At 44.3% G+C, this 144,179-nt stretch overlaps 2 protein-coding genes across 6 annotated transcripts in view; both read left to right on the top strand.

The window, feature by feature from the left end:
- Positions 1-15,310: 15,310 nt before the first annotated feature.
- On the top strand, positions 15,311-74,573 carry RFFL (ring finger and FYVE like domain containing E3 ubiquitin protein ligase). Of its 5 annotated transcripts, none has more exons than XM_029613105.1 (6): positions 15,311-15,540; positions 25,282-25,472; positions 44,051-44,446; positions 46,233-46,316; positions 60,063-60,270; positions 69,330-74,573. In XM_029613105.1, exons 2-6 carry the CDS (start codon positions 25,287-25,289, stop codon positions 69,509-69,511), a joined length of 1,056 nt encoding a protein of 351 aa, XP_029468965.1. In that variant the 5' UTR covers positions 15,311-15,540; positions 25,282-25,286; the 3' UTR covers positions 69,512-74,573. The 5 variants fall into 5 exon arrangements, with proteins under 5 accessions (XP_029468965.1, XP_029468964.1, XP_029468963.1 ...); XM_029613104.1 differs by lacking the exon at positions 15,311-15,540 and adding an exon at positions 15,662-15,878; XM_029613103.1 differs by lacking the exon at positions 15,311-15,540 and adding an exon at positions 15,664-15,822.
- Positions 74,574-108,749: 34,176 nt separating this feature from the next.
- LIG3 (DNA ligase 3) overlaps positions 108,750-144,179 on the top strand; it is a 232,372-nt gene continuing 196,942 nt past the window's right edge. The window contains exons 1-2 of the mRNA XM_029613143.1: positions 108,750-108,946; positions 133,460-134,041. Of these exons, the coding sequence (XP_029469003.1) occupies positions 133,477-134,041 (565 nt within the window). The 5' untranslated portion in view covers positions 108,750-108,946; positions 133,460-133,476. The remainder of the gene's footprint in view (positions 108,947-133,459; positions 134,042-144,179) is intronic.

The raw sequence follows: 144,179 nt of genomic DNA on the forward strand, positions 1-144,179 counted from the left end.
TTTTATCATCAGCAAATTTGATCACCTCACTCATGTTCCCATCTCTAGGTCATTTATAAAAATATTAAAAAGCAGTGGTCCTAGTTCAGATCCCTGGGGCACTCCTCTGAGAAAATTTACCATTTAGTCCTATGTTCTGTTTTCTATCTTTTTTTTTTTACTTTATTTTTATTGAATTTTAACAATAGTAGCCAGCAGCTTAGCATGTCAGTGTAATACAGAGTCATGAGGTAAGAAACACAAGTAGTGAGGAAATCCACATGAAAAAGAAAATAAATAAAAATAACCCAAATGACTCGAGTACAAGCGCAAAATATTAGTGACAAAAATAAAAGACAATATTTGAGGAGATAACAGAGTATAAAATATTATCTGCCTGAATTTCAAGATAGCGAGTGGAATCAGATGAAAAATGGGAATCAAGGAAGAACCCAAATTGAGAAGGCTCAAAGAAATCGTATCTATTGTTTTGAAATCTAACTACACATTTACAAGAGTAACAAATTACAATCTGAGCACCCATTTGATGAGCTTCTTGACACATCTCCAAAAATCTCTTTCTACGCTGTTGGGTAGCCCTGGTAATGACAGGATATATCCATCATTTTTGGCCGTAATATAACTTATCACGATTACAGAGAAAAAGCTTTAAAGCTAAATCATAGTCAGATGGAAAAAAACAAAAGCAACAAATAAAGTTCCTCGATTCTCCACCTGATCATCTCCAGAGGATTCCAAAAAAGCAGAAAGATTAGCGATGGGATTTGCTGGGCATGAACTGTCTAGTGGTATATTAGATGGTATATTGGATTTCCTCTCCTGGGAAGTATAGTAAATCCGAGATATGGGTGGAAGGGTATCAGCTGAAAATTGCAAAACTTCTTGCACATATTTCTTGAACTGATCATGAAGTGTTATTAATTTAACACAAGGAAAATTTAATACTCTCAGATTTAACATTCTGAGAGAGTTTTCCATATTTTCCAATATTTTTGTGTTAATTACATCAGATTGTACAAGACCATTCTGAACTGACTGAAGCTTCTCTACTCGTTGATCCAACACAGTTATCTTCGAGTTATGAGAAGTTAAAGAATCCATAACTTGAACAGATTGCTTTGTTTCAGTCATCACTGATGTTAATATGGAAATAGAACTTTATAAGGAAATAAGTGCAACCCAAACAGAGTCCAGGGTAAAAATGTCAGATTTCACCAGATTCAGCTTTGTGATAGCACTGGCCAAACTGTCCCTGTGAGACTTACCCAAATCTTTGTGGGGCTGCACAGGTTCCTCATTCCCCTCCGAGGTGGACGACCGGAGTAAACCAAGGTGTTCCGCTGGAGTAACCACAGTATGTAACGAAAATGATGGTATCAAACTTCCAGCAAGGCCTCCAACCCCAGCGTTTGTAGGTACACCTAAGGAATCTGCCCCAGCTACTGCCGGCACCTCCGACAGATCACATCTGGCCAGCACACCCAGACCTGAAGTCAGTACATGTGGGGGCGGGGGGGGGGGGGGAATAGTTACAGGTGCTCCGGGGCTTAGGGTGACTTTCATATCCAGCGGAGGTGAAGTGCATTCCCCACTAACAACCACAACAGAAAACTGCTCCATTGGGGTGAATAAGCAGTCAATGCGCTGCTGAATGGCTCCAGGTAAAGGAGGAACTGAGGAAACCTCCCTGAGTCGTCCCTTCCTCTTGGTATGTGGCATTACAGGTCACAGGGATGCCGCACTTGGCCTGAAAACAGTAGGCAAAAGATAGGACTTTCACTGCAGTCTTTCTGGACTCCCACATTTCACCCCCTATGGACGCTCGTGTCCAGCGGGGACATCGAAGTTTTGTCCTTGGGGACGGAGGAAGGATCGGAGTTGCTGACCTCCTCCCTGGACTTGTCGACATCTTTATCCCCAATCGTTAGGATTCTTCCGGCGAACCCGACAGTCTCCAGAGATCATGGTGCCCTGCCGGGAGGGCTGAGTGCCAGTGATGCCGATGCCCTGCAATCTGGCACAGGGTCAGGACACCCTGAGAGCCCTGGAGGAGATGCTGGAGAGGGTCCTGCTGTGGGTTTAGCCGGCTTACCTATGAATGGAGGTTTTTCGATCTCAGAAGAGCATATAAACACTCCATTTCTGAGCCCTTTGAAGAAATGTTCTGCTCCAGCCATGATAAGGCCTCAGCTGATCATTCTTGACACTATCTGGGAAGCCATAATTAACCTTGGAACCTCTATAACTACTCAGTTGAATCCTATTGTTGACAGAATTAATATTGCTGAAAATAGACTTACTTCTTTGGAACAATTAAAAGCTTCCTCTCAAAAAGATATAGCAGAAGTTAAACAGAGTACTCAAAGCCTGAAGCTCTCCCAAGATCATATGATAAAGGAAAACCTATTGCTTCAGTATAAAATTTAGAATTTGGAAAATGTCATTCGTGGAAGAAACCTTCGTTTCAATAATTTCCCTAAACTCCCTCATATTACTGCAAAAGATGTGTTCAAGAAATATCTAATGGAACATCTTAAGGTTCCTGAGGCGGCGGTTCCTCCTCTTTCCAAATCATATTATTTGCCCCCATTTAAGAAGAAAGAAACACAAGAAGAGGCACAAGGTATGGATGTTTTAACACCCAACTTGGACATATCTTCACTGTTGGAAACCTCAGACACTGCTCTTGTAAAGGTGGCCACTATGGTAGTCACCTTTGCTTTTGAATTAGATTGTGATTGGGTTCTGAGTCTCTTTTTCAAACATCTTCTTGCGCCCTTTCTTCATACCATTATTAGGGTGTATCCTGATGTTGCCCTGCAAACGCAGAAGAAGAAGCATCAGTTTCTTTTGAGGAGACCTAGGGTTTTGCAGATTGGGGCAACATTTGTTTTGAAATTTCCATGTAAATGTCTTATCAAATATAAGGGTCTGTCATATGTTGGGTTTTTTTATTCCTTCTCAATTATCTTCTTTTCTTTGTGGTAAACCTGTTCTACAGTCTAGGGGTTTTGATTTAGCTCAGCCCATTCCTTCTTCAGATGGTTGAGAACCCTACTTATAGGATTATAGTTCCTGCTGTATTAATAATGCTCTTTAACAATGTTTCCTTAAATGCTTCTCTTTTAATGTTTGAAATTGGATCCCTTATAGTGGACCTATAGATATGAAAGGAAATATATATATTTTTTTCTTTTTACTGTTTGCATTAGACTTTTATTTTCTTTTTCTATTTCAAGATTGTATTTCTTGAATATATTTGAAAATGTATAAATAAAGAATTTTAAAAAAAATGAGAAAAAGTCTGTGCACACTCCCAATAACAACTTGGCCTTCTCTGTTAAAACAGCCCAACTGGTTTGACCCAACAGATACATCGTCCTTGTAGATTTTCAGAAAGGGACAGAATGACACACAGATCAGGAGGATGCCCGACCAAGTTTTTCTCTCTACAGCAGCCGGCTTTTGTTTTTCCAACAATAATTTGGCTTTGCTTCAGTTCTTGGTCAGAAGCGGCTGTTGTCTTAACTGAAAAAGTGGTGACGTGAGCATCCCTTCCCAGGGCACCAGGGTGTTGCTGCTTTGCCCAAGAACATCTAGAAGGTCAGACTTCAGAACCGGAGTTATGAAGAGCAGCAATATTTTCTGTGTGAGAGTTATTCTGATATAAATGGAATATGGATATATATGTGACACCCTTCTGGGTATTGTAAGTACCAGCCTAGAAAAAATAAACGCCCATATTCCCAATGACTGTGACGGGAAACAGAATGAATGAGAGTGCAGGTTCACTCACCTGGTGGAGAGAGAAACCAGGCCTCCAACTCACCCCAATACTATGCTTAGGCTTCTCAAATGTCTTTTGGATTTTGCTCCAAGTACCGGCAGCCCCCAAACCCCTCCTTCTTCTATCTGAAAATACAACAAATTTGCATACACCAGAAACTGGTCAATTTTTCTCCTTTTGTTTACAGACTCAGAAATAAACAGGCAAGACGATGCTTTGCTTGGGAACCCAGTATATCTCAACAAAAATTCGTAACCCCCATCTCTGAGTGATGACTGAACACTGATGGGGCCATAAAAGAATTTGAATCCTTCGGGACCACTTCTATTCCCAACTCTCTTACAATGGTCTCTAGTCCCAGGGCTGGGTTCTTTTACTGGTGGGAGGAAGGAATTTCTCCTCCATGACACTGGGAGGTAGGGGTGGCACTGTATCTGGTACCTAGGAGAGGTATGCCTTTTCTTTTCCTTAGGGGAATGTGAATGCCAACAAACCACACCGGATACTCTAAAGCAGGGGTGGGCAATTCCAGTCCTCGAGGGCCACAAACCTGTCGAGATTTTAGGATATCCTAATGAATATGCATGACATAGATTTGCATACAACTGAGGCAGAGTGCATGCAAATCTCTCTCATGCATATTCATTAGGGATATCCTGAAAACCCGACTGGTTTGTGGCCCTCGAGGACCGGAACTGCCCACCCCTGCTCTAAAGGAATGTCAAAAAATAAACTTTAATGATAGGGTTAGTTGAAAAATCTGTGGCACAGATCACATCAGTTCTCAGTTTCCCAATGGCAATTACAGTTTCTAGTCTTTATCTGTGCAAAGGCCTCTTCCTACCAGGGCATAGGAAACCACTCAGCCTCCAGGGTTTGGACAGACGAGGTTCCTAGGTGGTCAGGGCATCCTTGTGTGGACAGGAAAACCCTTCCAAGTGGTCAGTAAACAATGTTAAAGCAGTCTGCACCAAATCACAATTTATCTTTTCCCCAGGATGAAGACTCCAACTGGGGGTTCTCTGAAGATTTTTTAAATGGTCTTAGTCACAGATTTTCCAAATGTTTCTCTTGTTCACTCTGCAGATCCCACACAGGAACACTAAGCTCTCAGATGTTCCTCTTCAGGGCAGGAAAGGGACAGCAAACCTCTTCCTCCCAGATCTTGTAACCCAAAAATCTATTCCCAAAAACCACCAGAAGGTCCTTGCAGCAGGTCACTACCCTACCTTTGTCCTCCAGCAGGGTGCAAAGGGGCAGGGTCTTCCCTATCCTGAGCACCGCCCCCTCCAGGGAAAGGTTTCCCTGGGACCTCTCGCTAGGCAACACCCAGGGTTTTCACAGAGCTTTTTGCTAAGAAAAAAAACTTGAGAAAAATTCCTAAACAAACCTGGAAGTCCATTCAGCAGCCAAGGAACGGACTGCAGAGGTAGCTCCCTTGATCTTTTCCCAGGACTGCAGGCAAAAGGTGCCTGAATCCAGAGGTAGGCCCAAAAAACAACTGAGGCAGAAACTCCGGACTCCTCCTACCTACAAAACCAAAGCTGTACTACCCCACTTTCACTGCCTCACAAGGGGACGGCCATCCCAGCTCCCTCAAAAGGAGAGGCTGTAATGAATGGTACCTCCCCTAATCACTGACTTGCACTGTTCCAACCTAAAGAAGTTAAACTAGGGCTTTAATGGTACTAAACCCCCACAAAGAGTCATTACAAGTTGGATAATAGAGAAAGTAATTTTCCTAACCAAACCACAGAGTCCACTGCAAAAATTAAGAACGTTATAGAAACAGAAAAAGGGAAAGAACAGAACGCCCTTCCCTTAAAATTTGGTTTTTCTTTAAGTTAGGCAACCAATGTTCCTCAGTGCCTTTGAGTCTCTTTGAAACCAGAGGAAAAGAGAAAATTTAGCAGATCAGTCTGGTGCACCAAGATGAAATAATTAATCGGAAACCCCTTAACTGCATAAATGGTGGAATTTTGGAGGACTATCCACTGATTTTCATGGGTGCAATGATAAGGGGTGCTTTCAGTCCAACAGTAAAATCTCTCCATCCGCACCCCCATAAGCAACAGAACATGAAAACACTAAGAGAAGGGGGTCCTCCAGGGTTACAAACATCACCCCTCAGATAATTATCCAGGACCCCACTGTGTAAGCAGCTGCTGCTATAACCCAGGGCAATAGGAGAAAAGACAGGCACTTCAGTCACAGCTCTAGCAAGAAATAATGCAGGGAAAAGGACCTCCAACATTCCCACTCCTTTGTCTTTGAGCAGAACAGACGTTTGGTCCCTTGGAGTTTTGTCTTTGTGGAAACAGAACCAGCTTTATTCTTTTCTGTCCTGCTGTCTCCCAAAACGGCTGATCAGCCCATCTGCAAATGGCTGTCCTCTCATTTTTTGGCATCAATAAAGTTGAAAATCCTTTGTTCAGACCCTGAGGACCAGAGAATCCATACCAACAGAAAATGCAGGTTCTACTGGAAGTTGAATTGCAGGCACGTTCCCATTTGTCCATCTGGCTCAGCAGGGTTTTTCACAAACTGGAGCACGCTAAGTAGACTTGTGCTACAACTACCCTGTTGCCAGTTGATCCTGTGTGTGCTGGGGTTTTTCCAATTCTGGGGCAAACACAGGTTTCAAAAGCAAGCAGCTGCATTTAAGTACGCAGGTTGTAATAGAAGTGTCCAAAAGTCTGGCATCTAACCTTTGACGGCACCTGTTAGAATGTACTATAGTACACTTTTACTTACATTAAATATGTGCCTACATGTAAACCGTTGTGATGGTATATAACTTAGCGACAGTATAGAAAAGATTTTAAATAAATAAATAAAATCCTGGTAAGGGTGGATCCTCTGCATACCTAGGAACTCGCCGGATTTGGCTCGGAGACTCTGGAATTATACAAGAATTACTGGGTCTCTGGGCCAATACCGGAAATCTCCGGGTGCTGCAGCAAAACCAATGTGCTTGGACCTGGAAAGAAGAAAGGAACGTCATTGGTCTTGCGTGGCTGAAAAAGGAGGAACTCGACAGTGATTTCTACCATCTCTGGACCTCTTTAACTCTTAACTTCGCTTCCTCGTGACACCACCTGCTCCTGCACAGCCTGTTTCCTGTATCCAACCACTTGCCCGCCCCGTCCTGTTTGCCTTGGCCAATCGTCATTGCGATTTCCTGCCCGTGCATGAAACGAGGAGAAAGAAACAGGCAGTGTCCACTTCCGCAGCACAGGAGGAGATGGAAGAGGCTGCTGCTGCTCCAGGAGCCCAGGTTAGAGTCTGCTGTTGCTAATGGGTTTTGAAAGGGGGGGAGAGAGAATGAATGAGCAGGTCTGTGAGAGTGAGTGAGTGTGTATTTGTGTAGGAAGAAGAGAGCTGAGAGTGTATGTAGGTGAGCAGGAGAGAGCTGAGTGCAAGTGAGCATGGGTGTGAAAGTGAGTGGGCATGTGTGTATGGAAGAGGGAGAGACGTGAGTGAGCGTGTGTGTGGTGGTGGGAGAATGGCAGAAGTAAAGGTGTAAATGGACATGAGAGAATGAGCAGTGAAAGTAAGTGTGAACATGTAAGAGTGTTTATGAGAGCAAATTTGTGAGCATCCGGGTCCCACTGTACAGTTGCCTCCCCCTGCTAATCCATGGTAATCTCAGGGTGACTGGAAGTCAAAAGTTCCCAGGTATGATGCTCTGTCCATTAAAGCACCTGCTCCCAGTCCATAAGGGAACACTAACAGGATAACCTTGTAGAACACAAATGGGAGGTTAAAGTTCTATTTGAGATTATTAGTTGCAGCTCAGAATTTGCAGAAACACCCACACCCTCTCCCACCCCCACATATATTTATTTCTTTTCTAAATCAAATGCCATAATAAACGTTCATTTTCCTTTTGCCCTTGAGCAATATGAAGATCAATTATTTTCATACTTCACTTGCTCCTGCTTCCCACTGGGACTTAAGTGCTAGCTCTGATTTCATGCAAGATGTGATAACCGAAAATTCATCTGATGAAAGGCTGGAAGAAAGACTGGTGGGGACAGAAACCGGAGAAGAAGAAGTGGCAAAGATAAGGACAGATGCTTTCACAGCAGTTTGCAGACTCTTCAGATTCCCCCTTCTTCCATGCTCCGTCAATCTCCCCTTCATATTTTTCTTTTTGTTATTTCTTCACACACATCACATTTCTCCTGTCTTCTCCTTCTCATCCTTTCCCCAGGCCTTTTACTTTTCCATTTTCCTCTTTTTGTCTTTCTTCTCAGTCCGGTAGGCCTTTTGTCTTCTTTTTCTTCTCTCCCTTTTTAATTCTTTTTCCTCTCCTACCTTAATCCTCTCATTTTCTCTTTTCTTTACCCCCATGGCCGCTCTCTCTAAATCTAAGAACCCCCGTCTGTCACTTGGTGAGGTTACAGCTCAGTTCCTGCATACGCGGCTGCCAGCATGAGTGGAGTCAGCAAAGTTAAGAGTCAGAAGAAATTACCTTACGCACCAATCACTGGGTGACCTTTTGGCAAGTCACGTATAAGCTAATTAAAAAAAAAAAAAAGGCTGCATGCCTAACTTAAGTGGCCAAATTTTGACCAAGTTAAGCTGATATTCAGCCAAACCTAGCTGACAAGATTTTCAGCTGAAAATCAATCTAAATCGAAGTGACTAAATGTTAGCCATTTAGAATTAGGATGCTCAGCCTTTGGGCACCTAAATTTAGCAGTCTAGTGCTGAAAATCTTTGCTAACTGGCTAAATCATCACTCGATTAATTAAAAACGACCTTGCTGGGGCTGACAGAACCCTCCCCCCTCCATCCCTCCCTCTCTCTGTCCCAATGAATAATGACCTTGCAGGTGGCAGACAGCCTTTACCACCCTACACACCTCCCAGAAGTCCCCCAAACCTTCCCCCCCACCCAATGCAGAATCCAGGAGGAGGACTGAGGTTTACCTACGTCTTTCCAGCTACCGGGGGCATTTCCACTGTTGCTGGTAGCTGCTAGAGCATACTGGCACTTAATATTTATTCACTGCAAAGTCAAGAAGGGACCAATCCCATTCATACAAATGCAATACAATACTTTGCAGCAGTGGTTCTCAACCTTTTTCCCATCGTGACATACCTGGCAGACCAGGCTCACATGTGTGAAACACTGGTCATTACAATTCCCAGAGGAAATAAAAAATAGAGGTCCAGTATTATTTTTATTGTTAAGAATGACACAAGGGAAAGATACGTATTCTGTCTGAACAGAAATTGCATAAATAGTAAACATACCACACCAAAACAGCACCAATTTCCAGCACTTAACAATAACCACCTTACCTAAGAAAAGGCAACACTGAAAAATTACACCAGGCCTTAGGACACCAATACATCTCCTATTAGGAAAACGAACCAAGTCAGGCTGCTATAGAGTCCTACACAGAAACTACACAGCAGCAGAAAACCTCACCTGAATCACGTGCTGACCCTCACCTAACAAGGAATAAAGAGACCAAAACGCATAACTAGAAGCATGCAGAAAAAACTGAATTGGAAACCACCACACGCCAGAGTCTCTGTATGTAGTGCAACAAAGGAAAAAAAGAAACATCACCCATCCTTATAAAACAAATCAAGAAATATAAAATCAATAGCAGTAAAACCATAAAAAGAACAGATTATTTCAAAACAGCGGATGAATGGAATATCCAATAATTAAAAACTCATATCAAAAATTTCTAGATACCGATAAAACATTTCAAAATAATACACACAAAGACCCAATAATGTCACACACAAGTTGTCTCTCTCACACTGGCTCTCAGTCACACACACAAAATGGTGCCGACCATTCGGCAACACGATTCGACTGCAGGAGGTCGTTCCGGACAGCCGCTGGACTTTTGGCAAGTCTTGTGGGGGTCAGGAGGCCCCCCCAAGCTGGCCAAAAGTCCCTGGGGGTCCAGCGGGGGTCCGGGAGCGATCTCCTACCGCAAATCGTTTTTCCGTACGGAAAATGGCGCCGGCCATACGCCGTACGGAAAACGATTCGACTACAGGAGGTCGTTCCAGACCCCCACTGGACTTTTGGCAAGTCTTGTGGGGGTCAGGAGGCCCCCCCAAGCTGGCCAAAAGTCCCTGGGGGTCCAGTGGGGGTCCAGGAGCAATCTCCTACGCTCCTGACGTCGGGGGACAAAAAAAAACAAAATGGCGCTGGCCTGTCATATGACAGGTCAAAGGTAGCGCCGGCGCCATTTTGTTTCTACAACGCACGGAGGTCCGAGGTCCGAGAGTAAAAGATCACACCGGGACCCTTCCTCTGGACCCCAGGTAATTTAAGGCATTTTGGGGGGGTTCGGGAGGGTGGGGGATTTATTTTAAAGGGTTGGGGTGGGTTTTAGGGTTGTTTTAGTGTGCCGGTTTTCCCGCCCTCCCCCTTCCCCTCCCCCTTCCCCCGATTTACGATTTTTTGACGATAAATTGGGGGAATTGTTATTGTATCGCGGCTCTAACGATTTTTGACGATTTAAATATATCGGACGATATTTTAAATCGTCAAAAAACGATTCACATCCCTACTAACCCTCTCTGTTTTCTATCACTTAAATAGAACTTAACTTTCTGTAAAGAGGAGTGATTAGTAGAATACCTCAGGGATCAATCCTGGGGCTGCTTCTGTTCAATGTTTTTCTGAGTGATAATGTGGAGGGGTAAGAAGGAAAAGTTTGCCTCTTTGCTGTCATGTTTGGCCAGCCACACTCACCCTAGAATGTCAAAAGCCAGGCCAGGCCCTGAGATGCTGCCATTGTCCCTTAGCTGCCAGACTGCCGAACCTGCCTTTAGGTGCACACCATCCTATCAGGGCCCTTCAGTAGGAAACCTGGAAGCAGGAGCTTGGTATTTAAACCCCAGAAGCACTACAGCTGATGCCTCAGCAAAAGACCTGGAAAGGAATACGACAAGTGAGGTTATCAAATTTGCGGATGATACAAAATTATTCAGAGTAGTTAAATCAGAAGCGGATTGTGATACATTACAGGAGGACCTTGCAAGACTGGAAGATTGGGCATCCAAATGGCAGATGAAATTTAATGTGGACAAGTGCAAGGTGTTGCATATAGGGAAAAATAACCCTTGCTGTAGTTACACGATGTTAGGTTCCATATTAGGAGCTACCACCCAGGAAAAAGATCCAGGCATCAGAGTGGATAATACAATGAAATCGTCGGCTCAGTGTGCGCAGCAGTCAAAAAAGCAAATAGAATGTTAGGAATTATTAGGAAGGGAATGGTTAATAGAACGGAAAATGTCATAATGCCTCTGTATCGCTCCATGGTGAGACCGCACCTTGAATACTGTGTTCAATTCTGGTCGCCGCATCTCAAAAAAAGATATAGTTGCAATGGAGAAGGTACAGAGAAAGGCAACCAAAATGATAAAGGGGATGGAACAGCTCCCCTATGAGGAAAGGCTGAAGAGGTTAGGGCTGTTCAGCTTGGAGAAGAGATGGCTGAGGGGGCATATGATAGAGGTCTTTAAGATCATGAGAGGTCTTGAACAAATAGATGTGAATCGGTTATTTACACTTTTGAATAATAGAAGGACTAGGGGGCATTCCATGAAGTTAGAAAGTAGCACATTTAAGACTAATCTTTTTCACTCAAAGCACAATAAAGCTCTGGAATTTGATGCTAGAGGATGTGGTTAGTGCAGTTAGTGTAGCTGGGTTCAAAAAAGGTTTGGATAAGTTCTTGGAGGAGAAGTCCATTAACGGCTATTAATCAAGTTTACTTAGGGAATAGCCACTGCTATTAATTGCATCAGTAGCATGGGATCTTCTTAGTGTTTGGGTAATTGCCAGGTTCTTGTGGCCTGATTTGGCCTCTGTTGGAAACAGGATGCTGGGCTTGATGGACCCTTGGTCTGACCCAGCATGGCAATTTCTTATGTTCTTATGTAAGATACTAAGCAGGACAAGGACTGGATACAGACAGAGGCTTGAATGGGATACTGAGCAGGGACTGGAACTGGATATGGATACAGGCTTGATCAGAATACTAAGTAGAGACTGGGACTGGATACAGACTGGAGCAAAACAAGGCAATAGCGAGGTAGAGCGTGCACATGTATGCCCGCTCGCCGCTTTGAAAATCTACCCCATAGAGTGTCATACTGATCCTCTCTCTCTCTCCCCCCGATGTATTAATCAGCGTGTGAAACAAAAAATAGCACAAGTGCGATAAATTTATCATGTGTTTTGGAAATTGCTTATGTGATGCAGGGTAATTAGCTTAACCACACCCCTTTTTTATCGCATGTGCTATTTCCACTTTATTTATAGCATTTTAATAAATCTAGGGGTAGGTGTGTTCTAAGGACAGGGATAGTGGCATCTAATGTCCAAACTGGAAGGATCTGATATAGATATATAGATATACATTTTATTATATTTTATTGCTATATTGAGTTGTAGTATGAACTGCACCTGTTGCAAATCTTAAGTTTTTGTGATTATGATTATTGATATTTTATTGCAGTTATGTTCTTTGCCTTTAATATTTATTTTATTACAGGATTGATTGAATCTAATGTTTCTGTTATGTGTTTTTTGCATTTTACATGATATTATTCTTGTGTAGTTTTAAACTGCAATAAATATAAAATAAAATTAATACAAATTAATAAGGAATTTTTAATGTTGGTAAATGTTTGAAATAATTGGTTAAAATATTTTAAAATGACACTTGATGCATGACGGTTGCAGCAGACTATTAGAAATCCATTGTTGGCATAATTTATCAGTAAGAGTTCAACTAATAGAGCTTAGACCTGTATGCCTATTGCCCACTCTTGTTAACCTCGCCAGCTCTAGCTATGCCACTGGCTGGATGAGGGAGCGGGAGGTTAGAGTCTGGGGGATCCAAGCCTGAAGGCTGGTTGGGGGGGACTGAAGCTGGCTGGCTGGGGATGGGGGAGGGGAGGGGGATCAAGGCTGGTTGGGGTGTACTGGCTGGTTGGGTGGGTTTGAGGCTGGCTGAGTTACTCCTGGAGGAATTCTGCGCTACTGTGGAGCGCAGAATTTGCACAGAATTCCACTCCTGCACAGAATTTACATTTTCTGCATAGAATTTCCATATTCTGCGCAGAATTTGGCAAAAATGGAGCAGACCCCGGCATGCTACAAGTAGAGCCCATCTCACTTGTGCTGAAGATGGAGCAGGTCCTGGCATGCCACAAGCAGAGCCAGTCCTGCTCGTGGCGAAGATGGTGAGGCCCCAGTGACAGTAAGTCTATGTGTAGAGGTGGTGTGTGTGTGTGAGAGATTGCAAGCCTGTGTGTGTGTGTGGGGGGGGGGGGGGGGGTGAGAGAGTGCGTGGGTCTGGTGCCAGAGAGAGGGAGCCTATGTGAGGAGATTGTGAAGGAGTGTGTATATGTGGGAGAGATTGGGAGATGGTTTGTGTGAAAAAGAGATTATGTGTATGCAGGGGAGTGAGGGTGCTTGTTTGTGAGAAAGAGAGCCTGTGTGAAGGCATGTGTGGGTGAGAGAGAGAGAGGGAGCCTTTGTGTAGGGTGTGTGTGTGTGAGAGAGACGGAGCCTTTGTGTAGGGTATGTGTGCAGGAGTTATGTGAGAGAGACATTGGTAGCCTGTGTGAGAGTGTATGTGTGAGAGAGAGAGGACTCCAGCTCTTGGCTCCTCTTTGGTGGGCGGTGGGCCGCCAACTCCGACTTCGGGTTCCCTCCGGTGCCTCTGGCCCTGCCACGCCATCCAGTGTTGCTAGCCAAGATGTCCCTGTTTGTCGGGCCTCTCTGCATGGCCCGCGGAGAGACGCCACCATCAGTGCCGCGCCCCTTCCTAGGCGCGTGTGCACGCATCATTGATTCTTTTAAAGGGCCCGCAGCAGGAACCTGGCCGCGAACCCGGATGCTGATGTCAGACTCTTCAGCATATAAAAGCCCAGGCCTCACTCCATAGCATTGCCTTTGCAACAGGTCTCCTTGTACTCCAAGTACTCGTTGCTGATCCTAGATTTGTCTCATCGTGTGTTCCTGTTTTCCTGTGGTTCCCGGTTCCTGTTCTCCTAGTTCCTGTTCGTCTATGTGGTGGACTGACTCATTGGATTTGACCTCCGCTACGCCTGACTACTCTTCAGCTTCTCTCCAGCCCCGGACCTCCGTTACGCCTGACTACTCTTCAGCTTCTCTCCAGCCCTGAACCTTCGCTATGCTCGACCACGCCTGCCTTCTCCGTGCCCTGACCACTGCCTTGATTGACTATGCTACAAGTTCTACGTTGCTTGCCACAACTTCTACTCATCGCCGGCTCTAACCTAGCCTATCAGTGATGCCTCTCCTCTGGACGTGGACTTTCAAGGCTTTGGCCTTCCTTTGCTTAAGCGTCTTCAGTCTCTCCTTGTTCCTTTGGCGCCTGAGTTCCAGTACCGAATCCAGTCCAGGATAGGACTGTGCCATCTACCGACTGCTGTCTTTGAGCTGAATCATCTTTCTTCTCTAGCTAACCTTGAGGCCCACCTAAGTCCTGCCGGCCCCGACACCCAAATGCTCAACCCAAGGGGAACGAGGGCTGGTATAGGTGAAGCTCCAGCGGCCTCTAGCTTCAGCCCACTCCACCTGCTGACGGTGGGGACCTGTAGGTCCTCGCCTACGGGTTGCATCCACCCCACCTCAGCCCAAGGGTTCACCTCCGACGCAACAGAAGGAATTGTATGTATGTGAGGGAGTGAGGGTGCTTGTTTGTTTGTGAGAGAGAGAGCCTGTGTGAGGGTGTTTGTATGTGTGGGAAAGAGAGCCTGTGTGAAAGGATGTGTGTGTGAGAGAGAGAGGGAACCTGTGTATGGGAGGGTGACAGTGAGAGGGAGCCTGAGTGCAGGTGTTTGTGAAAGAAAGACAAGGAACTTGTCTGAGGGTGTGTGTGTGTGTGAAAGACAGCGGGAGCCTGTATCAGGGTGTGTGTGTGAAAGACAGAGGGAGCCTATATGAGGTGGTGTGAATGTCCACTAGAGAGAAGGAGCCTGTGTATGTGTGTGTGAGAGCAAGAGAGGTGGACAGAGGGAACCTGTGTGAGGGGCAGTACCAAAAAGGGTCAAACTCTGGGAGTGGAGATAGAGCAGAAGGGGTTGAGCCTAGAGGGGGAGTGGAGAGATAGTGGCAGGTGCAGTTGGGGCCTGAGAGGGCAAAGTGAAAGGAGACTGGCCAGAAGAATAGGGAGAGAGAGTGGAAGGGACATTCTTACAGTAAACTCCTGGGGAAATTCTGCTCAAAATATTTAAAACTCTGCATCTTTAAGTAATAACTTTTTTTTCTGTATTACATTTTGAATTAATTACTTAGAGACTGTCATGTCTATTGTGTTATTTTGACCCAATATAAATTATGAAGACGCAGTATTCCCCCAGGAGTACAGAGTCCGGGAGGCGGGCATTTAGGCTGGCTTACTGGCTGGGGGTGGAGCTTAGCTGATTTGCTTGGCTCCTCCTACCTATAAAAAGCATGCCGCTGACCCTCTTAGAAGGGATTACCATGAAAGGGAGGGGGGGATACTGGAAAGCAGCCAAGGCTCCTCTCGGTGACGAGAGGGTGTAGGCGCAGGGCCTTGCGTTGCTATAGTGACAGAACGAAGCGGAGCCCAGCGCGCTGCGCAGGGATCACAGGGTAGTGCAACAAAATCTTAAGTGCAGTCGATTTCTGCGCTAACACGAGAGCCGTGAAATGGAGGCGCGGTGAGATAAGGAAGGGCTGAGACAAATTAGAATGCTGCCACGGTGAGAGAAATCCTGCCGAGTGCCCTGTTGGTTTGAGCTTGCAGGCCGAAGGCGAAGCCTCGCGCTGCAAGGGGGCGGTGTACTAGTAGTTACCGCTCCCCGCCCCTTTTTTTTTTTTTCCTTCCTGTTTCGGTTGCGCCGGAAGTTTTCTTGGCTGCATTTTGTCGCTCGCTCTCGGTGGCGGAAGATGCCAGTCGCTCGGTCACAAGATCTTGGACCTGGGGGATTACGGACTTTTTTGTAAGGGAGCGCAGCGAGAGGAGGCCTCCGGTTTGAAAGCAGGTATTGTGCCCTGCGGGCTTCGGATGGACGCCTGTGACAGGAAGACAAATAGAACGGTAAAGGGCGGCTTCCGGGGTTAGACCAAGTTACCTTGAGAGAGGACCGTGCACCCCCCCCCCCCCCCCCCTTTATCTGGCCGCCTTTTCCAGTAACGTGCCTTATTTCCATTGCTCCCTCGGGCCTTCTCGTCCTTTTGGAGCCCTAGTCTTTTTTTTTACTTTCTTAACTTTTTTTTTGTTAGTTTTTCTCTTTTCCTTCCTGTTTTGCTGCTGTTGAAGGATATCTCTAACCCTGCGGGTGCCGTTTCGTGGAGGCCACTACCTCGTTGGGATTCCTCTGGTTTAGGAGGGACGTGGAGGCTTTTTTTTTTAATAAACTGAACAGTCTTGAGGTGGGGCGTAAAATAGAAGACGTACGAACAATAAGACCTGTAATGCTGGGTCAAACCACAGGTCCATCAAGCCCAGCATTCAGTCTCTGACTACGGCCAATTTGAGTAACAGGCAGGTCCCAAAGAGAAGATCCATTTCTTGTTGCTCACTCCCAGGGTTAAGTGGTGGCTTTCTCGAGTCTATCTGGCTAATAATTGTTTATGGATTTTTCTTCCAGGAAATTATCCAAATCCCTTTTAAGCTCAGCTATGCTAGATGCCTTGACCACATTCTCTATCAACAAATTCCACAGCGTAATTATGCACTGAGGGGGGAAAATGCTTTCTCAGATCTATTTTAAATCTACTACCAGTTAGTTTCATTGAGTGTCTCTAGCCCTTGTACTATTTGAAGTGGTAAACAATGGTCTCCTATTTATCCATTTCACTTCACACCACTCAGTATTTTATAAACCTCCATTATATTTGCTTGTCTCTTCAATGTGAAAATTCCTAGCCTGTTTAGCCTTTCATCACAAGGGAGCTTTCCAGCCTCCTTATTATTTTTATTGCTTTCCTCTGTACTTCTTTTAGTTTTGCTATATCTTTTTTGAGATGAGTGTCCAGAACTGTACAAAATACTTGCGGTGGGGGTTACACCATAGATATATACAGAGGCATTATGGTATTCTCAGTTTTGTTTCTGTACTCCTTTTTGAATTCCTACCATTCTATTTGGGGTTTTTTTTTATTGCTACCACTCCCTGAGTTGAGGATTTAAATGTATTGTCCACAGTGACTCCAAGATCCTTTGCCTGGGTGGTGATGTCTAATATGGAACCCAGTATTGAGTACCTATAGTTGGGGTTATTTTTCTGATGTGCATCACTTTGCATTTGTCCACATTTCATTTCGTCTGCCATTTAGATGTCCAATTGCCTTATCTGGCAAGTTTCTTCTGCAGTTTCTCACTGCCCTACAGTACTTTGAATATTTTGTGTCATCTGTAAAATTAATTGCTTCACTTGCTCCCTCTTGCAGGTCATTAATGAATAAGTTAAACAATGGTCCTACACACATCCCTGAAGTTCTCCACTTTTTATATCTTTTGTTCTTTTAGCCCATTATCTATCATCAGTAGCTACTCTCCTTCTGTTCATGACTTCAAATTTCCTGATGTTAAATTCATGCTGGCTTTTTCCCATTAAATATGTTTATCCTTATCCCTAGTAATTTTCTTTTTAATAACTTCCACCATTTTACCCGCACTGATGTCAAGCTCACTATTCTGCTGTTACTTGGGTCATGAAGGGATATAAAAAAGCTGAAGGATTGGTTAGTTGCTTAGCAGCTAAGTTTCAATATTAAAAAAACACAGAGTTATGCAGTTGGGGTGCAGCAATCTGAGAGGTACGTGATAGAAGGTGAGATACTGATAGCCAGGAAGCAGGAAAGAGATCTTGGGGATGAGTTATATTTGATGACTTGTCATAGGCATGCCTGGCTTCCTTTCTTCCAGCATCCATTTACAATTTTTCACTCTGACATCTTTCGCTTTTAGAGAACTCCATAACACAAATTAAACAAATCTTACAATACTTTTTTAAATGTGGTTTTCACCTATCTGTAGACAAGCATATCTCAAACAGTTTCTATAGACCAAGTATCATAACAGGCTTTATTATGCATCTTGACTGGGTGGTGATTAGCATTGGTTTTAGAAAAGCAGTATATTCGCTGTTCACTGCTGTATCCTGGACAGGATCTGAAACCACCTCATTAGGATGGTTCACTAATCATATTCTACAGAATAGACCAAGGAACCTCCAGGATCTTTGGTCTATTCTGTAACTGAGGCATGGTGAGGAAGCAGCTGAATGTGTTTGCCTCTGTACTATAATACCTTGTTCCATGCTCACCAAATAAGATCTAATTGTTGAAGATTCTTTAATCACAGTTGCTGATGTGTGCCAATGTTTTTCTTGATCCAGCTTTAGTCAAATACTGTCCCCAGGTTTCAGTTGGGATAAAGAATGAGCATTTGAACTGGCTCAGTGACTTAGGAGGCAAGAGCTGTACAGTTGCATGCAGAAGGTCACTGATTTCAAATCCATAGTCAGCAGGAAGAGAATTGGAGCCATTAGGGTTGGGAAGGCTTCCCTTTTTAAGATCATACACAATCTCCCCTAAAAAGTACAGGATGCATAGGGCCATAGCAGAAAAACTAAAGGCGTTCTTTGCTTCAGTTTCAATGAAGATAGTGTTAGGGAGGTACCCACACTGGTATATAGTAAATGATAGCAGATGAAGATCAGAATGGGCCATCCAGTACCGGTTGTGTTCCGTATGTTCCCTCAAAGCCATTGCAGTCCTCTTAATTGGATTTCTTTACTTGTCCCTGGGGTTCAAGACGTGAGACTTGTAAAGATGAGATCCAGGAACTTTTCAATGACAGCTCCAAAGATGTGGAATGATTTTCTACTAAAATTAAGATCTATGAATGATCTAGTCTGCCTTTGTAAGTTGCTTAAGGAATTGCAGGTCACACAGACTTTTGGTTGATGGAATATAGTAATGAGTAATGTTGTATTTATTATTTACCAAAAATTGCAGGTTACAAACTTGAAGAAGAAAACTGATAGAAAATATGAAATAATCAAATCAACAAGAAAAAAGTCATAAGATTAATTCACAACTGCACAAAGAAGGGATCCAAATCATAAAATACAGGAAAATGTAAGCAAGAAAATGGGTAGCAGTTATACACAAACTAAATAGCAGTAATTACATGATTAATTAGGACATTGCTGAGAAATGTGGTATAGAAAAACTACCGAAACGTAACTAAATATTTCCATTGGTACCATAAAAAGAATAAACTCCCCAGCTGTAAAACTCTAGGCTTCAACAAAAGAAACTGTTTTTCCTTCTTTACTGGGTTTCTTTAGAGACTTCAGGAAAAATTTGAAGTCTGCAGTTAATAAACTAAAAAATATCCTTGACCTTAAATATCTTCAGTAACCAAGCTCGGTCAGGATCTAATACACGGGTAATAATTATAGAAGACCCTACTTCCTGGTCTTTCCATGATCCCTCTAGCAGCCCATTTAAATCCAAACTATCAAGAGAAATCGGGGGCTGAAATGCCCCTTGTCTTCATATCTTTTATATGAAAGAAGGTAAAAGGCTAAAGAGAGGCAGAACAGACTCAGGAGCTTTCTTTAATATTGTAATAGCATCTCTAATGTCCAAACAGAAGAAATTCTAGGACGGTCCAACAGAAGTAGATTGTCTTCCAATGGTGTGTTCAAGTATCTCCAATTTATTATGGATCACTACTGAGTCTTTGATAAGCGCTTCCTCCCTAGCCTGTATCTGCTACACCTTTGCCTCCATCATATCCTGTTGCTGTTTACTATTAACTTCTTCCCTTTGACCCTCACGATTTTCCAGTGACTCGGTTTAATTGATAATCCTTGAATTTGGGAAGAATTTGATTGCTGCATTGCAAATAAGCTTTCCCACAAAGTCTCAAAGTAAAATGCACTGGTCTTGAAAAAGTTACAGGCTCAGTCAAAGCATGAACATACTACTTAACCGTCTCTCTCCCTTCTTACCCAGAACTGGTAGTCAAGGTCTCTGCAGAAGCCATTGGAATCCTTAGTCTCATCTCTACTTCCTTTCCTACAGCAGTCTCCAATCTTTCCCCAAGGGTTGGACTTCTCTATTACTCCGAGAACAAGGCTGCAGCACAGACAAATTCCCTACTCTCTCTGAAGCACAGAGCGCTGGGGAATCGCTGACCTCATCCACCTGCACTATCTCTGCAACCGCTCCAGCATCAGATGCATGGCGCCATAGGGGGACTGATGCGCTGGGCTGAAGTTGGCGGAGTGTGGGGTCACTGACTAGCATCCTTCTGCCCCTGGTGATCCAATTGACTGCTGCAGCAGTTTGTCATGGTGGCTGGGCAAGAGATAAGTCACTTGGCTCAGAGGAGCTGATGGAATAACTCTCTTGTGACCTTTGCGCTTATGACCCAGAAGTTAAGGTAATCCCGCCAGCAGAGAGACTCCTATACAGTGCTGGCTCCTTTCACCATCGTGGATCCCCTCTCCAGAGCTAGCTTCTTTTCCCCCAAGGGCTTCAGTTTTTATTGTTTTTGTGCTATTTTTAGTTAGTCTTTTTTATTTATTTGTAATATTATTTTTGTTTTGTTTGTAAATCACATTGGGATCCAGCTATTTGATCCTTAAATTTTATAATAAATACAAAATTGGCATACAAATAACATACAAATATATATAAATGTGATATAATCATAAACAGCTATCCCCACCATCCCAAGCTTCCCCAACCAGCCCCCTTCTCTCACTAAGGGAATATGTAGAACAAGTCGCCCATTCCTACCCACTTAAATATTTTTATTAATTCTTATATTTAAATTTGTTCTTATAAAGGTTTCCACACAGAACAGTACAGCACATATGTTACATGCTATAGTAAATCAACTTCTTATTCAGTTTTACATACTCCCCTTAAATAGTCACACAGAATAACAACCAGAACTCGAACATCAAATATTCATATCTAATATTTAGGCCCACTAGTAAAATGAACAGAGTTAAGTATACATATCCACAGTTTCATGCCCTCCCCCTCTCATACTGTAGTAGGAATACCATTAGCAACAAATACTTCATATAGCATATAATCAGATCATAGTTGTCAAGAGCAACATATCCTTCATAGGTCATTAATCATACATCCTCATATTCTAGGTGTCAAAGAAGAAAGATAAATCAAAAATTATTTTCCTTTTTTACTTCAAAACTTTACATTTTTCCCATAATCAACAGAGGATGTAGAGTATTCCTCCGCTCTATCGAGGAAGGTGATGTCTCCCCACACCAATTTGATAAACTTGATTTTTTTACCTAAGAGCAAGGCCTTCCTCAGCCATGTTTTCTGGAATTTATTTAGCCACTAGTTGAGATAAGACATATCAAATATTAATAACTCTTATATACCACCTTCAGAACCAGAGAACAAGCAAAGCGGTATACAACTCAACATATTATATAAAATACAATAAAAGAAATCCACAAACAGAACAGGAGATATCTCAATAACAAACCCTTCTCATAATAGAAATACTTCACCTAAATAGAGGTTCTGTACATCATCTCCAGACCCATCCACCCCATAACCACACAAAAATTAGCCCATTAAAAGACATTCACCCTCTCCCTTTTTGCTCCCTAAAGAGTGACCCCCCTTTGTATCACGACTTCAGAAGTGACTCACAGCAATGTTCTCTCTCCAGCAGCTGCAACCTCATTTTCAAATTGCTGGGCTGACAATGTGGAGTGGGGGTAGTGGGGCAAAGCTAATCACAGGAGGAGTGGCCACACAGGCTGATGCTGCCCCAGTCTGTGTAGCAGTTTCTGTTGGTGTAGAAGGGGCTCTGAGGAGAGAAGCCTCAATTGCAATCACCGCCCTGCTCCTATTTTAGTGGTGTCTTAGGTCTTTTTTTCCTTATGGCGGCAGCCAAATTTTCAAGCCCTTGGGCAAACTGATGTCAGTAGGGAGTGGGAAAAGGCAGGCTGCTGCTGCTTCTCCAGTCTCTGCATAGCAGTTCCTGTTGGCATGGAAGAGGTTTTGAGCAGGACAGCCATGATGGCAGTCGCTACTCTACTCCTCTTATGGGCCGATACAGTACAGTGCATTCCGATGGAGCGCACTGTTAACCCGCCATTGGACGCGCGTTTTCCCTTACCCTTATTCAGTAAGGGGCGGAAAACGCGCGTCCAGCCCGCCGAACCTAATAGCGCCCTCAACATGCAAATGCACGTTGATGGCCCTATTAGGTATTCGTGCGCGATTCAGTAAGTAAAGTGTGCAGCCAAGCCGCACATTTTACTTTCAGAAATTAGCGCCTACCCAAAGGTTATCGCTAATTTCTTCGGGCACCGGGAAAGTGCACAGAAAAGCAGTAAAAACTGCTTTTCTATGCACCCTCCGACTTAATATCATGGCGATATTAAGTCGGAGGTCCTGAAGGGTAAAAAAAGTAAAAGAAAAAAAATGTTGAAGTCGGCCGGCGGCTGTCGGGTCGAAAACTGGATGCTCAATTTTGCCGGCGTCCGGTTTCCGAGCCCGTGGCTGTCAGTGGGCTTGAGAACTGACGCCAGCAAAATTGAGCGTCGGCTGTCAAACCTAGGCTATTCCTCCTCCCATTACTACTTCTATACGATCTGATTTTATTTGTTCTATCCTCCTATTGCGCAAATAAACTTACTTTCTTACTTGGAACCGTAGCATACTGAATCCAAGCTTGTGTGTGGCTCTTTGTGTAGGGGATAAATTCCTGGGTTCAAGCCCCCAGGTATAATCCCAGTAATTGTGTGTGGCTCTTTGTGTAGGGGATAAGCTCCTGGGTTCAAGCTCCCAGGTATAATCCAAGTAATTGTGTGTGTTTATATGGGTTAAGCACCCCTCAGTTCAGAGCCCCTGGGCAGGATACCAGTGTGCACAGTCTGAACCTGTAACACAATCCCATCCTCAACCTATGAGAGGTTCATTATGCTTACTTTTAATATCCTTATTACCCTTTCTAAACAAAAGAGACTGGCTATGCTCTTTGAATATTTCTGTGTTCTGTAGTTAATCTGAAGGAAACTTGCACTTGTGTAGAGAGAGATCCAGGTCACAGGAAGTATCTCGTATTTGTTGTCAGGACTTTTTGACCAGTATTGTGTATTGCCATTTGGCTTTGCATAAACGCCATGGTTCTTTACAAAATGCCTGGCTTTCTTTGCAGTATCTTTATGTAAATTGGGGTTTGTGTTTCACCTCATTGACAATTGATTGGTCAAGAGCACGTCTCAGGCAGAGGTGGACGAATCCATGTGCATCACTATCCAGGTACTGGAGTTATCAAGTGGCATTTATTGGGATTCTGCTAGATATAATTTGAAGTATGACTTTTCTCTTTGCCAACAGAATCACAGACTTATGGGTATTTGAAAAGTGCCCCCCATTGCTGCAAAGGTCACAGGTACTTTTTATCTGTAGTCGTTGTACCAATTTTGAAAGGGCAGTACACAAGGACTTACTTCGTACCCGGGATAAATTTCAAAGTGTATCTGTAGCTGTTTGTTCCTGCCTTTTCTATGGATACTTTTTCTACCATTCAGGAGAATTTGACCAACATATAGGATTTTAAAAAATGACTTGAAAATAAAACTTTTAATTGCTATGTATACTTTTTGAAATATTGCACAACACAGTGGCTACAGTTTTCTTTAAAATATTTGGATTTGAGGCGAGAGTTGACCTATCAGTTGCAAAGGACTCTGTTGAAAATGATTTGTCCTATTCTGTGGTGGTCTGAAATCAACTTTGCCAACCATCTATAAATTTACAGGCTGCTTGTTTAAAACAAAAAAAAAAGCAAATGAAGCAAAACTTGTAGCAAAGTGGACTGATCCGTAAGGTACATAAATGTTTTGTCTTCCTTAAAACTGCTTCCTCTGACATCATGGGTATGCAGAATGGGAGCCACCTAGAGCTATGGATTTAAGTGGTATATAAATCTTTTAAATAAATAAGTGTGATTGGGCCATGGCCTGTACCTTCCATGAATAAAATGGTCCACTCCTTGTAGATGTTACTGTAGCACTTGGAGAGCAGCCTGACCGCTGCACAGACAAACTAGGTGCTGCTTTCCCTAAACGTTTCAGACAACTTGAAATGGAATCCTGAGTGATTGGTGTGTCTGGGATATAATAAATCCCCTGCTCTGCTTGAGACTTGGGCAGTTAAGCAGAAAGTATTAAACTCCTATATCCCACCCTTTACTGCACAATCTGTGTTATGTAGCTCATGTACCAGTGCAACTCTGCCCTGTATCAAAATATCAGCTCTGAATGTGAGTAGTCCCCCCGACTGTGTCATTGGATTCCCCTGCCTACATTCACAGTTAGGTAAAAAGCAGTGATTATGGAAAGAAATGGTTCCCATAATTTACAATCTTGTGCACAGGTCATCTAAAGTGCTTTCTAATATTGGCATGTATGTGAAAATCTGAGAAGACTTTAACCTGGTGCGCTTTTTTTTTCCAGATACATTTATATCTTTCTATATTATATAAATAAGTCGGGTTATCAGTAAAAATGTTAGTATACGAAAATATTTTTCTTTACTCTGGAGTAACTTTTGGTTTAGACCCCAAAATGTCCTCTGTGAGCAGGCCTCCCCGTGCACTTATGAGAAACCTATTAATTATCAGATTCTTTGTTCTTCATCAACAAGCAGGCATGAGTTAGTTATTACTTGTGGGTGATGTCATCTGATGGCACCAGCACATACCTGGCTTTCAGAACTTGGTAAAGACTTCATTTAGCATTTGTGGGAGCTTTTACACATGCATGCTGCCTCATGAGCCTCTTGGTCTTTCTTCATCCAAGCTATGGAAGGATGTGTCTCAATCTCTTTAACATTTTTTCAACTTTTCAGGGCTTTGTGCCCTGTGCATTGCTTGGATTTTTTTTTTTTTTGTATTTTTTTTCTGACACTGCCTCATCAACCCATATAACAGAACTTTAAGTTCTTAAAAAAAGAAAATGGAAAATTCCAAGGTGAAGAATCTGGCTGTCAATGGTTTCAAGGCCTGTATCTATGGGTACTGGATATCCATAATAGACACTCAGTGCTGTTTACTACCGCTGCCTGGACACCACTCTTCCAACTCTTAGTGGTCTCCATAGGTAGTCACTCTTAATACCTGCCTGCCACCCTGGAGAGTTGACTACCTCGCTAAAGCTTGAACTCTGGAAGAGCCTAAGGGATTCACGAGGCAGCATATGTTTTCAGGATCTACCATGCATGCATGCTCAGTAAACTTTTTCACACGGCTCTGAGAGCTGGGTTTGTGTTGGTGCCATTGGGTGATATCACCCATGTGTAATGGCTAATTCATCCTGATGCCTATGGAGAAACCTGTTTACAGATGAGCATACTTGCTATACCTCATGTATGTCTCTTCCTCTCATGAACTGTTTGTTTCTCTCGTTTTCCTTTGGCAGTTACTATGTGGGCTTCATGCTGTAACTGGCTGTGCCTGGATACGCAACCTGAAGAGATGTCTCAGCAGTCACAGTCAGGAGTTCAAGCAGAGACCTATTCAAACCCAGGCTACAATCCACATCCTTCTCCTTCAGTATCTGAGAACAGCTGCAAGGCCTGTGGGAGCCTCTTTGAAAACCTCACAAGAAAGGTGAGTGGTAAGTAAACTCTAGTGCTAGGTATGGATCTTTTTCTCCAAGGACAAGCAAGATGCCAAGTCCTCACACTTGACATTTATTTTATTTATTTAACAGTTTTATATACCGACCTTCATGGTAAATAACCATATCAGATCGGTTTACAATAAACAAGAATATAACTGGGGTCGCAATTCAAGTAAACGAAAGGTAAACAATAGGTAGAAATGAGTCAGTTACAATCAACAGGGTAAGAGAACTTGGAAGCTTGCAGGAAGCTGGAAGGAAGACAAGGCAGGAATTAAATAACTACAAAGTGATAACATAGTGCGTACGGGTTAAAGCATAATGGTGCCTTAATCTGGAAGAGTCAGAGTCCATTTGTGAGAATAAACACCGTGACGGGTGAAGGACAACTAGTGCTTGTCTGGTGGGTCGGCGAAGGCTTGGTGAAAGAGCCAGGTTTTAAGTCGTTTTCTAAAAGTTAACAGGCAAGGCTCTACTCTGAGGCTTGATGGGATGCTATTCCAAATAGATGGGCCAGCTATTGAAAAAGCTCTGTCCTTTGTCATCGAGAGGCGTGAGGCTTTAGTAGGAGGGAATTTCAGAGTGCCTTTGAGAGTATCTCTGGTTGGTCTGTTAGAGGAGTAGAGTTTGAGTGGGATTTCCAGGTCGAGTTGAAGATGATGATGGATAGCTTTATGAATTACTGTGATCGATTTGTATAGAATTCTGAAATTAACTGGTAACCAGTGTAGGTTCCTGGGAGAGATGTGTTCGCTGCGTCTGGTACTGGTCAGCAATCTCGCAGCCGTATTTTGTAACATCTGCAGTGGTTTGGTAGTGGATTTGGGGAGGCCTAGGAAAAGGGCACTGCAGTAGTCTATTTTGGCGAACAGAAGCGCTTGGAGGACTGTCCTGAAGTCGTGGAAGAATAAGAGTGGTTTAAGACGTTTCAGAATCTGTAATCTGAAGAAACAGTCTTTGGATGTAGTGTTGACCATTTTCTTAAGGTTTAGTCGATTGTCTAGTATTACCCCAAGGTCTCTAACCTGCTTGCAGGTAATGTGAGGGCTGTGTGGTGATGGTGGGGAGATATTGATTTCGTTTGAGGAGATGTGGAGCAGCTCTGTCTTAGAGGCGTTGAGAACCAGGTTTAGGCTGTTAAGTAGGTTAGTGATGGATAGAAGGCAGTTGTTCCAATGGGTGAGCGCTTTTGAGATTGATTCTGTTATTGGGATTAGAATCTGTACGTCGTCTGCGTACAGATAATGAATTAGGTTGAGGTCTGTTAACAGTTGGCAGAGGGGGAGGAGGTAAATATTAAAGAGGGTAGGAGATAAGGAGGAACCCTGAGGTACGCCAAGAGTTGATTTGGTTATGGGTGACTCTTTATTGTTGATTTTAACTTTGAAAGTCCTATTGCTGAGGAAGGACTTGAACCACTTGTGGGCAGATCCGGAGATGCCGATGTCTGTTAGGCGATCCAGCAGGATGGTATGGTTGACGGTGTCAAAAGCCGCTGAGATGTCTAACAGGATTAACAGAAAGGAGTGTCCTTTGTCTAACCCCATGATAATATGGTCAGTGAGTGAAATGAGAAGGGTCTCCGTGTTGCGTGATTTACGAAAACCATATTGCGATGGGTATAGGATCTTGTGGTCTTCGAGATATTCAGAAAGTTGGGTGTTTACCAGTTTCTCCGTTAGTTTGGCAACGAATGGGAGGTTCGAGATGGGTCTGAAATTAGCTAAAACATTCGGATCTAAGTTGTGTTTCTTGAGGAGGGGCTTGAGTGAGGCGGTTTTTAGACTGTCTGGGTAGCTTCCATGCGTTAGAAGACATTATCTGATGAAGCCCATTGTGGGAAGATTACTTAAGTTTCTAGAAGCTTTCAGCATGCTCAACAAATGTGTGGCTTGATTCACATCACTGCTTCGCACGGGCCTCATTCAGTCTTAATTTTTCTGCAGGTGCAGGAGCTTTTTTTTTTTTTTTTTTGGAGAGTTGCACTTGTTTCTCACCCCCTTGGTCTTTCTAGGCAAGTTTTTCAGTCATTTACAAGTTTTCTTGACATCAAAACATAATTGATTTTTTTCATTGCTTTTGTTCATTCTGATATTTATTTCCATCGTGTGTTAGTTATTTTTCTGTATGTCCTGTCAGTCAAGCCAGCCAGTGTTTTTATGGATGATCCTACTGCAGATATATTGCATATCACTATTGCTTGAAAGTAGCGCATGACCCATTTGAATGCGGGGTCTGCTTGAAAATGTTTTCTCAAGTTGTTAAGACTCAATTAGCACAGCACTGTGCTAGCTTCTCAGGAAAAACAAGTCCATCTGTAAATTGGCCTATAATCCTAGCAAATGATCTCTGATAAAAATCCTTTGGTGGTCCTTGTTGAAGGAGTTCTTGGCAGCTTCAATGCTTCAACATAAGATTAGAGCCAGAGCGAGTGCAAGTTCTAGATCTGCTCCAAGGAGCAAAGCACTTTGCTCAAGACACTTTAATCTGAGTGCCACCAAAGCTTTGATATTTCAATGCTCACTGGGGTGTGGGGTTTGGACATGGTAAAAATTCCTTATAACCTGCAGTGGCTGCTTTGGGAGGCTCTGTTCTTATTTATTCCAGATTGGGTTAGAACTGCCCTGGTCCTCTTGTAGTGATAGAAACATATATAGAAACATAGAAATGACAGCAGAAAAAGACCAATCGGCCCATCCAGTCTGCCCAGCAAGCTCCCACACCTATTTTCCCATACTTATCTGTTTCACCAACCACCAAGTTCAGGGCCCTTGTTGGTAACTGTTTGATTCAAATTTCCTGCCATTGATGCAGAAAGTAATGTTAGAGTTGCATCAAAGGTGAGCACAAGGCTTAATGGTTAAGAGTAGTAACCGCCACATCAAGCAAGTTACCCCCGATGCTTATTTACCCCGACTGCACAGATCAATGCCCTGTTGGATGTTGTCTGAATGTAAATCCTCTTTTCCACATTTCCTCCTGCCGTTGAAGCAGAGAGCAACGCTGTATATGCATTCAAAGTGATGTATCAGGCTTAATTGATTTAGGTTAGTAATCGCCGTAATAAGTAAGCTACCCCCACGCTTATTTGTTTACCCGGTCTGTGGAGTTCAGTTCTTGTTGGTTGTTGTCTGAATGCAAATCCTCTTTTCCACATTTCTCCCTGTCGTTGAAGCAGAGAGCAATGTTGGAGTTGCATTAACCGTGCGAAGGCTTATTAAGTAAGGGTAGTAATCACCAGGTAGTAGCCTCCATTCCAGCAAGCCACCCCCATGACTCTTCTCTTCATTCCCATCCTCTAACCTTTATAAATCCACAGTGTTTATCCCATGCCCCTTTGAAATCCTTCATAGTTTGTCTTCACCACTTCTCCAGAAGGGCATTCCAGGCATCAACCATCCTCTTGTGAAGAAATACTTCCTGACATTGGTTCTGAGCCTTCCTCCCTGGAGTTTTGAATCGTGACCCCTAGTTTTACTGATATTTTTTTTTTCCAACGGAAAAAGTTTGTTGTTGACCATGGAACATTAAAACCTTTCAAGTATCTGAAAGTCTGTATCATATCGGGGAGGAGGAATAGCCTAGTGGTTAGAGCAGTGGGCTATGAACCAGGAGACCAGGGCTCGAGTCCCACTGTCGCTCCTTGTGACCTTGGGCAAGTCACTTTACTCTCCATTGCCTCAGGTACAAACTTAGATTGTAAGCCCTCTGGGGATAGGGAAATACCTACAGTACCTGAATGTAAACCGATGTGATATCTCAGATCGAATGTCTGTATGTATAAATAAATACATAAATATCACCCCTGCTCCTCCTCTCCTCCAGGGTATACATATTTAGGTTCTTCAATCTCTCCTCATAAGTCATTCGATGAAGAACATCCACCTTTTTGGTCGCCCTTCTCTGGACCGCCTCCATCCTGTCTCTGTCCCTTTGGAGATACGGTCTCCAAAACTGAACACAGTACTCCAGGTGAGGCCTCACCAAGGTCTTGGGATCATCACTTCCTTTCTCTTGCTTAGATATTCCTCTCTCTATGCAGCCCAGCATTTTTCTGGCTTTAGCTATCGCCTTGCACATTGTGTCTAACGATCTGAAGTCAGTGAAACAATCACCTCAAGGTTTCTCTTCTGCTCCGAGCACATCAGCCCTTCGCCCCCCATCACATACAGTTCTTTCGGATTTCCACACCCCATATGCATGACTCTGTACTTCTTGTCATTGAATCTCAGCTGCCATATCTTCGACCTCTCTTCCAGCTTCTTTAAATCCTGTCTCATTCTCTCCACTCCTTCCAGCGTGTCCACTCTGTTGCAGATCTTAGTATCATCCGCAACTTTGTCAGGAAAATAGACACTGTCTATCGCTATGTGTTGATTCAGTGGCTTCTTTATAGACACTTCACTACCCCACCCTGGCACACATTGGTTATAGTTATGAGAACTATTGATGGTCTTCTGCCAGCTGCAAGCATACATGGTATAGTGAGAACATTCAGGCACTCCAAACAGACTTATAAGCAAAAGTATTTATGCATAAATAAAATTCTTCCATCCCTATATGGGACAATATGGATATTCAACTTGTCTATCTCATATATTTATCTGAAGGTATGTTCCTATGGGGCAATTTTCAACACTTCTTGTGTAAAAAGCCCCTTTAAAAAATTGCTGCCACCCCCTTTCCCCAGTGTAGGTAAAAGTGCATCTGTTATTTAACAGCACATGGATTTTTGCCCACACAAAAAAGGATGGGGTTAAGTTAAGGGAGAGAGAGTATACACAGTACAGGTGAAAAAATATATAGATACTTGGTAGTTACAATGCATCAGCCAGGCCAGATTTTTAAAGGGTGACTCTGCAGTCCTCCAGTCTCTGCTGGTATTCTGAAAATTGCCCTCATAAGTGAATCTGCAGATCTACCAAAGTAATGACCTCATGACATTACTATATATAGATAGGTAGGTATACACAGTGGCTTGAAAAAGACTTTGGCCCTCTAAAGAAGGGGATTGGAGGATCCAATTTCCAAGCAGAACTGAACTTTTCTGAAGGCCTTAGGTCTGTCCTTAAACACATACCTGGCCAGCATTGTCTTAGATCCCTTCTTCTGAGAGAAGATTTTGTCCTTTAAGTGAGGCCTAAACAGTGTATACTGGCAGATCAGATAATTTAATTCCATTCTGCTACACTGATAGAAGTTCATTATCTCCTGTATCTCTCTGCTGAAATGCAGGCCAAGGGTCCATTGTGAAGTCAGAAAAGCAAGTAGTGTTTTCCATATATATCAAGATGAATTAGCCATACTGTCTGGGTGATGTCCTCTGGGCGCCATGGGGTGGAGCTTTCTCTTAGAATGTAGAGCTTTGCTCTGCGCACATGTGCGGTGGTTTCCCGCTCAATCACATCTTCCCTCTGTTGATACGAAAGCTGTTACAGTGCAGCAATGTGAAAAAGGAGACTGTCCAGGGAGGAGGGCAGAACCGCAAAGCTAACTCATTCTGCTGTCTTCAGGAAACACCGTTTATGGTAAGCAAACTTGCAATTTTCCCGTCGATAAGCAGGCTAAATTAGCCATGCTTTCTGGGACCCCCCAGCTTAGGGTTGCTATGATTACATACACAGTCACCTGATTGTTGAAGAGATGTGTTTCTGAAAAGATTTCAGTTTGCACTGGTATTGTGAGCAACCTACCCAGTTTGTGGGCAGCCTTGACCTCCCGTGGTATGATGCAACACTGATGAATCCAGCGAGCTGCTGAGGCTGACTGCTGGTCGTCGCAGTAGTGAGATGTAAAAGTGTGGATAGATGACCTTGTCACTGCCTTGCAAATGTTCAACAAGGGTACATTGTAAAGATATGCAATAGAAGCTGCTGTGACTCTAACTCGATGTGCTTTTACTGAGCCAATTAGCTTTGAAGAATGGGATGAAGAGCAGAACTTGAATGCATTAAAACTATGCTTAAGGCTTTTCACGTTGATGATAGGGCTGAATTAGCCATGCTGTCCTGGCAACTGTACATCAGGGCCCAGGAAGCAGAGCTTCTGAGTAGAATACAGAGCTTTGCTCTGTGCAGCTGCGCATGCCTTCCCGCGCAGAAAAAACAGTCTCTCCTCAGTCTGTTTTTTCCACGCACGGGAGCGCACACGGAGCTAGTTTCTCCTCAGACCTAGTCCTAAAAAACAGAAGAAAATGTCCCAAAAACCAGCTCCGCGGCTACCGGGGTTCAAACCCTGTGGTTGCGGCAGAATCATGTCCATCACTGATGGGCATGATAGCTGCTCCGTTGCCTCGGGCTGGATCATCAGCAGGCCGCATGCAAGCATTGCGGCAGGATGTCGCCGTGAGCCAGAAGGCAGAGGGCCCAGAAGATTCAGGCCCTGAGGGAAGCGCAATCGGGTTCTCATGCCCCGCCTTAGGAGGCACACTCGTCACCGGGTCCCAGGAAGCACAAGACCCCTAAGGTAAAAAGAGCGGCATCCATGGAGCCCTCCACCTCCAGGACTGGAGGATTGGTGGGTGGAGATGGAGCCCGGAGTCAAGGCCTTCATAGCCACAACTCGAGGCATACATTTCAGCAGCGATCGCAAGAGCTGAGGCCACGAGGAGTGGGGGACTCCAGTAGATCTCCGTCATCGGCATCAAAGCCATCGCGACATGAGTTGGGGACCCGACCGAAGCAGTCCACCCCATCGGCGCACTCCAACGAATCGACGCTGTCAAGGGAATCTGCGTCGAGACACAGAAGATCGACGTATATGAAACTGAAGCCGACGCATAGAGCGTCGATGGCGCCGCAAAAGGACTCTGGAAGCACCCGGGTCAACTCAAGGAGCGTCGAGTTCAACGCATATGTGGTGTTGGTGGGGGGACGTGTGTTGCTGGTATCAGTTGTTGCGTCAGAGCCATTTCAATGCCCAATTTTCCAATCTCACAAAGTCTTCCTGCAATTTATCACAATCTGCTTGTGATTTAACTACTCTGAACAATTTGCAAATGTGATTACCTCACTAGTCGTATTTCTTTCCAGATCATTTATAAATATATTGAAAAGTAAGGGTCCCAATGCAGAACCCTGAGGCACTCCATTGCCCACTCCCTTCCACTGAGAAAATTGTCCATTTAATCCTACTCTCTGTTTCCTGTCTTTTAGACAGTTTGTAATCCACGAAAGGACATCGCCACCTATCCCATGACTTTTTAATTTTCCTAGAAGCCTCTCATGAGGAACTTTGTCAAACACCTTCTGAAAATCCAAATACACTAAAATAAAAACAGAATGTGGTGGTTCTCTTCCTTGCCTCCCCCACAGATCAACAAGGCTCTGCGAAAAGTTATTATAGCCAATATAAAAAAGCCTTACTATCAAAGGTGCCCCTACAGGCCATATTCATCCTTTTGGCTTCAGCCTTACCAACTGTACCAACCGCCTAGACAACAGGGACAACAAAACCAGTTCAGAGGTCATCTGAGGAGTCAATGACCTCAAAAGCAACAGGCTTCTCTCCAAAAGCCACAGCAGAATTTTTAAATACACCTGGACCACAGCTACCACTGAGGGTGGGAGGGGGCCAGAATTGGACAGTTTTACCATTCTTGGAAATCCATCACGTCAGATTGTTGGGTCTTGAACATCAATCACAGTGGCTACAAGCTGAACTTCAAGCGATTTCTGTCAATCCCCCACACACTGTAGTTTCGTTCCAGAACCAAATGCAAGCTACACTCCTGCAACAAAAGGTACTTGCACTGCTCCCTCAAGGGCCAAGATATCTCATCTCAATCTCACTGCAACAGGGGATTCTATTCCTAATACTTTCTCATCCTGGAGAAATCCAGTGGCTTGTACCCAATCATGGACCTTCACTCACTCAATAAATGTATTCGAAATGCGAAGTTCAAGATGACCTCTCTCAAATCAATTCTACCATTCCTCCAGCCCAATGATTGGATGTGCTCAATGAATCTCAAAGATGCATATTCTCACATCCCAATACACCAATCTTCTTGGCATTACTTCTGCTTCCAAGTCAACTCCCAACATTATCAATACAAAGTTCTCTCCTCTTTGGCCTCTCATCTGCCCTGAGAGTCTTCACAAAATGCCTTGCCATAACTATGGCCCATTTCAGAAGGAAGGGAATAAGAATATTTCACTACATGGCGATTGGATCATCATTTCCCCACAGTCAATAACATTACAGACATATCTAACAGATAATACTTTGCCTGGAAAACCTGGTATTCATCATAAATTAAGAAAAATCGAACCTTCACCCTACGCAGATATTACGATTTATATGAGCAAAATTAAATTAACACTATTGTGCAAGGCGTTTCTTCCAGTCGAACGAGTCAGTACCCTACGTTCAATAGCTCTTCAACTAGGGTAGCAGTCTCACTCCTACAGAAGAGAAGTTCTGACCTTGTTGGGTCACATGACAGCAGCAATCTATGTTGTACCTCATACTTGTCTTCACATGCAACATCTACAGTAGGGTCTCAAAATCCAATGGTCCCAATTCAGGGAATCAATCACCACCAGACTGGTGTAACCCAGCCCATGAAACTGGTAGCTAAAACCGTCTGTCCTAACAAAAGGAGCAACAAAATATTAATGTGCGGCAATAACTTAAACTGAATACCACTTTAAACAAAATGTTAAATTTTTAATATGTGCACGCAACAATAGTGCACCAGATTTAAATCCTACAATTAGAATGAGTAATCACACATTAATATTTTGTTGCTATATTTCTAAATGTGTGTGCTCTTTACTCCGCTCTCCTTGCATGCTAACAAAAGGAGTGCCATTTCACCTCCTAATGCGCCAACTCATACTAACGATAGATGCATTGAATGGCATGCCCATCTATCCAACTGAAAACACAGGGGTTATAGTCTCAGACAGAAAGCAAATGTCAAATCAACCTTCTAGAATTAAAGGCGTTAAAAAAAAAATGCTGTTCATGTATTTATACCTCAACTTTGGGGAAAGTGTGTAATGATACACACAGACAATCAGATAGCGATGTTCCACATAAACAAAGAAGGGGGGTCAGGTTCCAGAACTTTGTGTAGAGAGGCGGTGCAAATTCTGGAATGGGCAGAAGCTCGCTTCATCACCTTGCAAGCAACCCACCTACCGAGAGTTGCAAACACAGAAGCCAGACTCAGCAGAATATGCCATCCTCATGAGTGGGCCCCTGCACCAGACGGTGGCGATCTCTTCGCCACATGAGGCATGTCATGTATGGACCTGTTCACAACAGAATACAACAAGAAACTATGCTGGTTCTGTTCCTAAGTCCCAGGAGACACTCGCAGGATGTGTTCCTCATCCCCTGGGTGGGAAACCTCTTATGTGTTGCCCCAGATACTGCTAATATCTTGGACAGTACAGAAGTGCATCGCGGATAAAGTAGATCTCATACTAATTGCTCCAGCTTGGCCAAAGCAACTGTTGTATGCTTATCTCGTTCAACTATCCATTCTTCCACCGATCCATTTAGGGAACAGTGCAAAGAGGAAGGTACTCTGTTACATCCAATGCAGACCTCCCTCTAGCTCACAGTGTGGGGGATTGAAAGGGGGGGGGTACTAGGTATTCAGGACATTCTTGTATTGGCTAGAAAACCATAGACGAGAGAGAATTATGCTCGTAAATGGCACAGATACCTTCGTTGGTGTAGAACTAATGATGTTGAACCATTCTCCTGTGGTCCTGAACTGTTAGGCTATTTGCATAAGCTATTCACAACTAGACTTGCAACTTCCTCTATCAGAGTTCATTTAAGTGCAATAGCAGTATATCATGCTCTGGAGGATGGGCTCTCAATTTCCACCCATCCATTGGTCTCTAAATTCATGAAATGACTCATTCATGTTCGACCTCTAAGCCTCTGATTCCATGGGACTTGAATGTTGTTCTAGAAAACCTCATACTCCCTTCATTGAAGCCCAAGGAGTTAAGTCACTATGAAAAAGAAAATTATTCCTTACCTGCTAATTTTCGTTCCTGTAGTACCATGGATCAGTCCAGACAGTGGGTTATATCCCCCGTCCAGCAGATGGAGTCAGAATAGAATTTGAGGGCGTAAGCATATAGAGTAGAGCACCCTCTGCTGGAGCTCAGTATTACGCATAGCAAAGCCCAAAAGAACATGTAACATTTTGGATCCAGAATCATAATGAAAACAAACAGACAAAGATATAAGGAAACAAACGGTCAACGAGACCGCAAACCTTCAACTTGTGAGGAGCTGTGAACAGCAACAATAATCAGAAACAAAGTCAGAATGACAGTTACCTGGAAGAATCTGAGCAGGACCCAACGAAAAAACCCCTAGCGGTGGGCGTCTGGACTGATCCATGGTACTACAGGAACGAAAATTAGCAGGTAAGGAATAATTTTCTTTTCCCTGTACGTACCAGGATCAGTCCAGACAGTGGGATGTACCCAAGCTTCCCTAAACCGGGTGGGGCCCTGAGAGCCCTGCTCGGAGTACTTGATCGCCAAAGGAACCCGTAGACTGCGGCGTCAGGTGTAGTCTGTAATGTCTGGAAAAAGTATGCAAAGACTTCCACGTCGCCGCACGACAGATTTCCTGGGGAGAAACGGAGAGAGCTTCCACCCAGGACGCTGCTTGAGAACGCGTTGAGTGGGCCGGCACGTCGCGAGGCGGCACCCTGCCCGCTGCAATGTAAGCCGAGGAGATGGCGCCCTTAATCCAGCGTGCAATGGTTGTCTTGGATGCTTGAGATCCCCTCTTCGGTCCTGACCAGAGAACAAACAAATGATCGGATACCCGGAAGGCATTGGTAACCTCCAGGTAGCGGAGCAGAACACGCTTGACGTCCAGGAGCCGGAGCGACCGTGATTCCTCTGGAGCGAAGGCTGGGAGTTCCACCGTTTGATTTAAGTGGAAGGCCGATACCACCTTTGGTAGAAAAGATGGCACCGTACGAAGGGAAACCCCAGAGTCGGAAAAACGCAGATACGGATCTCTGCAGGACAACGCTTGAAGTTCTGAGATACGGCGAGCAGAGGAGATGGCTACCAGAAATACCGTCTTGAGGGTCAGGTCCTTGATGGAGGACCCCCGTAGCGGTTCAAAAGGAGGGCCCGACAGCATCCGCAGAACCAAGTTGAGACTCCAAGAGGGAAAAGGGTCCTTGACCGGTGGCCGCAGGTGTCTGGCACCCTTCAGAAAACGTGCGATATCCGGCTGAAGGGGTAGAGAGCAGTCCTTCTGTACCAAGACATTCAAGGCTGCCACCTGGACACGGAGGGAATTATAGGCGAGTCCCTTATCCAGACCATCCTGTAGGAAATGAAGAATCATCAGAACAGTCGCCTCCATGGTCTGGACACCGCGGTCGGAACACCAGGTTTCGAAGACCTTCCAGACTAACATAAGCAACGGAGGTTGAAGTCTTACGGGAACGCAGCATCGTTGAGATCACCGCCTCTGGATATCCTCTGCGGCGTAGGCGGCGCCGTTCAAAAGCCAAGCCGCAAGACAGAAGAGTTCTGCCTGCTCGAAAAAATACCGGCCCCTGACGTAGAAGGCGTGGAAGATGGGCCAGGCGAAGTGGACGTCCACCGTCATCTGAAGTAGGTCTGCGAACCATGGCCGACGGGGCCACTCCGGGGCAACGAGAATTACGGGCCCCCGATGATGTTCTAACCTGCGGAGAACCTTGCCGACCAGGGGCCAAGGAGGAAAGACATAGAGCAGTTGATCCGACGGCCACGGAAGAGCGAGGGCATCCACCCCCTCCGCTCCGCGCTCTCTTCTGCGGCTGAAGAAGCGCGGAGCCTTGGCGTTGAGAAAGGTTGCCATCAGGTCGAGGTGTGGAGTTCCCCAACGACGGACGATGAGATGCATTGCCTCGTCGGAAAGAGCCCACTCTCCGGGGTCCAGCTGTTGACGACTCAGGAAGTCCGCCTGAACGTTGTCCACCCCGGCGATGTGAGAGGCCGCTATCCGGACGAGATTGCTCTCCGCCCAGTCCATCAGGGGAGTCGACTCGAGGGAGACATGCTTGCTTCTTCTCCCCCCTTGACGATTGATGTAGGCCACAGTGGTGGCATTGTCCGAGAGAATCCTTACCTCTCTGTGTCGTACCAAGGGAAGAAAATGCTGGAGAGCGAGACACACGGCTCTCGTTTCTAGACGATTGATCAGCCACTTTGCCTCCTCTGGCGTCCAAGTCCCCTGCGTGGCGCTTCTTTCTCAGACGGCGCCCCATCCCATGAGGCTGGCATCGGTGGTCACCACCACCCAATTGGGCACCTCGAGTGATACTCCCCGAGCCAGATGCGAGGGGACAAGCCACCAATCCAGACTTTTCCTGGCCACTGGCGGGAGCGGCAGGATCACCTGATATTCCTGGGAGACTGGTTTCCAACGGGATAGCAGAGACGCCTGTAATGGTCGCAGGTGTGCAAACGCCCAGGGGACCATGTCGATGGTGGAGGCCATGACTCCCTGGAGCTGCAGATAATTCCAGGCGGTTGGTTCTGCCAAAGCCGAAAACCGAGATACGTGCTCTCTCAGAGCTTGCGCCTTGTCCGGTCGCAGGAATACCATACCCAGCCGGGTGTCGAAACTCGCTCCCAGGAAATCCAGGTGTTGCGAGGGCACCAGGGAACTCTTTGGAAAGTTCACCACCCAGCCCAGAGAGCGTAGGACTTGTAAGACCCTGGCTACTGAGGTCTGACCATGTGAGAAGGACTTCGCACGAATCAGCCAGTCGTCCAGATATGGATGCACTAGGATACCCTCCTTGCGGAGGGCCGCCGCCACCACCACCATGATCTTTGTGAAGGTCCGAGGAGCGGTCACCAAACCGAAGGGGGAAGTGCCTTGAATTGAAAGTGTTGGCCGAGAATCTTGAAACGGAGATACCGCCGGTGAGCTGGCAGAATGGGAATGTGCAAGTATGCCTCCGAGAGGTCCAGCGAGGCGAGAAATTCTCCCTTGTGCACTGCGGCAATCACTGAGCGAAGAGTCTCCATGCGGAACCGGCTGACCCTCAGAGTTTTGTTTACCTCCTTCAGATCCAGGATGGGCCGAAAAGAACCGTCCTTTTTGGGAACGACGAAGTAAATGGAATAATGGCCCAAGCCCACCTCGCTGAAGGGGACGGGAACTATGGCCCCTATGTCTTGCAACCTGTCTAGTGTTTGTTGGACCGCCACCCTCTTGAGATCCGAACCGCAGGGGGAGAAAATGAAACTGTCCCTCGGGGGGCGGGCAAACTCCAAGGCGTAACTGTCCCTTATGGTGTCCAGCACCCACTGGTCCATGGAAATGACTGCCCACTCCGAAAAAATCCATGAGTCGACCTCCGATCCGGGGAGGCGAGAAGTGGGCTCGTCTGGCATCATTGGGCTGACTTTGTGGGCGGATTTCCTTGCCCTGAACCATCTCGCGCGGGCCTCCGCCCGCGAAAGGACCGAGACCAGGGGTGGGATCTGGCCGGCTGCGTCCGGGTACCGGACTGCCGGTAAGACCTGTAGCGTCGCTGTGCCCTGGCCCTGGTTCTACCTGAAGAATAAGACCGGGCAGAAATTCCTTTCACCCTCTGGAAAAGTGGCCGCCTCGCGCTGCTCACCTAAAATGGCCACCGTTCCCGCCAATGGCGGCGTCGTGGCCAGCCCGGGCTGAGGAGGAAGCAGGTCCGAAATCGGGCCTGGAGACTGCAGGGTGCTTACCCCGTCGGGAAAGCACCGCTCACAAAGCCCCTCCTTCAAAAATTGACTCGCTGGCTCGCCGCAGGCCTCGCACCTCGAGGACCGCGGCATTTCAGCCCCGGCAAGGAAAGCCTCGGGGGGGGGCCCCGAGAACGAATTAGTGCCGCGGGGGGGCCTGGAATGGCCTAAACAACCCAGCGCGGGGGTCCAGGAACTCCGGGGAAAACTCCCTGTTCAGTCGAGCACAGGCCCGCAGACGGAGCCTGCGAACCTCGGGACCCTCCAACAACGCGTGGAGCGGCCGGCACCACCGGCATCCATGGGGCACTATACTAAAGAGCTAACCTGTGGAGAAACAAACTCACAAAAAAATTTCCACTTACCCCAACTGAGGAGGAAAGGAGCACAGTATAGAGAAGGCAGAGCCACAGACACACGCCTCCTCAAAAATTGAAAACTTTTTTTTTTTTTTAAACTTTAAGGATCCAAAATGAGATGAGAAAAACGACAGAGACATACTGTAGAGACGAAGAAAGAAGAAATATAAAACAAATGAAGAAGCCCTGTCAAAGTGGGGGAGCTAGTGGATCCCCCTGCTCACATCTGCTGGAGTCAGAAGAATACTGAGCTCCAGCAGAGGGTGCACTACTCTATATGCTTACGCCCTCAAATTCTATTCTGACTCCATCTGCTGGACGGGGGATATAACCCACTGTCTGGACTGATCCTGGTACGTACAGGGAATACTTAACTTGCAAGATGGTATTCCTAGTTACAATAACTTCAGCAAGTTGGGCAAGTGAGCTCTAAGCATTGGTTCACTATCCCCTGTACCCTACTTACTGTTTTACCATGACAAAGTTACTTTGCAAAGTTCTTACCAAAGGTCGTATCAGATTTCCATCTGAAATGTTTATACTGCCTAGGTTCTTTCCCAAGCCTCATAACAAAGACAGGGAAAGATTAGCTTATTACAAAAAGAGGATTCAGACAACTGAACGGATTTCTCAAGTGTTCGCATCATTTAACCTTAATGCATCGGGGGTCCTGGTGGCAAAAGGAACTATTGCAAATTGGCTAACTCAATATATGTTTGTTTTTGTTTTTTAAAAATGTATTAATCGCCTCACACTAGAGGCAGAGGAGATATACACAAAAACCATACATAAAATAAAAACAACCAATAGTTAGAACATCTGCAATAAATATTTTTGAGAAAACAATCTAATTATTTTAAAAGGCTTGTTGCAGAAAGGTCTTAATTGTTTAAAACATCTGTATCTAATACCTGTGAGAAAACAGTCAAATTATTCTAAAAAGTCTGTTGCAGGAAAAAGCAAGTTTGCTTACCATAAATCCTGTTTCCATAGATAGCAGGATGAATTAGTCAGGCTGTCATGGGAACTGTCCATCAGGGCCCAGGAGGCGAAGCTTCTGAGTAGAATACAGAGCTTTGCTCTGTGCGGCTGCGCGTGCCTTCCCGCGCAGAAAAAACAGTCTCTCCTCAGTCTGTGATTTAGTAGTTCATACACGTAAGTCGTTGACTATCCAGGGAGATGGGTTGATCAGCATGGCTAATTCATCCTGCTATCTACGGAAACACCGTTTACGGTAAACAAACTTGCCTTTTCCAGTTGATAGCAGGGCTGAATTAGCCATGCTGTCATGGGAGTCCTAAGCTCCTGATCACACACACAGGTATTTAGTAAGATATTATGCGTGATGTAAGTTTGTGGATAGTCAAATAAAGGCTCAGGTGGACATAGTTAATGACTCGTCCGAGTTTAGCATAGTCTATTGTCTGTTGATCTAGACAGTAGGTGAGATGTGACGTATGTACAGATGACCAGGCCGCCTTGCAAGTGTCTATGACCGCCACTTGTCGTAGATGGGCCAGAGAGGTCGATACTGCCCTCACTTGGTGTGCATTAGGTTGCGAAGGCAAGGTTAGATTGTGCTTTGTGTAACAGAATTAAATGCACTGGGTTATCCAGCTAGATAATATGGTCTTTAGGGATACCATTTTGAACTTTTCCTTGATTAGGTGTTTGTTCAGCTCCTGGAGATCCAAAATTGGTCGTTGTCCCCCTGTTTTCTTGGGAAATAAATCCCTTGTGTTGAGCATGGATAGGAATTCGTTGGATCGCTCGTTGTTGAAGTAGGGATGAAATTTCCTGTGTTAATTGCTTTTGGTGACCTGGAATTTGATTGGGAATTAGGTGGGGTAGATTGTGTTTGTTGCGGAAATGAAATTGATATCCCTGTCTTACAATTTCTAGAACCATAGGTCTGTAGTTATGGTCTCCCAACATGGAAGGCATAAGGTGATCCTCCCCGGAGGGTGCAGTGGTAGTGATGATGGCAGAGGTATTAAAAAGGTTTGGCTTCCTGCTGAGGCTGTTGTGCCTGTGTTCTCTGCTGTCTTGCCCTGCTCCTCCTCACCTGAAGAGGTGGTAGTGCCGTCCTTTGCAGTGGGTTGTACGGAGTAGAACAAAATTGTTGATATTGCCTATAGGGATGCCGTTGATATTGTTGTCTGCGGTTGGCAGAGTAATATCTCCGTTGTGTGGCAGAGGAGGAGGAAATGTGTCAACGACTGGACAGCTATTGCCTGGTCTTTCAAGTTCGCAACCATTTCTTGGAACTTGTCCCCGAAAAGATTGTCGCCCTTGCATGGTAAGTTTGCTAGATGCTCATGAAGGTCTTCTCTAATGGCGCTGAAGTGGAGCCAGGCCATTCAGTGGGCGGCAATGGCCGATGTGGATGTATGAGTCGACTCAAACGACTCGTACACCGTCCGGAGAAGCTGTTGAATGCCTTCCTCGAGATCCTGTATCAGCTGAGCTATGGCTGGCGCCTCGGGAGCAGGTAGAGCTGTCTCAATGTCTGCAGATTCTCTTACAGATATTGGACCAGGTAGAATTGATGTTGACTAATTCTAGAGGATAGCATAGACAATTGATACGACCTCTTCCCGAACTCATCCAGGATTCGTTGGTCTTTCCCTAGAGGTGTTGACGCAGGTAATCTAGATCGCTTGGCTCGCTGCACTGCAGATTCCACAACTAACGAAGAGTGGGGCAGTTGTGTCGTAGAATAGTAGACTTCTGCATTCAAAATTTGAGGTCTGTCTTTTTTGAGACCGGTGGGATAGTATATGGTGTCTCCCACGATATCTCGACGCATGGAAAGTCAAAACAGGCATACCTAGTGCCTACACCGAAAACAACTCCACCTCAACTCAGATATTGAGAGGGGTAACCCACTCAGTGAGTGAGAACAGACACAGTCATAAAATAGCAAAGCCTACGGGCAGCGGCCTACAGTCTTTAAAGATGGCACCGGCCAGCCAGTGCTCCTACCATGTGACAGGGGCCAGCCAATGGCACGGATACCCTGTCATATGGTAAGGGCAAAGGGCCATCGGCGCCATCTTTGAGTGGCAGCCGACGGCCTGAGAACGGGAAATCGCTCCCGGGACCACCACTAGACCACCAGGTATGTTTTGGGGGGATCGGGAGGGTGGGGGAAGCTAAGGGGTCGTTTTTAAAGGGTCGGGTGGGGTTTTTTTTTTTATCGGGCCATCAGCGCCATTTTTGAGTGGCAGCCAAAATGGCGCCGATGGACAGAGAGCGGGAGATCGGTCCCTGCGCCCCCACTGGACCACCAGGTACTCGTAAAAAGTTTTGGGGGGTTCGGGAGGATGGGGGAAGGTAAGGGATTCGTTTTATAGGGTCGGGGTGGGTTTAGGGGTGTTTTTGGTGTGCCAGTTTTCCCCGTCCTCCCCCGATTTACGATTTTTGACGATAAATCGGGGGAATTTCTATTGTATCGCGACGCTTAACGATTTTTGACGATTTAAAAAATATTTGACGATTGTTTTAAATTGTCAAACGATTCACATCCCTACATGATGGTACCCAGGTAGAGAGTCCAGTCACTGTAATTTAATTATATTAGTTTAAAGATCTTTGAGACCAATTTGGTGCAGATGTCACAATGTATTACAACATTACTACTGAACTGCAGTAGAGCTGCAACCACCTGAATTTAATAGGGAATTTTAAATTATTGATATGTAGTACAATAATGTGATTTCCAAATTATTGAGCAAAATATGGCGCCCAGAGGGTAGAGTAATTTGTGTAAGGTTGTATGCCAAAGCTTCATAATTACTACATTGCTCCTCTTTCCTATTCAAACAGCATAGGTCCCACTAATATAGTAGTAGCAATAGTAGCAGCAACATGCTTCACTCAACGCACAATTAATTAAGCTCTGGAATTTGTTGCCAGAGGATGTGGTTAGTGCAGTGAGTGTAGCTGGGTTCAAAAAAGGTTTGAATAAGTTCTTGGAGGACAGTCCATTAACTGCTATTAATAAAGTTGACTTAGGGAATAGCCACTGCTATTAATTGCATCAGTAGCATGGGATCTTCTTGGTGTTTGGGTAATTGCCAGGTTCTTGTGGCCTGGTTTGGCCTCTGTTGGAAACAGGGTGCTGAGCTTGATGGACCCTTGGTCTGACCCAGCATGGCAATTTCTTATGTACTTATGCTTAATCCTGTTTCTGTAGGAATGATCACTAGGAGTGAGGGGTTTATAATCGCTTGCAGTTCATTCCTTAGCTCATCTACTGAGGTTGCCAACTGTGTTTTACTGAAATCTTGGCTGAAAAACATCAATTTTCTTTCACACAAGTCACTGAATGGCCATAAAATGGTAATAAGTTTTGTTCCTCATCAATTTATGCCTAATTTGAAGCTACAACCTTGAAATGAGGGACTCTCTTATTTCAGCAATGAGCATTAGAGACAAAGATAGTGTACCCTGTTTGATTCATGTTTTCTCTTCTCTAAACAGCATAGCTGTACAGATTGTAGAAAGAATTTCTGCGCCTCCTGCTTCAGTCAGTCTACTAGTGGCCCCTGCTTTTGTCATCTGTGTGAGCGGTTCCAAAATACAGCATTTCTACCGGAGGAGTTAATGAAGATGAAGGTGAAGGATCTACGAGATTACTTGTTTCTGCATGAGGTCTCCACTGAGATGTGTCGAGAGAAAGAGGACTTGGTAGGACTGGTACTGAGCCAGCAGCCCATAACAGCCAGGGATAACGCAATTAACGGGAGCTTGTCAGACTCACAGGTCTTCCTGTCACAGACACACACCAGCACAGATGATGTTACCTCACTCAGGACTCCTTCACTGCAAAGGGAGATGGTATTCAGCCCTTCAGAGCAGGCACAGGACAACTCTCAGGTATTTTTAACTAGCAAAATATTAAAGAATAGGCAAGTAAATATTTATTCTGTTTAGGAGTCTGAAGGCAAAGCCTTGAATCTTTTATAATTTATTTATTTAGGAGTACTTACTGATCATCTTACAGAGATTATTGTACATCACTTTGACAGATTTATCTAGACAGAAACATTGGACATCGAACCAGAACTATTAAACCGAAAAAAGAATTTGAACCAGAACATACACATGATACAATTAAAGCAATTGAGAATAATAAATGATCATGTGTTTTTCATGGTACATATACAGCATCAAAGCATGTGCTTCTGCTCTCACTCCTCCCATCACTGCTGATACTTATACTTCACTCCCCACACCACACTGCCATACCTTCCCACCCTCATGTGCTACCACCACAGAAGTACTTCCACGCTCCCTTTTATAGCTACTCCTTTACGCACACACACTTTCATAACTGTGGCTTTTCCACCTTCCCTCAGTAGCATGGCCAGTGCTGCCACTCCTCCATACACTTCATGTTTGCGGTTCCCCCCATTCACCCCTTCTACTGCAACTTCTCGCATCCCAGTCATTGCACCTTCCACACCCCTCCTGGTGCTTATCCAGATAGCTATGCAGTAATGAATTTAAGATTCTTCTGCCCTTAGGCACTGATGGTGCTTTCACACCCCCTCTCCCCCAGTAAGGTCTGACAGTAGGGATTATAAGGCATAGCCCCAGAATCTACTGCTGCGACTCAGGGTAGATTCTGTGGTAAAAATGTGAACATTCCGAAGTACATTGATAAATATTTCCATCTTTTATATTACATTATAAACCTTGCTTGTGTCTGTATAACCTTTTTCTTCTATTGAGTGAGGAAAAAAGATCTCTAGTACAGGGAAGAGATCTCAGGGATGGGGAGGAGAATGAGTGGACCAGGAATGGGGAGAGGAAGTGAGGACTGAATATAGGAAAGAGTGGAGGAGAGAGCAGGAATCTGATGGAAGAAGTGGGAGAGGGAGGGAAGTTTTGGGATTGAGGAGGGAGGAAATGTCAAGGGAGAAGGGATAGGTAGGAAGGTTTGGAGTTTCTTGGATCTGGTAGATAAAATCTAAGATCCAAAAAGAGAGGATGGAAATTGCGGTGGAGGGAGTGAAGAGTCTGGTGTCATTACTGTGCTCTGGTCTTGTTCTCCCTTGCATCCCCTCTAGCTTCTCGACCAATCTGGCACTTACGCCCAATACTAATTCTCTCTCTCCCTCTCTTTTTCTCTCTCCCTCTCCTTCCAGCTGATCCCCTGTCATCCCCCAGGGATCCCCACTCAGTCCCTCCTAACCTCAAAATGATCCCCTTTGCTGTGTCTGCTCCAGGCTCACCCCTCTTCTCTTGCTCCCTGCAAATTTCCTGGGAGGGACTGGATCAGGAAGCGGAGAGCTGTTCCCTGCTGAATGAGATTCAGCCAGCCTGCTGCCTCCCAGATTTTTGCCGCCCTATGCACATGCCTAGTGTGCCTATTGACAAATCCAGGCCTGAGGCAGTGGCTCAAGTTCATCTGCACCAACATAGCCATTGATCCTTCTCTTTCACCACCACTTTCACTCCTTAACAGACCCTTGCTGCACCTTGTCCTTCAGACACACTCCCCACTGCTGCTACATCTCAAGACACAAACTTCCCTCTGCTGATAATTCTTCCCACTGCTGCTGTTCTCTTCTCCTTGTTCTCAAGATGCTTTTTCTACTTTGGCTTTACATTTGGGGTAACTGTGATTTGCAAGTTTTTGCTTGTTTTCTTGTTGTAGAATAACGGACACATACCCCCACCTAGAGAAGGTACCCCAGATATGGAGAACGCAGCCAGAGCACCAACTGAGGATGAAACGCAGGTTTGCATGCATATAATTATTCAAAATGATAAATAAGCAGCAGCCTGATGGGTTTGATGTCAAACATATGGCTCACATGATTATGCTCGGCACCTTTCACAGCGCATATACAGTAGTTCCTGTGGTGCTGTGACCCCATGATTCCCTTCTGTTTGTTTTTGTCCATTAAGATTGACACACTTTTTTTTTTGTGGTGTAATTTCACCAAATAGGTTAATTTTGTGCTTTCCTTGACAGGAATAAACCTCACTCTAAACCAGTGTATGCTGAGTCTGATCTCAGTCTCTCAAATTTACTGCTAATGCCCTTTTCAGTACTTTCATTGTTCCAAAGAGAACTTCCTTTTGGAGTTCATAGGGTATTTATATGCACAGGCAAATGTCTGGATGTGCATGAAAGTTTTGTTAATCAGGCCAGTTGCATAGAATACAATTGGAACAATTTTCTGTATCTTTCTGCCACATTTTCTTGGTCTGATTATATCATTTGATACTTGAGGATCTTCTCTCTCTCCAAATGGTCCACAGAATAGTCGCTTGGTACTGACACTTCTGTTAGCATGCTGTCCTTGTGCTTTTCTCCTTTATCACAATATCTGGTTTTCTTGCATCGAGCTTATTATCTATTGGAATAGGAATGTCCCAGGTGATCACATCTTCATTCTCTACAATTCTCTCAGGGTTGCGATCCCAGTGCTTTTCTGATACAGTGATAGTGTTTGCACAATTTCCAGTGGATGAGCCGTGCCACCTTTATTATGCCTTTCTGTATACAGGCCTTCTGACATCAGTACTTCGCGTCCAGTGACGAGGTGTGTAACCGTTTCTAGTTCTGTTTTAGAGAATCTGCATTAATCTGTTTTACCATTTTTCCTAAGCTGCCTGTGAACCATCTTGTCCATAATCCACCATCCTGTGATGCAGTTATCATTCTCTCATCCTGAGATTTAAACTCATTTCTCCTTAGCCATTTAAGAGTCAGATTTGGATCCACGTAGAGTTTCTGAAGCAACTCTTCCTATTCAATTGTACCAGGCTTCAGTCTTTTCAGGGAGGACAAGGTTGGAAGAAGGGGAGGCATGGTAGTACTCTGTATATTAAAATATATATATATATATATATATATATATATATATATATATATAAAAGCAACAGGAGGTATTCTGAGTTAATCTGGAAAGAGGGAATGGAACATCTATGTATATTGGTGTACCATACAGGCCTCCATCACAGGCAGAAGGAATAAACAAAGATTTAATGGAGGGCACTCACAGAATTGCTAGGGAGGTGTTATTGCTGCCTGATTTTGATTGGGACATCCTGGTTGCGATGTCAACTAGAAGCAGAGAGAGCCTAGATTCTCTGCAGAGAAAACTCAGTCAACTGCTAACATAACCCACATGGGAGGGGGTGTTACTGGACCTAGTGCTTACCAATGGGAAGACTGTTTCTGATGTCCTAGTGGATGACCATCTGGATCCAGTGATTACCAGATGGTGTGGTTCAGTATTAAAATGCAGGTGAAAGTCCATTAAAAAGCAATTGTCCTAAATTTTGGGGAAATTAATTTTATTAAAATGGGGGAATAATTCAAGGAAAGGTTAACTGGATGGGAACTAGGGGAAGTAAAAGTGCAGTAGAAAAAACGAAAAGGTACTGGCCAGTCCACTGAAGGGATCTGTTCAATAGATCCCTGGAGACAGGAGTACTTCCACAACATTGGAGAAATTGCTTCCATTTTTGTAAAGTAGGGCCAGAGAGGATACTGGAAAGTACAAGCCAGTTAGCCTTACCTTGATGGTTGGAAAATTAATGGAGACCCTACTGAAGGAAAGATTAGTGAATTATCAACAATCCAGTTGGTTGCAGGATTTGAATCAACATGGTTTTACCAGATGGAGGTTGTTCAAAATCTTTTTTTTTGATTGAGTAATTAGAAAATTACTTTGATTTCCACAAAGCTTTTGATACAGTCCCACATAAACTCATGAATAAAATGGGTGGTTCCCAAGGTGGTGGAAGGGATTAGAAGTTGGTTGACAGACATCAGCGAGTAATGGTAAATGGAGCTCACTCTAAGGAAAGAAGGATAAGTGGATTGCCTAAGGGATTAGTTCTGTTAAGTATCTTTGGGTGATATTGCGGAGGGCTTACAAGAAAGTTTTTTTCCAGGTAACACTAGGATTTGTAATAGAGTGGACACTCCTGAATGAGTAGAGAGAATGAGAAGTGATCTAGGAAAACTCATAGATGTAGGTTTGGCCTCTAGGATTCAGTGCCAAGAAGTGCAGTCATGCATTTGGAGAGTAGTTATTCATATGTGCATGGACCAGGAGATAGATTTCAGGGTGACAATGTCTGATGATCCAAAGATAGTGAAGCAATGTGTAAAGGCAATGACTTGGACCCAGTGCTGGCCTTTGGGTAGGCTGCTGGGAGGTTGCCCTGGGTGGTGCTGGCATTGCCTGTTAGTACTAAAAAAAAAAAAAAAAAAAAGAGCTGGCAGGGAATTGATTTTCACCCAGGGTGCCGTTTTCTCACAGAGGAATACTGGGCTACATTGAGAGAGGCATAACCAGCAGGAAAAGGGCGATAATGTTTGTGTATAGGTCACTGTTGAGTACTGTGTACATTTATGAAGACCATTTCTTAAAACAGGGATAAATTAGAAGCGATCAAGAGGAAGGCAACCAAAATGGCCGAGGTCTATGCCAAAAGGCATATGAGATGGAACAGCTCCCCTATGAGGAAAGGCTGAAGAGGTTAGGGCTGTTCAGCTTGGAGAAGAGACAGCTGAGAGGGGATATGATAGAGGTCTTTAAGATCATGAGAGGTCTTGAACGAGTAGATGTGACTCGGTTATTTACACTTTCGAATAATAGAAGGACTAGGGGGCATTCCATGAAGTTAGCAAGTAGCACATTTAAGACTTATCAGAGAAAATTCTTTTTCACTCAACGCACAATAAAGCTCTGGAATTTGTTGCCAGAAGATGTGGTTAGTGCAGTTAGTGTAGCTGGGTTCAAAAAAGGTTTGGATAAGTTCTTGGAGGAGAAGTCCATTAATGGCTATTAATCAAGTTTACTTAGGGAATAGCCACTGCTATTAATTGCATCAGTAGCATGGGATCTTCTTAGTGCTTGGGTAATTGCCAGGTTCTTGTGGCCTGGTTTTGGCCACTGTTGGAAACAGGATGCTGGGCTTGATGGACCTTCGGTCTGACCCTGCATGGCAATTTCTTATGTTCTTATGAGATAAGACTCAAGAATGTACATATACTGTAGAGAAGAGACAGGGCAAATATGGTACAGACTTGGAAATTCCTGAAGAGTATGAATAATACGCAAGAATCAAACTTTGCGATGCAAAGAGAGCTGTAAAATTAGGGGTCATGATATGAAATTCCAAGAGGGTAAGCTCAGAAACGGTGTCGGGAAATACTTTTTTATGGAAAGGGTGGTGGATGCATGGAGCAAAGACAGTGGTAACTAAATTCTTAAGCTGTGGGGTAAACACAGAGGCTATCAAATGGCCAGAAGATGGAAATGAAGAAATAGGGTAACCTGTGGTAATTTTTTTGGAGTAATGTTTCTGCATGGGTAACATGCACAGAGCAGCAGTTACAACTCTAAAGAGAGGTCCTGGTGCTGATCTACGTGGAGCAGTGTTTACAACCCTAAATGCCATATTGGGTAGACCATTTTCTTCTTTGCCTGCCATCATTTACTGTGTTCTAAGATATTATAAGGGCAACTAAAGATAAAGAGAGGCCACTATGGTTTTCTAAAGAAGTAGCTGAAAAACTGAGTTTATAAAAGTTAGTGTTCATAAACCGCACGAAATCGCAGAAAGAAGAAGACAGGAAACAGTTTGTGGAAAAGTTACGAGAAGCTGGGAAATGAGTCAGGAAAGTGAAGATGTAGCAAATACAGTAAAATGGGAGGGACAGAAGAAGCCTTTTTTTTAAATTTTTTTTATTTTTAAAGAGGTATTAGTGCAAAAGTGGCATTGTGAGACTCTGAGGTGAAGGGAAGAAATATATAGAGGCTAACAAGGAAAAGGTGGAGTTGTTTAACAAATATTTGTTTGGTTTTCCCTGAGGGAGGGCCAGGAATAAATAGAACCACAAAAAACAAACACAGATAGGATTGGAAGTGAGGTAAACCTCAAACAATATTCAGAGGTCTGTATTCATGAAGAGTTAGTTAAGTTAAAAGTAGATAAAGCAATGAGGCTGGATGGGAAACATCCAAGGATATTGAGAAACTTCGAGCAGTTCTGGCAGCTCCTCTGGCTGACGCTTTCTTTAGAGTGGGAAGTAGTCTGGAAGACTTGGAGGCAGGCGGACGTAATTCCTCTTCATAAAAGTGGAATTGAGGAGGAGGCCGGGAACTTCAGGCCAGTTAGTCTGGCCTCGGTGGTGAGTAAATGAATGGAATTGCTGCTCAAACAGAGGTTAGTGTGCAGTTTCAGGAATCCAGTGGAGTACAAAATCCGAGGCAGCATGGTTTACCAGAGGGCAGGTCTTGTCAGATTAATTTGATCAATTTCTTTGATTGGGTGTCCAGAGAGTTGGATCAGCGGAGAATGCTAGATATAGTGTATTTGTATTTCAGTAAGGCCTTCGACGTGGCTCTGTATGGGCAACTTATAAATTAACTGAGCATCCCTGGCATGGGCTCATAATTGGTGGAGTGGGAGGCAACAGAGTTGTAGTAAATGGCGTTCACTCTGAGGAGAGGGATGATCTTAGTGGTGTGACATAAGGATCGATCCTTGAACTGGTTTTTTTTCAGCATTTTTGTAAGTGGTGCAGTGGAAAGAATTAAGGGCAAATTTTGATACCATAACCTGCAATGGAGTCGACACCTAGGAAAGTGTGGAAAACACGAGAAGGGATTTAGTGAATCTTGATGAATAGTCTACAGTCTGACAGCTAAGATTTAATGCTAAAATATGCAGTCATGCATTTGGGCAACAAAAACCCAAGACAGCAGGATAGTATAAGGGGTGAAACTCTACTAAGCATAAAACAAGTGTGGGATCATCCCCTGATATCATCAGATAATAAGGTGGCCAAACAGATGAAACATACATAGAAACAATGGCAGAAAAGAACCAAATGGTCCACCAGTCTGCCCAATAAGCTTTTTAAGGTAGTAACTGCCACTCCGTGCAGTTATCCCTCTAGCCTTATGAAAACCCATAAACATTTACTGCTAGCAATATTTTTTCTTCTAGGACAAGTAAAATGGTAGTCCTCACATGTGGGTGACATCAGATAGAGCCCGGCATGAAAAACTTCTGTCAAAGTTTCTAGAACTTTGACTAAGCACACTGGGCATGCCCAGCACGCCAATATCCACATGTCCATGTAGGGTTCCTCTTCAGTCTCTCTTTTTCCTCGGAGGGTTTGTCTCGCAGATGTGGAGCTTGCGCTTTTTCTTTGGGAAAACTGTTTCAAGTTCTTTTCTCGTTCTTTTTCTCATGCCGGGTCCCTCGATCCTTACCCGCCCCTAGTTTAGAGATGTTGCGGTGAGTACCTCGTTCTTTGCAGTCGATTACCGATGGTGCCATCACCTGGTGGCTGCTGGCCATTGACCGCTCAGCGGTTAATTTTTTCCAAGACATCATCTGGGTTCCACCGCTGCCCCCAGTGCCCTCGGACTATGTCCATCACAGACCTCCCACGAGGCCTGTATATTGTGCCTGGGGGCGTTGCTCGATGTGCACGGCTGTTCTTTTTGTGCTCAAATTACCCCAAGAGTTGCCGAGCGTGGATAAGATGGGCAAGTTGTTTTGGGCCAGAAAGTCTGAACCCTCGACCTTGGTATCGGGGGCAACGACAACTTGTGGCAAGCAGGGCCCTGTAAGTACTGGTTCTGTCCTCTCCTTTGCCGGTTCCCCTGCTTGAATTAGGTGCTGGGATCGGCCTGTTTCTATTTCTTCCCTCTCTAGGTCTGGATCATTGCCGTCGCCCTCAGCGCCAGGGAAAGAACGGGCTGAGCATCAGGAGAAGTCGAGGAAGCACTGACATTGGTCACCTTCCTCCCATGGCTCCAAGCTCGGAAAGGAGCCGGCATCGTCCAAGACGCCACCGAAGTGGCCCCGTGCCGATGAGGCATCTATGTCCGTTTGAGGCTGAGGACCGGAGGCGGTCCCACTGGTTTCTGTGCCAGGCACCGGTCTCCCTCAGAGTTCCGAGGGAGACCAGGGTACGCCCCCTTCTCATCAAGCTGTACTATCATTGATAGCATTCGAGGAGGAGTTGGAGCACATACTGGGTCAGACCCAGGAACCATCAAGCCCAGCATTCTGTTTCCAACAGTGGCCAATCCAGGCCATAAGAACCTGGCAAGTACCCAAAAACTAAGTCTATTCCATGTTACTGTTGCTAATAATAGCAGTGGCTATTTTCTAAGTCAACTTAATAGGTAATGGACTTCTCCTCCAAGAACTTATCCAATCCTTTTTTAAGCACAGCTATACTAACTGTACTAACCACATCCTCTGGCAACAAATTCCAGAGTTTAATTGTGCATTGAATGAAAAAGAACTTTCTCCGATTAGTTTTAAATGTGCCACATGCTAACTTCATGGAGTGCCCCCTAGTCTTTCTATTATCTGAAAGAGTAAATAACCGATTCACAATCTACCCGTCCTAGACCTCTCAAGATTTTAAACACCTCTATCATATCCCCCCCTCAGTCGTCTCTTCTCCAAGCTGAAAAGTCCTAACCTCTTTAGTCTTTCCTCATAGGGGAGCTGTTCCATTCCCCTTATCATTTTGGTTGCCCTTCTCTGTACCTTCTCCATCACAATTATATCTTTTTTTAAGATGCGGTGACCAGAATTGTACACAGTATTCAAGGTACTGTCTCACCATGGAGTGATAAGGCATTATGACATTTTCCTTCTTATTCACCATTCCCTTTCTAATAATTCCCAACATTGTTTGCTTTTTTGACTGCCGCAGCACACTGAACAGACAATTTCAATGTGTTATCCACTATGACGCCTAGATCTCTTTCTTGGGTAGTAGCACCTAATATGGAACCTAACATTGTGTAACTATAGCATGGGTTATTTTTCCCTATATGCATCACCTTGCGCTTGTCCACATTAAATTTCATCTGCCGTTTCGATACCCAATTTTCCAGTCGCACAAGGTCTTCCTGCAACTTATCACAATCTGCTTTTGATTTAACTACTCTGAACAATTTTGTATCATCTGCAAATTTGATTACCTCACTCATCGTATTTCTTTCCAGATCATTTATAAATATATTGAAAAGTAAGGGTGCCAATACAGATCCCTGAGGCACTCCACTGCCCACTCCCTTCCACTGAGAAAATTGTCCATTTAATCCTACTCTCTGTTTCCTGTTTTTTAACCAGTTTGTAATCCACGAAAGGACATCGCCACCTATCCCATGACTTTTTACTTTTCCTAGAAGCCTCTCATGAGGAACTTTGTCAAACGCCTTCTGAAAATCCAAATACACTACATCTACCGGTTTACCTTTTTCTCCCAGGACAAGCAGGATGGTAGTCCTCACATATGGGTGACATCATCAGATGGAGCCCTGTCACTGAATACTTTTGTCAAAGTTTTTAGAACTTTGACTGGCACACTGAACTTGCCACCATGCCAGGGGTGTCAACCAGGGGTCCCCCTTCAGTCTTTTTTTTCTGTCGTCTTTTCCGCACAGCAGTTGCCTCGCGGTTTAGGAGCTCTGTGAGAAATTTCTCACAACTTTCCTCACGGAAATATTTGAAGTTTATCTTCTTAAAAGATCCCTCACCAGGGTCCCCCATCGCACTCCGTTCCCTCTGACTCTCAGTAAGCATTTTTTCCCATACTTGCGGTCGGTTCCTGGTGGCTTACCACCTCAGTGGTCACCGACCGCACACCCGCCATTTTTCGGCATGGCAACCAGGTTCAGGAAAGGACTGTGTCCATAACGGACCCGCATGATGTTTGCGTTTTGTGCTTAGGCCCCTCGCACAATGTCCGATGCCCCAGTTTGCACACACACAACCCCAAAGGCTGTTGCGCTCAACTGGACAAGATGGAGCAGTTGTTTGCTTCAAAACGTACTGCTCCATCGACGCCAGTTCAAGTGCCACCGACCGGGGAGGGTCCATTGACTTCAGAGACGCTCTGCCAGGAACATCGTGGACAGGATGACCGTCCGTCACAGACTCCATCGAAGAGTTTGGTGTCGTCATCCTCTGAGCCAGAGAAGGACTTGGCCTGAGCACCGAGGGAAACGGCGGCATCGAACCATCTGCGAAGAGGGCCTGGGGAGAGGAGCCCCCATCCTCCTCTGGACCTGGGACCCCTAGGCATTCCCCACAGATACCGGGCCCCCGTGGAACCTCTGTTAGGATGCTCTAACTCTGTTTCATTAGTATTCTTCGAAGATACCTCCTTCTGAACCATGTACTGCTGAGCAACTGTCTGCTGTCCCCTTTGGTCTAGTTTTAAAACTGCTCTATCTCCTTTCTAAAAGTTAGTGCTAGCAGCCTGGTTCCACTCTGTTTAAGGTGGAGCCCATCCCTTTGGAAAAGACTTCCCCAAAAGGTTCCCCAGTTCTTTACAAAACTGAATCCCTCTTCCTTGCACCATCCGACAGGAGCTCCATTAGGGACCTGGGTTTCTCCTCCTCCCTGACTTAAATTTTCTCCTCTTTCTTGCAGGGGGAGTGGGGTTGGGGCCTGTGCCCATGGGCTTCCTCTTCACAAATTCTGAAGAAAACTCCTCTTCCCCTCCCCCCTTTGGAAAATTCCTCTTCTGAGGCTGTTGGGGAGGGGACATGGTGACTTCCGATAGCAGCACCAAAACCAGGACTGCCTCACTGCCCTCTGCTGCGCCGCTGCCTACACCCCGATTACTTCAGTGTCAACGGCTGCCGGATCGTTGCAGTTGTGACAGAAGGAGCCGGTGGCGATCAGAACACATGGCGCCCCACACACTAGGCACTTCTTGCCCCTCTCCATACCTTGTTGCTACAAGGAGTTCTGGCTGGGTCCTGCGGTCCTTTAGGCACTGGGCCTACTCGCCGCTGCTTGAGCTTCCTGTGTGCAGGAAATGCAGACCACAAAGCCTGATCGCCCGACCTGTGGGAGGGAAAAGTGATCCTAGGAGGGCTGTCATTCCGAGGAAGGCCCCCGACCCAGCCCAGGCGCTTCCCCAAGGAAAGCAACCTCAGGGAGGCAGTCTCCCCTGCCTATTCCTCCTGCCAAACTAGTTCCTCCTATCGGCCAGAGGCAGAGAACTACTGACTCCTTTCCTGCTGAACCAATCTATAGGGAAGAGGTCTGGAACTCTTCCTCCATCTGCTGGTAGGGGGACAAAACCCACTGTGAAGGCTGGTCTGGCAGGACAAAGAGAAATCTGTTTGCATTTGAGGCTATGGAGAGTTAAGTGACTTACCTAAATTCTCAAGGAGTAACAGTGGATTTTGAATTCTGGTTTCCCTGTTTTGCAGCTAGGCTAGTCCTCCACGCTACACTTTTACAGAGCACAACAGCCAAACGTTTGGTAGGAGCCTAATCCATTGACCACATAAAGTCAATCTTGCATCACTTACGTTTTGGCTCTTGTTCAAAAGTGGGATAAAATTCAAAACTTTCTGCTTTGTCTTTAAATGCGTGAATCAACTGGCTCCTAAATATATCTCCTAACTTCTGTCCTACACTCTCAAAAGGGAACTTCGACCCTCCTAGTTGGTCCTTCTTTTCTCTCTCCATTGACTTCTTCCGGACTGTCATGCACTAGAATCCTCACGTTCATCTACTGGGCCTCAGAAATATGGGACAAGATCTGCTAGCACTGTGCCTCGAAACCTTTTTTATTCTACCTTCCAAAAAAAAAAAAAAATTGACTTGTCTAAGGTTCAGTAAGCCTTTCCTAGATTTCACATCAGTCTCTTCCATCTACTATGATTGTCTGAACCCTTCCTAATCATGAGCACACAATTCCCTCCTCCTGGATTATATCTACTTAATTGACTCTTACTATCCCTAATCAGGTGCTAACTTAGTCCTCTGCATTTCTGCTCTGTACCCATTTTACTATTTTATTTTTTTTTTTGTAATTTATTTATTTTATTTTTATTTATTTAAATTTCTTATATACCGGCATTCGCGATGGGAGTCGCATCATGCCGGTTTACAAATAACAAGGTGTGACAACAGAATAAATACTTAATAACTTAAAAACATTAACATGTGATAGAAGAATAAGGTAGCAGTTACAATAAAACAGGGATAAAATGCAACTTGGAATGAAGAGAAGGCAAAAGAGAGATTAACACTGAGATAACAAAAGAATGACCAAGGTAAATAAAACCAAGGTAAATAAACCTGCCTCATTAAAAAAGAGAGAACATTATTGAGTAATCAACATTATTGAGTAATCAACATTATTGAGTAATCAACATTATTGAGTATCAACATTATTGAGTAATCAACATTATTGAGTAATCAACATTATTGAGTAATCAACATTATTGAGTAATCAACATTATTGAGTAATCAACATTATTGAGTAATCAAACATTATTGAGTAATCTCTTTACTGCTACCTTATATACCAAAGGACAGTCATCTGACTATTGTTTTATCTATACCCAAGATACACTTTTGCAGTCTACCTCATCTTTAGGTCATTGAGCCCAACTTTCAAACCCTCCATGGTACAGCATTTCTGTGTGTAAATGGATGTGCAGAGATTAATGCTAGCATTTTTATAAACTCTGTGGCAGGACCTGCTCTGAAAGTATGCACGTATATTTCCAGTGCAAGAAAACGCATACTTTCTCTACCCATTTTATAAACCTATGCACATATATTTTACACACAAAATAAAGGTGGCACACTGCGAATAAACATCCAGAATTAAGCATAGAGGCAGGCATTGTATAAAGAATGTGCGAGTACTTGGAATCACCTGTTTGCCAAATCCTCCGCCAGCTCTCCTAGTCTTTCTCCAGTTCACCTAAACCAGGGGTAGCCAACTCCAGTCCTCAACAACTGAGATAGACTTGCATGCACACCTCTATTGTATGCAAATATATCCTACATATTCACTGTGGATATCCTGAAAACCAGGCCTGTTTGTCGCTCTTGAGGACTGGAGTTGGCAGTCCTTGACCTAGACCCTCTCGCACTTCACCCTGAATCCACACCAGTTCACCCATCCTTCCCACAGGTCTGATTTTCATTTGCATAAATCAGTTAGCAGGTGTAAACATGTACAAACAAGTTTGGTAATATGTACATGTATATCTCTTACAAATAGCAATAAACTGCATGTATTTCTAAATCTGCCCTGGAATGTACCTAGACCATCCCTCCCCACCCCCCCCCCCCCCCCCCCCCCCCCCCAAGTAAAATGTATGTGCAAAACCGAAACTTGCACGTAGTTGTTATAGGTTAATGGTGTGCTTCAAGGTCACAGCTGGTATCTCCAGTTTCAAGACCCGCTACCTTCTCATGCAGCACCACACTCGCACTCTGACTTCAGATAACACAACAGTTTCAGGTAATAGCAGCTGGTTTATTTTTATGAGCTTGATTGTATTCCAGGATTCAAGATAATGCAAATATGGCAATAAGCAATGATAATTGGAATCTAATTTTGTCACAATAACTCATGCAGTAAATAGAATAAATGTTCACTTTCCTTACTGATGGAGTAGGATATCAATCTGTGCGGCTTCTGTCTGGAAGTTTAGGTTAAGCTAGCTGTTTTCTGTAACTACAGGGCTTATGTTATTTCTTCTGCATATCTGAAAGTCCTTTCGAAGCATAGCTCAGAGTGAGAAATGTGTGGGTTTCGATGGCTCCTGGACACATCTGTTACTTACCCTTTCTTCCCAGTTGTTTACTCTGTGCATTTGCAAGCAGCAGTTTTATGATCTAGGGATCAGTGAGAGGACTCTGTTAACATTAATTTATTTATTTGCGCATTTTATATACCGCCGTTCCAAATAAAGATCACAATGGTTTACAAAAGTAACATTCATACCATAAATCAACATTGACAGCTTATGGAGGTAGAATTCATAAACAAGGATTATGACTCTGATAAAACATTCTAATACAATTTAACTAAGGATATAAGACATCAGGCGAGTAGCACAGGGGTTCTTTAACAAATTTTACACAATAGTATGTTGTCTTAAGATATTCCATTCAATCCAGGTTTGGCCATGCCAGATCTAGGTCAAACAACATCATTGCATTACTCTTGACATTTATGAAATAGCACATACGCGAATACATGCTGCTTAAACAAGTATATACTATTTTTATGTATAAAACCCCTTTGAAAATTATGTATGGTTGCATCACCTATGTACTTATATTCTTTATTCTTTAATTAATCCACCTTGTAACTAACTTCATATTTTTCACATTCTCTACGTACTCTTCGAATGTAATCTACCTTGTGCCTAAGGAAAAGGCACAAATGTTTATAAATAAATAAATACAATCTGTTATCCAATTAGAGATCTTATTTCCTTCTGTTATGCCCAGGCAGGTCTAACTGTAAAGACAATGTCAAGGCTCGTAATGTAAGTGCCATGGCACCATTGGTGGCACATCTAAAATTGACTTCCATTGAGATTTGCACGGCTGCGCTGTGGCATTCTGGCCACACATTCATATCCCATTATTGTTTGGGACACTTGCTCCCAATTCTACACAGTAGGTTTCGGCAGCCTATTAGGATAAATAGCCACACAAACCCACCCTTCTGTTTGGCATTGGCTTCTTGAAGCCATTTTATAAGAATGAGGATGCTTCCTTTCAATGGCAGCTGTGTGGGCATTCTCACATATGCCCAGAAAGGCTTTTACACAGCTTTTCAAAATGTTTCAGTGTTAGATATCACCCATTTGTGTGACATTTTATCCTGCTGTCCTTGGAGAACAGCTGATACAGGTAAGCAACTTTGCTTAACTGAATGTACATAAGGCCTTTCATCCCACCAGGAGGGGAAATACCTACTGAGGCTGCATTTCCCTCTGAGGTTGAGTATGGCTAAAAAAAAAAAATTTTTTTTAATTTTATTTTTTTTAATTTTTGGTTTTTTTATATACTGATCTTCTTACATTGTATGCAAATCAAATCGGTTTAACATGCTGTTAGTGCACTTAAACAAGGAATCCAGCCATAGGTGTCTTGAGATTTTAGGAAAGAAATCATATTGATGATAAATTTATTAAGTATATTGATAATATTACTGCAGTTTGAATTTGTGTAGTACTTTTCATCATTTAGGATCTCAGTCTTAAAATGGTGGCTGTATTTCTGTTGCCCAGACCATACACCTGTTCCTTCTCTCATTTTTCATTTACAAACATTATTTTAATTATTATGCAATTAAAATTGAGTAAACTGAGACACTAAAAGTTCTTCAGAGCCTATGTGGGGAAAGATGGGATAAAAATGAAAGTATGGGAAGGTGCATTCCTTTATCCAGGGTTGCATTTTGCATCGGAATACATAGATCTGTACCTGAGTTACAGAAATTCTCACAAACTTATGTATTTATTTGTTCATTTTTCTTATCCTTCTTACCAATTATGCTGAAAACAGAGAACATTTGTAACAGTACCCAATCTTTGTTCTCTATCCCTTGGATCAAGACAACTGATCCAGAAAATATGCCATTTTTGTTTGTCTTGTTACCAGTGCATTACAAATCAAAGCTCTTCTTTATTCCTCTCAGTCCACAGATTCTGAGGATATTCTGGTACCAGGTCGGAGAGCTTCCCTCTCTGACATCGTCAATGTTGAAGACATTGAAGCTTTGACAGTGCGACAGCTAAAAGAGATCCTGGCTCGGAACTTTGTGAATTACAAGGGCTGCTGTGAGAAGTGGGAACTGATGGAGAGAGTCACCCGACTGTACCATGAGCAGAAGAACCTGCACTTAAGTAAGAAGAAGCAATGTGGTGACAGGCACCATTCTGCTTTCCTGAAAGCAGCTAATAGTTTTAAGTTGGTAAACAGGCAAACTCTATAGAGAAGTGCTATGACATTATGAAGCATGGAATAAAGAGAACAGCAAAAACATGGTATCACCAGATCGCACAGGGTATCCAGAGATAAGCAGGCATAGAATAAGCATAACATAACATATTATCTTCAGGTCACAGAGCATGACTTTGGAGAGATAAGCTTAAAATAAACAAGAATGCAATGCCAATATATGTGGCTGCTGGGAGTCTCAAGTTATTTTATTAAAGATAATAGTGCTCTCACTTTAATCATGCTTTTTTTTTTTTTTCAATTTTCAGTGCAGAAGATTAAAAAAAAATAGTGAGGTTGATATAACTTTTAAGTTACCCAGACAAAAACTCAGACCTGATATTTCTACACCCTCATTTATCTTAATGTTACCCAGTTAATTTAATGCTAGTATATTCAGTGGCAGGAGGTGTACCAGGGGTGGAGCATTCCAGCGAGCTGGGTTTAGCTGGGTAATGCTGATAGTGAGTGCTACTTGACTAAACTTAATGCAGGTAAGTCTGATGGGACAAAACACTGTCCTAAAGTTACTTGGGTAACTTTTAAATTAGTATATTCAATGGCAGACTTTCCTGGGTTGCGTTCTGCTTGCTTCCTTGCTGAATCTGAACCTTGCATACTATCCTGTATTGATGAGGTCATTAGCAGGGTGCGAAGATGTAGAGGGCAATTGTGAAAGGCATTTACTGGAATAAAATGGCTTGACTGAAAATTGCCTTCATTGAATATGGCTAAATTACATGGGGCTACCATGGCGCATATGCTTTTAGACAAATTAAAAGGAGGTGTTCCTATGCGGGGGGGGGGGGGGGAGGAAAATAGCATATGTACCTGGGAGTTCCAAAAGTACACGTGCTCCTCTACCATCTGTAAAAATAGCAGGTGCAAAGTACATGGATATCTTTAATGCATATTCTTTGTACCTGATCGTTTTCACAAGGAAGCAAACTTAGTGTTTTACTTTCCAGAACTGGTGCAATGTATGCAAGCTAAAATAACCTGTGTACTTTGCACACAACCTGAGCTATTGAAAATTGCCCTTCACTTTACTTTTTACTGTTGTTGCGAGACTCCCTCAGAAATCAGGGATTTCTTCTTAAAAATCACATCCAGAGTTTCCCTTCCTTAATTTTGCAGCATATAAAACAAATTTAAGTATATTTCAAATGGGTTTTCATCAGTTTAAATTATTTCTTTGACTTGGATACCATTTTCCCCCAAAGGATACCAGCGCAGAGAAAGAGGGAGGTCATTCACTCTTTTGGGCCAAATAGTGCAGAAAAGGTCAAAAAGGTCCTTTAAGAGATACGGTGCGGGAGGTAGCACCATTGACCAAATCTTTGGTGCACATATTATGCTGGTAGCATTGACTAATGTAGGTGGCGATGTCTCAGCAGTGCCAATGCTCATTTTTCTGCACTGAATATAAAATGACTAAAGATGCCTTAGTAGAGGCTTTGCCAGCAGGAGAAGAAATTTCATCAGTGAAAATATCAGTTCTAGTCCCAGAATCTGGTAGTTTTTCCCCAGTAATACTGCCAGCTCAAATCAATCAACATTCCTTTATGGAAAAGTTGTGGGACATCTTTGTAAAGAATTTTTACAATATGTCAAAGCCGCTGCCGCCTCCTTCCTCCATTAGAAGAAGTGACTCCCATTCTGGATTCTTTGACCTCGAAGTTGGACAGCCAGTCAATATTCCAACTTATCAATGCAGGGATAGAATCGCAAGATTTTCCATCAGTGAGCAGGCTGAATTAGCCTTTACATATGGGTGACATTATTCAGTGGTACCGAACGGACTTTGATTTCTGAGTACGTGTGGGTTCTCCCACGCGGGCATTGCCTTGTCAGCATTCTCAGTCATTTTTTGTCTGAGCATAGCACAGACGTAGTCAGGCTCTCCATTTTTTTTTTTTTCAAAATCTTTAAAAAATATTTTTTTGATTGTTTTTCATTATTCTCTTTAGTTTTCCTACTTTTAGTTGCCTTACTACACTGCAGCATCACAGAACTTTTCAGTGCTACAAAAAAAAAAAATGTTGCCGCCTCAGAATGGCCAGCAAAAAGAAACCCATAGTGAACAGGTTCAGAACTCCATCTGTGTTAAGGTGATGTCCCTCACACAATGTTATTGCCTGGGTCCTGACTGACCAGGGCATTTTCCCCTCCGAGGCAACCGGGAGAACCTCCCGGCTTGCCTTCGTCATTAGGATTTTGGGTTAGTGAACCTTTACTATTGCATTCAGAAGAGGGGTCTACAGGTATACTTTCTGACCCACTTCCAAATCCACCTGACCATATGTCTCCCAAGAAGATCTGACATATGCAAAATTCTTGGAAAAGATGGGGATACGCTTTGCGTCAGTGTATGTAAAGATAAATGATCCCACTCAGCAGTCTTTGGACTTCTCCAGATATTGGATACTCCATCAGAACCAGTGGCTTTCTGTCCACAATATTCTAAACTAGATACGGATGTGAAGATGTTTCCCAGGTGCATCTGCCATTTCTGAGGTTAGAAAGCCGGATATCAAATCCAGAGTTCAGAACTTGCTGGGGTTCATGGTCATCCAACTGCTGCATCAATCAGCCTTCGTTGAGTCTGCCCTGAAAAAGGGGCAAGAATTCCATTCAAATTCACCTCCTGGGAAGAACCATAGGCAGACAATTTTGGCAAGAAAGTCTTCCAAGGCTCCATGCTTACTATTAGCAATTCTATATGATACAGTATCTTCATGAGCTTGAGTACGGAGCCCCAGAGGCTATTTCCAAAGGGGTCAGATTTTGGAAGGCCTGTACCTTCTGGATTCAGTGCTGAGACAGCGGTTTTGTTTTCTGAAAGTAGATGCACGCACTAGTGTGTGCAGTCTCTAAGCGGACCACTATTCCCGTGGAAGGAGGAAGGGCCTTGACAGATGCTCATGTTAACAAGATTGAGACTATCCTTGAGCACGTGTTTGAAGTTGTGGCAGTGACTTTGCATCACTTCATATTGTTCCTTAGTGACTCGATCTTGTTTGCTTCTTTCCCAGGAGGTTGCCGACTCTGGTGTAAATCCTAGCACTGTTATGGTGCCAGCTGCTGCCTTTATGGCTGATGCGGGCTATGCCTTGGTCCGCACCTTGTCCAGAGGGATGACTTTGATTGTGATGGCCAGGCACCAGTATGGCTGAGAAATTGGTCGGCCGGTGTGACCTCCAAGGCTAATGTCACCAAATTTCCTTTTAACAGTTCGCTCTTGTTTGATGAGTTGGAGAACCTGGCCAGTAAGTGGAGCAAATCTCCAGTTCCTCGTTTGCTGGAGGATAAGAGACAGGCGCGCAGCGCCTCTTTATCGCGAAAGGAGGTGCTGCAGGATCCAGGCATTTGCTACAGATGAGGTACAAGCTCGGGTTGTGGACCCTCCTGTATCTCCCAGTGAAGGTTTGCCGACCCACTTTCGAGAACAAGAGATAGGGGACATCTCTCTCTCTCTTTTATCAGAGGTGGGGTTAAGATCACGTCAGATCTTGGAGGTGATATGAGAAGGATATGCGCTGGAATTTTGCAGTATTCCTTGAGATATGTTCTTTGTGTCCCCTTGCCACTCCTTGCGGAAAAAGCAGGAGGTGGAGTTCAAACTTTAAAGGCTCCTCAGGCTAGAGCTGTGGATGGTGTCCATGTCTCAAGAAAGTATGGGGCAATATTCCATTTATTTTGTTATGCCCAAAAAGAGGGCTCCTTTCATCCGATCCTGGATCTCAAGAGGGTCAACCATCATTTGAAGTTGACTCATTTTCACATGGAAATCTTACGCTCTGTGATAATGACTGTGCAGTCGGTGGAATTTCTGATCTCCCTGGATCTGTCAGAGGCTTACTTTCATATTCCCATCCAGTTGGATCACCAACACTTTCTATGCTTTGTGGTGTTGGGGCGCCATTATCAGTGTTGGGTGCTGCCCTTTGGTCTAGCCACCGCTCCCAGAACATTTTCCAAGGTTATGGTGGTTGTAGTGGCAGCTTGCGAAGAGAAGGAATCCTGGTGCACCCAAGTTTAGACTGGCTGATTTGAGCCAGGTCACACACAGGTGTGATCTCAATATTGCAGGAGCTCGGTTGGGTGGTGAACCTGACAAAGAGCAATCTTTAAGCTATCCCAATCGTCAGAGTATCTAGGGCTCTGGTTCGACACGAAACAGGGTGGAGTTTTCCTACCGGAAGATCGGATTCAGAAATTTGTCTCAAATGTGTCAGTTGGTGAACACCTCCGCCCAACGATGTGTGGTCCTACCTACAGGTACTTGGCTTGATGGCGGCAACCCTGGAAGTGGTGCCGTGGGCAAGGGCACATATTTGTCCTCTTCAGAGCTCTCTGTTGACTTGTTGGAACCCGCAGTCTCAGGGCTATGCGGTTAATCTCCATTTGCCGATGGAAGTCTGCACCCGCCTCCAGGGGTGGTTGCAGGAGGATCATCTGAGGAAGGGAGTTCCCTTGTCCTCTCCGACCTGGTTGGTACTCGCGACAGATTTGAGTCTCCACAGTTGGGAAGCTCACTGTCTGGAATTGACGGCCCAAGGGCATTGGAGTGCCAAAGGGTCCTGCTGGACCATCAGTAGCCTGGATGGTATGGCTGGCATGCTAGTAGTTCAGCCACAGGCTGCAGGATCAAGCGGTTTGCATGATGTCTGATAATGCAATGACTGTGGCCTACATCAGTCGCCAGGGAGGAACCAAGAGCCAGCCAGTGTTGCAGGAAATAGACCAGCTTGTGCTATGAGCGGAAGGTCATCTGCAGATCTCTGCCTCTCACATTGCAGGAAAAGACAACGTAAGAGCGGACTTTCTAAACAGGGAGAATCTAGACCCAGGAGAGTGGGTGTTGTCAGCCGAGGCATTTCAGCTGATTGTCGATTGCTGGAGCCTTCCATTACAAGACATGCTGGCGACTTCTCGCAATGCAAAGGTTCCTCAATTCTACAGTTGCAGGAAAGGTCCATGGTCCTTGGGAATAGACGCTTTCATACAGGTATGGCGGGAAGACAGATTGCTTTATGGCTTTCCTCCATGGCTTTTGCTGGGCAGGATAATTCGCAAGATCGAAGGCCACAGGGGACTAGTACTACTGGTGGTGCTGGACTGGCCCAGGCGTCTGTGGTATGCAGATCTGCAAAGGCTCCTGGTGGAGACACCCCTTCACCTTCCGCCTCACATGGATCTGTTACAGCAGGGACCGGTTCTTCACGAGGATCTGACTCTGTTCTGTCTTACAGTTTGGCGCTTGAGAGGGTTCGCCTGTTGAAGCGTGATTATTCCGCTGCAGTGATTGCCACCTTTTTCTGTCCTCACAAATTCTCCACTTCCTTGGCTTATGTGTGGGTTGAAGAGATATTTTGAGGCCTGGTGTGAGGAGGGTGGTATTCTTCCTCAATCAGTTATTATTCCACTCATTCTGGACTTTTTGCAGGGTGGATTGAATAAAGGATAGGCCCTTAATTCCTTGGAGGTGCAGGTTGCAGCTCTTACCTGTTTCAGGGGCCAGGTAAATGGAGGATCATTGTCATCTTACCCTAATGTAATTCATTTTCTGAAGGGAGTGAAGCATCTTTGGCTTCCCGTTGAGGTTTCCGGTTCCCTTGTGGAGTCTTAACTTGGTGCTGGATTTTTTGGCGGACCTATATTCTGACCTCTGCGTAGCCTTTCCTTGTGGTTGTTGACCTTGAAGACTGGGTTCCTGGTGGCTGTATGTTCAGCACGTCAAATTTCTGAGCTGCAGGCCTTGTCGTGCTGGGAACCGTTCCTTCGGGAGACTCCAGGGGCGTTACAGCTGTTCCATCCTTCTTGCCCAAGGTAGTCTCGGAATTTCATTTGAATCGGTCCATCTCCTTGCTGTCCCTGGATAAGGTCAGGGATGTGGAGGAGCATTGCCTCTTGCACTCCATGTATATCAAGAAACTTGTACGGTATCTGGAGGTTTCTGAACTTTATCGAAAGATGGATCGCCTGTTCTCCATGGTGGGAGAAAGCAGTGTGCTTTACAGCTATATAGCTCCCTGGATTAAGAAGGTAGTCACAGCTGTGCATGTGGATGCCGAAAAGCCATTGCCTACTCAGGTTAAGGCTCATTCCACTAGGGCTCAGGCAGTGTCATGGGCGCAGGTTAGTTTGACTTCCATCGATATCTGCCAAGCTGCGATGTGGTCGTCTTTGCACACTTTTTCCAGGTTTTATCATCTGGATGTGCATGGCCCGGGAGGATGCAGTCTTTGCACGTGCGGTGTTGACTGGACCACAGGCAGCCTCCCACCCTGTTGGGGAGTAGCTTTGGCATATCCCACTGGTCCTGAGTCCATTTATCTACATGCTAGGAAATGGAGAAAATACCTACCTGATAATTTCGTTTTCCTTAGTGTAGACAGATGGACCCAGCTTCCTGCCCTCAGCTGCCGCATGAGTGTGTCAGTAGTCCTCCTGTGGGGGATATGGATCCCAAGGGCTTACTGTGCATCCAGTCCCTAGCTTGGGGTACCTAGAATCTTACGTGAGTTCCATGTTTCTTGTTGATTGAGTACAGTTATGGTTGCCCGTTTTTTTTTGCTAGTCTGTCAACAGTTGTTTTTGAAGAGAATACTGGCAGGCTGGGGTCACTGCAGGATTATATATTCTGTGCTCAATCTCCATTTGCTGGCAGGGGAGCATTAACCCAATGGTCCTGAGTCCATCCGTCTACCCTAAGGAAAATGAAATTATCAGGTAAACAATAATTATTATAATTGATCTTTGGGAACTTGGTTGGCTGCCAGTATTAAGTTGAATGAAGTTAAAATGCTGTGTTTAACTGTGAAAGTATTACATAAAACAGAGGTGGGGCAATTCCAGTCCTTAAGGGCCACCAACCGGTCAAGGTTTCAGGATATTCTTCATTTTTTTTCTAAACTTATATTCTGCCTTTTGTAACACTTCAAAGCAGATTACATTCAGATAATGTAGCTATTTCCCTATCCTGAGGGCTTACAATCTAACAGGGTCATTTATCACATCGCTTTAGGGCCCTAATGGCTGCAATAATGCCCTAACGCATGGGATAAATACTGCATCGCGAAATGTGTATGCAAATTTGAAAATGTTATTCAAGTGGGAAGAGTTTGGGTGGAGTAAATGGAAACGAGGGCTGGTTAACATTGCATGCAAAAAGTTAACGCACAGTATCGTGAGATTTGACGTTGGAAATAACTACACCTTTTTCCTGAAATTATGCCTGCAGTAACTGTGTGCGTTATGGCCAAAACAGGATTTATTGCATATCCCGTTTCGAGAGGGAGGGAGAGAGCCTCTGGTGAAGCTCACTTATATCTGAACTTTTTATACTACTGTAAGAGGAGCATTATGAACTCTGGGGAGAGGTTTGGGGGCTAAGTTGGGTTTTGGGGGGCATTTTACATGCACAGTCATGTCTCTACTTTTTCTTCCTCTTTCTCCACACAATAACGCTTGTCTCCTTTCAATTTTTCAATACCACTTCGGGCTGCCTTCCTGTCTGATATATTTGAAAAATGTTCTGTTACCTTGATTTATCTTTTTGGTGATCCTTTCTTCCACTCTATCTTTTGCTATTCTTATTTCTTTTCTAGTCTTTCCTATTCCCCAGATGTTTTTCCCTGTGTGCCTCTTTTTGATCTTTTGATCTTTTTGCTTCTATTTTTTCAGCCACCTCTTTAGAGAACCATATCTATTTCCTTTTCCTCTTACCTTTATTCACTTTTGTTACCTAAAGATTTATTGTCTTTGTTATAGCTCCTATTAATTTGGCCCACTATTGTTCCACTTCTCCCGTTTCTCCCCAGCCTTCTAGCTCCTCCTCAAGCTACTTCCCCATTTTAATAAAGCCTGTATTTCTGAAACCCATGACTTTGATCTTTGTGTGATTTTTCTCTTCATCTTAACTGCTATATCAGACCATACTGTTTGGTGATCACTGGCATTCAGATGGGCACCTACCCAGACATTAGAGATACAATCTCTATTTATGAGCACCACGTTCAGTATCGCTCCTCCCCTTGGGAGTTCCATCATCTTTTTTTTCTAAGCAGAGCCCCTTGAAAGGCATCCACAGTCTCCCTGCTCCTTACAGATTGTGCAGCAGGGATGTTCCAATCCACATTCAACAGATTAAAAGCTTCACCAGACAAGTTTTCCTTCTTTCCCACCTTTTGGATGTCTTTAGCCAAAACTCTGACCAGTTCTTCTGCTTGAGTCAGAAGCCTGTAGACCACATCAGTATAAATGGAAGTGCCATCATATTTTATTTATTTTTTTTATAGACAGTCCACAGCACATCTTTCTTCCCCCCACATTTCAGTTACTAGGATATTGATTTTGACATAGAGCTACTCCTTCCTCTTTTTTTGCCCTCTGTCTTTCCTCAACAGATTATAGCTCAGGATGGCCATATCCAATTCTTGAGATTCTCTATACCATGTCTCTGTGATAGCTACAATATCCAAGTCTGCCTCCACCATCAGGGCCTGCAAATCTGGAACTTTGTTACTCAGACTGCAAGTATTTGTGTATCTAGCTTTCCAGTTTAATTCCTTCAGTTTGCTGCCCTTCCCAGACACCTTTTCTGTGCTTTTGCCTAAAAGTGGACTAATTTTGTTCTTTTCTCCAAACATGTCCTGTATTTGTATATTAGGGAAAACATGAATTGTACACATGTAATTGTTTTTTGCGCATACATGATGTTTTGTTGTGCTCCAGGCCTTTTTCCTTTGTGCACATTTTCTGGTTTGGGTGCATTTTTTTAAATTCCCATTAGCTTACTGCATTGGGAGTTTAAAAAAAAAAATGAGCTTGTGCATTAAACTGTGTGCTGAATTTCAATGCAGTTTTAATGCTCTGTTTTTTGCATCGATCTGTTATTTTTGTAAAACATGGCTGGCAGCCTGATTCCTGTAATGTTTCTTTTGTCTCGTTGTGTATTCAGGTGGTGTGGTCATGGCCAGTTCTGAAGAGAACCTCTGCAAAGTCTGCATGGACTCCCCAATCGACTGTGTGCTGCTGGAGTGCGGTCACATGGTCACCTGTACTAAATGTGGAAAGCGCATGAGCGAGTGTCCCATCTGCAGGCAGTATGTGGTGCGAGCTGTCCATGTTTTCCGATCCTGAATGAGAAAGTAGCCGCACCCCAAAGCTGCCACCTCTGTTGTGAGAGAACCTGGATAGCAAACCCCTTTTGCCACAGCTGCAAGACCAAGGATTTGATCCCACAGAAGAAGATTCACCTAAGCTCGTTGGAAGGGGGGGGGGGGGAGGTGGCAGGAAGGTGAGGGCAGCTTGTTTACATCCATGCAGCAACTGGCTGGATTATTTGCAAACATAATCAAAAGGTGATGGAATAAGCTAATAATATGCAACTTTTAGACAATTCAGATCTTTTCTAAGACTTTGCTTTCGCTATTTTATAATAAGAGGGAGGGAAAATGAGCAGGGTATTGTCTCCATCATACAACATCTTTAATTTATGGGTACTAATATATTCTTCAATTGTTCATCTTACTTTTGCATTGATTCTGTTCCAGTCATAACACAAATACAGAGATTGAATGAGGAACTGATAAACAAGAGACACCCAAAACTGGAATATAAAGCCATAATATTGCTATATGCAGCATCTCTGGAAGAAAACTTATTTTCTATGTTGACAAGTAGGATCATTTTTAGTAAAGTGGTGTGGAGAATAGTCTCTGATAAAGCTTAGAAGGCTTTTTACAGGCATTCATGGGATGTTCTTCCCAGCCGCAATAATATAGGGCTTCCTCAGTCCATTTTTATACATGGTGATACTGGGCAGATTTTCTCACTTCTTAGTTTTAGTAAGGAATACTTTGCTTTGTCACAATCAGGTTTCCTCAATCAGCAATTCTTTACCCCCAACACTTCTTGATTAGGTTTTTCGACAACTTTCAAGTGCCAGGTTTTGTCTTCATTGGTTGCTTAGCCTCAATATCTTTTCCTTTTAATGTGACCTCTTCAATCATTCCTTCCACTTTTTCTTACATTATTTTCAGGTTTTGATTTTGCTTTAGCTATTTATCTCACAGTGGCCAAAAAAAGAAAGAGACAGCTGCTTCACGAAATGCCTCTGCTTCTTTCGTGCTTAGAAGAATTTTATCCTCTAATCTGTACTGCTCCTTTGGGGTTTTCCATTAATTTGCTCGCCCCAGAGGCTGAGTCAGATTGGGTTTCCTCTTCTGAGGGACATGTCTATCAGGGATACAATTAGGCAGGGGAATTCCCTTACCCTCATACCTTAAGGTCCATCAGAACATCAGGCCCATGACTCTCATAGCCTGGATGTTGAGGATAGCCTTACAACCTCTAGATCAGGTGTGCTCAAACTGGTCCTATGGGCACCCCCAGCCAGTCAGGTTTTCAGGATCTCCCTAGTGAATATGCATGAGATTTATTTGCATGCACTACCTCCTTTGTGTACAAAGTATTTATCATGCATATTCATTAGAGAGAGTCTGAAAACCTGACTGGCTCTAGATCTTGTGGAGGATGCGGTGGTCGGGCTTGAAGGAAGGACTCCACACGGAAGCCCTTTGGAGTAAATTAGAGAAAATTTGTCATTTGGTATGAGAGGGAGGCCCTAGATCCCCTTTCCTGCTCCACACAAAATTTGCCTGATTACCTTCTGTATCTTTCACAATTGGGTCTCAAGATCAATACAGCAGGAAGAGTTCGTAGTGCATTTGGTGCTTATCACCATGTCTAAAGTAAAACCCTTCTCTGTGTAGCCTTTGTCCGATTCATGCAGGGCTTGCTTCATTTGAAGCCTCTTTTCAATCCTCCCGCTGTGTCTTGGGACATCAGTGTGGTACTGACCCAGCTGATGAAAGCTCTCTTTGTGCCTCTTCATTTCTGTGAGCTGAAGTACATGACTGGAAAATCATATTTTTGTGTGGCAGTGACTTGAGCATCAACATTGGTAAGCTCCACATCTGTTGACTCATCCACTTTATACCAAGTTTTTTCACGAAAGGGTGTTTCTACACTAAGTTTCTGCCTAAAGTAGTGCTGAATGACCATCTTAATCAGTCTGGTATCTTTCCCAGTACAAATGTTCACAAAAGTGACTAGGTGCTGCACAGTTTGGGCTGCAAAGAGCCTTGGCTTCCTCTCTGAAGCAGAGTGAAGCCCATTGAAAGCTGGCTCAGCATTTTGTTTCTTTTGACACCAACAACCCTGGGATTGCTGTTGCCAAATACACACTGTCAAATTGGCTAGCAGATTGCATCTCCTTCTGTTTTGCCCAGGCAAGCCTGAATCATATTGAGGCTCCTATTATGAGGGCATAAGTAGCCCACCTAAGATACCTGCTGCAGGGCTGCAATGAGTTATTTTCACATATTCACATCATAGTTTGGACAGGGACTCCTGAAGTGACAGTAGGTTTGGCCAGTCTGTCCTGAGGAACCTACATCCCATAGACCCTTTTTGGCAAATAAATAAATAAATACATTTGATTTTTACTCCTTTAGGGAGTTATCCACCTGGAAACCAATCTGATTGGGCAGTTTCCCCAGTCCTGATAATGCAGAATCAGGGAATGCAGTTTCATCCCAGCATCGTGTGTTTGGCCTTCAGAGCCCTGGATCTTGAGAATGTGAAAGTGTTTGATTGAATGTCTCAAGTTCTTTTGGCTTCGCTGATGGAATCCACCAGAAGATTTTGAGTTAAATGGAGATTTAAAAGTCAAATAAATATGCCAGATATTTCTTAGATCTGTCCTTAAAATTACTTTTTAAAGACTTCTTAGAAACAGAAAGCTTTAAATGAATACCAAATACTTTATTCCAGCGTTCCAAGCAGTAATGAAACATATCAATCATGTTTTCAGAAGTAATTTTAAGAACAGGTCTAAGAAGTACCTAACATTTATTTGCCTTTTGTATCTCTGGTATGTTGCGGTATCTCCACATTTTTGTTTGTTAAATGGAGATTTGCCATCTGCTGTGAGGGCAAAGCCCTAGATCCCGTCTCTTGTTCTTAACAAAAACTGCTTGAATATTATCTGTATTTCAGAGTGTAGTGGAATTGGTATTTATTAGCACGCAGAAGATAATCTCATCTTTGTCTATCCTTTTAGTTATATTTTTTTCAGGACTTGTATCAATAAAATCTCCTAACAAACCACCTGCTGTTTCATGGGACCAGAGCATGGTACTTTCACTGCTGATGAAAGCTCCTTTGAGCCTCTGAACTCTTTTGTGAGCTTTAGTGTCTAAGCTGGAATGTCATACTTTCGATTGGTTCACTTCCACTAAGAGTGAGTGAGTTTCGGGCCCTCGTGACTTAGCCATGTTCTACAAACTTTACCATAATGTAGTTGTGCTAGTCAGGTAACCTAAATTCATGCCACCTAAATTCATGACTAAGAGGGTGTTGGATTTCCATTTAACCTGTCAATTGTATTACCAGCATTTTTCCCCAAGCTGCTTATCTATAAAGGTGAACAAGTCCTGCATGCTTTGGATTGCAAAGAGCTATCTGCTTCTATCCAGAACAGAGCAAAGCCATTAGAATCAATAGAATCAAAAAGCTAGGCAGACCTAACGCGCCTAAGATTGCTGTCATGAAATAATTTTGAATTGGCTAGTAGATTGTATCTCCTCTTACGCCAAAGCAGATCTGACTCTAGAAGGATATGTCAAAGTTCATGATGTTAAGAGCCATGGCAGCATCAGTGGCCATTGAGACTTTCAAGGCTGCAACGTGGACTTCTGTCCACGCGTTTCCTATCTATTACTATTTAGATACAGACTCCTAATGGAACAATAAGCTTGGTCAATTTATTCCTCTGAGGGATAGAACCAAACTCCTTTCTTTAGACCCATTTTATTAATTTGAATTTTCTTCTACTTAAGGGAAAAACCTGAAAAGGGTTGCATACAAACAAAAACACATTCATTTCCTGTTGGCAGCTTGATATTTTTTCCCTTTTTTGTTGAAAGGCAACTTAGCTAGGGATTCCCACTTGTGTGGCTCATTCATTCTGATGGTCTATGGAGAATATGTTGCTTACTTGTAACAGGTGTTTTCTTTGGACAAGAGGATAATGAGCCACACATTCCCTCCCTCTTTGAGGAGTCCTGTGCAACTGCGGCTGGTTGGGTAGTCCTGCTCATGCCTGTAAAAAGAAACTGCTTAAGCTTTTCCAAAGGCTATTTAAGAAATGCACCAGCATCATTGAATGATGTGCAACTAATTATCCTGCTGGCCACAGAAAAGACTTGTTACAGGTAAGCAATTTTGTTATGGCTCACTGTGTTTGACTGGTGATTAAACAGGAAGAGACTGTCCTTCCATTATGCTGTGTTCTAGATCAATGGTTCCCAAACCTGTCTTGGAGGACCCCCCCAGCCAATAGGCATTTTTTTGGATACATGCAATGAACATGTATGAGATAAATTTGAATGCAACAAAGGCAATGTATGAAAATCTGTCTCTTGAATATTCATTGCAGATATCCTGAAAACCTGAGTGGCTGGGGGTCCCTCAAAACAGGTTTGAGAATCACTGCACTAGGTCATGTGTTTACCCATCCTTGGGAAAAACCCCAGTCTTGGATCCAGATGGGTATTTATGTCCTTATTACTTTATCACCATTCTTTGGAGTCTTTAAACTTAAAGTTGGAGCTTATACAGTCTACAGCTGACTATAACATTGATACTGTTATGGAAAATGTACATTTTTTTTTTGCATCAGTTTAGCCTTAAGGGTTCATATTAGTTACCTTTTCTGCTTCAGAGCCTTGATATGGGTGCTACATGTACACTTAAATAAAGGCCCTAAAACAAACATTACCCTTTAACACTTGCCTTTAGAGCTTAAATGCTATAATTATTTTTTTATCAAAACTAAGCTGCTGCACTATCAGTGATGCAGAATATCTGTATTGCAAGTGAATAATACTTGAAGAGGGAGAGGTATTGTATGTATAGTATGTTGGGGTAGTATACATTTTAAAATTAGGACCTTTAACAGGTGGAATGCTCCCATCACTTACATTAAGAAGCAGTTCAGACACTCAACGAGTCTGATGATCGAATCGATTGAATATGCATCCCTGATTGGCAGAAATTCCTAAACCTCTTGTTGAGGTCCATGCTTAGCATAAGGGAACAGTCTATGTAGCAATAAAGTGTTCTGACATAATGACTAGGAAAGTAGGAAGAATAATTGTTTTAATTTTGAAATGTTTTTTGTCTTTTTAAGTGCAAATGCAAAACCAGTTCTATTGTGCCTTGCCCAATCTGTCCTGTAGGACAAAGGCTAAAAATAAACCACTACTCAGATCTTATATTAAGTGCCTAATTGTGCCTCCTGTAAACTTTTTTTCTTACCTGACATTCACAGTGTTTCTTCAGCCAAGCCATTGTGTTGTTCACTAAATCTTTAGGTTACTAATGGAGGAGCTGCTCTCAGTTTAGGTCATGTTCATCAGTTTACTTTTTAATAGCTCAGTATAGGGCAAGAAAAAAAGAAAATGAATAGTTAGGAATGAGGATAAATATAAAGGAATATTCTCCTCTCCCAAGTATTTTTGTCCTTTTAGTTTAACTGAGGTTTTGATTGTTTTACATAAAACAATTCCTTATGCTGGAAACCTTGAATGATATTTATATGGTTCAGGCAGTAAGTTTTAGGGGCATGGCAACACAGGAGCTCAGTGTTCATGAATAACCATAAAGCAGTGTCTTGTCTGGGAAGATCTCATCCCCTACCTCTTCATAGAAAGTCTGTCAACAACACCATTTTACTTTTTAGCCCTCCTCTCCAAATAATGCTCAAGCCATCTTAACAGTATGTTTAAGATTCAGATGCAATAAGTCTCTCCCCAAAGAGATTGCAATCTAAGTGGATACCTGAAGCAATAGGAGATGAAGTAACTTGCCCAGGGTCACAATGGGTGTCATTAGAGGAAGAGGGATCTTAATATAGGCAGCCAGTACATTCACACTCTGGCATCCGCCCTCTTTTACAACTAAATAACACACTGACAGCAAATTGGAAACAGGGCCACAACTTTAGTACAAATACAGGAGTAGCCTGAGCCATTTACACCGCATTAATTAACATCCAGTAACCATCCGCTACCATCCAGCAAGATGGCCAGCACTAGCCGTCCGGCTAGATTTTCCAAAGCCTTCGACAAACTTGTGACCTCAGTCACCTCCCAGCAAGGAGCCAAGCCAGTGGACCCCCACCACCTCCCAGCAAGGAGCCCATAACCGACAACTGCACCCAGTTATCTTCCAGAGTCGAATTGTAACAGGAATGCTTAACAGTGAATTAAATAACTTGAACCCAAATGGCTTGGGCCATCCACCACAGACACAGATAACAGAGTATTCTGTGACTGCCAAAGATGCGGCCCCGCTTCCTAGGAAAACAATTCCTCCAAGGCCTCCTAAATTGCATTGAGAAAAAGATCCAACCCAATTAATAAGTGGACCCCATCCAAATAGCCCATGACCATTCATGTCTTACATGGCGACTGCCACGGTGCACCAACCAGGCTCCAATTTGTTGGTTAGCTTTAGCCCTACTTCTACGCCAAATTAAGTTATTCAACTCAGCAGGCCTTGCTATAATGTCAGACCAGCAAATTACCGCTGCTGGAATCAGTATGGATGTCAACATTAAGTTCTTCCGCACCGTGCTGATAAATTTGCGGCCTGACATTTTTCCCCAGTCATTACCCCTGAGGTGAATGACCAGCACCGGTGGCTGGCCAAACAACTCCAACCCCCTTCGCAAACATGGGATCAATTCATCCCATAATATGCCCCATGCCCCAACCAACGAACCCACACCCCCCGCCGGTCAAGGTCCAGATGAGGTCCATAAGATCGTCCGCATGCATGCTTGTGTGCCCAAATGGTATAGGAATGTCCAACAATCCAGGCAGACTTCTGAGAGCCAGCCGCACCTGGAAAGAAAAGACAATTAGGAACTGTGCAAGACTACAAAACCCCCGGACGGACATAACCCTCGTATGTGTCCGATGTCCACCTTCCAAACCTCCAAATCACTCCACCTGACAGGCCCGCAGATGCCGCTGACGTAGCAGGACCAATCCAAAAGGAGTGAGTCCCAAACAGATTGACATCCAGACCAACTGAAGCACCATTTCGAATTGATACTTGGTAAGTGGATGAAGGTCAGCATGAACCAAGAATTGAGCCTAGCCAGGAGCCCGAATGTGCGAAAACTGCACTGCTTTGGCCACTGGACACAAGCGCAAGCCCGGAACCGCCTGTAAGGACACCAAAAGTCCCTTGCCCCCCTGATCCGTCTTGGACTTAGGTATGAATAAGATCACAGATGTGTGTGATAGTATTACATGTTTGCACAGAAGGCCTGTATTTTCTGCACCTTTTGTCGATCTAGTCACCAATTCGCTAACCCTAAAAACCCCAAAAAAGGCAAACACGAAAGCCACCCGAAAAAGCAGACTTTCATAAGGAGATGAACATACTCTTGGCAACACGTCCCACAATTTCAAAAGAATATCATGCATGAAAGGCAGCCTCTTATCCACGGTAGGCACAGATTCTCTTGCCCACCCGATCAGCAAACGCCGAATCACAAAACGCGCAACTGGAAACCCCAACCATGGGCTCTCATGAAAAAGGAAAAACAGGCCAATTGCTTACCAACCGTTGCCTTGGAGCAACCCTCCATTCTTGCGTGTTCCTAAAAATTGAAAAAGTAACACATCCGAAATGGGCTCCCAAGTCCACCCCAGAGAGCGCCGACATCATAACCTTTCCAGGTTCTAGTGATGCTTGCAGCAATTTCCAGGCTTCAGGGAACCAAATTTCCATAGGAAGAGGTACTGAAGCTCCACATGGTTCCGCCTCCGGTGCCAGCTTCCAAACCAGGTCCCACTTGGAACGAGAGAGTCAGCCACACCAGGGACATGCTGTGTCCAAATCATCACGTTTAGCAACATAAGCGCAATGTCAGTTCCCGCAATAATTCGGAAATCATCATACATTTGGCGGATCTTTTATTAATCACCTCGATGCCCAAATTGTCGCACCAGAATAAGACTCATTTCTTAAACGCTTGCCCTATACATGAAATGCCACCGCAATAGGAAATAGCTCCAAAAATGTAATGTTCCTCATGGTAGCTGTCAACACCCAATCCTCCGGTCAAGCGGCCGCACACCACGAACCTTGAAAGTAGGCACCAACACCGTGCAAACCTGCAGCGCCAGCAAAAAGCTCAAGCTGCTGGTTAGACAGCATCAGCCTGCCAAAACGAAGAACCATTAAAGTCTGATAAGAAGGCGTCCCAAATTCGCAAATCCTCACAAATCTTGCTGGTGACATGAATACAGTGATTCCTTTTTATAACATCAGACATGGTACTCGAAAGTCTGTGCAAAAACACCAGACCCATGGGAATCACTCTGCAAGCAAAATTAAGACTACCAACCAAGGACTGGAACTGCTGAAGAGACAACTTTGTTCGACTCAAGGCTAAACCTACTAATGCCAGCATCTGCTCAACTTTGTCTGAAGGCAAACGAGAAATCATAGCAACAGAGTCCACCTCGATCCCCAGAAATACCAACCATGTGCACGGACCTTCCATCTTGCCAGAAGCCAGCGGAATGCGAAAAAGAGCAGAAGCTTCCTGAAAGCAATGCAGGAGGCTGGCACAGTTGTCAGAGCCGGCCCTACCCACCAGCAAAAAATCATCCAGATAATGCACTGTTAGTGGAACCTGAGAGCCGCTCGATAACCCAATGGACAAACGTGCTATAAGCCTTGAAATAGGCACAAGCTATTAAGCAACCCATCAGCATGCATTAATCAAAGTAAAACCTGTCCTCGAAATGAAAACTATTGGGATGAACTGGCAGCAATCGGAAGGCAGATTCGATGTTGACCTTAGCCATCAAAGCTCCTTGGCCACATCGCTGAATCATGCGAATAGCTGAATCAAAGGCAGTGTAACAGACAATGCACAGCTCTTGAGGAATGAAGTTATTAACTGAACGACCCTCTGGAAAGGACAGATTATGAATTAATCTGAGTTTGCTGGGTTCCTTCTTCGGGTCTACGGCCAACGGAGAAAGCACCAGATTCTGGAACGGGGGCGAGCCAAAAGGGCCTGCAATTCTACCCAAGTCAATGTCTCTCTGCAATTTAGCCCTGACCATGCTAAGACTCCTAACCGAAGGGCAATTATCCGCCCCCCCCTCCCAATCAGTCCTGACACTATGCATGGGATTTGAAAACCCACCAAAAAAACCCTGTAATAACAAAGAGGCAGCCTCAGCCAATGGGTATATCCTTAACCATGGCAATAAAGCTGACAGCCTAACCGGAGTAGCTGCCTGACCGAATGTCTCACTTTGACGTACCTTTTGGGCCGGGGGCAATAGTTGACCCATCACTGGAACGCTTGACGCACTTGGAAGCAGGGTGTCCGGCTCCACAATTGGCACAGGTGTGTCTAAATTTGCAATTCGGGAAGATGCACATGGACTGGTTGAAGCACCAACAAATGTCACCGGCGCTCTTCGCGGAGAACCCCAAACGAAAGGGCCGATTGGTACCAACTCCCAGCCCGAACCCGGATCCCGACCCAGCAGAGGGCACCTTGGTATTCATCTGGGTAAGCCATAAAGCCACATCCTGGGTGCCCCAAGACATGAACCTGTTTTCCTCTATCCGATCCTTAAACCTCTCATCGTAGTTCAACCACGACCATCCCTCGTACTCTTTGCTCGCAGCTAAGATAGCATCGGCATAGGACAGTAACTGATCTTATCGCGAGGGGTCCCAATGCTCTATCACTCTTGCCAATTGCAGGAAGGATCGTATCCAATTGTGCATGTTCCGCAATACCTTTTTCTGCGTTCCAAGGAAACTATCTACCCCTCCCTCTCTTCTTCTCTTTCCTCTTGCCCCATCGGCCTCGCAGGAGTTGGAAAATGTCTATGAACTTGCGATGCCATAGCTTCTGCAACTATCTTGGCACCTCTTCCCAAAGCTCTGTGAAAGTCACCAATTCCGGAGTGCCTCTGGTCGATCCCCCGTCCTTGGACCCCACCACCGATGCAGCCGCTGAACTCTATGAAGATGAGGAACTGGACGAGCTCGACCTGTTGCACTTCCTCTTGCGCTTGGACTTCTCCTTTTTCTTGGATCCGCCGGACTCACTAGCTCTCGCCCCAACTTCTAACATCCCTGTCCCACCGGACCCCCTCACCACTGGACCTTCGCCCACTGCGGGATCAATCCTGGAACTCTCCTCCCTATTGGACACAGGAATTACAGCAGGAGAAGACTCACCCTGAAGAACTGGTTCCACGCCAGCTGAACCTGCGAACACGGACCAGATGCTAGAGGTCTGCTGTTCTGCCACCGTCGTGTAACTGCGCCAGCCTTCGTGTCGCAATGTGTTGGGCCCTTCCGATCCACCACCTGGTATATCCGGTGAAGGAACAACAGAAGCTGCAGCAGGAGGCACCACGCCCACAGACAGACCCAAATCCCTGTCCCCCCCTCCCCCCCAGTAAGTAGCGGCTTCAGGGCTCCAGCCAGAGTTTTCCCCCGTATCGTGCGCCACCCCTGGAGCTGAAATCAGCTGGGGAAAACCCGGCACTATCCCCGTCCCAGCGGCCCCGTGAACGGAGGGCCAACAGAACTGACTCCACCACACATGGATGATCACCTGGTCGCGTGAGAGACAGAACACTCACTAAATGCAGGCCAATCCATGCCCCCATGCCAGCCACCCATCTGTCTCCCTAGAGCCATGCTCCACGCTAGGACAACTGCAGGGTCCGGGAACCCTGACGGCTGACTGTCACCCGTCCAGGAGGAGGGATTAGCTCCAGACTTACCAGCCCAGTCCGGCCACCACCCACCTAGGCCAGGAAACCCCAAATCCCCATAAGAACATAAATTGCTATGCTGGGTCAGACAATGGGTCCATCAAGCCCAGCATCCTGTTTCCAACAGAGGCCAAACCAGGCCACAAGAACCTGGGAATTACCCAAACACTAAGAAGATCCCATGCTACTGATGCAATTAATTAATAGCAGTGGCTATTCCCTAAGTCAACTTGATTAATAGCCATTAATGGAGTTCTCCAAGAACTTATCCAAACCTTTTTTGAACCCAGCTACACTAACTGCACTAACCACATCCTCTGGCAACATATTCCAGAGCTTTATTGTGCGTTGAGTGAAAAAGAATTTTCTCCGATTGGTCTTAAATGTGCTACTTGCTAACTTCATGGAATGCTCCCTAGTGTAAATAACCGATTCGCATCTACTCGTTCAACACCTCTCATCATCTTAAAGACCTCTATCATATACCCCCCTCAGCCGTCTCTTCTCCAAACTGAACAGTCCTAACCTCTTCAGCCTTTCCTCATAGGGGAGCTGTTCTATCCCCTTTATCATTTTGGTTGCCCTTCTCTGTACCTTCTCCATCACAAATATATCTTTTTTGAGATGCGGCGACCAGAATTAAGAACATCAGAACATGCCATACTGGGTCAGACCAAGGGTCCATCAAGCCCATCATCCTGTTTCCAACAGTGGCCAATCCAGGCCATAAAAACCTGGCAAGTTGACAATTTTAAAGTATTATCCACTATGATGCCTAGATCTTTTTCCTGGGTGATAGGTTCCATATTAGGAGCTAACATTGGGGCGGATTTTCAGAGCCCTGCTCACCTAAATCCGCCCAAATCCAGGCGGATTTAGGCGAGCAGGGCCCTGCACGCCGGTAAGCCTATTTTACATAGGCCTACCGGCACGCGCAAGTCCCGGGGTTTTCGGAGGGGGCGTGTCGGGGGCGGGCCCGAACCGCGCAGCGTTTTTGGGGCGTGTCAGGAGCGTTCCGGGGGCGGGCCCGGGGGCGTGGCTATGGCCCGGGGGCATGGCTATGGCCCGGGGGCGTGGCCGCGCCCTCCGGACCCGCCCCCAGATCGCGTCCCGGCGCGCTAGCGGCCCGCTGGCGCGCGGGGATTTACTTCTCCCTCCGGGAGGCGTAAATCCCCCAACAAAGGTAAGGGGGGGGGTTTAGACAGGGCCGGGCGGGTGGGTTAGGTAGGGGAAGGGAGGGGAAGGTGAGGGGAGGGCAAAAGAAAGTTCCCTCCGAGGCTGCTCCGATTTCGGAGCGGCCTCGGAGGGAACGGGGGTAGGCTGTGCGGCTCGGCGCGCGCCGGCTATACGAAATCGATAGCCTTGCGCGCGCCGATCCCGGATTTCAGCGGATACGCGCGGCTACGCGCGTATCTACTGAAATCCAGCGTACTTTTGTTGGCGCCTGGAGCGCCAACAAAAGTACGCCTATTCGCGGTTTTTGAAAATCTACCCCATTGTGTAACTACAGCAAGGGTTATTTTTCCCTATATGCAACATCTTGCACTTGTCCACATTAAATTTTATCTGCCATTTGGATGCCCAATCTTCCATGACTGTAACCGTTTTGCCTTCCTTCCACCGTTCTTAATGTGTGGAATACATATGGACTGCACCTCTAGGATTGTATTTTTAAACAATGTCCATGCCTGTTGAACACTTTTAACCTTTGCAGCTGCACCTTTCAGTTTTTTTTCCATTTTCCTAATTTTATCAAAGTTTCCCTTTTGAAAGTTTAGTGTTAGAGCTGCAGATTTACTTATTGTCCCCCTTCCAGTTATTAGTTTAAATTTGATCCTGTTATGATCACTGTTGCCAAGTGGCCCCACCACCATTACCTCTCTCACCAAATCCTGTGTTCCACTAAGAATTAAGTCTAAAATAGCTCCCTCTCTTGTTAGTTCCTGAACCAATTGCTCCATGAAGCAATCATTTATTACATCCAGGAACTTTGTCTCTAGCAAGTCCTGATGTTACATCTCCCATTATTATTGCACTGCCAAATTGGTAAGCTTCCCTGATTTCTCTTAGCATTTCATCATCTGACCATTTTGTCCAGGTGGACGGTAGTATACTCCTATCACTATACTCTTACCCAACACACATGGGATTTCTACCCATATAGATTCTACTGAGCATTTAGTCTCTTGTATGATCTTTATCCTGTTGGACGCTATACCCTTCCAGACATAAAGTGCCACACCCCCACCAAGTTGATCCTCCCTATCATTGCGATATAATTTGTACCCTGATAGAGCACTGTCCCATTGGTTATCCTCCTTCCACCAAGTGTCTGTGATGCCAATTATGTCACTCATCATTTGCTGCTATACACTCTAACTCTCCCATGTTGACCCTGCCTCTCCAGACCAGCCCAGCCAGGCAGGACACAGGAAGGCCCTGCTCAGGACCAGCTACAGGAGCAGCCACAGCTCCTTTCCCAGGGTGAGAACCGCGAGGCAGCAAAGGGTTGCACTCCAGGCTCTCCCCAAATACTGCAGACACACTCCCCGACCATGCGGCCCCAATGACCCGACCCCCCCCCTCCCCGCGGGATTGTGAACAGCCGTGCGAGCTTCGACCAGCTCCCCCTCTTGTAGATATGCGGGCCGTCGAGATTACCTCTGCGACCATGGAAACTGGGCCCACTCCTCCCACCTCTCCAGCCCCAAACGAAGGAGCCGCCGAAGAAAGGGGGCGGGGAAATCTGCCCACTAGCAACAGGAGGAGGAAGGCCCGCGGACGCACTCATTGCGGATCCGGGCCTTGTGCACGCTGCCTGAGACCGGGTTGACTCTGCCCTACTCCACTACTTCCTCTGTGGCAACCGCTGCCTCCTCCGATTCCATAATGGAAGGGGGGGCACCGCGACCGGGGGAGGAGAGCAGAGAAATGCGGAAGGAAAAGAAGAGGGAGAGGGAAAAGAGAAGAGGAAGAAGAAAAAACATCAAAAGAGCAGAACTCTAATGCAGGAGGTGAGCGAGACACCAGAACGTGCACAGGTAGGGCTGAACTAAAGGTGAATGAAGGGAAGAGAAAGAGGGAAATAAAGGAAGAAATGAAAGAGAAAATAGCCCAAAAACAAAGGCAAGGTACGGAGACAGGCAAAAGCGACCTAACAGCTGCAGAGATGCCAGCTGACTGCTCCAACTGGCATCTCAGCTAAAACCCCATGCCCCCAACCCTTACATCATAGCCTAACCCCACCAATGGCACACAGCCAACACATACATTTTAAAACTAACTGCTGGCCAGCCGACAGAACTGTCTGCTTGCATCAGCCAGCCTCCCCCCCCCCCCCCCCCCCCTATCAATCCGCACTGGGAATCTGCTCAGATTCCTTTACACATCCCCCCCCCCCCCCCCCCCCCCCCGGCACTATACTGCGTGCCCTGGCTTGCTCCCCGAGTGAGGCCTGGCACCATATTACTTCGCCGACTGGGCTCCCAGAACCCTGGTTTTCCTGGTTCTCAGTCCATTGCTCTAACCTCTAGGATATAACTTATACTAACTTGCCCTTTAGCACTCGAAGATAACCATCTCAGGATGTGTGAAATTTTAACCTTTTACTGCCTGCAGGGTCTCCATTTTCATATCCAAAAGCTTTTACTAGATGGGCCCCATATTTCATCTGGAGTGCAATTCTTGAGAAGAATGGGAATTTTCCAGCTGATCACAGCAGAGGTGAGCAAGCCAGATAATTTGATAGATAAACTGAGGAGTCAGGCTTGGCCCTAAGAGCCAACCGAAGCCAAGACAATTTAAGCACAATGGAAATTAATCAGCAGGGGCTGGTCCAATGACCTGATTTGTAGTGCTGATATGCAGAAAATGCATTTGAGTCTCCTATCCGATAGGAGCAAGTGATGCTTGGGTGTGATACAGAGGTGTTGTGCTTCAGTTTCAGGAAGGAGAGAAATGTGGCTGAAGAGTCAGTGCCCAAGATACTTAGTCTGAGTTTCCTTCCATACCTTATTCAATAAGGGAACTTGAGTTGCCAGGCATACAGCTTGTGAGAGGAGATTTCAAGATAAGAGAAAATTAGGAGGTGGTGGGGAACAATCAATAGGCAATCCTGACCAAAATCAAAATAAATGATTTTCTAATCTTTTTAGATTTATCCTTTCTTGGTTTTTTTCAGTTCTCTGTTTTCTTATTCCTTCTGTTTTCACCCTTTTCTGATTTCAAAATGTTTTCATTTTTCTGTTGTCCTTGCATTTCTTTAGCTTCTTTCTTTCCTTTTCCTTCATGAACCTGTTTCCCTTCCCAATTTTCCCCATCAGCCCATCTTCTCACCCTAGTCTGAATCCCTCCTTGCCTCTCTTCCATTATTTATTTATTTGTTAAAACTTCTATTTCCAGCATGTATCCAGATGGACTCGGGACCAATGGGTTATGCTCCCCTGCCAGTAGATGGAGATGGAGTCAGATTTCAAAACTCACGTCACCCTAGATACAGCCCTGCAGTGACCTCAGCCATTCAGTATTTCTCCGTCTCCAGAAGATGGTGGACGTTCCTCTCCCTATGGGGATTGCTGTACTTCTTGGAAGGAGAAATTCTACATTTAAATTGGAGAAAAAACTTGAGCCCTGCTCTCCTGCGGTGATACCTAATGGTTCCTCCACCAGTTGAGAATTCCTGAGGCAATTTCCGAGATCCCTCAGAAGTGTGCCTTGGTCCAGTAGCCGGTTCCCTGCATGGACTTTGCTGCTTAAGCAGCTGAAAGGCAGCGGGTGCAGGAAGCCGAGCGCGGTGGTGACGGCCAAAGCCCTCTCCCCCTGCAGCCAGAGACAGTCTTTGTACTCAGCTAGTAAGTGCTGAGCCCAGGTAAGTGTGTAAAAAAAAAAAAAAAGTAGATGATTTACCTCCAGATTCAGAGACATTTGGAGGGATTTTGGTAAGGCTTCCTCCGGTCTCCTAGTTGGCGCGTAGTACCAATTTACCAATTTCATTCCTGATCCCGTTGGGGTAAGGGGAAGTGGGCCCCCTGGTGGGCTAGGCCCCGCTTTAGGCTTGGTCGGCACACCGCATGGTAGCCTGTGGCGGTGCCATCTTGCATGCATCTTTGTGAATGCCGTTATTGCCCTCCATAGAACATCGGTACGTGCAGTGTGTTGGCTCTGGGCACAACATCGCACGTGTACATATGCACAAAACCTACTAAGCACAGAATACAGGTAAACCCGGGTGCAGTGACTGTGCATGAGCCTTGCCACGTCCCACCTAGGTGCCTGAAATCTGTGCACATAAAATTTTAAGCGTGAGCTGACAGAACACAGTTACTGCCAATGGCTCCAACACCCAAGAAACATAAGCACCTTACTGTGCTGTTTGTCATATTAGGGCTTCACAGTTGGACCTAGATTCCAACTTGTCAGCACTGTAAGGAAGCCCAGGGAGAGTTGGTCTCCCTGGATTTTGCTAAGCCCGGCTCCTCCCATTCAGAGGATCGGTTAGCCACAGCCTTAACTGGAAGTACCCTGGATCTGAGTATCCCAGGGACTGGGTCATCCATGGGAGAGGTAAATTCAGTGGCACCTACCCCAGTACCTCCTGGGCTAGGCATGGACCTGGCTGCCTTCTCTTGCGTAGAATTTTCCCAGGGCCTTCAAGCCTTCATACAGGTGCAGTATTCTACCTCACTTGCCCCTATCCAGATGGAACTCAGCCGGTAAACCCTCCCTCTCACAGTCCTATCTGCAGACCTCGAGGCATACCTCACCTCACCAAGGATATCCCTGACAGGGACTCGGATGGCACGGATGAAGAGGAGGATACAGATTCCTTGAAAGATGGGGAAATTCCCCCTGGTTAAGGAACCGTATCAGACCATGTTACATTTTTTCCATAGAGATGAATTGCCGGCCCTGGTTTCCCAAACCCTGAAGATGCTGGGAGTTCCTGGAGTGGACTGTATGACGGAACCAAAGAAGAACCCCATTCTGATTTTCCTATGGAAAGCCTCTTGCTATTTTCCAGTACAAGAAGCCAACTAGGAGTTGATTGGCCTGGAATGGGATGCCCTAGAAGCACAATTTTAAAGTGGGACAAGCGTTAGAAGCTCTATACCCACTGGATCAGGCAGAGAGCATTTGCATTTCCCTAAACTGGATGCGCTGGTCTGTGCCGTGTCTAAGCGAAAAACTATCTCAGTGGAGGGAGGAGTGGCCGTAAAGGAAGCGCATGATAGACTGATGGAGTCCATCCTTTAATAGACCTTTGACGCTGTAGCAATGACCTTACAGATTGCTTCGTGTTGTACCCTGTAACTCGTTTGTGCCTACTCCTCTCTCAGGAGGTGGATGACTCGGGGGAGAATTACAGAGTGGTTTTGGAACCTACCATCGCCTTTTTAGCTAACTCAGGCTTGGATCTAGTCCATACGTCGGACAGAGGAGTGGCCTCAGTGGTGGTGGCCAGAAGACAACTGTGGCTGCAGAATTGGTCAGTAGACGCAACCTCCAAGGCAAATCTTACAAAGATGCGCTTTAAAGGATTACTCCTTTTTTGAAGCGAACTGGAAAAGCTGGCCAGTAAATAGGGCGAATCTCCAATTCCCTGGCTACCAGAAGATAAGAGAAAGCATAAGAACATATGAAATTTCCATATTGGGTCAGACCAAGGGTCTATCAAGCCCAGCATCCTGTTTCCAACAGTGACCAATCCAGGCTTACAAGTACCTGGCAAGCACCCAAAAACTAAGTATACCCCATGCCACTGATGCTAGTAATAACAATGACTATTTTCTAAGTCAACTTGATTACTAGCAGGTAACTGACTTCTCCAAGAACTTATCTAAACATTTTTTAAACCCAGCTACACTAACTGCACTAACCACATCCCCTGGCAACAAATTTCAGAGTTTAATTGTACGTTGAGTGAAAAAGAATTTTCTCTGATTAGTTTTAAATGTGCTATATGCTAACTTCAGGGAGTGCCTCCTAGTCCTTCTATTATCCGAAAGAGTAAATAACTGGTTCGCATTTACCCGTTCTAGACCTCTCATGATTTTAAACACCTCTATCATATCCCCCCTCAGTTGTCTCTTCTTCAAGCTGAACAGCCCTAGCTTCTTTGGTCTTTCCTCATAGGGGAGCTGTTCCATCGCCTTTATCATTTTGGTCATCCTTCTCTCTATTTTCTCCATCGCAACTATGTCTTTTTTAAGATGCTGCGACCAGAATTGTACATAGTATTCAAGGTGTGGTCTCACCATGGAGCGATACGAAGGCATTATGACATTTTCCGTTTTTTTCACCATTCCCTTCCTAATAATTCGTAAGATTCTGTTTGCTTTTTTGACTGCCACAGCACACTGAGCCGACGATTTCAAAGTATTATCCACTATGACGCCTAGGTCTTTCCTGGGTGGTAGCTCCTAATATGGAACCTAACATTGTGTAACTACATCATGGGTTATTTTTCCCTATATGCATCACCTTGCACTTATCCACATTAAATTTCATCTGCCATTTGGATGCCCAATTTTCTAGTCTGGTAACCAACACGGTAAAAATAATACAGAGGGCCAACCGTTTATAAATAACTCCCTATTAATCACTTGCTAGATCCACAAAAAATAGAGAGATGACACATAACCAATGTGTATAACATTTATTTAAACAGCAAAACACAAATACCTGTGTAGACATTCTAAAAACTAAGCTAACACATCCACACCATTCATCCACATCTTGTTAAAATACATATTGCACAATACATAAATTGTGATTCACAAACCTTATATATTCAATTTAGGCTACAAATGTCCATTGATTACAGATGTAAATCCAATTTTTAAACTTATGCATTTAATTTCAAGGTATATCAATGTTTTCTAAACATTGATATACCTGGACCCATGTTGAGAAATAGTTTGGACCCATGTTGAGCAATAATTTTGCTTTTTGCACCTAGTACTCATGTTTAGAAAACATTGATATACCTTGAAATTACATGCATAAGTTTAAAAATTGGATTTACATCTGTAATCAATGGAAATTTGTAGCCTAAACTGAATATATAAGGTTTGTGAATCACAATTTATGTATTGTGCAATATGTATTTTAACAAGATGTGGATGAATGGTGTGGATGTGTTAGCTTAGTTTTTAGAATGTCTACACAGGTATTTGTGTTTTGCTGTTTAAATAAATGTTATACACATTGGTTATGTGTCATCTCTCTAGTTTTTGTGGATCTAGCAATTTTCTAGTCTGACATGGTCCTCCTGCAATTTATCATAATCCACTATGAATAATTGTGTATCATCTTCAAATTTGATTACCTCACTCGTCGTATTCCTTTCCAGATCATTTATAAATATATTGAAAAGCACGGGTCCCAGTACAGATCCCTCAGGCACTCCACTACCCACCCCCTTCCTCGAAAATTGACCATTTAATCCTACTATCTGTTTCCTGTCTTTTAACCAGTTTGGAATCCACAAAAAGACATTGCCACCTATCCCATGACTTCTTAATTTTCTTAGAAGCCTCATGAGGAACTTTGTTACATGCTTTCTGAAAATCCAAATACACTACGTATACCAGTTCATCTTTATCTACATGTTTCTTTACCCCTTCAAAAAAGTGAAGCAGATTTGTGAGGCAAGACTTGTCTTGGGTAAAGCCATGCTGACTTTGTTCCATTAAATTCTGTCTTCCTATATGTTCTGTGATTTTATTTATTTATTTATAAGCTTTTATATACCGAAGTATTGGCGGGGGCCTTCACTCCGGTTTACATTTTTAACAACGCTATACATTGAATTCAGAGGAACAACTTTAACAGAATTAAAATTATAACGAATATATACAAAAGACCTGTTAAAGGTCTAAGAATGTCAATACTGTTAAAAACATAGATATACTTTAACAGACTTACAATTATAGCTACATAATTAGGGGGGCTACATAAACAAGAGTGAGTAAAAGATCTTGGGAACAATACTGACAGTAGGTTAGTGATACATTATCAAGTGATAAGAATGTTAAGATGATCAGGTAGTGTGTTGATTGGATGGGTACTAGGTTGGAGGATGAACTAAGGGGAAGAAAAGAGGTTGGGTCTGGAGGGGGAGTTTAATGGAAAGAGGAGGGGAAATGTGGTAGTTAGGACGGGGGGAGGAGTAGGGATGTAGGGAATTGTCAAAGTCGTTGGTTTAACCTATTCCGTCTTTGTATGTTTGCTTGAAGAGCCATGTTTTGAGTAGTTTTTTTGAACAGTTTGGTGGTGTTTTGTAGTCTGAGACTGGAAGGAAGAGTGTTCCAGAGGAGAGGTCCAGCTATTGAAAAGGATCTTTTTCTGGTGGTAGTTAATATGGCTGTGGTGACTGGTGGGATTTCTAGACATGCTTTATTGGCTGATCTCGTGTTGCGTTGAGTGTGGTGAATTTGTAGAAGGGAGTTGAGGCAATCGTGGTCGTTGTGGTGAATAGAGTTGTGAATCATTGATAGTGTTTTGTATTCAATTCTTTTTGCTATGGGGAGCCAGTGTAGCTCTTTTAGCACGGGTGAGATATGGTCTGTTCTTTTGAGTCCAGTGAGAATTCGCGCGGTGGCGTTTTGTAGAATTTGTAGGGGGTGTAGGGTAGATTTCGGAAGACCTATCATGAGGGCGTTGCAATAGTCGATGCTTGAGAAGATCAGGGATTGAAGGATGGTTCTGAAGTCTGATTGGTTTAGAAGGGGTTTTAGGTGTTTGAGGTTTGAAAGTTTGTGGAATCCTTCTTTAGTTTTCATGGTGATGTGTTTTTTAAGGTTGAGTTGGGGGTCGATCCAGATTCCCAGGTCTTTGACGTAATCTTTTAGTTTGATGGGGTTGTTGTCAATGACAATGGGGTGGCTCAGATGATCACCGGAGATGCTTTTTTCAATCAACATACATTCAGTTTTGTCAGTGTTGATGCAAAGTTTTAGTTGGTTTAATAGGAGTTTGATTTTGTTGATGGTTGTGGAAGCGGTTTTAAGTGCATTCTCTATGGAGTTTGATACTGGAATGATTAGCTGAATGTCGTCGGCGTATAGGAAGTAGGTAATGGAGAGGCTTGAGAGAAGTTGGCAGAGAGGTAAAAGGTATATGTTGAAGAGAATGGCCGATAGAGAGGATCTTTGTGGTACTCCGGTTTCAAGAGGGATGGCTTGTGAGGTGTGGTTGTTTAGATTTACTTTGTAGGATCTATTGTGGAGAAAGGATGTGAACCATTCTAGAGTTTTTCCTGATAGGCCAATTTCGGATAGTCTTGAGATTAGGGTACTGTGTTCAACTGTGTCGAATGCAGCTGATAGGTCGAGAAGAATGATGATGTAACGTTGTCCATGGTCAAATCCTCTTAGGATAGTATTTGATAGGTTGATAAGAGTTTCTGTACTGTGATTTTTTCTGAAGCAGTGTTGAGTTGGGTATAAGATGATGTTAGCATCTAGATGATCATTCAGTTGTTTGAGTGCGGCCTTCTCTGTTAGTTTGGCGAGGAATGCAAGGTTTGAGATTGGTCGGTAGTTGCTTAGTTCGTAGGGGTCAAGGTTCTTTTTTTTTTTAAATGGGTTTTATGGTGGCGATTTTTAGGTTGACTGGGAGCTCTCCTTCTTCAAGTGATTTGTTTATAATAGTAGAGATGATTGGTGCGATGGTGTGGGAGATTTCTTTTAGAGCATGTGTTGGTATTGTATCAAGTTCGTGTCTGGCTGGGTTCAGTGATTTGATGAGTTTCTCTGTTTCAGTGGTTGTTATCGGGTCAAAGTGAGTCCAGGGTGTGATATCTGGGCGATTCAGGTTTGCGTTGGTGTTTGTGGTCTTGGTTATTTTTTCTGATATTTTGTTGACTTTGTTTTTGAAGAAGTTTGCGAGGTCTTGGCTTAGGTTTTTGTGTGGGGGTTTGACGTTGTGGTTGTTTACTGTGATTAGGTTGTTTACAATATTGAAAAGGGTTTTTGGGTTATTTGAGGAATTTAGGATTTTTTTGCTGAAGTATTCCTTTTTTGCTTTGTTTATTAGGCTTTTATAGTAGGCAAGGTAGGTTCGATATCTTTCGAGTGTTAGTTGACATTTGTTTTTCCTCCAGTCTTTTTCTTTTCGTCTGAGGATGGATTTAGTCTCCTTTAGTTGAGGGTTGAACCAGGGTTTATGATGTTTGCTGTTTCGGTTGTTATATGATGCCAGGATTGAGTGGCAATGGTTATGTTGGAGAGGTCAATGTTTGATAGTTGTTTTTCAAGTTCTTGTTGGAGTAGATCTGGAATGAAGGGTGGTCGGTATTTAAAGGAGTGAACGTTGTTGATTTCAGTCTTGTTGACGGTGTTGGTGTGAGTCGTGCATTGTAGGAGAAAGTGGTCTGACCATGGGATTTGAGAATAGGAAATGGATGGATTTGAGAAAAAGTTATTTGTGAAGATCAGGTCAAGGGTATGTCCAGCTTTGTGTGTTGGGTTGTTGATGAGTTGTGTGAATTGGAGAGTGGATAGTACGTCGAGCAGGGTTTGGCAAGCTTGGGAGGGAGGTGTGGAGTCAATGTGGAGATTAAAGTCTCACAGGATGATTGTAGGTTTTTTGTTGTTGATTTTTGAAATGAGGAATTCAATGAGCGGTGATATGTCTTTGTCGAGAAGTTTGGGGGGGCAGTAAACTAGGCATATCTGTAGGTTATCTGAGTCGAAGAGAGCCAGTTCAAATTGATGGGGGAGGGAGATGGGGATTAGTTTCATGTTAAAGTGTTTTTTGATGATTAGTAGTAGACCGCCTCCTTGTCGGGATTTCCTCGGGACCAAGAATAGGTCATAATTGTTGTTGGTTAGTTGGTTCGATAATACGTGGTCAGTGGTTTTGAACCATGTTTCTGTCACAGCAATGAAGTCTGGGTTTTGGTCATGGAGGATGTCTGATATGAGAGTGAGTTTCGTAGAGAGGGCTTGTGCGTTTATGAGAAGGAATGTTAGGTAGAACAAGTTTTTTATGGTTTCTGATAGGGGAATGTTTATTAGGTGACTATGCTTTTGTCTTGGTGAATTTGATAATGTGAAATACATAATGAACTGTTGTGGGTGAATGGGAGGGGAGAGATAAGTTGTGGTAGGGGTGTCTGCAGGATTGAGGTGGCTGAGGGATGAGGTGAAAGGGGTAGGAAGGTGATCTTTAGAAACCTTTCCACTATTTTTCCTGGCACTGAGGTCAAGCTAACTGGTCTGTAGTTTCCTGGATCGCCCCTGGAGCCCTTTTTAAATATTGGAGTTACATTAGCCACCCTCCAGTCTTCAGGTACAATGGATGATTTCAATGATAGGTTACAAATTTTAACTAACATCTGAAATTTCATTTTGGGGTTCCTTCAGAACCCTGGGGTGTATACCATCCGGTCCAGTTGATTTACTACTCTTCAGTTTGTCAATCAGGCCTACCACGTCTTCTAGGTTCACCGTGATTTGGTTCAGTCCATCTGAATCATTACCCATGAAAACCTCAGGAATGGATATCTCCCCAACATCCTCTTCAGTAAACACCGAAGCAAAGAAATCACTTAATTGTTTCTCAATGGCCTCGATCATCTAACAGTCCAACTGATTCTCTCGCAGGGTTTCTGCTTCAGATACAGTAAAAGCTTTTTAAAATGAGTTTTTGCCTCTACGGCCAACTTCTTTTCAAATTCTCTTAGCCTGTCTTATCAATGTCTTACATTTAACTTGCCAATAATTATGTTTTATCCTATTTTCTTCTGTTGGATCCTTCTTCCAGTTTTTGAATGAAGATCTTTTGGCTAAAATAGCCTCTTTCAGCTCACCTTTTAACCATGCCGGTAATCGTTTTGCTGCCTTCCATCTTTCTTAATGTGTGGATTACATCTAGACTGTGCTTCTAGGATGGTAATTATTTTTTTTCAATAATGTCCACGCCTCTTGCACACTATTTACCTTTGTAGCTGCTCCTTTCAGATTTTTTCTATTTTTCTCATTTTATCAAAGTTTTCCTTTTGAAAGTTCAGCACTAGAGCCATGAATTTGCTTACTGTCCCCCTTCCAGTCATTAATTCAAATTTGATCATATTGGGGTAGATTTTAAGACGTGCCCGCATGTTATAAAATCGGGGGTAAGCGCGCACAAGGGGGTTCACAATTGTGCATCATGCTTGCGCCAAGCCCGCTCTGAGCCACCTTCCCCCGTTCCCTCCCATGCTGCTCCGAAATCGAAACGGCCTCAAAGGGAACTTCCCTACCCCCCTCCCTTCCCCCCCTCCCTTTTTCTTTTTTTTTTTACTTACTTACTGCAGCCCTGGCTGCTGTGTCTGAGGCCTCTGGCCCCACCCCGGACCGCCCCTTTTTGCAAGTCCCGGGGCTTTACGCGTGTTGCCGGGCCTTTTGAAAATCTGGCCCTTTATGATCACTATTGCCAAGTGGCCCCACCACAGTTACCTCTTACCAGAACTGAGAATTAGATTTAAAATTGCTCCCTCTTGTCAGTTCCTGAACCAATTGCTCCATAAAGCTGTCATTTATTCCATCCAGGAACTTTATCTCTCTAGCATGTCCTGATGTTACATTTACCCAGTCAATATTGGGGTAATTGAAATCTCCCATTATTACTGCACTACCAGTTTGGTTAGCTTCCCTAATTTCTCTTAGCATTTCACTGTCCGTCTCACCATCTTGGCCAGGTGGATGGTAGTATACTCTTTTCACTATAGTCTCCCCCAACACACAAGGGATTTCTACCCATAAAGATTTGATTGTGCATTTAGTCTTATGCAGGATTTTTATCCTGTTGGACTCTATGCCAGCCCAGACATAAAGCACCACCCCGCCTCCCAGATGCACCTCTCTTATTGCGATACAATTTGTACCCTGCCACCATGATCTGAGATGCCAATTAAGTCTGTCATCATTCACTGCAATACATTCTAATTCTCCCATTTTTCTTCTAGACTTCTGGCATTAGCATGCAAACATTTCAAAGTGTGTGCTTTGTTTGTATTTTCATTCTGCTTTTTAATCAATAGGGATAAATTGGAATCTTTTAGCTCATGTGAGTTTTTAATTACAGGCACTTGGACTCCTTTTCTTATTATTGGAACCTCACTGTTGGGATGCATAATTCTAATGCATCATTAGTATATTTTGAACCAGTTACAGCGCCCCTTGTCTATGAGGGGTCTATCGAGTGGCTTCCAACACTTTCGCCCCTACAGAAACTTGACATTTCAGAGGACTCAGTCCTTTCGTAGTCAACAGCCCAGGAGAGGGGCAGGCTCTGGTTCAGATTAATCCTGAATCCCCCAATGAAAATGTGCCGACCTACCTTCAGGAGGAGGCAATAGGGTGTCGACTGTTCCTCTTCTACCAGAGGTGGGTCAAGATCACTTCAAACAAATGGGTGTTGGAGGTCATATGAGAAGGATATATGCTGGAATTTGACAGCACTCCTCGATACACATTCATGATATCTGCTTCACAGTCCCAGCACAAGAAGCAGGCAGTGGAGACTACTCATTTAAGGCTTGTCAGGATGAGGGCTATAATCTCAGTACTGCACCCCAGGAAAATACGGGGCGTTATCCCATCTATTTCATCGTACCCAAGAAGGAAGGTTCCTTTCGCCCCATCCTGGACCTCAAGAGCATCAACCGACATCTGTGAGTGAATCATTTCTGCATGGAAACCCTATGCTCTGTGATAATGGCTGTATAATCGGGAGAGTTCTTAACCTCTCTGGCCCTATCTGAGGCCTACCTACATATTCAAGTCCGTCAAGAATACCAATGTTTCCTACGCTTTGTGGTATTGGGTCACCATTATCAGTTCCAGGCACTGCCTTTTGGCCTAGCCACTGCCCCCAGAACATTTTCCAAGGTTATGGTGGTTGCAGTGGCAGCATTGAGAAAAGGGAATCCTGGTGCACCTGTACTTGGACGACTGGTTGATCTGGGCCAAGTCCATAGAAGAGTCTTCGGGTGACCAATAGAGTGACCTCCTTGCTTCAGGAACTCGGTTGGATCGTAAACCTGGACAAAAGCAGTCTCAAGTCCTCCCAATATTTGGAATATCTAGGAGTCTGGTTCGACACCAAGCAGGGAAAGGTCTTCCTTCTGACCACATGGATAAAGGAGTTGATGTCCCAAGTGTGTCAGTTGATGAGCATGATACACCTGACCGTGTGAAGCTATCTCCAAGTTCTTGATTTGATAGTGGCAACCCTGGAGGTAGTGCCGTGGGTGAGGCTACGTATGTGACCACTTCAATGCTTACTATTGTCATGTTGGAACCCGCAGTCTCAAGACTATGCGATTCACCTCCATTTACCGATGAGAGTATGCTCTCAGCTACGGTGGTGGCTACAGGAAGCTCATCTGGGCAGGGTCTGGCTGCTCCTCACAACAGATGCGAGCCTCTGGGCTGTGGAGCTCACTGTCAGGAACTGACTGCCCAGGGATGTTGGACTGAGGAAGAGGCTGTTGGAACATCAACTGCCTGGAAGTCCGGGCAGTCAAATTGGTGTGTCTGTCAGCCACAGACTCCAGGGTCAAGCGGTCCATGTAATGTCTGACAACGCAATGGCGGTAGCCTACATCAACTGCCAGGGTGGAACCAAGAACCAGTAAGTGTCACAGGATATCTCCTTATGGAATGGGCAAAAATATGTCTACAGATGATCTTAGCCTCCCACATTGCAGGAAAAGACAATGTCAAAGAAAACTTTCTAAGCAGTTAGTCTGGATCCAGGAGAGTGGGTGTTCTCGGCCAAAGCCTTTCAGCTGATAGTAGATCTCTAGGATCTTCCAACCATTGATCTACTGGCCGCATCTCACAATGTGAAGGTCCCCAATTCTTCAGTTGCAAAAGAGATCACTGGTCCCTGAGGATCGATGCTCTCGTTCAGACCTGGCCAGAAGAAAAGTTGCTATACGCCTTCCCTCCATGGCCCCTGCTGGGCAGGGTCATTCGCAGAATTGAGCACCACAGAGGATTAGTCTTACTAGTAGCTCCAGATTGGCCAAGGCATCCATAGTATGCAGACATGCGGAGACTCCTGGTGGAGATCCCCCTGTGCCTCCCACCTCACAGAGACCTGCTACAGCAGAGACTGGTCCTTCACAAGGATCTGACTTGATTCTGTCTTATGGTCTGGCCGTTGAGAGGGCTCGCCTGATGAAGCGAGGATATAATTGACAACTTACTCCATGCTCTGTAGTTCTCTATATCCCTAGCATATATTTATTTTATTTATGTAGAGCTTTTATATACCGACTTTCTTGATGCAAATCAAATCAACTCTGTTTACAGAGAACAGAGATCTTAACAATAACAAAATAACAGAAGAACATTAAACCATAATCAGATGAAGAAAAAGTTACAATAAAACAAGGGAATGCAACTGGGAATGGAAAAGAAGAAGGGGAGCTAGGTACTAACTACTAAATACTGAAATGTATTTAGGGAGGCTAGAGTGGCCTATCTCTAATCTAAGTCATGTTTATGCGAAAGTATGGCTTGTCCGGGTTTTGCGTAAGAAGTACTAAGTAGATTATACAAACGAGATGCTAGTTTAGGGATAGGGAAAGGCTTGACCGAACAACCATGTCTTAAGTTGTTTTTTTTTTAAAGTTAGGAGACAAGTTTCTTGCCGGAGGTATGGCATTCCAGATTGAAGGGCCTGCTGTTGAGAATGCCCGTTCTCTGCTAGTTGTTCGGTGTGCGATTTTGCTTTGGGGGGGGGCGTGTAGAGATCCTTTTAAGCCTCCCCAATGGGTCTGGCCGTGGTGTGTAGTTTGAGCGGATATAGCAGGTCAAGGGGGGGTCTGATGGTGGATGCTTTTGTGGATAATGGTGAGGGATTTGGGAAGTATTCTGAAGTTAACTGGAAGCCAGTGCAGATTCTTGAGTATAGGTGTAATGTGTTCTCTCCGATTGGTATTCGTCAGGATTCTCGCCGCAGCGTTTTGAAACATCTGGAGGGGTTTTATCGTGGATGCTGGGATACCTAGTAGAATAGAGTTACAGTAATCTACCTTGGAGAACAGGATAGCCTGGAGAACGGATCTGAAATCATGATGGTATAGTAGAGGTTTGAGTCTTTTTAGTACCTGTAATTTATAGAAGCAATCCTTGGAAGTGTGGTTTATGAACTTCTTTAAACTTAGGTGTCTATCGATAATGACTCCCAGGTCTCTTGCTTGAGAGATTTGGATGTTAGCATGCGGTTGTTGTTGGAGGTGACCGTCTTCTGGAGTGATGAGCAGGAGTTCTGTCTTGGCAGTGTTAAGCACCAAATTAAGACCTGTGAGATGAAGGTTAATCATTTGCAGGTATGTGTCCCATTGCTTGACTGCTGCTGCCAATGAGTCAGAGACGGGGATCAAGATTTGAACATCATCTGCGTATATATAGAATTTCATGCTTACAGTTGTGAGCAGTTGGCAGAGAGGGAGGAGATAGAGAGGAGCCCTGGGGGACTCCAAGTGGAGAATTGGTGCATGGTGATTCCTTGTTATTGATTCTAACATTATATCCTCTATTGCTAAGGAATGAGTCAAACCATCTGAAAGCTGATCCTGTGATTCCTATATCTGATAGTCGATTTAGTAGGGATATATGTGGGTTGGGAGAGTATTTGAGGTCTGGTGCGAAGAATGCAGTATCTCCCCCTCGGGCAGTCAAAATCCCACTAATTCTGGAATTTTTGCCCGACGGCTTGAATAAAGATTTGACCCTTAACTCCTTGAAGGTCCAGGTAGTGGCACGCTCCTGTTTCAGGGGCAAGGTGAATGGAACCTGCCTGTCTGTTCATCTAGACGTGGCCTGTTTTCTGAAAGGGGTGAAGCACCCCCAGCCACCCCTACGATGGCCGGTTTCCTTGTGGTATCTTAATCTCGAATTAGAATTTTTGGCAGGGCCCTCCCTTCGGCCACTGCGCAATCGTTCCTTGCGTTTATTCACCTTGAAAACTGTGTTCCTGGTGGCTAATATGCTCAGCATGTCACATCTCTGAACAACATACATTGTGTTGGGAACTGTTCCGGTTGACTCCAGGAGCGTTACAGCTTCGTACCGTTCCATCCTTCTTACCCAATATAGTCTTGGAGTTTCATTTGAATCAGTCAGTTTCGTTGCCATCCCTAGATAAGCACAAGGACATGGAAGAATACTGCCTCCGTCATTTGAATGTGAGTAGACTTTTGGGGCGGTATCTGGAAGTTTCAGAACCTGTCCAAAAGATGGACCGCCTGTTGTCCTTCACGGTGGAAGGAAGCAGGGCAAACCAACTTTGCAGGCTACCATAGCTTGCTGGATTAAGGAGGTGGTCACTGGAGCCTATGTGGAGGCAGGAAAGCCATTACCTTCTCAGATTAAAGCTCATTCCACTAGGGCTCAGGCGGTCTCATGGGCAGAAGCTAGACTGCTGTCTCTCATCGATATCTGCTGAGCGGCAATGTGGTCCTCCTTGCACACCTTCTCCAGGTTTTATTGCCTGGATGTACAGGCCCGATAGGATTCATCTTTGCAAGGGTGGTGTTATCCGGATCGCAGCAGCCTCCTACCTCAATCTGGAGTAGCTTTTGTACATCCTATTGGTCCTGAGACTATCTGGCTACACACTAGGAAATGGAGAAATTATTTACCTGATAATTTTGTTTTCCTTAATGTAGACAGATGGAGTCAGCATCCCGCTTATAGCTGCCCAAGAACGGTACCAAGCATTCGCCCGTGGAGTGGATATTGATTCCAAGAGATTACGGGTAAGGCATTATCCAACTTTTCACGTATAAGTGGACAAGATTCATGACACTCATCAAATATTCTTTATTGTTGAAACTATGTAACCAGAATTCTACTGGCACTTTGATAGATAGTATTACCCAATACAATTTTAACATTACTATATGTGTCTATCTGTAAACCATTGTGATGGTATATAACTTGACGGTATAGAAAAGATTTTAAATAAATAAATCCCTAGATCAGGGCATCTATATTCTTACTAGGGTTCAGTATTTGGTTGAGTACAATTATGGTTATCCATTTTTAATCATTTTAATCATATTTTAAATCGTTTTTTCAATAGTATGTCCACAGTGGCTTTTGAAGAGAATACTGAAGGCTGAGGTCACTGCAGGGGTGTATTTAGGGTGGCATCAGTTTTGAAATCTGACTCCGTCTCCATCTGCTGGCAGGGGAGCATAATCCATTAGTCCCGAGTCCATCTGTCTACACTAAGAAAACGAAATTATCAGGTAAGTAAATTCTCCGGTAAGTAAATTCTCCATTTCACACTTATACATATGTTTGAAGTGAATTACAATTAAATATATGTGAAATAATTTCCCCCTCCTATCCCTGCATCTTCCTTGTTACCCCTTGTTTTCCTTTCTCCCTTCTTGTTCCCTCTACCATCCCTTAGCTTATCTCCTCCTGTCCCACACTACATCTGATTACACCCTGACACCCTCCTCCATCTTCCTTTGCAGCTTAATCTCCAGTACCTCAATGGCAATCTCCAATACTTTCCCTTCTTTTTGAGTAGTTTGAATTGGTATCTGGTCCCTTCCCCTTTTCTGAGCAACTTGCATGCCAGTCTCCTCACCAAGAGAAGAGCCAGCTATTAAAGTGTAACAATTCTATTCCATATAGTTCCATTATTAATGAGCTTCATTGTACAGGCAGGTTCCAGGATGGGCTCTATGCAGTTCTCAAATAGAACCATGCATTGGAGAGAGAGCTGGTGCATTTTAAAAATGTCTTTTTCGGAAAGGGGGCGGAGTCAAGATGGTTGCTTGCTAGCAGCGCACTTTGGAGCTCCTGCGTTCTTTTACTTGGAACGAGTAATTTCTTCATAGAACATGCCCCCTGAAATGGAAGGGAAAATTGAGGGTATTTTCTCAACATCCTCTCTCTCCCTGTGGGACAAAGAACTATCGCCGAGTGTGCTCACCTCATTCAGAAACAGGAGATGCCAGTCCCCGCTGGCGAGGATGGGAAAGAAGCCGACACCTTGCCTGGGGAACTCACACTGAGCCCTCCAATGCTGAGATCTCCACAGGCAATTTCCTCGTTGCCACCGCTGGAAACTGCTTTGGAACACGAGAGGCCATCGGGCCCAGCACGAACCATGGAAGGAATAGCAGCGGTAGAAGCACCGGGAAGTGCTCCATCTGGTCAAGGAGACATAGCAGGCCCAAGTTCGGTTCTAAATCTGGATGGACGTCAACTGAATGGCGGTAAGACTGTTTTTACTTACACTAGAAATCCAGGTATGCCAGCCCCGGAGGAATTAACCCAGAGAACGCAACAGGGGCTAATTATGCCTCCTAAGCCGCCTGTGGTTACGTTGGATACGATTTGGGAGTTTGTTGGCCCAACAAAACTTGGCAATCCAGGGGACAATGATTCAAATTACCCAAACTTCTTCATGATTGGAATTGGTGACACAAGACCACAATCTGCAAATGACTAAGCAAAGGAATAAAATACAGCAGATTGAGACTAACTTTAAAGAGATTCAGAAATTACAAACTAATCTGGTACAAGATTGTACAGCTTTAAACAAAAAGACTGAATTCCTGGAAAATCGCCTCAGGAGGTTAAACCTAAGACTGCTAAATTTCCCCAAAGTAATGGGAGAGCTACCTAGAGTGACTCTTCATAAATATCTGATCGAGGTGTTGCATATTACTTCAGAAGAAATTTCTGCCTTTTAATAAGGTTTATTTTCTACCTTTTTTTCGATCACAAGGAGATGAAAACCAGAACCAGCTGGATTTGGGGAACTTGACAGCCTTTTTAGAATCATCGGTAGCAGAAATTGTGGGAAGAGCCACCTTGTTAGTTTCTTTTATTTATGAAAAAGATATGGGATTAATAATGAAAAATGACTTTCAGAATATGGGGACCCAGTTTCTAGGCCAGCATGTCACACAGGAAAGAAGGAAGGGGTTTTTAGCCTTAAGGCAAGAGGCAAGACTATTGGGAGCCACTTACCAGCTAAGGTACCCATGTAGGTGCATTGTAAAATGTAATAATACTTACGGTATGTTTTTCAAAACCCCGAACATCTTAAAGTATGGTTTGACTCCCAAAATAGAATGATGAGAGCTTCATCATCTATAGTTAGCCCAATAGCTCAGCAATAATCAATAATGTAATGAGGAAAAGCAAGTTATTGGCAATTTGTTTTATTTCTTGGAGTAGATGTGGCTTCTATTTGTTTCTGATTTCTGCCCCTTTTAATTAGTGGACTGTAAAAATGTGTTTTTCTTCAAAATTGATGTAACGATCAGCTTGATCGATAATCTTTTTCTGTAAGATTTCTGTGCAAAGTTGAATACTTTGTAATTATTTTGAAAAACTTAATAAAGAAAATTGTAAAAAAAAAAGTATTTTTCTTCTTTTCAGCTGTGAGGGAAAGGAGTGAGTGAGCTAGACATGGGAGTGAAGGAATAAAGATGCAGGCCAACTTTCTAATCTAAGTAGTCAAATTAAGGCACTTAGCTGTGGCTAAAAATGTTTACCTAAAATAAAACCCTTCACTTTGCCAGTGGATATGCCCTTCTTCCCTCCTGCTACAATAAAAAGTAAAGCTGGGGGAACCAACAACCCCTCCCAGCATCCTCTTCCTTCCAGCACTTAAAAAATGTAAAACAAGCTCCCCAGAATCTTTGAATCCTCCCCCCCTCCTCCATTTGAAAGTTATGCTTGGGGGGGGGGGGGGGTAGCAACTCTCCAGCCTCACCCCTCCCTCCTGGTTATTTTAAAAATGTAATTTGGGATGGCCAGAAACCCTCACCATGCAGGCAGCTGTCATCAACATGGGATGCCAAGCCAGAAGGATGTAAGACACTATTCTCCTTCCGGTTTGGTTTCATATTCACTTTTTTCAAGGAGTTTTGAAGGAGTTAATAAACATGTGGATAAAGGTGAACCGGTAGATGTAGTATACTTGGATTTTCAGAAGGCGTTTGACAAAGTTCCTCATGAGAGGCTTCTAGGAAAAGTAAAAAGTCATGGGATAGGTGGCGATGTCCTCTCGTGGATTGCAAACTGGCTAAAAGACAGGAAACAGAGAGTAGGATTAAATGGACAATTTTCTCAGTGGAAGGGAGTGGACAGTGGAGTGCCTCAGGGATCTGTATTGGGACCCTTACTTTTCAATATATTTATAAATGATCTGGAAAGAAATACGAGTGAGATAATCAAATTTGCAGACGACACAAAATTGTTCAGAGTAGTTAAATCACAAGCAGATTGTGATAAACTTGCAGGAAGACCTTGAGAGACTGGAAAATTGGGCATCCAAATGGACAGATGAGGATTTAATGTGGATAAGTGCAAGGTGATGCATATAGGGAAAAATAACCCATGCTATAGTTACACAATGTTAGATTCCATATTAGGTGCTACAACCCAAGAAAGAGATGTAGGTGTCATAGTGGATAACACATTGAAATCGTCAGCTCAGTGTGCTGCGGCAGTCAAAAAAGCAATGTTGGGAATTATTAGGAAGGGAATGGTGAATAAAACAGAAAATGTCATAATGCCTCTGTATCGCTCCATGGTGAGACCGCACCTTGGAGCGATACTCAAAACATGGCTTTTCACTAAGGCATTCAAATAGTACATATCACCAAACCTCACTCATTTTGCTCACCCTTCAATCTTCTTTGCCAACAAAACACTCTCCCTGCCACACAATGCCTCTACCCTCACCACCCCTCCTCTCCCGCGTCCCTGCCCTTAACAGATCCCTCAGTTCTAACTTTACGATCCCTCATAAGATAACCCCCTCTCTTAGTTGCTACCATCTTGGATTTTCAACTTCATGCCTTGACTTACATATCTTCAATAATGTACACTTTGTATATAGTTTTATAATCATATATGCTACTTCCTCCCCAGTGCATCTATTGTAAATAGTTCCTTGCAATCTATTCAACTCCTCCTTTCCCTCCCCCATGCAACCCTTTCAACTCTTCATTCCCCTCCCTATATGCAATATACAACCCCTATCCCCTCTATACATTCTGTCCATCTTCATCCTCCCTCTACCCCTTTCTTTCTTTCCCCCCACTCCATCCCCCAACCATTTCTCTCAATATCATCTCAGTTATCCAACAACCTCTATTTAAGTCTCTCTATTTAAGCCTTGTTCATTATATAGTTTATTTAATTTTGTTTTATTCACTGTTTTTCTATAAGTTCTATGTAAAGCCTCTGTTTTGCTGACTTTGAAGTTATAATGTAAACCGAACTGATGTTATCCTACGAAGTCCGGTGTATAAAAACCACAAACAAATAAATAAATACTGTGTACAATTCTGGTCGCCGCATCTCAAAAAAGATATTATTGCGATGGAGAAGGTACAGAGAAGGGCGACCAAAATGATAAGGGGAATGGAACAGCTCCCCTATGAGGAAAGACTAAAGAGGTTAGGACTTTTCAGCTTGGAGAAGAGACGACTGAGGGGAGATATGATAGAGGTGTTTAAAATCATGAGAGGTCTAGAACGGGTAGATGTGAATCTGTTATTTACTCTTTCGGATAATAGAAAGATTAGGGGGCACTCCATGAAGTTAGCATGTGGCACATTTAAAACTAATTGGAGAAAATTCTTCTTCACTCAAGCACAATTAAACTCTGGAATTTGTTGCCAGAGGATGTGGTTAGTGCAGTTAGTATAGCTGTGTTTAAAAAAAAAAGGTTTGGATAAGTTCTTGGAGGAGAGGTCCATTGCCTGCTATTATTAAGTTGACTTAGAAAATAGCCACTGCTATTACTAGCAATGGTAACATGGAATAGACTTAGTTTTTCGGTACTTGCCCGGTTCTTATGGCCTGGATTGGCCACTGTTGGAAACAGGATGCTGGGCTTTATGAACCCTTGGTCTGACCCAGTATGGCATGTTCTTATGTTCTTGTAAAGTTTCCATTATCTCTTAATTGAAGGGCAATGTGCCTGTGGGTTTCTACAGTAATGTTCTTAAAGATTTCCACAATAGCTTGTAAGCGCAAAATACTTGTAGCTAATCTGGCTGTACTATGGCCAGTACCAAGTGTAAATACTGCAGCAGCAATAAGCCTATCTCTTTTGGTCAGGTTTAAAGATTCCTATGTAATTGCTTCTGCCAGGATGGTGTGCTTTCTTCATGTATGTCATGTTCTATGTAAGACAACTTTGTCACTGTTTTTTATGGTTGCAATGTAAACCGGAGTGATAATTACCGGTAACTCTGTTATTTGAACTTCGGTATAGAAAAGTTATAAATAAATAAATAAGTATGTTTCCATAATTTGTGATATTTGTAAATTATTCTAATACTAAGCATGAAAAATGCAATATATAGCAATCAAGTCTTTTAAGAGAATATTCATAAGGTAGTCCAAGATATAGATATGAAACAATATGCAGCATAACTGATCTTTTGCATCTCTGCTTGTCAGGGTTTGAGAATTCATTCTTCATGACAAACAGGCAAGCAGCCCAATAGTGTTCCAATATTTTTCAGCATTGACTCCTGCCTCCAGCCATTTCCGCAGCAGTGCCACATCCTGTAACTGTCTGCAACATACAAAATACCTTCACTAAGGAGGAAAAGCAAAGTCTTAGTCCATTGCTGTCTCTTTCTAAAGAGAAAAGGAGAAAAGTAAAAAAAGAAGCTTCTCGTGTCTTATATTAGATTTCTGTATGAACAGCTACAACCATCTGCTATATTCAAAGATCAGAAGCTTTCAGAAATCTTTTTCAACTTATTCTATAATGCATGCTGTTACATAAAAGGTCCTTCACTAAATAATAGTATCTATAATATTTCATTAAATATAATTTTTAAAATTTTTTAATCCCTATGACCACAATTAGTCACAGGACAGGCATTCCGCTCTGTTGACTCAGGACTAGAAGGATGCACTTTTTTCTTTGTTGTAGGATGTCAACCTTAAAGGTGTTTTGTTACCGGACATACCATACTGGGTCAGAGCAAGGGTCCATCAAGCCCAGCATCCTGTTTCCAACAGTGGCCAAACCAGGCCTCAAGAACCTGGCAATTACCCAAACACTAAGAAGATCCCATGCCACTGATGCAATTTATAGCAGTGGTATTCCCTAAGTCAACTTAATTAACAGCAGGTAATGGACTTCTCCTCCAAGAACTTATCCAAACCTTTTTTGAACCCAGCTACACTAACTGCACTAACCACATCCTCTGGCAACAAATTCCAGAGCTTTATTGTGCGTTGAGCGAAAAAGAATTTTCTCCAATTAGTCTTAAATGTGCTATTTGCTAACTTCATGAAATGCCCCCAATTCCTTCTATTATTCGAAAGTGTAAATAACTGATTCACATCTACTCGTTCAAGACCTCTCATGATCTTAAAGACCTCTATCATATCCCCCCTCAGCTGACTCTTCTCCAAGCTGTACAGCCCTAACCTCTTCAGCCTTTCCTCATAGGGGAGCTGTTCCATCCCCTTTATCATTCTGGTTGCCCTTCTCTGTACCTTCTCCATCGCAACTATATCTTTTTTGAGATGCGGTGACCAGAACTGTAGACAGTATTCCAGGTGCGGTCTCACCATGGAGCGATATAAAGGCATTATGACATTTTCCATTTTATTAACCATTCCCTTCCTAATAATTCCTAATAATTCCCTTCCTAATAATTCCTGGATTGCAAATTGGTTGACGGACAGAAGACAATGTGTGATGGTAAATGGAACCTTCTCTGAAGAGAGAGCGGTTTTAAGTGGTGTACCGCAAGGATCGGTGTTGGGACCGGTCCTGTTCAATATCTTTGTGAGCGACATTGCGGACGGGATAGAAGGTAAGGTTTGTCTTTTTGCGGATGACACAAAGATCTGCAACAGAGTGGACACGCCGGAAGGAGTGGAGAGAATGAGACGAGATCTAAGGAAACTGGAAGATTGGTCGAAGATATGGCAGCTGAGATTCAATGCCAAGAAGTGCAAAGTCATGCATATGGGGAGTGGAAATCCGAATGAACTGTATTCGATGGGCGGGGAAAGGCTGATGTGCACGGAGCAGGAGAGGGACCTTGGGGTGATGGTGTCTAATGATCTGAAATCGGCGAAACAATGCGACAAGGCGATAGCTAAAGCCAGAAGAATGCTGGGCTGCATAGAGAGAGGAATATCGAGTAAGAAAAGGGAAGTGATTATTCCCTTGTACAGGTCCTTGGTGAGGCCTCACCTGGAGTACTGTGTTCAGTTCTGGAGACCGTATCTTCAAAAAGACAAAGACAAGATGGAGGCGGTACAGAGAAGGGCGACCAGGAAGGTGGAGGATCTTCATCGGATGACGTACGAGGAGAGATTGAAGAATCTAAATATGTACACCCTGGAGGAAAGGAGGAGCAGAGGTGACATGATACAGACTTTCAGATACTTGAAAGGTGTTAATGATCAAAAGACAACGACAAACCTTTTCCGTAGGAAAAAAATCACCAGAACCAGGGGTCACGATTTGAAGCTCCAGGGAGGAAGATTCAGAACCAATGTCAGGAAGTATTTCTTCACGGAGAGGGTGGTGGATGCCTGGAATGCCCTTCCTGAGGATGTGGTGAAGACCAGAACTGTGAAGGACTTCAAAGGGGCGTGGGATAAACACTGTGGATCCATAAAGTCAAGAGGCCGCCAAATGAGGGCTACTGCCTGGAGTCAATACCCTTATTAAATAAACATACACATGCTTACTGTGACTCCAACATCGCTCTAAGCTTCAACAGCAAGAGGAAATGTGGAAAAAAGGATTCACACTCACAAAGAGGGGAGTAGCTGGCTTGTTACGGCGGTTACTACCCCAAATCAAATAAGTCTGATACTTCACTTTCAATGCATATACAGCATAGTTCTCTGCTTCAACGGCAGGGGAGAAAATGAGGGTTCGCACTCACAAAACGGGGAGTAGCTGGCTTGTTACGGCGGTTACTACCCCAAACCAAATGTGCCTGATACTTCACTTTCGATGCACATCCAGCATGGCTCTCTGCTTCAACAGCATGGGAGAAGACTGATACTTCACGCGTATCCAGCATAGCTCCCTGCTTCAACGGCAGGGGAGAAGAAAAACAACCAATAAGGGCTGTATAACATAGGCTGGGTAAAACAAATAAGCATGGGTGTAGCTTGCTTATTGCGGCGGCTACTACCCCGAACTAATCAAGCTAGATATTTCACTTGGATGCAGCTCCATCACTGCTCTCTACATTAAAACTGGGGGTGGAAGGGAAATAGAACCAAGAGCTAAGAGAAACAGATAAGTATGAGAGAAAAAATGTGTGAAGCTTGCTGGGCAGACTGGATGGGCCATTTGGTCTTCTTCTGCCGTCATTTCTATGTTTCTATGTTTCTAACATTCTGTTTTCTTTTTGACTGCTGCAGCACACTGAGCCGACGATTTTAAAGTATTATACACTATGATGCCTAGATCTTTTTCCTGGGTGGTAGCTCCTAATATGGAACCTAACATCGTGTAACTACAGCAAGGGTTATTTTTCCCTATATGCATCACCTTGCACTTGTCCACATTAAATTTCATCTGCCATTTGGATGCCCAATCTTCCAGTCTTGCAAGGTCCTCCTGTAATGTATCACAATCCGCTTGTGATTTAACTACTCTGACTTGACCGGACAAAAGGGAGGTTTGGACGAACAATATGGTGGCTTTGGTTATATGACTTTGAATTGGTTGTTATAATTTGAATAGAAGGAATACTTGCAAGATATCATTGTACAAACTGACTTCCTTGTTATAGTGTACTGCTGTAAGGCTATGTTAAGTGGTTGTTAACTGAAAAATTGAATAAATAAAAATGAAAAAAAAAAATAGCATTACAAGTTTCCATGTCACATTATTTTTTACCTGTAGTCAGCAGGTATGGACAAGCTTTCTTTTTGTCAAAATAAGGATTTCTTACAAAGGTGATCTGCTGCAGGGAAAAGAAATGAGAAAAAAAAGTTAGATGAAATTAAAAGTGGTGTAGAAGAAATTAAAAAAAAAACACCAGCCCCACACATTAATCCCCCCCCTTCCAGGCACATGCCTGGCCCCTAAACACTCATTTCCCCCTCCCCACAAACACGTCTTCAATTCCTCCCCCCCCCCATTCTCCCCTCCCAACATACTCATTCCTCTCCTCCTGATACCTGGTTGTAGCCAGCTGAGTGCTACACCCCTTTCAGCAGTCAGGTCTGCAGCTGCACAGAAGCTTCTTGGTTACCCAGGACGCTTGTTGGTTGCTGCAAAGCCATGCACAGACCCGGCATGGCTTACTCCTGGTTGGCTTACTGCTGCAATAGGTTAGGGTGCGCCTGCTCTGGACAGGCCTCACCGGCAGCAGCAGCCAATCACTGCACCATCAGAGCACAAGTCCCGCCCACCAAGCCCCCACCAAAAAAAAAGCGATTGGCAGGACAAACGCCCAATTACAAGCAACTCGCGAATCGGAAAAAAACAAACAAAACAAAACGCGAATGACTAGAAGAAGAAGGAAAAAAAGCCCAATCTCGCGGGAAGTAAGCGAGGTTGGCAAGACTGGCCCGCAGTCTTTTTGAGGTCCCGCCTTAAAGCCGTTGCGCTTCCGGTTCACCGGGCTCGGTCACGCCGATGTTTGAAGAAATGACGGTGCTGCGACCTACTTTAAGTAAGTGTCAGTTACTGCTGTCCCCTCCCGCCTTGGTGATGGAAGGGGAGAGAGAAGCGGAGACGCTTGGAGAGGGAGCAGCAAGCTAGGGGTTGGTGAGAGGGAGAGTACGGGTAGGGACCCAGGGGCTGACGGAAGGAGGCAGAGTGCGGGAAGAGACCCCGGGGGTAATGGCAGCATTTGGGGAACATTGGCAGCTCCAGTGATGAGATTCTAATTAAGGGGATGCTTGCTCCTTGTTTGTGGGGGAAGAGTATTTGGGGGGGGGGGGGGGGTGTATTTGAGAGCGCTGAGAGGTTGCTGGGGGAAGGGCATGCCACTCAGAGGCGAGGGTTAGCTTGAGAGAGAGCCAGTTTCAGGTAAAGAAGGATCTGAGCTGTGAAATGCCAACCATTCTAGGGGCTTTTGCTAGAGCTTTTATGCTGAAATAGTTCTATGTCGTTAACATAGTGGGAGATGGATCTTAAAATCTGGGAACTCTCAGGATTTTACCCTGAGACTCAAGGGGGGCCGATTGTAATAAAAATAAATTATGCAAATGATTTGCAAGTAGAAATCTGTGGACGTATGGAAAAATGTGCATACCTAGGCTTGGTAAGGGCCTATGTAATAAGTGGCCACATCTGTGCTCAAAATCCAGGCTAATAATCTGTGCATAAAAGCGAATGAGCAAACGGGTCTCCCTGTTAAGTGAAAGTATGACCCTGGAAAGTATTTTTAATATTTCTAATAACTGTGATGCAGAAAACATGACCAGCATTTTCATGGATGCTAATTCACACTGGCATAGCAGTGAGATTGGTGCCAAACTGAGCACCAATCTGGATGCTCGGGTGCCTACATAGGCACTCAGCTGGGAGCAAACATGGATTCTATGGCACCCAGAAAGGTGCCTAGCTAATCTTGCCACTCAGGTACTGAGCTAGGCGCTTATTTGGTCGCGAATCTATACGATTGGGTGCCCAGAAAAGTGCCTAGCTAAGCTGGCCACTCGGATGCTGAAATAGGTGCTCAGCTAGGTGGTTTTCAGGATGCTCAGGTACTGACATAGGACCCCTGAGTTGGCGCTGACACTTAACTTGTGCCCTGACCATGGCGGTAAAAAAACCCCGCATTAAAAAACTGCACTAGATTTAGCGCAGCTCCCTGCATTGCCTGTGATTAGCTAATAGCCTCCTTTGTTTGCTGTTAGCATGCAATAGCGAAGGAAAAACCATGGGTCTGTAAGGGTGTTCATACATGCTTTTTTCTTGGGCACAAAACCCTCATTATATCCCCGAATAAGGCTTTGTGCGGGAAGACGCGAGTTCAAATCCGCAGCAGCTTCAGCGCACCTTATAGCTCCAAGGAATGTACATCTGTTGCAGGGTCTCTGGGGAAATACTAGCATTCTTAGGGCCTCTCTGAATACAGCTCAGCTACTCCTTTTCCTCATTAAGCCTGCAGAGAACAGGAGAAATGGGGTGACACAGGAGCAGAAACTGCAAGTAGCATATGGGCAGAAACTGGAGAAAGGCTGCAACACACACAGAACTCAGTCTGCATCTGTGATTCCAGAACTTAGGACTCAGCTAAGGGTAGAGTGAGGATGCAGACGTCATGGACCTGTAACTTATAGGGGGTGGGAACAAAGAGAATGCTGGAAGAGGAAGGTGGGATCATCTCTGGAGGGGGAATGGGTGATGGTAGTGGGTGGAAGAAAGAAAAATTGTGGGGGTGGTGGAGTGGAAGAGAGAAAGCTGGGGAGGAGAATTGAAGAGAGAACGCTTATACATATTATTCCCCCCGCCATCTATTAATCAATAGCAATCTCAGGGTGACCTCAACTCAAAAGTTCCCAGGTATGTGGATTTTTCTCTGCTGAAGAGACCCAAATAAATCAGAAGCATGACACTGTGCTCCTGCCAAGAAATAGATACTGCCCCATCCTGGCTTGTTTCAGTATGGTAATGATTGATATGAAAAATATGTAGAGTGGTCTAGAACATGGGTTCTAAGTAAGGGCTGCAAACAGGTCCATGTTTCAGGATATTCAGGATGAATGTTCATTAGTCTACACATATGATATAAAAGGACTAATTTACATATGTTACCTTGAAATGCAGATCCTGTTTGTGGCCTTCAGTTAGTTACTGGAGTTGAGAACTTGTGGTCTAGAAGCATTTAGGCTGACTGTCTTTTGCCCATTTGAAACTTCTGTGGCTACTGACTCTTGCACTCTCATTTTCCTAACTCTCTTTTTGCACTCTTATGTAAAATGTTTTCACTGGTACTTATACTTCTTAAATTTAGTTCTAGATATAAAGATGTTATTTTGCTATCCTGCCCTTTAGGATGTGAAAACGTTAGTCCAGTGCTTCCCAAACCTGTTCTCATGACTCCACAACCAATTTGGTTTTCATGATTTGCATTAGAGACCCTGTATGTGAAATTATTGCAAGCATTGACAGGTTTTTAGGATATCCACAATGAATATACAATTATGGGTTTGCCAGGGCAGGTTTGGGAAGTTGTGCAAGTTCCATTTTAGAGAATGCCAAGAACCTTGTTAAACACACAAACTGGAGGAAGTGTTGTTGGAATCATGAGCAGGATGCAGAAAGTGCTCCATTAGGCTTTAGATAAGTTTCTATGTAGAGGACACTCCACCCTTTAGTGGAAGATGCATTTTAATCCTAGAGATTCCTGACCAGCCCAAGCAGATTGAGATGAGGGAGGTTTCTCAGAGTGAGAGTGAACCAAATGTAACTTCTCCTTCTTGTTAGGCCCCTAGAGCAGCGCTTCTCAACTGGTGTGTCGCCAAGCACCGGCAGGTGTATCGCGTGCTCCCAGTCTCTCCCGCTGCTCTTCCTTCCCTGCTGCTGCCGGGCTAACAGCACGTTCAAGCCCAATGGGAACGGCAGCGGTGTTGGAGGAAGCTGTGGCACCCGCGGCTGGCCTTTTCTTCTTCCCGCACCTGCTCCGGAACAGGAAGTGATAGGCAGTGCAGTGCGCGGGAAGGAGAAAGAGCCATGCTGCGTGGAAACGTAGCGACGGCAGCAGTATCAGCCCCCGAGCAGTAGCGTGGCCCGGAGCAATTGAAGCAGCCAGCAATCTGCAAAGGAGACAGCAGTATAAGCCTCCCGCGGCCGATGGGCTGCTTCTTTCTTGGCCTGCAGGGGCTGGAAGAGGCTGCTGCAGCTACCATTTGTGGCTTGGGGGGGAGGAAGTGAGTGAGAGAGAGAGAAGACAGCCAGCCTGTGTGTGATTGAGAACGTGTGTGTGTGTATTTGAGAGACACTGGTCAGAGAGGTGATGTGTGTGTGAGAGAATGAGAGATTGGTCAGGGAGGTGACTGTGTGTGTGAGAGAGAGAAAAAGCATGGAAGTGAGAAATCTGGGTGTGTGAGAGAGCATGGGAGTAGGAAGCCTGGTGTTGTGGGGGGGTGTGTGTGAAAGAAAGCATGGGACTGAGAAGCCTGTATATGTGAGAGAGAGCATGGGAGTGGGAAAGCCTGTGTGTACTTGCACGAGAGAGAGACTGGTTGGTAAGGTGATGGTGTGTGTATTTGAGAGAAAGTGATTAAAGGAATGAGAAGCCTGTGCATGTGGAGAGAGTGAGCATGGGAGTGAGAAACCTTGGGTGTGTGTGACACAGTATGGGAGTGAGAACTCGGGAGTGGGAAGCCTGTGTGTGTGTATGGCATGAGAGAAACTGTTCAGGAAGGTGACTGGTGTGTGTGTCAAAGACTGGTTGGGAGATGATTGGTGTGTGAGAGACAGAAACTGGTCATGGGGGTGTGACTGGTATGGTGTGTGTGTGTGTGTGTGTGTGTGTGTGTGTGTGTGTGTGTGAGAGACTGGTCATGGGCACTAAGGAAGAGGACCATGAGTACAGAGCTTCAGCCACTACTGCTTCTGGTGTGTGCTACTGGCCTGCATGGAAGGAGTAGGAGAGCTGCTGGAGGGGGTAAGTAAAGGTGGCTTTTTAAGTTTCTTTTTTGATTGACTGCCATTTTAATTATTTAATATTTATTTATTTTTATTTAAAATCTTTTCTATACCGTCGCTAAGTTATATACCATCGCAACGGTTTACATGTAGGCACATATTTAATGCAAGTAAAAGTGTACTATAGTACATTCTAACAGGTGCCGTCAAAGGTTTGGTTACAATATATTATTAGACAAAATAATTTTTAGAGAAGTGGGTCATGACCGAGTGTACTGAAAGTACTTTTATGGGTACATTTATTATACATAGTGTTATCAATATGCTAGTTGTGATGTAGGGATCATAGACTACTCTACTGTATTGTCATAAGTACTGTGTGTCGGTGTTTATCTGCTTATTCCTGAATAATTTCTATTCTCCCGTCTCCTTGTAAAATGCCTGTTTAAAAAGCCATGTTTTTAAACTTTTCTTAAATGCCTTGAGATCACTTTGTAATCTGATCTCTGGAGGCATTGTGTTCCAAATTGTGGGTCCTGCTAATGATAAGGCCCTTTCCCTCACTTGGGTTAGTCTTGCTGTTTTAACTGAAGGGATGGTTAGGAGTGCTTTATTTGCTGATCGAAGATTTCTGTGTGGGACGTGTACCCGTAATGCTGTGTTTAGCCAGTCTGATTTCTCATCATGAATTAGTTTATGGATGGTACATAGGGTTTTGTATTTAATTCTGTGTTCAATGTAGATCCGCTAGGGTTTCAGTTATGTGGTCGGTCCCTCCTTTTTCCGGTTAGTATTCTAGCTGCTGTGTTCTGAAGTATTTGAAGTGGTCTTAACGTAGTAATTGGTAGTCCTAGCAGCAGGACATTATGTGATGTCTGCTTTTTTTTTAAATATTTTATTGGTGTTTGGAGAATTTTTAATAGTTTTTATGAGTTTTTAATTGTTGGATATTATTCTGTTCATAGTTGTTGTGAAACATTTATTCTGCTTATTAGTATTGTTTTACAATTATTTCTGTGTGGGGATCTATAGCTGCTTGCTAGTTCTGTTTTCCTAATAAGACGTGTATTGGTTTTTAGGGCCTGATTTAATATTTGCAGTGTTGCCTTTTCATAGATAGGGTTGCTCCTGTTTGAGTGTATTCCATAATACAGGTGTAACTGTGTGCGGATTAGTTTATGTGCATTACTACAGATCCTGGGAGTATGTTAGGTCGGTTCTGTGTCTGTTACCGAGATGAGATATTTTACTAGCATGTAAGCGTTTGTATCAGTCTTATTTGTTGTGTTTTCTCAAGAGGACATGCATTGGTGGTAAACTGCTGTCTTTTCATAAGTAGGGCTATTGAGCCTGGAATTAGGAGTTTGAGTTGCTGTTACTGAGATGACACCAGAACCAGAATATCGTTTTTGTAGGGTGAGTTGTATGGGGAATGTCATAATTCTGCTTTACATCCATTATTGTGGGTCGGGGGGGTTCCCTTGGAAGCAAACTGTACTTTTACATCTAGCCCTGTGACCATCATGGGTTCAGTGTGTCATGCATGTGAGAACCATCTGTCTGTCAGGTGTGTCCTGACAGAAAAAAGGTTGAGAACCACTTCCCTAGAGACCAGCTAATTGAGCTAAAAATAAATATGGTAGAAACAAACCATCCTATTTCAAAGCTTTATAAATGCTTGTACCAAAAAGCTGTGACAGCTTTATAAATGGTTGTACCAAAAAGCTGTGACAGCTCCAGGTTTTCAAACATCTTTTTCCTTTCCCTCAAACTGGGCTGTTCTACAGGACAAAAATCAATGGTGGTATAAACCGAGCAGTTTCATGGTAAACTGCATGCTTAGAATGTCCTTGCTTTAAAGAACGTACATGCTAAAGCTTGTATACTGAGAGGAAAAGCAGCTTGTTTCAGTGATGGATTGAGGGATTGGACTGGGATCTACAGATATGGCACACTGTGCTGTCCCCATAGTGCCATGTTGTTCAGTAACCCACAATCCAGTGGGAGCACTGAGAGGAGAGGATCACCTTGCTGGTGACTGGAAAAACTCAGTAAGTACTGCTTAGGGAAATTTTTTAATACTTAAAAGTATTGGGGAGGAGTAAACTATTGGGGTATATTATTTAGTGTGTTCATATGTGTTGTTTTAAATAAGTAGGTAGAAAGTCAGGCAACAAACAGAAGTTTGTGTTGTGGAGGCCGTGCATGCAAATTTCCTCTCGTGCATATTAATTGTAGATATCTTGGAAACCTGGCTGGCTAGGGTTCTTCCAGGACAGGTTTGGGAACCAGTGCTCTAGGGGCTGCTGCTAGACCAAATGGCAGAACTCCGTATTAACAGTGTTGGTCTCAAGATGTGAATTTCAGGAATTGTCAGGGTTTTCACATGAATGGGGGTGTGTGTGTATACATGTCTTTGAGATCTATAGATGTTAGCCAGTCCCCTTTCTGCAGCAGAGGAAAAAAATCATACTTAGCAAGTTCAGCTTGAATTTCTCTCCTTTTAAATAGAGATTTAGCTCTCTCAGGATAAGCCACAGTCAAATTTCAAGCAAGGATTTATTTGCATAAAATCACAACACAGGCAGGACTTAGCTTATACACTCCAGGTTGTATTCTGTTGGTGTTTGGTTGTATTTGCATTGGAATTTGGTTATGAAAGAAATACAAATTAGACTTCAGGTACGTTACTCACAGTTTGGGGCAAGGCTTTAGCCTTTCCAGAAATCCGGTCCAGGTTTCATATACACAGAGGAGGGCCATTTCCAAAGGAATTTCTGCCGATAAAAGGTGTCTTACCTGCATAAATTCTTCTGCCTGACAATTGCCCACCCTGTATGTGGGTAAAAGTATGCACATAGTTGCACAGCCTGTGTACTTTCACCTGCACTGTAGTGTGGGAGTTCCCAGGGTGGAGTTAGATCAGTGTGGGAAAAAAAAAAAAGGCACACATAGTTTTAGATTTTCAAAGCTATGCATGTTTTGGTCAGAAAAATAATTTGCTGAAAAAGCGGGAGCAAATCTCTGTGAGTAATTTTCAAAGTAAAAGAAAGAGCACACTTTTTCCACCAATTTACAAAGAAAAAAAAAATCTACATGTAAGACGTACCAAGGACTATGCCGTAATGTGGGCAGTTTGAAAAGGTGCCCCCCCCAAACCACTTCTTCAGCCACCATGCACACAAGATATATTTCAATAGTTTAGCTTCCAGCAATACATGCACATAAAAGAACAAGAATTTTTGGGTTTTAACCAGGCCCAATTAACTTAATCTCCAAGCTCTCGGAGTGTAACATGGAGGTGTTCCCAGAATTCCTTGAGGGCCCAACCAGATTCTGCAGGGGCAGGACCACTAAAAATATACAAGGCTCTCCGGAATCTCTCTTCAAATCTGCTTTTATCTGAGCCACTCACTGCTCTACGGAGAAAAGCACCAGCAGACCCTGGTTTGAGGCTGGCCAAATTACTTTCTGTCCTGACATTTTAGTAGTGCTATTGGACATATGCAGTACGCTGAATGGCAAGAAGTATTCAGGTATAAGTCACTGTCCCAAAGGGTTTTACAGTTCAAGTGAGTACCTGCGACACTGGGAGATAAAACAAAGTTGCTTAGATGTAATGGAAAGGAAGCTGTTGTGCTGGTCGCCTGAGGCAACAAACCAATGTCAGATCCTTGAGCTGCTGAAGTACTAAAATATCTCTCATCAGAATCAAGTTAAGTACTACTTGGGGAGGAGAGCAGGGAGAAGTTTCCTACCGGGGGTCTAGCGGTAGCTGGCCTCGACGGCGTTTTTTCTTCTAACTTTGAACTGTTACCTGTATTGCCTTGAAGACATTGACGTCACTTCCTTCAACCAGGAAGGTATTTAAAGTGCCTTCCGAGTTTCACCTAATTGAGGAGAACAGAGAGAAGTTTCCTACCGGGGGTCTAGCGGTAGCTGGCCTCGACGGTGTTTTTTTCTTCTAACTTTGAACTGTTACCTGTATTGCCTTGAAGACGTTGAAGCCACTTCCTTCAACCAGGAAGGTATTTAAAGTGCCTTCCTGCGGCGCGCAGTCGACGCCGGCGCTCTGATGAAGCCACGCGGCTTTGTCTGCTTGGCTTCGTCTGGCTTGGATTTGGATTGCATTTCTAAATTGAATGTTCATGTAATTTAAACGTTAAGCTCTTGCTCTTCTCCCTCCATTGGTACCAAACCGTGAGTAAATTGAGTAGAAAGAAACTGTTTTATTAGTAATATTTTCCTTTGAACTAATGCCACGTACAAAGCGCAAAGGCAGAGTTCGAGTGGAGACTCCGACTACTCCGACATTAACGACTTTGCAACCTAATATAACTGGTTTCTTTTCTCCAGCGAACACTTCAACTCCGAGTAGGCAATCCGTTACATTGATAGATGTAGAGCACATGCCTTCAATGTTGGATACCCATACATCTTTGAGCCCCGGAGCTCCAGTGACTCCCTCTAATCCTAGTGGACACGAACATCTAGCCCCTGAGATAACTAGCCCTCCAAAGTTGATGGCTGAGGTTACCTCCATTGGAGTAGGAGAAGATGGAAAAGGGTCCCCTAATATGCCTCATGGAGAGTCTGGAAAGAAACCTGTCCCGCAGCAACAGATCTCTGGAGCAACGGGTGGTGAAAATCCGGACTCTGTTATGGAGGCATCAATATCTAAAGATAGAGGGGACTTGAACATAGTGGGTCATGTTCAAGGAACTGAGACAGGGATCCAACCTCTGGGTTTGCAATTAATAGAAAAAAAAAGAAATTACTTTTGGAATTGGTATGGAAGGCATTGATATCCTTAGAATCTTCTATTACTATGTTAGCGAATACAATGCTAGGAACCAAGAATCACATCTGTCAATTAGAACCGGTTGTTAAAGAAAATGTAAATAAAATAAATGTAATAGAAAAGCAGGTAGTCCAATTACATGAGACGCAAAATAAAATAATACAAGGGGAAACATTAAATAATAGGAAGATAGAAATTCTTGAGAATGAGATCAGGTATAAGAATCTAAGGATTGTAAATGTCCCATGTGTGAAATTACATCTTCCTTTAGACATCTTTAAGAAGTATGTTACAGAGATCTTACTGTTTCCAAGAGAAGCAATACCACCAATAGCCAAAATATATTTTGTGAATGTAGGGAAAAAAGATACAGTAACCTTACAAGGAAATAGTAATTAGATTCAAATTCAGGATGGGAATGTAACTGACTTTTTGGAGCAGTCCTTGGAGACTCAAATAGAATTTAGAGGAACATTACTGGTCACTTTCTTATTTCCCTCAGAGATTCTTTTTTAAAGCATTTCTTTCGTAGCAGATCAAAAACGTTTTTGGGAGGGAAAATATGGATATAGCCAGGGAAACCCAGCTACGTAGGAAAAAATTCCTCGCAATGTATCAGGAAGTTAAAGATCTTGGTGCAGACTTCATAGTAAGGTATCCAAGTAAATGCGTTGTTAAATTGAATAACAATAGGTATATATTTTTTGATCCAATTCAATCAAGATCTTTTATTAATGCAAGAGTTCCCTCTGGTGTAGGAACCCACTCTAAAACTGGAGAATCAAAATGTTAGTTCGCTAAATACCTGTATTCATTATAATAATAATTATGTGCTTTAATAAAACCCAGTGAAGTGGGGGCGCTAGTGAGCAGCGCTACGAAATGGCCGTGTGATTGCCGAGCTCCCTCTTACAAGCCCTAAAGTTGCTTAATATTTGCGGACTCCCGGGTCTCTTTGCCGCTGAAAACGCGCCACAGACATTGCTGAGCCAGCCGTGCAGATGGCCACGAAGAAAAAAACCGCCGACCTAAAGCGGTTCTCCTTCAGCAAACTTGCAGACGATTTACCGCTGGATGACGACAGCGAGCAGGCCCCGCAGCCGCGGGAAGACTTGGAGATGGCGTCCGCCCCGGACCTCGATATCGACGAAGCGGTGAGCCGGGCTGTGGGAGGTCTGCATCCCGATATACCCACGCGGGCGGAAATTAGGTCTTGGTTCTGCGAGATTCGCATGGACCTCAAGACCCACAAAGCAGATTTATTAGCCAGTATGGCAGAGATGAGGGAAGATTTTAATTCCCTGGGACACCGCGTGGATGATATGGACATACGAATTGATACTCACAGTGCTACTTTGGAGTCCCTTACTAGCCACTCACGGCAGGTAGAAACCAGCATGGACGCGATGCAGGATAAAATTGAGGACCTTGAGAACAGGGCCCGCCGTTCTAACCTCCGCATTCGCGGGGTGCCAGAGACTGAGCCTTATCAAGACTGTATGCAAACAGCGGCGGCCATTTGCAAAGCAATAATTGTGGAACACAGACCTCCTGAGAGCGAAGTGCAGCCAGACCCACTGATAGTGCTGGAACGTGCACATCGCGCGATGGGGCAAAGAAGGGACAATCAGCCGCGAGATATTGTGCTCAAATTTCTTAACTTCCAACAAAAAGAGGAAGTGTTTACTTTGGCGCGCTCTCACCCTGGTTGGAAGTGGCAGGAATGTCCTTTGGCTTTTTATAATGACCTGGCCCCCTCAACCTTACAAAAACGATTTTTGCTGCGTGAAGCCACAGCAGCACTTCGTCAGGCGGAGATACGTTACCGGTGGGCTTTTCCCTTCGCACTTATATTCCAGCACAAGGGGATTTCTTACAGGATCAAGACCATGGCAGACGCAGTATCCTCCTTTCGAGAAGCGGGCCTCGTCCACTCATTCGCCGTCTAAGCTCCTGCTCCTAAGCAATCTCGTATGGATGCCACACCAAGATGGCGTAGGCCGGGTACAGGCCGGGGACGCCTGCGGCGACAGACCACTCCGATAACTCGGCCTCAAGCTGACCAAGGATGACTGTTTGCCTGCTGCCTGTTCTTTGAATGACTTGGAGCTGGTGTAACTGTCTGGCTGCAGTACCGGTGTTCTGATGCGCCTTTTTTCTGTCACCGGTGCCAGGGTTTGACCGGTGGCATATTGCCATTTACTATACATTTGGCGCGTTTTACTCTATCTATGCCTCTAGGAGGCATTGACCCAGAGGGTTTGTTGAATTTGTTATATGCTGTTTTTTCTTGTTAGCTACTACCTGTTGCAAGGGGCTTGGGGGAGGGGGGGCTGGCGTGGGGCCGCCGGTGCTGTTCATTGTACCCCCTGGGGTTGGAGGTCCGTGGAAGCAGATGGCGGATACTCTTCATGACACACCCACATGTGACAGATTATCATTTACTATCAGGATGGGACTTACAGTTCACCATGTAGCGGGGGCGGGGATGGGCGTAGGTGTACCCTTTTTTCTTACAATGGCGACACCCATCCTACTATATGGTACCTCAGAGCATCACTACTCGATTGCAGGACTTATCCCACTTGTATTATGGTCCGGATAGTTTCCCTTAATGTTAAGGGACTTAACACGTATAGGAAGCGTTTCCTGCTTAGGCGAGAATTACAGCACCAAAAGGCTGATATCGTGTATGTATAGGAGACACATTTACGGCCTAGGCATGGGCATCTTCTGCGGATGAAAAACTTCCCCCATGTCTATCACGCGGGGTGCAGCGGGGGCACCAAATACACAGGGACGGGGATTCTACTCTCAGCTTCCCTGGTGCATGAATATATTACCCATGTGGCGGATCCTCAAGGGCGCTATCTTTTACTGAAACTCAAGTTGGGTATGCAGGTATATACTCTAATCAATGTTTATGCTCCCAATCAGGCCCGGGGTCCTTTTCTGACGGACATTCAAAACTTGCTTCTCACTCATGCCGAGGGTTCTATTATCCTGGGCGGTGATTTTAATCTCACCTTGCAGCAGGGCGTTGATTCTTCCTCAGTACACTCCCACACCCCTCAGTCCTTACGCAAACAACTTAAAAATTTAATAGCTGACTGGTCCCTTGTGGACATCTGGCGGGTTCGCCATCCTCAATCTCGGTCTTACTCCTTTTACTCACATCCACATGTCAGTTACTCTAGAATCGACTTTTTTCTAGTGGACAAGCAATTGGGTAACAGAGTACGTAAAGCTGACCTGGATTCTATATCCTGGTCTGACCATGCCCCGGTGATTTTAGATTTAGATGTGAGTGATGGCGATAAAGGTGAAAGTTTCTGGAGATTAAATGAATCTCTGCTGCAGGATGCCTCTTTTGTACAGACCTTGGAATTGCAGCTTTCTGAATATTTTAAGTTTAATGACAACCCAGACCTTAATCCGGGTATTGTGTGGGACTGTTCCAAGGCTGTTGCCCGAGGTCTGCTCATCTCTAGGGCTGCGGCATGTAAACGTCGTAGACAGAAGGCCCGGGAAGATCTCCTGTGCACCATCCGAACCCTTTCTAGGGAACATATGAGAACCCTATCCGGCCGCTGTTATCAAAAATTAGTAGCTGCTAAGTCTGAATTACATAAATTAGATAACGCCCAGCTGCTCTATGCTTTGGAAATTACTAAACAAGCATATTATGAAGGAGGGGACAAAGCAGGTAGACTGTTGGCCCGCAGCCTGAAAGCTAAAATGGCTAGTCACAGTATTTCCAAAATTAAAGGAGGGCAGGGTACTATGCTGACGGACTCTAAGGAGATACGGGCGGCATTTTCTAAATTTTATGGCCAATTATATCTAGCGGATGATCAAATCTGCCCGGACAGTATTGTCAGGTATTTACAAGGGGTGTCTCTCCCCAGCCTTACTCAGTCTCAATTGCAAGCCTTGGACGCTCCCATTCTGGAAACTGAGATAGTAGCCGTTATAAAGCACCTTAAACCGGGGAAGGCACCAGGGTTAGACGGCCTCTCGGGCACTTACTATAAGAAATGCGCTGCGGTTATAGCAGGCCCAATGGCCCATTTTTTTAATAGCCTGCGATCGGAGGGTACCATCACATCTCAGGCCAATGTGGCCGGTATCACAATCTTACCCAAACCAGGGCGTGACCCCACACAATGCGCCTCATATAGACCAATATCCCTCATAAATGTCGACCTTAAGATTCTAGCGCGTATCCTGGCTCTTCGTTTGAATAAATTTCTCCCCACACTTATACATAGTGACCAGGTGGGATTTGTGCCTCATCTTATGGCGGCGGACAATATCCGTAAGGTATTGGACTTGGTGTGGTGGGCCCAAACAACCCAAATGCCTGCAGTCTTGCTTTCATTAGACGCTGAGAAGGCCTTCGACCTGGTCCACTGGCCCTTTTTATTCGCTACCTTACAACATATGGCGTTTGGCCCTCACTTCCTACAATGGATACAAAAGTTGTATGATCATCCTCAAGCGAGAGTCAAGGTAAACAATGGGTACGGCCCTGCCTTTAGTATCGGTAGGGGTACTCGTCAGGGGTGCCCTTTGTCACCTTTACTATTTGCCTTGTATCTGGAGCCCCTCACCATTAAGATTCGTGAATCTCAGCTAATTAAAGGAGTGGAGTTGGGTGGCCACAGGTACAAATTGTCGTTATTTGCGGACGATGTGTTGCTGTTTCTGACTGATCCCCTGTCGTCCCTTGGTGGGGTTAAGCAGGAGCTGGATGCCTATAGTGCTGTGTCCGGACTTCGAGTCAATCTTGACAAATCCGAGTTGTTGAATATTAATTTACCTCCGGAGGCTGTGCAGCAGATCAAGGGTCATTTCTCCTTCAAATGGGCCAAATCCCATATTAAATACTTGGGGGTGCGAATATCGCCCTTCATCCCCGACTTATACCGCTTGAATTACTTACCATTGGTGGACACAATTACTATTAACATGAGCCGTTGGAACCGCGGTTCCTATTCCTGGTTGGGCAGAATTGCTATTGCAAAAATGAGTATATTACCGAAATTTCTATACCTGTTTTCCTCGCTCCCGGTATACATTCCGGTGCGTACCCTTCACCAGTGGCAACGCAAGATTTTTGACTTTATCTGGCGCAGGCGACCCCCCCGATTTTCTCGTAATCTCCTTTTTCTACCCAAGCAGCAGGGAGGTATGGGTGTCCCCAATTTGACGTATTATTATTATGCTGCACAACTCAGGGCCCTACTAGACGCCCACCGCACTGCTTCCCCTAAACAATGGGTATCATTAGAGCAAGCAATGGTGGGACAGATGGCGATCCGGGCTATGCCTTGGCTACCACGTGCTGTCTGGAGTCCTGTACACTGTATTCCCTGGGCTCTAGAGACCACGTTGCATGTCTGGGGGCTGACGCGTAAACACCTCCTAGGGGACTTTAAATATTTTTACCAATCTTCCCTGGCTTTCAATACTAGCTTCTCCCCTGGTAGAGAGTCGCCTCAGTTCCATTGTTGGAAGGAAAAGGGGTTTTTCACTATTGGGCATTTTCTATCACAGGGATCTTTACTCCCCATGGAACAGTTGGCGCTTAAATATAATATACCCCCTCTCAGTTTTCTTGCCCATGCCCAAATCGCCCACTTTATCCATTCGTTGCAAAGGGGGAATCTTCTTCGCCCAGGTAGGTCTATCTTGGAGTCCTACTTTATATGCAGTGACCATCTTAAGGGCGTTATTTCTAAGATTTATCAACTATTTTTTCAACGGGGCATTGAGCAGTGCACCTTTGTTAGACAATGGGAGGCGGATATACAACTCCAGTTGGGGACCAACACGTGGAGTGCCCTTTTGAAATTGGCTGGCCAGTGCTCCGTCTCGGCCGCAATCCAGGAAAACTGCTATAAAATGATATATAGGTGGTATCTTACCCCCGATAAATTACATAAATGTTACCCCCAAGTAGATGAGGGGTGCTGGCGCGCTTGTGGCGCAGTGGGCACGTATATGCATATATGGTGGCATTGTCCTAAGTTGGTGCCTCTCTGGCAGGAGCTTTTTACGTGGCTGGGTGGCTTGCTGGATATAGATTTACGGCCCGAAGTTACCGTAGCGTTGCTACAGGTCTTCCCTGACACTGTCCCAAAGAAATATCATCGTGTCTGTGCCCAGGTGTTTGCAGCTGCTCGAAGCCTTATAGCGACTCAATGGAAGACAGGGAACATCCCATCCCTCTCAGCGATTAAGGTGAAACTTCACCTTTACTATCGTCTAGCCCATTTAACTGCCTCCAGACATCAACGTCTTCCCTCATTTTTAGCTGCCTGGAAACCTGTTGCTGCTGCCTTGGGTATCCATTGAACGTATATCGGTCTTTGAATACTAAACGGGGGTTCCCCATGCAAGTCTAGTTCTGGATAGCTTCCTGTGGTGTATAAGTGTTTTGCTATATTTCCTGTATTATGCGCCTGATGCTCTGTACCTTAGTTAAATGCTGTTTTGTACCTGTGCATAAGCCTATGGTTGGCTATGTATACCGCTCTCAAATAGTGTGTTTGGTGATCTGTTGGACAGTCCAGTTTTATAAGCCATTCTGTCAGGGGGGGGGAAGGGTGGGGGGGGGGAGGTCCATCGGGTCTCAGGGGTTGCCGAAGGGGTCGGCATTATATTTAGAAATTGGATGGCTTGATTATTACGTTTTTGATGTATGTTTATTCTGTTGCCAAGTGTTCTCAATCTTAAACTGAATAAAAATTGTCAAATTCAAAAAAAAACCCAGTGAAGTACCATATTCCCTTTTACACTTCAGACAGTTTATACATTTCCTTCTTTATTAATTTGTTGTTTCTTTGAAGTAAATTGACATAAATGTGATTCATGACGAATTTGGTATTGTGGTAGGAATATTTTCGCATGTTTTTGCATGATTATGAATATTTTCATGTTAAAATTTCTGATCTGACTGGTTCATTGATAAGTTTAGATATTGTCTATGTTTTAAAAATTTAATGAAAAAAAAAAAAGTACTATTTGGATTGAAATGTTTCAGAAAGGAATGCGACTTGGACCATTTCTCTGTTTGAACAGGCTTAGCTCCTATTTGGGTTAATGCTTTGAATGAGCTCCTTATTCTATTCAAGGAGTTTGATGTTCCTACTTGGTGAAGTGTTTTTTGTAAAAAAAACAACAAACAAACAAAAAACTCCTTTCAAACATTTTTCATGAACTACCAAATGATAGGGGTGTGTTCCTTCATTTATTTTGCTGAAACTCATTTGATGCCACACAATTTTTATTAAATATTTTGCTTGTTTTAGATGGATTATAGTTTTCCTCTTCACTGTTTTGGTGAATGGCTTTCATTTTTTGTAATAATCATAACAGAGAACCCATATCTGCAAATTCCAGTAGGTGGAAGACATCTTTTTCAGAACAACTGGTATCGCCTCAGCATAACAGGCAATGGATACTTTTTTACATGTTTAAAAACAGCCACCACTTATTCCTGCTGGTTATCAACCAAAACAGTCAGGACACATGGATGTTCTCAAGAACGAGTTGGAATACCTGCTATAAATCAGTGACAGAACCTGGCCCCCCACATTAAAGAGGGAAAAGATTCTACTCCTGCCTCCCCCCCCCCCCACTGATCTTACCTCGCTCTGGGTACTCCCATACTACAGTGCAGGTAAAAGTACACAGTTTGTGGAACTGTATTCATACTTTGACCTGCATACACGGTAGGCAATTGTTACGCAGACTATTTGTGCAGGCAAAACACCTTTTTTGAAAATCATTTTTATTGAGTTTTTTGTTTTTCACCATATTACATGAATGAGAAATACAGGCCTACATGTGACAGAGCATAGTGGAGGCATAACAGAGAGATCCAAACAGAAAAACTGGTCTCCCTTGAAACTGCTAGAACAATTTTTAGTACATGCAATAGTAAATACAAAACTGAAAGAACTTAAGAACATAAGAAAATGCCATACTGGGTCAGACCAAGGGTCCATCAAGCCCAGCATCCTGTTTCCAACAGAGGCCAATCCAGGCCATAGAACCTGGCAAATACCCAAAAACGAAGTCTATTCCATGTTACCATTGCTAATGGCAGTGGCTGTTTTCTAAGTGAACTTAATAGCAGGTAATGGACTTCTCCTCCAGGAACTTATCCAACCCTTTTTTAAACACAGCTACACTAACTGCACTATCCACATCCCCTGGCAACAAATTCCAGAGTTTAATTGTGCGTTGTGTGAAAAAGAACTTTCTCCGATTAGTTTTAAATGTGCCACATGCTAACTTCATGGAGTGCCCCCTAGTCTTTCTATTATCCGAAAGAGTAAATAACCGATTCACATCTACCCGTTCTAGACCTCTCATAATTTTAAACACCTCTATCATATCCCCCCTCAGCTGTCTCTTCTCCAAGCTGAAAAGCCCTAACCTCTTTAGTCTTTCCTCATAGGGGAGCTGTTCCATTCCCCTTATTTTAGTTGCCCTTCTCTGTATCTTCTCCATCGCAATTATATCTTTTTTGAGATGCGGCGACCAGAATTGTACACAGAAGAATACCAGAACTTAGTCCTTCTCTTCCCCGCCCTCCCATCCCTCCTCTCCTCCCTCCCATCTTATTCTAACCTTCCAAGGTTGCTCTTGGAAATGCTCACTAAGATTGCTTGTTCAAAGAGTAAAACTTGCACCTGATACTCCTAGTCAAATATAGATGGATTTCCTCCCTTTTTTTTTTTTATTAAATAAATTGAGTTACTTTTAATATCACTTCTAAAGGTTTGTAGGCTGTTCTTACTAGATATAGTACTGTTTAAGGAAAGCCAGAGTGATGAGGGTAAAGTTGATTAAACACCAACTGGGATTGAGTGAGGGTCCCCATTGGTGAAGCCTGCACAAATAGAATACTCGAATACCTGTCTTAAAGACTTGTCATAGGTACTGGTGTGGTATGGCCTGGGTAATAGAGCTGGGGAAGATTCTTTATGGTGTCGGGGGAGGGGGGGTAAAGACCTTTTTTTTTTAAAAGGTAGCCAAATCCTTCTGGTCTCCTCTTTTCGTTTAGTGGTTGCTGATAACGCCGACATAAATTCCATACCTAAGAGTTTAATCATTTTCCTTTCCCAAACAGAATAGGAAGGGGAGTGGGAGCCTATCCAGCAGGCTAGAATAGTTTGTTTTGCTGTTAATCTCACCTTGTCCAGAAACAATTCAATGTCTTTAGCCCAAGTATAAGTGGTTGTCGAGGCGTGCCCAAATAGCCATAAATGTGGGTCTAAGGGAGGTGCAGTCTTGAGTTATCGGAGAAATTTTCTGACACACTGAGTCCCCCCCCCCCCCCCCCCCCGGCTCGCTCTTGTTTATTGCTCTCTCAGGAGATTGATGAATCTGGTGTAAATTCCAGAGCAGTGATAGAACCAGCAGCTACCTTTTCGGCAGATGCAGTCTGTGATTTGGTTCGCACTTTGGTAATAATGGCTAGGCGTCAGCTATGACTGAGAAATTGGTTGGCCGATACACCCTCGGTCTAACATTACAAGATTGCCCTTGAAAGGCTTGCTTTTATTTGGGAGTGAGCTGGAGAAAATGGCCAATAAGTGGGGTGAGTCCCCAGTTCCTCAATTACCAGAGGATAAGAAATAGACGCTGCGATCCTGCAGCACGAGAGGTCGTACTAGGGGGTTCAGATGTTTTCAACCCTACAGAGGTGCTGGCTCAGGTAGTGAAGCACCCTGAGCCTCCCAATGAAGGTGTGCTGACCCACTGCTGGGATCAGGCGATAGTTCGCTTTTCTCTTTTATCGGAGGTGGGTCGAGATCACGACAGACCAGTGGATGCTGAAGGTGATAAGGGATGGCTATGTACCAGTGTTCTCGTGACATGTTCATGGTATCTTCCTGCAACTCTCTGCAGAAGAGACAAGCATCGGAGTTTATATTGTCAAGATGCTTCAGCCTGCGGACTGTGGTTCCAGTGCCCACGTCTCAAGTAAATATGGGCCGATATTCCATTTATTTCGTGGTGCCCAATAAGGAGGGCTCTTTTGGTCCCATCCTGGATCTCAAGGTAGCTAACTATCTTTTGCATATGATTCGTTTTTTGCATGGAAACCTTGCACTCAGTGATAATGGCAGTACAGTTGGGGGAGTTCCTGATGTCTCTGGATCTGTCTGAGGCGTACCTGCATATTCCCATCTGACTAGAACATTGATTTCTGTATTTCGTGGCTTTGGGATGTTGTCATCAGTTTAGAGCGCTACCTTTCGATTTGGCCACCATGCCTAGAACATTTTCCAAGGTTATGGTGGTGGTGGCAGTGGTGGAGTTGAGAAAAGATGGGATCCTGGTACACCCATACTTGGATGACTGGCTGATTTGGGCTAAGAGTCTGGAAGAGAAACTCCGGGTCTCACGCAAGATGATCTCCCTGTTGCAGGAGCTAAGTTGGGTCATGAACATGGCCAAGAGCAATCTTCAGCCATCTCAGTTTCTAGAGTATCTCTGTGTTCAGTTGGACATGAAACAAGGCAGGGTGTTTCTGCTGGAGGACTGTATTCAGAAGCTGATGGTGCAGGTGCGTCTATTGACAAACACAATATGCCCCGATAGTGTGGTCCTATCTTCATGGTGACCTGGAGGTGGTGCCGTGGGCGAGGACGCATATGTGTTCTCTTCAGCGCACTCTGCTGTCTCGTTGGAACCCACTCTCTCAAGACTATTTGATTTGGCTCCACCTGCCGATGGAGGTCTGCTCTCAACTACAGTGGTGATTTAAAGCAGAGCATCTAAGGGGATTTTCCTAAGATCACCGGACTGGCTAGTACTCACGACAGATGCGAGCCTCCAGGGTTGGGGAGCTCACTATCATGAGCTGGTAGCAAAATGGTGTTGGAACAGAAGAGTCTCTCTGGAACAATTGGCAGGGAGGAACCAAGAAGTCAGCAAGTGTTGCAGGAAATAGCCTAACTTATGGAATAGATGGAAGTGCATCTTCAGGAGATCTCAGCCCTTGCACATTGCAGGAAAATACAATGTAAGAGCAGGCTTTCTCAGCAGACCCAGTCTGGATCCAGGAGAATGGGAATTGTCAAATGAGGCATTTCAACTAATAGTGGATCGCTGGAGCCTTCCTTTTCTGGACCTACTGGCAACTTCTCACAATGCAATTCTGTGGTTCTTCAGTTGCAGGAGAGATCCAAAATCCTTGAGCATCAATGCCCTTATGCAGGAGTGGCCAGAGGTCAAGCTGCTATATGCTTTTTCCCTGTGGCCCATGTTGGGCAGAATGGTTCAGAGGGTCGAGAAATAGGGAGAAGGTGCTTCTGGTGGCACCACACTGGCCCAGGAGACCATGGTATGCAGTTCTGCGATGGCATCTGGTGGACTCTTCCCTCTGGTTCCCGGCACACAGGAATCTGCTACGGCAGGGGCCTGTTTTTCACAAAGATCCGAATTGATTTTCTCTTATGGTATGGCCCTTGCGAGGGTTCAGTTGCTGAAATGTGGATATTCTACTGCGGTGGTTGCCACCTTGCTACAAGCAAGAAATGTTTCCAGTTCCTTAGCCTATGTGTGGGTTTGGCTAGTGTTTGAGGCTTGGTGTGAAGATCAAGAGGTTCTTCCTCGTTCAGTTAAGATTCTGCTCATTTTGGAATTTTTGCAGGATGGATTGAGTAAAGGGTTGGACCTTAATTTCTTAAAGGTACAGGTGGCGACTCTTGCCTGTTTCCGCGGTCAGGTGAATGGTGGGCCCTTGTCAACTCGGCCAGGTGTAGCCTGTTTCTTGAAAGGAGTGAAGCAACTTTGTCCTCCCTTGCAGTTACCAGTGCCCTTGTGGAGTCTTGGTTTTGGATCTTTTTACCGGGATCTACTTTTTGACTGATGTGTAACCTTTCTTTGAGGTTACTGACCTTAAAAACAGTGTTTCTTGTGGCAATTTGTTCTGCGTGTCGATTATCCGAACTACAAGCCTGGTCTTGCCAGGAGTCATTCCTACTAGTGACTCCAGGGGTGATACAGCAGTGTACTGTTCCTTCCTTTTTGCCAAAGTGGTCTCTGATTTTCACTTGAATCAGTCTGTTTCCCTGCCGTCTCTGGACAGGGCAAGAGATGGCGAGGAATATCGCCTGTTACAGCCCTTGGATGTCAAAAGGCATATCTTGAGGTTTCTGAGCCTCTCAGAAAGACAGACCAGCAGTTTATTCTCCATGGTGGGAGTAACCATGGTGAGCCGGTGTCGCAGGCTACAATAGCCCGCTGGATTAAGGAGGTAGTCATGGCAGTGTATGTGGATGCTGAGTGGCTGTTGCCTGGTCAGGTTAGGGCTCATTCCACTAGGGCTTAGGCAGTGTCATGGGCCGAAGTTCATTAGATTGACAAATGTTGATGGGATACAACAATCTACTGCATGGTCCTCCTTACACACCTTTTCCAGGCATTATCGTCTAGATGTGCAGGCCCAGGAGGATGCAGCCTTTGCACATGCTGTTTTGAATGGTCTGTGGGCAGCCTCCCATCCTGTTCAGGAGTAGCTTTGGTACATCCCACTGGTTTTGGATTCACCTGTCTGTATGCTAAGAAAGGAAAGAGAAATTACCATATTTTTCACTCCATAAGACACACTTTTTTTCCCCAAAAGTGTGGGGGGGGAATGTCTGTGTGTCTTATGGAGCAAATATAAAAAAAAAAAACCTAAAAAACTAACTACAACCCCCCCATTCCCCCCAAGACCTGCCAAAAGTCCCTGGTGGTCCAGCGGGGGTCTGGGAGCGATCTCCTGCACTTGGGCCGTTGGCTGCCAGTAATCAAAATGGTGCCGATGGCCCTTTGCCCTTTCTGTGTCACAGGGGCTACCGGTGCCATTGGTCAGCCCCTGTGACATAGTAAGGGCAAAGGGCCGTCGGCGCCATTTTGATTACTGGCAGCCGACAGCCCAAGTGCAGGAGATCGCTCCCAGACCCCCGCTGGACCACCAGGGACTTTTGGCAGGTCTTGGGGGGGGGGGGTTTGTAGTTGAATTTAAAGGGTTGGGATGAGGTATATTTGGGGGGGGGGGGGGGGATTCCCACAGAAAGAACGATAAAAAAAAATTTTCTGATCTGGGGAGTAGACCGAAAACGAAATTGGGATAAAAAAATTTTTATGCATTCCCCTAATTTGCTTCATCAGACGCCCAGGAACGGTTTAGCACATTTTTTTTTTTTTTTAATTTTCCCCCTCTGAATCCTAGGTGTGTCTTAAGGAGCGAAAAATACGGTACTACTTACCTGATAATTTCCTTTTCCTTAGTACAAACAGGTGAATCCAACTTCTCACCCTTAGCTGCCAAATGGTTGTGCTAAGGTTGTCCTGTGTGGCTGTGTGTTCCAGGGAATACTGCTAAGTATCAATCCAGTATCAATCCAGTGTTTTCCTGTTTGCTGAATGCTGGAATTATCTGTTGTTAATCCAAGTTTTGATAGTTTGTCCATACTTAACTTTTGCAGAGAATTCTGGCGGGCTGATGACACCGCAGGGGTATATATACTGTGATGTCAGCTTTGTTCTGTCTCCATCTGCTGGTAGAGGTTCATAACCTACTGGTTTTGGATTTGTTTGCCTGTACTAAGGAAATTATCAGGTAAGGGAAAAATAACCCTTGCTGTAGTTACACAATGTTAGGTTCCATATTAGAAGTTACCACCCAGGAAAAAAATTTAGGCGGCATAGTGGATAATACATTGAAATTGGCTCAGTATGCTGCGGCAGTAAAAAAAAAAAAAAAAAAAAAAAAAAAAAAAGTTAGGAATTATTAGGAAGGGAATGGTGAATAAAATGGAAAATGTCATAACGCCTCTGTATTGCTCCATGGTGAGACCGCACCTTGAATACTGTGTACAATTCTGGTCACCGCATCTCAAAAAAGATATAGTTGCACTGGAGAAGGTACAGAGAAGGGCAACCAAAATGATAAAGGGGATAGAACAGCTCCTTTATGAGGAAAGGCTAAAGAAGTTAGGACTCTTCAGCTTGGAGAAGAGACGGCTGAGGGGGGATATGATAGAGGTGTTTAAAATCATGAGGCCTAGAACGGGTAGATGTAAATTGGTTACTTACTCTTTCGGATAATAGAAGGACTAGGGGGCACTCCATGAAGTTTAGCAAGTAGCACATTTAAAACTAATCGGAGAAAATTCTTTTTCACTTAACGCACACTTAAGCTCTGGAATTTGTTGCCAGAGGATGTGGTTAGTGCAGTTGGTGTGTAGCTGGGTTTAAAAAAGTTTTGGATAAGTTTTTTAGAGGAGAAATCCATTAACTATTAATCAAGTTGATTAAGGGCATAGCCTCTGCTATTAGTGACATCAATAGCATGGGATCTACTTAGTGTTTGGGTACTTGCTAGGTACTTATAGCTTGCAGACCGATACAGTACAGTGCACTCCGGTGGACTTCCATTGCACAAAGAAGAAATGGATAGAGATTTAATGGATAATATGGAGAAATTACTAATTTAGAACATATATGCCATACTGGGTCAGAGCAAGCACGCGCTAGCTTTACCCCTTATTCAGTAAGGGGTAATAGCGCGTCGAAAACGCGAGTCCAAACCCCCCCCTCCCCCCGAAACTAATAGCGCCCGCAACATGCAAATGCATGTTGATGGCCCTATTAGTTATTCCCGCGCGATACAGAAAGTAAAATGTGCAGCCAAGCCACACATTTTACTTTCAGAAATTAGCGCCTACCCAAAGGTAGGTGTTAATTTCTCTAGGCACCGGGAAAGTGCACAGAAAAGTAGTAAAAACTGCTTTTCTGTGCACCCTCCGACTTAATATCATGGTGATATTAAGTCGGAAGTCCCAAAAGTTAAAAATTATCAAAAACAAAAAAATGTTTAAATTGGCTCGCAGGTTGAAAACCGGACGCTCAATTTTGCTGACGTCCGGTTTCCGAACCCATGGCTGTCGGCGGGTTTGAGAACAGACGCCGGCAAAATTGAGCGTCTGCTGTCAAACCCGCTGACAGCCGCTGCTCCTGTCCAAAAAGAGGCACTAAGGACGTGCTAGTGTCCCTAGCGCTTCTTTTTACCACTGACCCTAATTTGAATAATTGTATTTATTGAATCGCGTGCATAGGAGAGTGGCCTGTGCGCGTGCCGGGAGAGCAGGCGCTCGCCCGCTCTCCCGTGATTTTTACTGTATCGGCCTGTTGGTTTGGCCACTGTTGGAAACAGGATGCTGGGCTTGATGGACCCTTGCTCTGACCCAGTATGGCATATATGTTCTTAACTAGTAACTTCTCCGTATTATCCATTAAATCTCTATCCATTTCTTCTTTGTGCAATGGAAGTCTGTATATTACATCAATATAAATAAATATTCCATTCAGAAGACAGATGAGAGGAAAATTGGAAGGTTTGAACAACAAAAGTAGGAAAACATTTATTTTTTGATTGTTGTTGAAATATGATACTTTGAATTATTGAATGATGACGCATTTTCAGAGCAGTTTTTAATTATTTAAATTTATACTTGTAATAACTAAGTGTCCTCCAAAACATAAACAGGACATTTTTCATACTTTTAGCTGATGACTAGAAAATCTTGCTTGGCTGCCCAATTTTTGAAAAGTTGAACCTTATTTGAAACAATTATGGGAATTAAACCAGTGTACATTATTGTTTATAGCATGGTTAAAAGCCACCTAGTATATAAACCGTGTTCAGTGTTGATGCAGTTCTGATTTTTTTTTTTTTGGTTTTGTTTTTGTTTTTTTCTTATCTGTCAGGAATATCGGTGACCTGAATGCCTGCTGTTCTCAAGCTGCTGCTTCATCGGGCTTCAAGAACATATGTCCCAAAGGCGTGGTCATTACAGTCCCTGGTACAGAGTGATCGAGTGCCTTTGAACCGCAGCTTTCCCCCAAACTTCTCCCTCTGCACGGTCCAGTTATTGGGAGGCCAGTTTCTAAAGCGCAGTTGTTGTTGTTTTCCTCTCCTTCTCACCTCTACAAACCGTGCACCCCAGCTAGCCCTTTCCCACACACCCCGCTCCTGGACTCGAGGGATCCGCAGCATCCAAGCAGAAATGGCAGAGCAGAGGTACTGTGTGGACTATGCCAGGCGTTTGGCAGGCTGCAAAAAGTGCAAGGAAAAGATCGTGAAGGGCGCAGTGCGCATTGCAAAGATTGTCCCCAACCCCTTTACTGAGTCTGGGGGGGACATGAAGGAGTGGTACCATGTAAAGTGTATCTTTGAGAAGCTAGAGAAGGCACGAGCCACCACCAAGAAGATTGAACACATCACGGACCTGGAAGGCTGGGAAGAGTTGCAGGATCCTGAGAAGGATGTAATAAATCAGCACATCAAAGGTAGGTGGCTTCTCTTAAGGAGGCTGAAAGCACTGGCCAGCAGTTAAGCCAAACCAGATTGGCGCTATGTGAGCTCCATTGTATCCTATACTGCTCAGACAGTGCATCTCACACCTGATCTGTGATCCCCTTTTTTATTCCAGTGCTAAGACCCCAGTACACAGGTCTGCCAGTATGCCCTGCAGCTATCCCCTGCTATTCTGAAACTGTGGACCCCCCAGCACACGGTTCTACTTTTCTGTAACTAAATGTAAAACCTATTTCAGCTGTAGCGTGTGTTGTTTTTTGGTTTTTTTTTTTATTTGCTTACCTAATACCTTTGAGTTAGTTATGCAGACAGACTCGTCCTGGCTTTTTGACACCCTGCTCCTTTTTGTTGTTTGTAGCTCTGGCTGCCAGTGGAAGAAGCAGTACTACAGGTTTCTGCAGTGCAGTTTGATGTAAATTCCAAAGTGAGGTTGACCAAAAGTGTAGTAGAAAAATTGAGCAAAAAAAATATCAATCATAAAATGGATACAGGAGGAGGAAGACGGCCAGATTTATCAGGAGAAACAGGGCAGCAGGATGGGCAGGGAGATGACAGCACAGGAAGCAGGTACAAATGGGTAGACCAAGTGGGCCTTATCTACTGATATCTTTCTGTGTCCAAAAATATCCCTTTAAATAGTGGCTCTGAGTCGTCATTTCTCAGACAACAAGCAGGATTAAATCGGCCATAACCAGTGGTTGGTGTCATCTGATGCCGATGCAGACCCAGCATTCAGAGCATGTGCAGGAATTCCACCCACAGTCTCTGCTTTGTGAGCCCTTCAGTTGTCCAAACTACTGCATTGACAGACTCCTAGTTTCTCTCATTTTTTGGTATTTTCACCTTTTGTGCTCAAATTTGCAGGTTTTCTATTGACCCTTGTAGCCTCTCCACTATGATCTCATCTCTCCTCTGCTCTACTACATTTTCTGAGTTAGTTGATGAGGCAGGTTCTTCACACAACACTATACTCCCCACTGCTAGACACTTTTGCCCGCCCCTTATTTGTACAACCTTGGCTCAGCCCCAGAATTTGCTTCCTATGTTCTTGTACTTGCTCTATAGTGTCTCTGACGAAAATGTCATCCGATGCTGAATTCTTACGTGTTCAAATTCATAATGAGCTTTTTACAGTCTGCTATTGCAGTTGTCAAGCGAAACTACTATATCCATCTGACAACTTTCTTGCCTCCAATTCAGTCTCTTTGCCATACTCAATTCCCTCCTCAAACTGCTTTTTGTCTCCCACTCCCTTTTGCTCTCTGCCCAGGCTATGGCTGACTACTTTCATGGTATGGTTCACAAAATTAGTCTTGAGTTTTCAAAAGGTCACCTCCCTCTCCGCATTTTTCTGTTCCCTGCTATCATCATCTCCTCTGAAATCACAGTAGAGAGAACTTCCCATCTTCTCCTTTCCAAACTCACTACTTGTTCTGCTGACCCCATGCCCACCCAGCTCCTCAGCTCTACTTTCCCACGGGTCACCCCTTCCATCTCTCACATCCTGAGTCACTTTCCATTGTAACTGATCCTGCTGCCTTCACTGGACCCTACCTGCCCTGCTAATTATTGTCCTATCTCCCTCCTCCCTTTTATCTAAACTCCTCAAAAGTGCTATTCTAGTCTGCTATCTTGACTTTCTTCTCAAGCCAGGGGACCCCAAATTATGGCCTGAGGGCTAGTCACGGTCCTTGCCTGAATTTCATCCAGCCCCCGGCAGCAATGGTAGAAGGAGTTTGATCCAGCCTGCAGCAGTGATGACAGAAGGAGCTTGATCTGGCTTGCAGTGGCAAGCACGTTCTGTCGCAAGTGCCAGCTCAGCTAAATGAAGTCAGAAGTGCAAGCGGCAGCACATCAGAGCAGTGTGGAAGGGACATGCCGATGCAAGGCCACCACTGATTGGTTGTGTTATATTGCTGGCGTTCGTGTTGCTTGTGCAGCTGGAGCTACTTAGACCATGGATAGGGAGGGAAGCTGCAACACAGCCATAAGGAGTTTTTGGTTACTGTGGAGGGCGGTGCAGATCATGGGGAGAAGGACACTGGTGGTACAAAACCATGGGTTCTGCGGTGCTGCCAGGAAAAACCATATGGATGGTAGTTCCTGGATCACCCAATCATGCCTCCATCTCTTTGGAGCCGTGGAGAGAAAATGTGGACATCATCCCCTAAGGATGCAGGCTTTGGAGGCACAAAGTGCAGAAATCTTTATTATAACCCAAATACCAAGTTCATGTGTCTTGCCCTGGATTAGGGTCTCTAGAGAGGGTGGCTTTGCTTAAACTATTAATCTGGCATGTTGCAAGAGAGTGGAGTTAGAGGAGGGGAGAAGGGGTGGGTGAAAGGGATGAGAAAGGGGAAGAAAGTAGAGGAGGAACAAAAGTACATGGGGGTGTAAGTGAGAGTATATTACATAGACATAAACACCCCATCCCGCTATCCATCCAGCCACAAGATTTTTGCAAAGAGAAGTCTTGCCTTATGTTGGACTCCTTTTTTTTTTTTGTTACTTTTTGCTGAGGATGTATATAGAGGTTAGGCCATATGGATTCGGAGTTTTCACCCAGACACAGACTAGTTTGAAGGCCACAGGCCAACCTCTGAGTGAACTCCTGTTTACTGTCTTGCACTGTGAAATGTTTATGAACAGGTAAGAGCCTGTTTATTTAATTATACACTAAGTCTATGATGAGAAAGCAAGCAATTAACTTATACTAAAGCCTGAGAGAGAGAATGAAGGCTACAGCTGTGTCTGAAAGCTGATAAGAACTCAGAGGGAGGGAACACCATTGCTTTCACGATTTGTAGTGTATAAGGAGAGACAGCGAGAGAGAGAGGGGAGAGAGAGCCCTGGACGTGATGGTATGGCTGATACTTTGGAAATGTAAGCTTTTTATATCTACGTAGCAGTTATCTACCATTACATTTTCTGTATGATCTGATTTTATTTGTTGTATCCTTCTATTGCTCAAATAAACTTACTTCCTTACCTGGAACCGTGACATACTGAATCCAAGTTTGTGTGTGGCTCTCTGTGTAGGGGATAAGCTCCTGGGTTCAAGCCCCCAGGAATAATCCCAGTAATTGTGTTTTGTTTATATGGGATAAGCCCCCCAGGTCAGAGCCCCTGGGCAGGATACCAGTGTGCATGGTCTGAAGCCATAACACTTTACCAATTTACTGGATTGGAGAAATTACTTACCTGATAATTTTTGTTTTCCTTAGTGTAGACAGATGGACTCAGGACCAATGGGTATATGCTCCCTAACTTTGGTCTAAGTAACTCCAGCTGCACAAGCAACATGAACTTGGATATGTAAATAAACATGCAGGCAAAGGTGAACCGGTTGATACAGTGTATTTGGATTTTCTGAAGGCATTTGACAAAGTCCTTCATGAGACTCCTCGGGAAACTAGGAGATCATGTGATTGGAGACAGTGTCCTATTGTCGATTGTTTGTCAAAAGTTACCAGAGGGTAGGACTAAATAGTTTTCTAAATGGAGAAAGTTCATTAGTGGAGTGCCCCAGGGGTCTGTATTGGGACCTGTGCTATTTAGCGTATTCATAAGTGATCTGGAGAAAGGAATGACAGATAAGGTGACCAAACTTGCAGATGACACACAATTTTGTTTTGCGTCGTCTAAAAGAAAGCGGATAGCGAAGAGCTGCAGAAGATCCTTGTGAGACTAGGAGACTGAGCATCTAAATGGCAGATCAATTTAATGTGGACATGCAAAGTAATGCACCTAGGGAAAAATAATCCCAACTACAGGCACATGATTCTGGGTTAAGATTCTCTACCCAGGAAAAAGATCATGGAGTCTTTGTGGACAATAACTTGAAATCTTTGGCTCGGTGTGTGGGAGTGTCAAACATGCAACTTAAATGTAAGGAATTACTTGGAAAGGAATAGAGAATAAAACTGAGAATATCATAATGCCTTTTTATAGATCCATGGCACGACCGCCTCTTGGTATTGAGTGCAGTTTTGGTTGCCACATCTCAAAAAAGACACAGTGGTCATAGAAAAGGTTCAGAGAATGGTGACAAATGATAAAGGGGATGCAAAAGCTCCCTTTTAGAGAGAGGCTAAACAGATTAAGGCTCTTTAGCTTGGAAAGGATGTCTGAAAGGGGACATGATTAAAATTTATAAAATCATGGGTAAATAAGGAATGGTTACACTGGGCAACAATGAAAGTGTTACAGACCTAAAAAGGTCCTACTCTGTAGTATCTTGATGTGCTGAACACGAATATGACCATGAAAAGTTTTTATTGGCGCTCGTTTTGAAGATATTTAATATAGTTCACTTTCTATGTTTAGTCATGTAAATTTATCCAAGACTGTAAATAAGCCGAGAATGATGTAATATTGCATAATACCATCATGCACACATCATCCAGAGTTTATTACATCATTTTCTGATGCAATGCAGTTCTACTGCCATGCTGCTGCTGAGTAAGCTGACGTCAGCAGTGTACTATATGAAGCCCAGTCAGAAAGGGTGAGCATTTGAAATATTCATGCTGGCTGACTACTGCTGGACACTCCGCAGAGATGCTCCCGAACAGGTGTACAAGAGACAAGCAAAGAAATCTAAGACGTGGTCTATGACTTCATTTTTCAAACGGTATTAACCAAAGGTCTCCTACTATTGGCATACAATTCAAAATGTAATTATATTATTGCATATTACAAAAAAATTAGAGCCAATTTTGCATTTTCACAGTCACATTCATGTTTAGCACATGGAAATGCATAAGAATTGACTAATTTCATTTCCGTAACATGACTTTTGTGAAAATTTGTTGCCCAGTGTTATTTACCCTTTCAAATACTAGGACTAGGGGGCATTCTATGGTATAATACTAGCAACCGGCAGCTTTAAAACAAATTGTAGGATGTATCTTTTCACTCTGCACACAAATCAAGCTGTGGAATCTGTTGCCAGAGGATGTGGTCAAGGCAACAAGCATGTAGCGGGGTTCAAAAGAGAACCGGACAAGTTCCTGAAGGGGAAAGTCAATAAACATTTAGTTTTTAGCCAGGTAGACTTGGGAATACCAGCAATTATTCCTGGATGTGAGAGATAAGAAATAGATGAACTGTTGGGGATCTGCCAGGCACTTGTGGCCTGGACTGGCCACTGTCCGAGACAGGATGCTGGGCTTCATGGCACTTCTTATGTTCTCCCTATTGGAGAATGTAGGGAGATGCAAGGGGCAAGGTTTCTAAGTTTGAAGAAATAAAGAAATCTTACTGAATTCTATTTGCTACTCCCCTGGGAACTCTGCCCCTTCCTCTCTCCTTTCCCAGCATTTCAAATCATTGAAAGGGCCAGACATGGTCCCCACCTCAAACTCTTCTTGGTAAACATAGAAACATAGAAGTGACGGCAGAAGAAGACCAAACGGCCCATCCAGTCTGCCCAGCAAGCTTTCACACCTATTTGTTTTCATACTTATCTGTTACTCTGACCGCTGAGGTCTGGGCCCTTATTGGTAACTTTTTGGTTCCAATTCCCTTCCATCGATGCAGACAGCAGTGCTGGAGCTGCATCTAAGTGAAGTATCTAGCTAATTGGTTTGGAGTAGTAACTGCCTTAATAAGCAAGCTACTCCCATTTGTTTACCCTGCCTGTGCAATTCAGTCCTTGTTGGTTGTCTGAATATAAATCCTCTTTACTTCATTCCCCCCTGTTGTTGAAGCAGTGAGCTGCGCTGGATATGTATTCCAAGTGATGTATCATGCTTAATTGATTCGGGGTAGTAGCCGCCGTAACAAGCAAACTACACCCATGCTTATTTGTTTACCCAGACTATGTAATTCATTCCTTGTTGGTTGATGCTGAATATAAATCATCTTTTCTTCATTCTCTCTGCCGTTGAAGCAGAGAGCTATGCTGGATGTGCATTGAAAGTGAAGTATCAGGCTTATTTGGTTTGGGGTAGTAACCGCCGTAACAAGCAAGCTACTCCCCTGCTTTTTTGTGGATGCAAATCCTTTTTTCCACATTTCCTCTTGCCGTTGAAGCATAGAGCAATGTTGGAGTTGCATTAACTGTGTGTATGTTTATTGAATAAGGATATTAATCTCCAGGTAGTAGCTGTCATTCCCGCAAGCAAGCCACCCCTTGCCTCTTCTTTTCATTCACATCCTCTAGACTTTATGGATCCACAGTGTTTTGGTCTTCACCACTTCCTCCGGAAGGGCATTCCAGACATCCACCACCCTTTCCGTGAAGAAATACTTTCTGACATTGGTTCTGAGTCTTCCTCCCTGGAGTTTTTAATCGTGACCCCTGGTTCTGCTGATTTTTTTTGCAACGGAAAAGGTTTGTCGTTGTCTTTGGATCATTAAAACCTTTCAAGTATCTGAAAGTTTGAATCATATCACCCCTGCTCCTCCTTTCCTCCAGGGTGTACATATTTAGATTCTTCAATCTCTCCTCATAAGTCATTCGATGAAGACCATCCACCTTTTTGGTCGCCCTTCTCTGGACCGCCTCCATCCTGTCTCTGTCCCTTCAGAGATACAGTCTCCAGAACTGAACACAGTACTCCAGGTGAGGCCTCACCAAGGACCTGTACAAGGGGATTATCACTTCCCTTTTCTTACTCTATATTCCTCTCTCTATGCAGCCCAGCATTCTTCTGGCTTTAGCTATCGCCTTGTCACATTGTTTCGCCGACTTCAGATTATTAGACATTATCACCCCAAGGTCTCTCTCCTGCTCCGTGCACATCAGCCTTCCCCCCCCCCCCCCCCCCAATCGAATACAGTTCATTCGGATTTCCACACCCCATGTGCATGACTCTGCATTTCTTGGCATTGAATCTCAGCTGCCAAATCTTCGACCATTCCTCCAGCTTCCTTAAATCCTGTCTCATTCTCTCCACTCCTTCTGGCATGTCCACTCTGTTGCAGATCTTAGTGTCATCCGCAAAAAGACAAACCTTACCTTCTATCCCATCCGCAATGTCGCTCACAAAGATATTGAACAGGACCGGTCCCAACACCGATCCTTGCAGCACTCCGCTTAACACTGCTCTCTTCAGAGTAAGTTCCATTTACCATCACACATTGTTTTCTGTCCGTCAACCAGTTTGCAATCCATGTCACCACCTCGGCACTCACCTCTAAGCTTCTCATTTTATTCACCAGTCTTCTGTGCGGGACCGTATCAAAAGCCTTGCTGAAATCCAAGTAGATGACATCGAGTGCTCTTCCTTGATCCAATTCCTTGGTTACCCAGTCAAAAAAGTCTATCAGATTTGTCTGACAGGATCTTCCCCTGGTGAATCCATGCTGCCTCTAGTCCAGCAATTCTCGCGACTGTAGATAGTTCACTATTCTTTCTTTCAACAGTGATTCCATTACTTTTCCCACCACGGAGGTGAGGCTGACCGGTCTGTAGTTATCAGCCTCTTCTCTGTTCCACTCTTGTGAAGTGGGACAACCACCGCTCTTCTCCAATCACTCAGCACCACTCCCGTTTTTAAGGATCTATTGAACAGGTCACACAACGGACCTGCCAGCACATCTCTAAGCTTCCTCAGTATCCTGGGATGAACCTCATCAGGCCCCATGGCTTTGTCCACTTTCAGTTTCCACAGCTCTTCCCATACATTCTCTACTGTAAATGGAGTTACATCTACTCCATTCCCCTCCAGTATCTTGTTAACTAGCGATGGTCCTTCTCCAGGGTCCTCTTTAGTGAACACCGAACTGAAGTATTTGTTTAATATTTCTGCCATTTCTTCGTCTCTCTCCACACATTGATCCTTTTCATCTTTCAATTTCACTATACCACTTTGGACTTTTCTCCTTTCACTGATGTATCTGAAAAATATTTTGTCACCTCTCTTTACCTCCTTGGCAATCCTTTCTTCCACTTGACTTTTTGCTGTCTTGATTACTTTCTTTGTCTCCGTCAGTTCTACCAGATATTCTTCCTTGTTATCCTCCCTTTGGGATCTTTTATATTTCTTGAGCGCTGTTCTTTTAGCCTTTATTTTGTCAGCCACCTCCTTTGAGAACCAGATAGAAAAGTAAAGAAAAGAAAAAGAAAAATGAAACCTAACATATAGATTAGTTGCCTTGGTAATTGCTCCTTTTAGTTTGGTCCATTGTTGTTCCACGTCTATCTCGTTCTCCCAGCCTACTAGTTCTTCCTCCAGATACTTCCCCATTTCATCAGTCTGTGTTTTTGAACTGCAAAACTTGGGTCTTTGTGCTTCTTTTCCGTATCCTTTTTGTGATATTAAACCATACCGTATGATAATCACTGGTGCTGAGGTGGGCGCCCACCTGCACATCAGAGACATTATCTCCATTAGTGAGCACTAAATCGAGTATAGCCCCCTCTCTTGTGGGTTCCATTACCATTTGTTTGAACAAAGCTCCTTGCTTGGCATCCACTATTTCTTTACTATTGTTAGATTCTGCAGATGGGATTCTCCAGTCTACATCCAGCAAATTCAAGTCTTCAACGATCACCACTTCTCCCTTCTTTCCCATCTTTTGGATGTCTTCAACCAGATCTCTGTCCAGCTCATCCTTTTGGTTTGGAGGCCTGTAAACCACTCCAATAAAAATGGATGCCCCATCTTTTTTTAGGTTAGCCCATAAAGCTTCTTCATTGCCCCATATTCCTTGCAGCTCAGATGCTTGGATATTGTTTCTGACATAAAGAGCCACTCCTCCCCCTTTCTTATCCACTCTGTCCTTCCTTAACAAGTTATAGCCCGGTATTGCTGTATCCCAATCATGTGATTCCGTGAACCATGTCTCTGTGACAGCAATAACGTCCAAGTCCGCCTCCTCCATTAGGGCTTGCAGATCTGGGATTTTATTGCCCAAACTACGAGCATTTGTGCACATAGCTTTCCAGATTTCATCATTCAGGTTACTGTTGTTCCTGGACTCCTTTTGTGACTTTAGTTGAGTTTTTATTATCCACTTCACCCTTTCCCTTCGCAAGATTAGTGCCTCTGATGTCAGATTCATCCAGCACAATAAGCTTTTTCCTTTGGTTACTGATCTGGAATTTCTGTATGCATTGGGTTTCTTCTCTTTTCAGACAACACTTCAATCTTTTTCTCAAGAACTTCTTCAGTATTTAATACAGAGAAGGCGTTTTGTACTTGCTGCACTTGATACAGTGTGTGTGTCTGCATCACAGGTCTAATTCTACTAGAGCCCACTGTAATCCTGTTGTTTTTTTGAGTTCATTAATGCCCTGTGTGAGTGGTGGGGTAGACTTGTGTGCTGCACAGCTGTCAAGAATGGGTGTCTGAGTCACAGGTCTTATCCTACCTGAGCCCACTGTAAATCTCTTTTTGCTTGACTTTTGGTTTTTCTGTGGTAATGGGGAATTAATTCCTGAATAATATAGAGTGGGTGAGACTTTCTTCATTGAAGCTAATTTAGCTTTAACTTGAGCCAACTCCTTTTTCAAGGAAGAGTTCTGAGCAAATGGGGCAAGCACTTAGTTTCCAGATAATTTCCTTCAGAATAAAGGCTCCACATTAGTTACATTGGATAATCCTCATTTTGGCAAATGTATTTGGAGGATAACACCTAAGGGATTACCAAATTACTAATTTATCTAGTTGCCAATTATGTATTCAGGCAGACTGTATCAGAAAAACAAACCTGCGGGCGGGTAGAGGGGCAGGAGGTCGGCGCTAATTTCTTCTGGTGCCGGGAAAGTGCACAGAAAAGCAGTAAAAACTGCTTTTCTGTGCACCCTCCGACTTAATATCATAGCGATATTAAGTCGGAGGTCCCGAAAAGTAAAAAAAAAAAATTTTGAATTCGGCCTGCGGCTGTCGGGCCAAAATCAGACGCTCAATTTTGCCGGCGTCCAGTTTCCGAGCCTGTGGCTGTCAGCGGGCTTGAGAACAGACGCCGGCAAAATTGAGCGTCGGCTGTCAAACCTGCTGACAGCGTCCCTAGCGCCTCCTTTTCCCCGTTTTTACTGCGTCACCTAATTTAAATACAGAATTGCGCGCACTGGCGAAGGGCCGGCGCGTGCGCCGGGAGAGCAGGCGTTCGTCCGCTCTCCCGCGGACTTTACTGAATCGGCCTGAGACTGAGGAGATT

Source organism: Rhinatrema bivittatum, chromosome 8 (genome assembly GCF_901001135.1).
Source record: "Rhinatrema bivittatum chromosome 8, aRhiBiv1.1, whole genome shotgun sequence".
NCBI classification, from domain to species: Eukaryota; Metazoa; Chordata; class Amphibia; order Gymnophiona; family Rhinatrematidae; genus Rhinatrema; species Rhinatrema bivittatum.

Excerpts from the sequence above, each read along its gene's own strand:
- RFFL (XM_029613105.1), top strand. The coding sequence starts at position 25,287 with ATGTGGGCTTCATGCTGTAACTGGCTGTGCCTGGATACGCAACCTGAA. Across the intron at positions 46,317-60,062 it reads CAACTGAGGATGAAACGCAG|TCCACAGATTCTGAGGATAT; the intron begins GTTTGCATGCAT and ends TATTCCTCTCAG. Across the intron at positions 60,271-69,329 it reads GCAGAAGAACCTGCACTTAA|GTGGTGTGGTCATGGCCAGT; the intron begins GTAAGAAGAAGC and ends TTGTGTATTCAG.